This window comes from Styela clava, chromosome 8 (genome assembly GCF_964204865.1).
Source record: "Styela clava chromosome 8, kaStyClav1.hap1.2, whole genome shotgun sequence".
Lineage (NCBI taxonomy): Eukaryota > Metazoa > Chordata > Ascidiacea > Stolidobranchia > Styelidae > Styela > Styela clava.
In genome coordinates this window covers 21,342,072-21,447,362 of record NC_135257.1, presented here as the reverse complement: position 1 = coordinate 21,447,362, position 105,291 = coordinate 21,342,072, and the positions used below count along the sequence as shown (strand labels likewise).

Genomic DNA, 105,291 nt, shown 5'->3' with positions numbered 1-105,291 from the left:
AAACGTTTGAAGCTTTTACTTTTTTTCTTTTTTAAGAAGATCTTTGGGCGTTTGTTTACCCAAAACTTTTGCTGTGTTGGTTGATGGGAACACTTATTTTGTTCGTCACGCTGATCTATCGATGTTTTCTACAACTTCCAAGCTCAGCTAAGCGCAAGGCCTCGCCATAAAAGGGCGTAGCCAGCCCAAAAGGGAGGGGGGACAGTTTTTTCAATACAACACACTTATCTAACCGCACTCAGATTTAAACCAGTATTTTGGACTTGATACTCGGATGGCCCGTAAATAGGGCTGGGCATTTTGAAAATTTTTGATTTCAAGGTATTTTATATCGTGGGTTCATGTTATTGTGTTCTGAGTACGTTTTAAATTTTTTCATTAAGTTATGCCCGTCCTCCGGGTCCCCTGCATTTTGTTTGTCCGTTTGTCTCTTTAAGAGTGACCAAAATAAAATTGATTGATTGATTAAATCGAATAGTAATTATTCGAATCTGTTCAGACGAGAATTTCGATTCGCCGCCATCTTGAATTTTTCATCTGCTTGCAAGTCGAAATGAATCCCTCACTTTTTTTAATCCTTTTTAAAATATTAAAAATGAAATTCTGACTTCTTACTTCCTAGTGAATTATTGTTGGAACATGTATTTTATTGTATGTGAACACTCGGCGAACTGTCTGAGTGATAGATTACGTATTTTCACTAATTTATGTATCAATACAATTACATATCTTTCGAGATTCGAAAAAAAAATTTGATCCTGAATTCATCAGATATATTATTCGAAAATGCCCAGCCCTACCCGTGACTCGACTTGACCCGGGGTTTAGTGACTTGTGCTCAAAAGTGTGATATCACGATATTATAGAACAGCGGTTCCCAAACTTTTTGTTCGTGCGGCGCCAAATTATCAGAGAAAAAACTCAGGGCGCACTTACACGAAAAAATGCTACTTTTTGAAGAAAGCTTAATTTCGTGATCGTTAATTTGTACTTTAGACCTTTCAAAGTTTAACTATTTCGCCGCGGCGCACCCTTTGGGAACCGCTGTTATAGTATAGTCATATTTTCGCAAATCTCACCTCCTATTCATTAGTACAATATATAATAGAAAATACGTCAAAAAATCAATTCAAATTCTTAAAACGCGTCTTCTTCGGATAGAGATGGCGGATATTTTCAAACCAAATTCTTTTGGGCATCAAAAATAACGGATATTTACCCATAAACGTTTTTAGCAATATCGTCACGGGGAAGCGTTAAAACGTATTGGCTTCGTACAATAATTATCGGCTCAAAATATTTCCCTCCATTTTCAAAATGCGGTCATGCGGTGAGAAGCTTTTAGTTGAGATTTATTTTGGGTGATATTGTTACTGGCTTGGGGATTGTTGCAGTTTTTGTCTGAGTGGTGGAGCGTTGCGGCTTTGCGTGGGAACTCGGAGATTTGCGCAGTGGCGTGTCTAGAGGAGGGAGGGAGGCAAAGGGTCTGCCGCCCCGGGCAGCACGTTATAGGGGTGAGCTGGTTGCATAGTCCGATGATTTTATTAATAATATTACAAACATTTCACCTTTCATTTATCCTGTTTAACAACATCTATAATTTGTTTACTCCCCAAATTATTTTTTAAAGGTATGTATAAAGGGCAGCGTTATTTTATGAATTATCAGCTCGGGCATCAGAAAAGTTTGACTGAGTGCAGTACTTTTCAATCGGTGTTCGCGGCACTCTGGTGTTACGACTGTAAGTACAGAAGTTGCGCAATTTTCCATTTAGAATTTGATAAATGTACAGTCAAATACCTATTAGGTTTGGTAATGTCATTAAAATCTTTTTACACTCTAAAGATCGTTTTGTTTTACCAGTATTAGATTTGCTTTTAATATATATCTATAATTCACACCAGTGGTGTGCAACCCTTTATACAAGAGGGCGAGATGGAAATAATTACTGGGTGAAACCGCGGGCCGCACTTCAACATAGGCTTTCTAGTAATTGCAGACACAAAAATTTTGGTTGTTGATCTTGTGACAAGCGTTGTTTGCACAAGTTAGCTGTTAGGACATTGTAACGTCATAGGCATTGATAAATTGGATTCAAGTATAGGCTTCGCAACGCAATGAATTGGAATTACTCGCACGTACCAAATTAAATTAAAAACTCGTTTCGCGGGCCGTACTATTTTTCCTGGAGGGCCACATTTGGCCCACAGGTTGCACACCCCTGGTTTATGCAATTCAGATAAGACAAGGGTTCCTCGATAGAATGTTTCATCGGGGTACAACTCCACCAATAAGGTTGTAACCCAATGGGTGTGTGTGTGTTAGGGTTTTATTTTCTTTACTTTGGTAGATGAGAGTTTTACCGCTCCACCGAAAAGGTTGCAACCTACTGGGTCTGTGTGGTAGGGTTTTATTTTCAACCTTTTATTGCTCCACCGCTAGACTTACTGATCATTCAGATCCGTAAGTTAATATATGTATAGTCAAATACCTATTAGATTTGCCATTAATATTAAGATACTTTGGTGGATGAGAGTTTAAAGTTTTACCGCTCCACCGAAAAGGTTGTAACCCACTGGGTATGTGTGGTAAGGTTTTATTTTCAACCTTTTATTGCTCCACCGCAATTATTTTGCAATTTTTTTTTTTAATTTCGACTTTCGATCTTTTCTCTTGGACCATCGATTTATTAATGAGCTCTATGGACACTGCACCTCTGCCCTGTAGTGCAATCTGCATTATTTATCAAAGACTAATAGTAATACTGCAAGCAAATGCAAACAAAAGTAAAAGTTTGAAACTGGAAAACGTAGCATCAGGGCAGATCTCGGCCAACTGTTTAATATTTAATGTATCATTAGCTAGCTACACTTTGGCTTTTATTTAAATAGTTGGAAAGTAATGTATACGTAACTATGTATTACAATGAAAGTTAAAATAAAATACATGGAAAAACATGTTTTTGTGGTGGAAATGCTGTATTTATATATTTACGGAACGATTACTTGCGAATTTCGCCCAGAACAAGCTACTCATGTTAGACGATGGAAGGACCGGCATCATCGACATTGTCTACACCAGCGGTTCCTAACTGGGGGTTCTCCCCCTCCAAGGGGGCCATATAGCAGTTGAAAAGGGGGTCATAAGGCTGAGCGCCTTATTTTCTTTTTTTTCTTACAGGGAAACTTATCATTCTGCCCAGTTTCATTTGTTGATCATGTTGTTTCACAATGGGTTTTCACTTTGTTGAGCTGAAATTGATTGAGCATAATGGGATCTATCAATCGAAATAACACTATAACTAGAATATCGGTTAGAAACTAAAGACTTATCGATCGAAGGTTAGGGGATCCCCCAAAACAGTGGTCTTACTCCATAGTGACACCGTGTGTCCCATCACTAATTAATTAATAACTCGATAATTATAACACATAATCCATTTGAAGCAGATTCAACCTCGCTTCCGTGAGATATCGCGTGCATCTAACACACAAACATACAAATACCTATCAACATATTTACCGATCTAAAGATCGATAAGTAAAAATACAACTGCAATGACGAATAGGGAGTGGCGTAAGTGCTGAAAGCCTCCGGTTGAGGGGGTAACAAGACATAAGGAGTTAGAAACCACTGGTCTACACAATAACATTTCGTAAGATATCGGTGGTTTCCTTTATAGGTTCTTGTTGGAGTGAAAGTCGTGGATAAGCGTCATAAAAAAATCACATTAAGTTAGCTTTCTTCGTTTAGTTTAGCCTGCCACTACCGTTAAAAGAAAACATACCAGAGATATAGTGGAGGGATAAAATAAAGAGCAGTTTGAGAGCATTACATTAGCAGTGACTTCAGATGATCGGTGGTGATGTCGGATAAAATTTTACATTTTACCCGGAAATAGAGGTTAGGAAAGCCGGCAAGGCTGTTTAATTATTTCCCGTCTGAATATCAGTCAGACACGGGGATTAACCAGTAATAACTTCGAAGATGAATTCAGCTGTTGTGAAAGGCGTAGGCCGCGTAGTAGACCAATGGTTCTCACCTTTTTTCTTTTGTGGCCCAACTTCGTTGCCTAAAAGTTCGGTGGCCTATTAATCAGACTACTCATCTTTGAAAATTTCTGGTTACGCCCCTGCACAGATTATCGACTATCGTCATCTTTTATTAAGAGTGTTTATTACGTCATACTATAATTAACAAGGGCTTCCCAACGTCAAGTCAAGTGCGTGTTGTAAAAAAGTTTTTCTACGATGGCTGGATATCTCGATCGATAATTATTATGAGATTTAAATTGTCAGATAATGTTATCGTCGAGATGTTTTATCTTGTATAGAGTTTCATAAAGTGAAGTTAGAAATGCAGTAAGCGTTGAGATAAAAGGGACTTTAGACATCTTAAAAATGGGATTATAAATTGTAATTAATAATGTTATTGCTGCCTCATTCATGAACACGCTAAGTCAAATATTATTAATAGCAAGTTAGAAAAAGTCAGTTTTCAGTAAATCTTTCAAAAATAGAGCAAAATGGTGTTGGAAAAGACGAATGAATTTATGTCTCACTGCAAATATTTTGCTTAGTATTTGCTGTGGTATTACTAATATGCTTTATTACTTATAATAGGTATAGGTAGATAGGTATTTGTCTGTTTGTCCGTTAGATGCACGCGATATCTCACGAAAGCGAGGTTGAATCTGCTCCAAATTTTGCATGTGCATTCATCATAGTTCGGACCAGAAGCCTATTGATTTTGGATGAATTATGTCGTATAATTAGCGAGTTATTAATTAATTAGTGATGGGACACAGGGTATCACTATGGAGTAAGAGCGCTGTTTTGGGAGATCCCCTAACTTTCGATCGATAAGTCTTCGGTCTCTGACCGATATTCTCAATACTATAAAACTTATTCGTGCACACATTATTAACTAATCCTCTTCAAGCTCATTTTGTACCTTTTCATTAGACTTGTTGATTAACCTAGCAATTCCCGATAAACTAACTATCTAATTATCACAGTAATACGAGTCCAATTTTGTTCTAAAATTTAAAAAGTTAGACCGTAATAGTTAGCGGGTCCGAGTTTGTTTTCAAGAATTTTGAAGGTTCGAGAAGCGTTCCAAGCTAACAAAAATTGCTGTTTATGATCAGTGGTGAGATTCAGCCGGTTCGCACCGGTTGTATAGAACCGTCTCACGGAATTTTATAAGATCATCGAACCGGTTAGCATTACATGACTTTTTGTAACAGAACCGCCTGAAAATATGACATTCGTATGATGGAACTGGCTAACAAAAAATTTGGATCCAATCGCTATGTATGATATAGAAAAATGGGGGCTCCCGAAGTATGCGAACCAAGATGGCGGACATCGGAATGTAATATGTGTACTAGGTTAGGGTTAGGCCATAATGTTAGGTATAAATACTACGGGAGGCTCTTGGCTAGTCTTCGAACTGATAATAGGACTAAAATAAGAAAAATTGGAAAGAAATTATCGCCTAATCCTAACCTGTTACCCATGTTACGTTCCGATGTCCGCCATCTTGGTTCGCATACTTCGGGAGCACCGAAAAATGATTTTTTTGAAAATTTCAAACAGGGATTACAACCCGCAGCTCTCCACCTCTGATACAGAATCAAAAAGACAGATCAGAAAATTAGTGGTAAGACAAAAACAGAATAGCACTGAATCCTTTTGTTTTGCGACCTTAATTACTACCAGACTGCGGTCTTGTCTATTTACTTGACTAGCCTAGCAATTCAAGTTAAACTAACTACCTCATTCTCACAGTAATACGAGTCCAGTTTTCACGCCATTGTACACCGAAACCTCAACTCGACAAAACTTCGATATTTCTTGCTGATCTTTTTTTAAGAATCAGTCAAGCAAAGGAAACACCGCGTCATCGTTATGGGGTAAAAGTAATACAAGGGTTAGGTTACCCTAAAATTGGATGGGTATGATTTAGTACGGAGGGTTAGTTTCCCTAAAATTGGCCAGAATTTAATGAAGCGTTCGCTATCGTAGTATCGTTATTAGCCGGGAAAGTAAAATAGTTTTAGTCTTTTACCGTTGGCGATTTCAGATCAAGTTAGTTTCGACTTAGTGGATAAGATTAAAGATTATAATTTAGTTTTTTTTTTGTTTTTTTAGAATAGGAGAGTTTGGAACAAAAATAAAAATGTTTGTAGTCATTCGTTGCTAAGCTAACTTGATAAGGAGATGATATGAATAGGGGCGCTGCAGAAGTGTTTGTACCAATATGGAGGTAACTAATTTTGTTTGTCTATTTTACATCAAGTTGTGTAGAGGAACTGAAACCTATGGACAGAGGGTAAATAAGAAGAATCGGAATAAAACTATGGCCTAACCTTAACCTGGTACACACACTACGAGAGTACCGTATTGTTTGCATTCTATAATTTAGTTAGTCCTATCGAATTCGGGGCTTTAGGCGCGGTGAAGGTATGCCAACGGATACGATATTTACTTAATGATCGTATCATTGTGTCAGCACGCTGACAGCACGCTGACCAGTGCTTGTTCGCTATGTATTTATTGAATATATTTTGTGATCTGATACGACAAGACTTGGTTTGATTTTGTCTCTATGTATATATATGGTGTCCATAGGGTGCTGTTACAATTCCACTTTTGTTGTGAAGTCAGTTATCAATAACCAGCTATCGGTAGAGGCTGCGCGAGGCTAACTGCCAATCCTTTCTCAATGCCAAGTGTGCAGCAAGACTCTTGAATCGCATATCTTAACCAGATTTATAGTTTTTTAACCAGTAATTGTTCAAATTTTTTCACTTCATTTAATACATTTGTGAGGGCTAAAACAATATATGGTATCGATAAATTTCCTTTGCAATTTTAAATTTTTTCAAGACTTCATGGACACCGCATATTATGCTATAATATCGGGGCTCCCGAAGTATGCGAACCAAGATGGCGGACATCGGAATGTAATATGTGTACTAGGTTAGGGTTAGGCCCTAATTTTAGGTATAAATACTACGGGAGGCTCTTGGCTAGTCTTCGAACTGATAATAGGACTAAAATAAGGAAAATTGGAAAAAAATTATCGCCTAACCCTAACCTAGTACACATGTTGCGTTCCGATGTCCGCCATCTTGGTTCGCATACTTCGGGAGCACCATAATATCAATACTTCAACCTCAAAACTGAGCAAATTACAAAAATTAAGTGTCAACCGTTGGCGCTCTTGAACAAATATTAAAACTATGTATCATCGTACTGCGAGTTCCTATACGAAGCTCAAGTTTACATCTCATAGCCTGGGGGTAATAAGCCTGTGTGATGTAATAATGCCAAGAGGCCTGTGCAGAAGACACGAGTTGGCATGAGCGCAGAGGCAGTGAACTAGTCCATGGGGTGCACAACAAGAGGCACGCTAACGGTTTTGTAAAAAAAAAAATTATGATATACATTAAAATATCACGTTTATATCAAAATCAGCAGATTTTTTTCAGGACATTAAATTGTTTCAATAAATAGATATCCGTTATTATGTATTGTTATTGCAATTTGTTTGTTTTGCGGGAGTTAATTTACAATACCAACGATTGTGCGTGGCACGCGACAAGATTATTTTGAAAAATTTGGCACGTATCCTCATTTGAGTTGTGCCCCCCTGTAAACAACTAGTCGACTATTCCGTATTTTTTATAGTTTTTGTTCGCATCAAGTGTATTTTCTTTTTGATGAAAAATATACTATTGACTGACGGTGGTCTAGTAACCTGTGGCCTGCGGGCCAAATGCAGCCCACAAGAAAAAAAATTGTGCGTTTCCCGGATAAGTCGCAATTTTAAATGGTGTGCCTTTTGAACAAGTTTTTAATTTACCGTAGTTTAAGATAGTATGTGCGAATAATTCCAATGCCTTCGCGCTGCAAGAACTACGCATGTCATGAGACCAAAAACCAAAATTTTTTGGCCCGTAACTTCTAGCAAACCTATGTTAAATAAAGGTGCGCCTCGCAGTTTCAACCAGTTATTTGAATCTTGTCCTCCTGTATTGAAGGTTGCACAACCCTGGTCAAGTGGTTAACCGCTATGCCACCTCGCCCACATATCTCGGTTACAATTCTAATTCCTTCGAATTTTCACGCAAAAACGCCCTGTCGTCACAACCGCATTTCATTGGGACTCAAAACATATTTTGACCCATTTTTAAGAGCACTCAACTGTGAAAGTGACGAAAAATGCTGTAGAAAAAACGGCGAATTTAAATAGCATTTGATAGTTATTTTTTAGAGTTTCGTTACGAACAAAACTCTGGGAAAGCAGATACAAAACTTTTTTTTTAAATATTTGCGGTTCTAATAGGTTTACTTTTTCAACTTAAGATAAAAATAATCAAAGCCTAACAGGCGATAAGTAGAATAATAAAAAAGTGAAAACAAAAAAAGATATTTGTGAAGCAATATCAGGATACTGCTACACTTGTCACAATCGACCGAGTCATAAAAAGACGAATGTCATGAATCGATGGCTCGTTTTACGAATTTCTTTTTTAATTTTGTTTTGGTAAAAATTTGGGTATTTCCGAAGTATGTTATTCAAGATGGCGGACACCGTTTACGTTACCGTTACCCATGTTTATTTCAGCATTTATCATGGGACAGAGGAAAGCCGACAACACGACCTAATTACGTAAAATGTGTTGCCACACGATCAATTCAGATCGATACTCCTGTAGTATGCGAACCAAGATGGCGGACACCGGAACGTAGTATGTGTACCAGGTTAGGGTTAGGCCATAATTTCAGGTACAAATACTACGAAAGTCACTTGGCTAGTCCCGAACTCGAAATATATAATTAAAATAAGGAAAATTTGGAAAAAGTTATGGCCTAACCCCAACCTGCTACACATACTACGTTCCGGTATCCGCCATCTTGGTTCACATACTACGGGAGCGCCTCTATTTCTGTAGCTGCGATGTCGTGTCATCGGCTCACAAATTATTTTTGAAAACGTCACTAAGGAGAAATGGAAAACGAGAAGGAATATTCGCGCTAATGAGCGAGGTAGCAATTAAATTTCGTTTAGAAAAACGTAATTTTCGTAATTTTTGAAAAAGTAAATATTATTTTTTATATAATTTCCGACCGAAAATTTGTTTTTGATTCGTGATATTGCTACCGCTGATGCTTATCTCGACTAGCTAGAAACTATCCGCATGACCGTTGCCGTGATGTCGCAGTTGGCATTTTTGTGTTTAAGTTTGTAACTAGAAAGAGAAACAGCGCTAGCAGGCCAGTCGTGAGTTTCCTAAAAACATATTCAGAGATTCAAACAGATTCCAGGTCCTCATATAAATACAAATTTAACATTTTTTTAAAAATAAGGTCCTTGGGTACGATCAGTTTTTTGTTATTGCTTGTTAAATCATCCGGCTTTAGAATCGTTTTTCTTGAACAAATAATACCTTATACCCCAACTCAGGGGTCGGCAACCGACGGCCCGGCGAGTAATATAAGTAATATAATACGGTCCGCAACGCGTCACTGAATTATAGTAACAAAACAGCTGTTTTGACGAATATATTCTTTATTTTAAGTAACAGAGTTCATTGTGAGACACGTGTAAAATAAATTATATTATAACCTAACAAGTATACAATTCACAATTACTCGTTTAATGAGCATATAATTTGATTATAATTAGACAAATGACAACAAAACGCAGAAAAATTGAAGTACAAAGGGTTCAATGGCGCCGAAAATATTCAAATGGAATTATTTGAGATGCAATGCAATGAAGAAATAAATCTATATTCTATTTGAGAGTTGTATCGTTCGGTTTTCAATTTTTTCAAAAATATGTGCAACCCTCAATTTTGGTAAGCGAACGACAAAAGGTTGCCGACCCTAACCCAATGAAAATTAGTGATGGGGTAATGACCACATAGCACCGATATTTGTTTAATATACTTGATTCTTGCTCCGAGATTCCGATATAACAACAATAAAAAATATCCAAAAAATATCAATATATTATATACGGTATGTTTACTTAAATAAATCACGGCTTTTTCATATTTTCGATTCGGTCTATTTCACGTATTATGATGCAACAAAACTCCTTGAAAATTCGCGCGAAGCCCTGCGGCTGTTCTATAGTGTCACGGGATCGCTTCCTCAACTTTTTACATCGTCCATGTGTGGGGTGGATATAAAACTTGTCTCCAAGCGCTATTTTTGTTATGACCAAGCATAGTAGGTTGTGAGTCATTTATCTGATAGTTTGCCGTGACAGCAGAAATATGATTCTCATAGAGTCGAACTATGAGTTGGTATTTTAGGTAAAAACATAGAAATATGTACTCAGTGCGATATAATTTGGATAAAATTTAGAAGATTTTTTCGTTTTGAACAGATTAACTAACTTGTCAAACCTAATGTAGTGGATAAAAAGTACTTAGTGATTTTTTTATGATTTGGTAGGAATATTTTGTGTTTATTGTTAGGTGCTATGTTGCTGCTAATTTTTCTGACTCGCTCTCTTCAATTCTGCCTATCAGGGTATTAGATTGGGTTTTTGTAGCAGTCCCACATACCAACGCTGAAAGTCCTGGTTCAATCCTCTCATTGCTAGCTTCCAGAGTCAGAGTTGTGGGTGTTGTACTGAGTAGAATACTGCATTAATACTTTGACGATGTTTACGTCCTAAATGAGGATGCTAAGTATGACTACTTACAAGTATTCGATTCTTATCCGATTTCTAAATTTTCGATTCCGATTCTCGATTCCGAATCTCGATTCCTCGACATATCTTGCCGAGAAAACGTACTCACTTAAACAATACTACATGAAATCAAACAAGAGAGCTATGTTAGAATATGTGGAAAAACAACAAGGCCAAAATTAAGTAGTATGGATATTCAATCTGTCACAGTAGACAAAATCGCACAGAAAAAACGAATTCCTGAGAACCCACAGAGGTTTTAGAAATAAATAAACGTAAGAGCCTTCTAGTGAAAATACATATATAATGAAGTTTGCGACGTCGTAGTAACTCAGCATAACAGTAAAGCAGTTTAGACATATATGTGAAGGACTTGCCAGAAAACGTTACATATTGTTTGCAACCCAAGTTTAAACCTTAAGAATTCTAGTCGATTTCGCGAAGAATCGATTCTGTAATCGAATCCATACTCGATTCCGCCATCCCTAGACTCTCAAACGGCCGTTGTGTGTTTACTAAGTACGATCCTATTATTGTCCCAGAGTTATCTTTTACAGGCTAGATCAGTACAAGATAATTTGGCAAGCTGATTATTATTATTATTTCAGGAAAACAGCAATAAAACGGAGGATTTGGTTTATTATGCTTATTAGACTTAAATTTTGAATGTTTTTTTTTACGATTTGGTAAAAATATTTTGTGTTTACTGTTGTTTTACGTTTCGAATTTTTTCGTCAATGTTACATCACGAATGGAATTCTTGAGCTGGTATTAGTGGAAAGTTTGGAATAATATGACTATATATAATTACTATAAGTTGGTATTTGAAACATAGCGAGATGTACTAAGTATAAAAGTGGATTGGTATTTTGAAGTTTCAAAGGTATGATAATTGTCCTCAAGCGGTAGTTTTGTTGTGATCAATTATGATAGGTTGTGAGACATTTGACTGATTATTTGGCTGCCAATTATCTTGCTGCTAACTTTTCTGACGCGCTTTCTTCGAATCCTTCGGTTAGATTAGGTTATTGTCCCACATCCATGTTTCAAACTGAAAGCTCTGGTACAATCGTTTTCTTGCTTGTTTCCAGGGTCAGAGTTGTAGGAGGCGTACTGAGTAGAATACTTAATACTTTGTCGGTGTTTACGTCTTTAACGGACTGTTACGGTTTACTGAGTATTCCAGCGTTCTTTGCCTTTCTCAGACTAGACTAGGATAAGGTAATTAAGACAAGGTAATAATTAGTGGGCTTTCAGGAAATAACAGCAGAATAATTAAGCCTCCCTATTAACGTCACCCATTCAGAATCACTGAATCAGAGTAGAAGGATAATAAAATAATAGTTTCCAGTCTTTACAGTTTAAATGTGGGACAATAACTTGATCACGACATAAAGGTGAGACAAGCATACGTCATACGTTCGGTGTTTCACGTAACCTCAGGTCGGTTACGGCTTCCTCCACCATCAAGTCCATGCGTCTGAAAACAAATACTTGTCTAACCAATCCCATACCCGACATTGACTGGTAACCGAACGAGCTGCCGTGGTTCGTCACATGATTAAGCCGGCAATACCCTCCCCCGAGATAAATATGTAAACCCTATCCTCAACTTATTCCAACACATCATAAGACAAACGGAATAGAAGAACTCACTTCTTTACTTTTGTTTACTTTTTCTCTCAGATATTTTTCAAGTACATAATTAATATAAGTTCCATACTAAAACATTTCTGAAATGTCGCTTTCAAAGAAACCTCCTCTAGACTACTTTGGATTTATATCAATATGGACATTACTTTTACTTGGAGTAGACGGACAACTAAGAGTATGTAGGAACAGTAAGTTGAATCCATTGTCATTTATTTTCCCTCCGAACGAGGCGCTGTCAAAGCACCCCCATATACGAAAGAAGATTTTTGATTTCAAAGAGCTGCTTTTCAGACTGACCGGGGCTGGAATCATGGCCTATTACAGGGGTATACACAACTCGAATGAGGACACGTGCCAAATTTTGTAAAATAATCTTGTCGCGTGCCATGCACAATCGTTGGTATTGTAAATTAACTCCCGGAAAACACACATCATACAAATTTTAATAATAATACATAACAACGAATATATATTTATTAAAACAATTTTATGTCCTGAAAAACTGCTAATTTTGATATAAACGTGATATTTTAATGTATATCATAAATAATTTTCTTTTTACAAATCCGTTCGCGTGTCACGTTTGAGCGTATGGCGTGCCAAATTTGGCACGCGTGCCCCGTGTTGTGCACCCCAGGCCTATTAGATCATGTTTACACTTTGAAGGGAATTTTTTCAAAAGAAAGCGCACGACCTCACTCAGTAGTAATGAAGACTTTGACCAAAGTGACTCTGACCTTTTATGGGGCGAATGAAATTTTTATTTGCCATGTAAGACCGTATCATTTGGCGGGTTGAAAACGTTTTTTTTTAAGATTCTTGGGATCTAAAAAGCGTAAATCAACCGCTTGATACTATCCATACAATTAAAGTTCTCGATTGAATTGAAAAAACCCAGAAGCAAATTTAATTTTGTTTAATTCTGTCTATCTCAAGTCATGATAGGCAGTGGTTCTAAGCTATTTTTCTTTTGGTAACTCTGGGTAACTCCGCGTTTCGGGTTTGTAGCGCATCTCAAAATGTTTTGGTGGACGAGAGCAAGTCAAGTTATTGCCCACCTTTCTCTGTGTTCTCTGTTTCTCAAAAACAAAAATATATGGGACAGGATGTCTTGCAACCTTTCACAAATTTCTACAGATATTGCTTATTCATCTCGGTTGCTTATTTGACATTTCTAATTGCCAAGTTAGACTGTAGGCGGGACTGCTAGCGGTTCTGGCCGGAGGCTGGAAAACATGGGTTTTGAGCCACGAAAAATTGTTATGTATAATACAGGAAAATGTGAGTAAAATCTTTTCTTGTCTTCCGCAGGAACAGCGGATGTTTATGACGTCACATTCACTCTATCGACTGACGTCCACGTAGAAATCACAGGACCAAAGAGTCTGCAGTTGTATGCTGATGTTGCCTGGGTTGCAAGTATACCAAACAGTAAGTTTACCTAGAAAGGATGGTTTTAGATCCAACATGACGAACTAGGGCCCGCGGGCCATCCCGTTGGGTAATTCAATCTGGATCGCCTGATGCTACCACAACCAAACTAAAACCAAATTTCGATATTTTAGCTAAATAATAACTCAAGGAATTTGTCAAGATTGCGATTAAAACTCAGTTTAGGCGCGAGGCTTATTGTTTTCCAATTTCGCTTTTGTAACACTCCAAATGTTGTTCATAAAATGCAACTTGCTACGTCACACTTACATGGCCCGCTAGTCAAGATGGGCGGACTTTTTGGCCCCTGGTGCAAGAACCTTGCTCACCCCTGGTTTACATCTTAAATCAACGCGATTTGAATCAATATCGTTTGGAAGAAATATTAGAAATTATGTTACTTTGTTTAAAGAGATTTGTAATTCATGAGAAACATGAACTGCAACCGCGAAATTCCCACAAATAGGATGTGGCAAATAAAGTTACATTTAATGACATTACAGCGAGGTTCCATTACATTTGAACCCATAACAATTGCACCTGTATGCTATTGCACCTATGGCATTTTTTGTGTTTTACGGATATTTGAACCCATACTAACCCTAACCCATGTGTTTTAGCACCCGCATATAGATTGAACCCGCGGATATACAAATGGGTTCAAATGTACATGGGTTCAAATGTACGGTCACCTTACAGCGATACTATGCGCTTTATTTTATTTCCTGCACAATTACGATTAAATTGCTCATTGAACCGAAACTCCTGTTAATAGCTGCAAAGTCATTTGTTTAGTATCGTTTATTTCAAATTTAGTTTTAGAGCATCACGATTGTATTTATTATGGTCTTTTCATTATTCATTCATTTTGAGTTATAAACTGAGGGTAGTTGTCAAATGGGAATTCTGAAACTTTTAATTAAAGATTCTAAAAAGCGTTTCAAGTTACGAAAAATTGCCATGCATGATATAGAAAACTGTTTTGGTGCACATCTTAAAAAAATGTAGTATATTACAGCAAGCACCTCTTTGGGTAAGCCCCTGTTAAAACTCACAACCTCACACACAACTTTTCATTCACAGATGTCCAACTTGATGGGTTTGCTGTTCATCTCCTTGACACAGAAACAAAGAGAAATCATTCTATCACTTCTCATTCAATTGAACCAGTGTCGGCCTGTCATTCGGGGTAAGTTTTGATTGAATATTGGATACGCGCGTAGTATGTGTACAAGGTTAGGGTTAGTCCATAATTTTATTCCGATTTTCCTTATTTTAGTTCTATTACAAGTTCGGGGACTGTCTGTGTTAGCCAAGTGAATATACCCCCTGCCCATAGGTTGTAATCGCTTTACACAACTTGATGTAAAGTAGGCGAACAAAAATAGTTATCTCCATATTGATGCACACACTTCTGGAGCGCCGTTTAATGTTTTATTCTATTTTTACTTTGCTCCTTTTTGCGTTTTAACTCTAAATAAGGCACTGTATAAGCTTCCATTCGGGGAAAGTTTGTGATTGAAGCAGGAATTTAAAAGCAAACTGAAGTTTTTCAGCAGTGGTTCCAAAGGTTCATTGGCCGGGGCCCCAATTATAAGCAGATGGATTTTCGCGGCCGCGTGAGAGGGAGTCGATATTGCTACTTATTATTAAGTTACCGGTATGACTGAATTGTTACGAATATACACGTGTTTTACTGTGAAAAAATGACGTAACAATTGCGGTTTCTAGAACGTAAAAAGGTAAAAAATAAAGTATTAAACTTGAGTTCGGCGGGCCATATTGAATCGTTACGCGGGCCGTAATTGGCCCGCGGCCCGCGCTTTGGGAGCCACTGATTTAAAACATTTCTTGCTGCACACTAACACCCTTGTAAGTCTGAGGAAGTCGGATTTTGGTCAGGCGAAACGTTACAGAGATATATTTGTGTTAGTGTGCAGCCAGACCCTTGAATCACTTACAATCCATACAAATCGTTGGATGTCTGTGACTACTCATACAAGGCCTTGTTCTGAGCAATGAGCGTCTTATTAAAATAGAAACGAGAATATCGGTCAGAGACCGAAGACTTATCGATCAAAAGTTAGGGGATCTCAAAACAGCGCTCTTACTCCAACGTGACACCTTGTGTCCTATCACTAAATAATTAATAACTCGCTAATTATACGACATAATTCATCCAAAATCGATAAGCTTCTGGTCCGAGATAAGATGAACGCACATGCAAAATCTGGAACAGATTCAATCTCGCTTTCGTGGAATATCGCGTGCATCTAACAGACAGACAGACATACAGACAGACAGACATACAGACAGACATACAGACAGACAGACATACAGACAGACATACAGACATACAGACATACAGACATACAGACATACATACAGACAGACATACAGACAGACGGACAAATACCTATCAACATACTTACCGATTAAAATTGATAAGTAATAAAGTTGCATTTTAAACAGAGAAAACCATATGTGGATATCAACGACAGAGACCAGCGTATGCGACACGAACGATACTATACCTGAATGCGCCAAACAGCTTTTAACACAAGAAAATACAAATGTTTGTTTGTGCCCGCAACCTGAATGCGGGCTCTTCTATCCCGTGCAGTGCAAGTCAACCACCGATCTATTGGGACCGGATAATAATTATCATTTAACCGTTTTACCGGTGAGAATGGATTTTATTTATTTTGCATAGAAGTTATGGCGTTTTCTGGCACATAATGGATCCTTTTTTTTCTTTATAAATTTAGTGTCTCTTGACATATTATTAGTTGCTTTTGACTATTCTAGAAAATCAACCTCTCCTACTCTGTTACTAGGTTAGCCCTCGGACTGCCTTGATCTAAAACAGGGGTGTGGAAAGTGCGGCCCGCGGGCCAAATGGGGTCCGCAAGGGAAAATTGTGCGGCCCGCGGAGGCAACTGGAGAGCAGTTTAAAGAAAATAATATTAAAAGATACAAAAGCTAACTGAGTTTTGGTTCCAGCCTATCGGTTAATTTTGTCTAAATCCAACCTAGAATAAGATTTGACAGCAAATTATTTGAAATGAATCTTGGCGTATTTTACTGAAAACATCTCAACCAAGATAACTTTCCACATTTGGAAAAAGTCATGGCTTCAAATATGGCACTTTTCAGTAACATATTTTTTCCTAAAATGGCCGTCATTTCGAATTGCTAGCACTTCCATTCAAGCAAATTTGGATAAAAGTAGTCAAGAAAAGAATCCAACAGCTAATTTCTCACTGAATTCGTTTAAATTGGGTGTGACAGTATATTTGAATTGCAGTTTTAGAAAATTTATGCGTTTTAACTCATCATTTCTGCAATGACCCCTAATGATGAAGACATGAGATCAATAACAAATGAACACTATTTTGTGCCTGCAACTAATAGAAAGCCTGTGTTAAATGTAGGTACGGCCCGCGGTTTCACCCGGTTATTGATATTTGGCCCGCGTGCGAAAAAGGTTGCACACCCCTGATCTAAAATATGTGTATTTTATTACAGACAACGAGAAATCTCTCTTTTCCTATCAATTTCGACACGGAATACGAGTTTTCTATCAGTCCGTATTACAGGTTGGTAAATTGGAATTTGTTTTATATATATATATTTATATCATAATTTGCTTATTCAAGAAATATTTTCAAATTTGATTTGATTTTAATTAATTGTGAGAAGTGAAGTATTAGGCCAGCGGTTCCCGAACTTTTTTTTGTGCGGCGTCAAATTATCAGGGGAAAAAACTCACGGCACACTCACACGAAAAAAAATGCTGCTTGAAAAATAACTCAATTTTGTAATCGTTAATGTGTACTTAATGCCTTGTAACGTTTGTAAACATAAAGGCCTAAAGATTAAAGGAAAACGGTCATAGAAAGGTGAAATGAATTTCTTGATTCATATACACAGCATGTAAAATATGAAACAATAGAACATTTATGTTAAATACAATATGTAAAATATTCAATCATATTTTAGTTATGTTTAACACAATTCTGTTAATATTCGCGGCGCACTTAGTAACATGACGCGTTTGGGAACCGATGTATTAGCCGTATTCCGACTGGGGTGGGTCGAGAGCGAGAAAAAAAAACTGTAAGTTGGCTTAATCTTATTACCATGTCAGATATGAGAATTACCCAGTTATATCGTATAGGGATGGCGGAATCGAGTCCGGATTCGATTACAGAATCAATTCTTCGCGGAATCGACTAGAATCGATTCCGATGCACCGGAATCGATTCTCGAGTTTGAAACTTGGATTGCAAACAATGTGTAACGTTTTGTGGCAATTTCTTCATATATATGTATAAACTGCTTCACTGCTATGTTGAGTTGCTACGACACCGCAAACTTCACTATATATAATGTATATATATTAAATATCGCTAGTAGGCTTTAACGTTTATTTATTTTAAAAATCTCTGTGGGTTCTGAGGGATTCGTTTTTTTGTGCGGTTTTGTCTCCTGTGGCAGATTGGATACCCATACTACTTAGTTTCGGCCTTCTTGTCCGTCCAGAATTTGAACATCGCTGTCTTGCTTTATTTCATATGGTATTGCTTGGGTGGGTATATTTTTTCGGTAATATGTCGAGGAATCGAGATTCGGAATCGAGAATCGGAATCGAAAATTTAGGAATCGGATAAGAATCGAATACTTGTAAGTACTCATACTTGGCATCCTTAGTTATATGTCGCCGCGGGCCACAACCCGGCCCTCCAAGCCATTTAGCATGGCCCTTGGTCAAAACTCGGAATTTTCCCCACCAAGCATTAAAAGCAGCATAATGTTTGACAAGTAGGGTTATAACAACTTCTGTCAAAGCTGAGGTTAACAAACAATGCAAGAACTAGGAATGCCAAGTGTTCCACTAAAATGTTGAATAAATAAAAATTTTCAGACAAGACAGATAAGAATGACACATTTAGGGAAATGCAATCAAGTCTTTATTTCAAAAATGCCCGACTTCCTTGAAAACGTTAAATTAAAAATTCTGTTAACCATAGCGATCCAGATAAAGTTGATCACAATGCAGAGAGTAGCTTTGGTTTGAATGAGGAAGAACCAAACTGCAGATTAGGTAGCACCCAAAAAAGACTAAAAGGATTCAGAACTTGAGAAAGAAAACAAAGAATGCAGTGATAGTGTACTCACTGAGAATGTTTTTCATTCTCAAACGAGGAAACTGATAGAGTCGGATTAAGACTTTTATTTTATTACGTAAAATGCCCTGCTTTCCTTGAAAATTTTTCAGAATGAACAACGTATTTTTTGTTTTAGGGAGTTTGCTAATTTGTCACCATACACTACGATAATACACGAGATATCGACGTGTCATCCAGCAGTTTTGGAAGCCATAGGTAAGATACTACTGTATTTTTATTTAAATATGAATCGCTTGAAAAGGGGTTGGGAAACACTGCTCTATGGCCTTTGCTTGATCTATAGAAAAATATAGTATGTTATTACGGGTTAGAATTTGCTTGTCTCACATATTGCTTGGGGGAAAAAATAGCTCATAAAAAGTTGTATAAATCTGAACTTAAATATTACGTGGTGCTTTTAACACACACTTTAATTTAAGGAATTGGACTTGATCGCAGAATGTCCACTTTAGCAAAGTAAATGACGGGTTGCTGTAGCATAATAAACCATATCGTCAAAATCTTCTTGGGTGGCACGTTTATCAGACAAAAATATTTTCTAGTTAATTTTATTGTTTATTTTATATTTGGTATTGCAGAGTTGATCAATCGTAATTATGTATGTCGGAAATATCACAGCGACCTTAAATATATAAGAATAGCATTTACGTATTTATCCCGGGGGAGAGGAAAACCGATAAGACGGCCTATACATATGGCGAACCACGGCCTCTCATCCGGTTACTAGTCTATTTCTGGTATGTGATTAGATAGGTATTTGTTTTCAAATGCATGGACTTGATGGAATTGGGCTTGATCGCAAAATGTCTGTTGTGGTAAATTAACTGACAATTTAAGCCATATCGTTCTCATCGAATGTTGTGGGAATCGTTTACTTTTCAAATCTCGTAACCACTAAATTATATGTTGCATTGCGATATGTTTTGTATCCAAATTCGGCATTTAACGACTTTATAATCCCGCGCAAATCCGCGTAAAATTTGACTCTTTTATTGGAGACATGTTTGTGATCTGGATTCACGATAGCTTAAGGATGACTTTGGGTTTTATAGGTTCTAGGAGTGGACAATGTTTTTGAACCAAGGGCCAAAATTTTTTCCCACCTAGACTGGCGGGCCATGTAAGTGTGACGTAAAAAGTTGCATCTTTTGAACAATGTTACAGTGTTACGAAAGCAAAAGTGGAAAACTATAAGCCTCGTGCCAAACTTAATTTAATCGCAATTCAACAAACAAATTCAACAAATTTTTTAGGTTATTTTTTTGCCAAAACATCAAAATTCGGTTTTAGTTTGGTTGTCGCAGCATCGGGCGGGACAGATTGAATTACCCAACGGGCACGATTTGGCCCGCGGGCTTTAGTTTGCCTATGTCAGTGGCGTAGCATAACGATTTTTGCATATGTTATTCCCAACCCTCACCTGACTATGCCATCCAAAAATTACGTAACTACGACGTCACCATCACGTCATAGGGATTGCCAAAGTATAATTACGATCGCCCGAAATGGCATCTGCGCCGCCGATAAGAACTTGCTAAAGCCGGCGATCTCTCTCCTATCGTGATCGTTGCGACGAGAAAACGAGAGAAATAGCTTGCTCGATTTCGGGTTATCGTCTGCCCGTTTTGGACGACCATTCGCATACTTCGGTGGGCCTTATTACGCCACTGTGACGCCGGAATGACGTAATTTTTCGGTGACGTAGTCAGGTGGGGGTTAGGATTGACATATGCAAAAATTGTTGAGCCAGGCCAACTAGAAGTGGATGTGGTACTAAACTATACCAGACCCGCTTTATCATGCAGGTTAGGTTTGGCTATGATTTCAATGGTAAGCATCTTAGGTAGATAGCTCCCGCCACAAATGCAAAAATGTGAGATTTGAGAAAAACACACCCGCCGCATTTTAAAAAAAAAACTAGTTGTGAACAGTGTTTCGTACCCGAGACCGTATAGCCCACTACCTATTGCATTGTCAACAATATAATCATCAAAGGAGCCCAGTCATCAGCAAAGCCAGAGAACTTAAACTGGAAATGACTTTGGAAGAAGTGCTTAGTAACATGCACATTATTGGAACTGTTATCGAATTTGTTTTGTCCACGGGCAGAAATATTTAGAAAAAATTAACTATTGTAATTGATTCAATTGTATAATTATATATTCGTAAATATTGTATAATAGGTTAGTATAAGATTTTAAAATTTGAAAATGATCAAAGGCGCAAAAGACCACAGAAGTTATAAGCGCCATAAAACATATAATATATTAACATAGTAATTATCCAGTTAGTATCCAGGGTTAACAATTACTTGAAAAAACGAGTTTCTAGCGCAATCTACATTCCCAACCTAACCGGATAATTATTAATTTTTCATTTTAAAACTTGGATGAGGGGTGTTTTTTATTTGGCGAAGTCTTTCTCCAAAAGAGCAAACGATTTTAACGATAAACGTCAGAACTTACAAGAGAAAAATATAGTCACTTTTATCTGGATTTCCGGAATACATTCTTTTTGATTAGCAGTAATTCTGATTCTGCTAATTGTATAGATATTATCAATCGGCAATCTTAATGCGTTATTATAAAAGTTTTTGTCCAAGAAACATCCCATTTAAAGATTGATTCAACAAAGCAGAACTCTCGTTTCAGAAGTTTTTGCTACTTTCGATTTTCACATATATTCCAAATCATGACTTCACAAACTTTTAAGATAGCGAGCCCTCCCAATATATTAGAATTTTTCGCGACACCCTGTTCTGAGAAACGGATCGCATGTGTTTATGTTTTGCGCTAGTTTTAATAATTGTGTTTCGAATCAAAAGTCTAAAAAAAGACCAATGATTATGGTAACATTGTGTGCAATTAGTGTACTCTTTGCGACCCCTAAAATTCGTTGCGTGCCCCCCAGCGTGGTCTCGACCCCCAGTTTTGAAAGCCCTGTTCTAAATAACCTTTTTTACAATAAATTTAATTTCTCGTTCAAACAAAGTTTGGACCTCCAGAAGTATGCGCACCGAAATGGCGCACAACCTGAACATAGTATGTGTGTACCGGTTAGGATTCAGGTTGTGCGACATCTTGGTACGCATACTTCTGGAGCACCCAAAGTTTTTTAGTATTCTATCGAAAAATTTAACGAATTGTTATAGCAGTATAGCAGTAATAAACCTAAAGTATCAAATGTCCTACTTCTGTTTAGAAACAGAAATAATAAGTACTTTATAAAGGTCTGAATGTCTATTTTTGGTTTCTTCGTGATATCGTGATACAGATACGTAATTTTCCTTTTGGGCCATCAGACTTATAGTTGATAGTACTATATGACGTCATCGAAACGAAACACTATATTGACGGGGTAGAAAACAAATCGCGTTCAAAACACACGCCTACTTTTCATAGATATATTTAGTCAGTACATTTAACGCCCTTTTATAGCAGTGTTTTGGTTGGGAAATAAACAATTTGAAAGGCTTCAACTCTTCAAAAAAAATTGAAAGTTTCAACTCGCATACTTCTGTTTAGAACCGGGAATAATACTCGATAGTTTTAGATCTAAATGTCTAATTTCAAGTTGTGACTGGATTAGGCCCGCAGCGACTCGGGAACGTTGAAAATCGCGAATAAAACAATCATCTACTGTTCATGACAGATTTTACCCTGTTTATCGCATTAGAATCAAGTATTTTGTTCAAACTAATTTTTTTTTCGGAATTTCTGATCGGTAAATTCATCGCTTTTAAATAAGTGTGCTCCGGTACGGAAAATATTATTCTGAAGGCTTCGAAATTCCAAAAATAAATCGGGAGTTTCAATTCTCATACTTCTGTTTATAACTAGAAATAATACGTGGTTTTTCGGATTTAAATATTTTTTGTTTGCTCGTAATGTGACTGTGTTGTGATCATAGACGTTAAAAATAGTAATCAGAACAATCATCTTTCTTTTTATAGACTTGTACCTTGAAATATCAGTAGCGGAAATGTTCGTATTTGAGACTAAATAATTTTGTTTGGCTATTAACAAACAAAATCAAAACATATGACAGATTTTTCACTATTTATAGCATTAGCATACATTTTAGATTTTTGATCGCCCTTGATCGGCGAAAAATTAACGCGTTTTTATATCATTGTTTCGGTCAGAATTATCCTATTTAGTGTTTTAAAGTTTCCCAAATAAATCGAAAGTTTCAAATATCTTGTTTCTGTTTAGAGACGGAAATAATACGTACTTTTTCAAGTCTAAATGTCTATTTTTGGTTATCTCTTGGTGTGTTTACTTGACTGTGGTATTTCCCCTATGATTAATATGAGTTTTGAATCATCATATTTATACCTCATAGTACGCTATGACGTCATCGAAGCGAAACAATGGAGTGATGACGTCATCGTTATGAATGTACAACAATAATTTGAATGCTTATGAAAAAGCCCAGAGCTATTATAAATATTGGTTCCATCGTTTTTATTTTTACAATACCGTCTAGGAAGACATAAGAAGGCCATGCCATTCTTTAAGATATTGTTAAATATCAGTGGATACGTTTATCTGACTTTGTTTGGGGCAAAAGGCACGAGTAAGCGTCGTATCATCCTTCTCGGAACAGGGGCTCGCAAGAAAATTCAATAAATTGGAAGGGGTCGCGATCTTAAAAAAATGACAAGCCCTGCTCTGTAACATATCAGATATCACTGCTCAATAGAGCTATATTCGAAGCGAAAGACGCTTAAAAATCACTTACGGACACGCTTAAAATCTTTGTTGAGTGGTACTTAATATGTTTTGCGACACGCAACTCCATAATTGTGACATCATATCGCGAGTAAACCGAAAATAAATATTTGTGTTTTTAAACAGCAGTGGAATACAGTTTATTTTAAGAATTTGGAGCCATGGAAATAGTATATTTCCTGTTATGCAAACGGGTTAATTTTTATTTAGTAATGTTAAAATAATTTAGTTTAAATGCAATCCAAAATTAATGCTAGATATATTTTGGACCTCCCGAAGTATGCGCACCAAGATGGCGCACAACCTGAACTCAGGTTGTGTACCAGGTTAGGGTTCAGGTTATGCGACATCTTGGTGCGCATACTTCAGGAGTACCCTATAACCTAACGTTTACAAAGTAAAATTATAGTATATGTCGCTATTTACGGCTTGTTAAGAATTGGGAATAGAGTGATACCTCGGTAGCCGAACGACTCGATATCTCGTGATGTGTACTTGATATTCATATCCATAAAAAGTATATTCGTCATTCCAGTAGGACATTTGAAACTTTCAGTTTATTTCGGGAATTTAAAGCCTCCAAAATAGAATATTTCCTGTTATGCAAACGTCAATTTTGATTTGGTAATGTTAAAATAAATCGGTTTGAATAGAATTCGAAATCAATGTTAGATATAGGGTGACCATAAAGTCTTCAATTTTTTTAAAATTGCAAAGGGAATTCATATATTGGAATTTATATACCATATATTGTTTTGGCCCTCACTGAAGTATTAAATAAAGTAAAAATACTTGAACAATTACTGATTGAAAAACAACAAATCTGGTTAAGATATATTGAGAACAGAGTTTTGACAAAATTAAAATTGTAAAGGGACTTTATGGACACCCTGTACATTCACGAGGTGAAATTATAGTATTATATGTCGCATATCACAATTTGTATGCTTGTCAAGAATAGTTAAAAAATATCAGATCTGATTATTGGACACGTTTAGTGGCCATAGCGATCGTTTCAAAATTTTGTTGTTATTGTTATTTGTCTCCGTCTCCATTTTTAAAAAATCGCTTTTCTCTTCGAATACTGGACCAATTGCTTTGAAATTTCAGTGGTTAAAGATAAAATTTTTCTCCAGAAGGCTATTACTTTTGTTTTGCTATGACGTCATCAAAATTATTGCCATTGGGTGGCGCTACGTGTCCATATATTTGAGCATAGCTCTCTTATTTAGTTTATACTGGTGTCCACTTACCAAAAATTTTTTAGTTTTTTTACTACGATATCAATTTTTCAGTACTCCCGTACTTCCATACTTCCTAATATTCTCACCCACGTACTTTTTTCGCTTGATTGAAAGTTCACTGGAGCGGGAACACCTAAAGTGGGTGTCGTAACAATCAACAGATTATGGCGTCATACTCGCACGTGATGTTTTGCACAATCTGACACTAAATAAATCTACAGAGGTAGATATGAATTTTAAATTACTGTAGTTCCTATGAATAGAAACTAAAACACTTCAAACGGAAATGTAATATATATTCATCACAAAATATTGACTGCTCAAACGTTTGCAATCTTTTTCAAAATTTCGACTTCGGACCTTGAGATGTCTAAGATTCCGGACTCCGGAAGCTCCAAATTTTTGACTCCAACTCCGACTATGAGAAATTAAAAATACGACTACGGATTAGACCACTATAAGGAACAACCGTAAATAAACTTCGACTACATACTCCACGCCGCCCCAAAGCCCCCACGTCCGCCTCGGGGGGGTGCAAAGTGCTTTCAGATATATCGATGAAACTGGATTTTCAACATTAAACAACTTTGTCACGATGTATAAAAATTGAGGAAAATTGAGGACTTACTTTACGATGTTTACATTTGCAAATAAAAAACCTTGCGCATAACAAAACACAGCCATACCTTGGGGTTTGTTTTGCTCCGTTATGTTTTTAGTTTCTGTTTATCTGGTAGAAGCTCCCGCACATCAACGAAAGTTTAGCTTCTTATTGGTCCCTTACATTTTTGTTAAGTTCACTGAAGCTGGATAAAAGGTTGAATCGCTGGTTTCATTCAAATTGCAAGTTGCGGATTTTGAATTTAGAAGTTCTTGCGGATCCTTTGTACAACCTTCTCGCAACTAATGCAAAAATGTGAGATTTGATAAAAAAAAAAGCCCCACGTTTCAAAATAAAAAATAGTAATTACTTATCGATCTTTATATCGGTATATATGTTGATAGGTATTTGTCTGTTTGTCTGTCTGTTTGTCAATAGAAACTAAAACACTTCAAACGGAAATGTAATATATATTCATCACAAAATAAAATCACAAATCACAAATGTCTGTTAGATGAACGCGATATCTCACGAAGGCGTGGTTGAATCTGCTGCAAATTTTGCATGTGCATTCATCATATCTTGGACCAGAAGCCTTTTGATTTTGGATAAATTATGTCGCATAATTAGTTATTAATTAATTAGTGACGGGACACGCGGTGTCACTATAGAGTCATGAATCGAAACCGCAGTTTCGATCGATAAGTCTTCGGTCTCCGACCGATATTCTCGTTTTCCAGTACCGATATTCTCGTTTTCCAGTTAGGGCTGCGAATGCAGATTGAGATGCGGAATTCAAATTTTTAAATCATTCCTAACCCGAACCCTAACATGATAATTACTATTTTTTATTTTAAAACGTGGCGGGGTAGTATTTCTAAAATCTCATATTTTTGCGTTGGCGTAGGGAGTGGGCTTTGTTCCATAGATCTGTTCTTGCTTAGAATTAAAGCAGGCTTATTATATCGAAGCAACGGGTTAATGCACTCAGAATATCATTACATTTTGAGGTATAAAATGGTCTATGTCGCATAATTAAACTTTCACGAAACGACTTATTTTTATTTCGATGACATTTAACATCTGTTCTGCGTGAAATGATTGACGTAAATTATTGTTTATGGTTTTAACCGCAACCAGCTAAATAACCAATGTAATGAAAATATACTTGAAACATTGAAAAATACATGACCATCTTTGGACGCAAATTGAACCTATTATACATTGTTTTGCAAATTTGTTGTTATTGGACACAAAATCGACTTATGAAACGTTCTGCTATTATGTTGTTGTTGTTGTTGATATTATTGGTTTCTTTTTCTCGTTGTTAAAAAGAAATCGCTTTTCTCATTCAGTAATGGACTAATAGCTTTGAAGTTTTCAGTGGTTGGAGATTGTATTTTTCGCTAGAAAGCTTATACTCTTATTCATTGCTAAATTTCCTATGAATACTATGAGATCTGATATTTTATTCTATATTCCGCTGAATCATTTTTATTCACGGAACCACGGTTTTTAATCCATCAAGCTTGACGGCTGTTTCCGATTTCACGCGACACTGCGCGAAACTCGGAGATTACTTGATACCGTTAGTAAGGTACGGTTCGAATGGTACCTTGTTTCGGGCTTCGTATTCATATAATTGAGCATCGTTCTCTCGTTATAAAAGTAACGATTACTGTACACCAGGGGTCGGCAACCTATTGTCGCTCGCGGGCCAAAACTAAGGGTTGCAACTTGCAAGTCATTGGCGGGCCGCACATATTTTTAGAAAGTTGAAAACCAAACGGATGATACTTTTTATAATAAAAATCAAGCAGTCATACATCTCTCGAATATAATATAGATTTATTTCCTCATTGCATTAAAAAAAAATCCCATTTGAATATTTTCAGCGCCATTGAACCCTTTGCACTTAGCATCAACTTTTCTGCGATTTGTTGCCATTTGTCTAATTATAATTAAATTATAGGCCCAGTAAACGATTAATTGTGAATTATATACTTGTCCGGTTATAAAATAATTTGGTTTAGAAAATATAATCGTCAAAACGGCTGTTTTGTTACTATATTTCAGTGAAGCGTCACGGGCCGGATTATAATACTCCGCGGGCCGTAGGTTGACGACCGCGGCTGTGCACAATGTGTCATTCCAGATTAAGATATAAAATATTCTACACCGCATACTTGGAACAATCACGAGACAACACATTTTTATTTTGACTACATTTAACATCCGTTCTGCGTGAAATGATTGACGTAAAATATCGTTTATGGTTTTAACCTCGATCTGCCTACCGGCTAAATAACTAATGTAATGACAATATTATGCTTTTAACACTAATAAACACATAGATTGACAATCTTTGGACGAAAATTGAACTATTAGTGGTTTCCAATCGGGGCAGCTGAATTGGGCCCAAAATACTAGTCGCGATTTTCGTTTTCAGATATTTCCTTGGAGCTCCCGAAGTATGTGCACCAAGATGGCGCACATTCTGAACATAGTATGTGTACGAGGTTGGGGTGCAGGTTGTGTGTCATCTTGTTGCACGTACTTCGGGAGCGCCTTTCTATTTATAAGAAAATTTCCCGACCTTTTCAGTATGATGACCTGGATGTGATTTGGGATCTACCAAATAAGATAATACTGTAAATACCCATGTGCTCTGCGAAATCCTTGTATGTGGTCGGCAGGCCATCTGACTAGCAAATAATGGTTTAACCCAGTCTACTTATCGCATAGTTTCACAAGACTGCAAGATAACCGTCGTAAACGTATTACGACTGGGACGCGGCACACTGTTTGTCGGCCACTGTATATAGTATAATCCCTGATCGATGTTATATATTTAACCGGCGATATTTAGGTCGTTATAAGTTTTTTTTTAAAACTTTCTCAGAGTTCTATGAGGCTGGTAGTTCACCTAGAATTTGACCAATGTTTTTTTTTTCATAGGTCAGTCTGCGATTGGATCGTCATGTATGGAAATAACATGGACACCAGTGCCGGACGTTCTCGAGTATTTGGTAAGTAGAAAGAATGAAATAGGAATTATCATATTTTACCGGGAGATAAGAAGGGCGATAAGACAACTTAATCACAGGATAAGGAATCCGACTCAAACACTTTCAGAAGATTCTGGTCAACATATTTATTTTGGTACTCCCGCAGTATGTGAACAAAGGTGGCGGACACCGGAACGTAGTATGTGTACCAGTTTAGGGTTAGGCCATAATTTTATTCCAATTTTCTTTTTATTTAGTTCTGTTACGAGTTCGGGGACTAGCCAAGCGACTCCCGTAGTATTTGTACCTGGAATTTTGACCCAACCCTAATATGGTACACATACTACGTTCCGGTGTCCGCCAACTTGGTTCACATACTACGGGAGTACCTTTATTTCGCCGTTCATGTCGCGAGAGAAGTACAACTGACAATATCGGACACTCAGCTGCGTTATGATCTTCAAAACAAGTCCACGTATCGCATTTTCATGTGTTATGTCGTGTCGTGAGTTTAAAAATTTACGAAATCTAAAATTTAACATCGGTAACTCTGTATTTTAGGTTGAAGTCAGCATCGGTCCTGCAAACGTCACCAATATAATTACGTCACTAACTACGTCAAATGCAACAGCTAAGATATGTGGACTCAATGTGTGTGTGTCTTACACCGTCACTGTATCCTACTTCATAGGCGAAGTAAAGAATGTGCTTCAGGAACCGTCAACTCATGTTATTCGTAAGTAGGGTAACAGTCACATTTTCCTAAAGAGTTATTAGGCTAAGATTATCAGGATAGGATAGGATTTACATATTTATCCCGGGGGAGAGGAAAGCCGATAAGACGGCTTATACATATGGCGAACCACGGCCTCTCGTCCGGTTACCATTCCAGGTCGGGTATGGGATTAGTTATATTGTTTGTTTTCGGAAGCATGGACTTGATGGTGGAGGAAACCGTAACCGACCAGCGGTTACGTGAACCACCCAACGACGGCGAGGAGTCCAGCAATCCTCTCGCACATAATCATCCTTGCATGGGATTCGAACCTGCGAACCCACGCAGAGTAATTAGAGGTGCGGTGGCAAGCGTATTCTTAACGCTTAGCCCGTTGAGCCACACCGACGCGCCAAAGCATGTAAGTTTTGGAACAAGTAAATATGCATGCACTTCATAATTTACTCTACTCTCTAGTTTAGTGCAGGAGTGTTTTCTTTGGGGCCGCGTTTGGCACTCGGGCCTCAGGTTGCTCACCCTGGTTTAGGTAAACAGGAATGTTTTCTTTTCAATAAGGTCGAGCAGGTCTGTTGGGATATTTATTCACTCTCCTGCTTGTTTTGTGCATTCTATAAACTCAATAAATCGAGAAGATTTGAAAAGAGGCTTAGAATGTAGCGGAGTTGAGTTGTCGTACTGTCGTTTATCAGTTATCGGTGTACGGGATACTCCAGTCACTGGCACAACATAAGCCAGATTGAAGTCAGCTTTCTCAAAAATATACCCCGAGTCATTAACTAACCTACACAAAAAACCTACACTAGCCATGACTGCCACACTCTAGATACACCACTGCTCGAACTCGGGGTACGGCAACTCAACTTGGGATACGGACCTCCTGAAGTATGCGCACCAAGATGGCGCACAACCTGAACTCAGGTTGTGTATCCGGTTAGGGTTCAGATTGTGTGACATTTTGGTGCGCATATTTCAGGAGCACCGGTGGGACTTATAACCCCTCGTAAAAAAATTAAATTTTGGTAATTTAATCCATTTATACTACTCTTCGTTACTTTTCTTTGCTTGGGATCTGGGAGCTTGTACCCAACATGTAATAAAACAAGAGAGCTATGCTCAGATATATGGACACGTAGCGCCACCCAGTGGCAATAATTTTGATGACGTCATAGCGAATAAAAAGTAATAGCCTTCTGGAGAAAAATTTTATCTTCAACCACTGAAAATATCAAAGCAATTGGTCCAGTATTCGAAGAGAAAAGCGATTTTTTAAAAATGGAGACGGAGACAAATAACAATAACAACAAAATTTTGAAACGATCTTTATGGCCACTAAACGTGTCCAAAAAATTTATCCTTCTTTCTATTTCAGCATTAATCCTCCCCACACCAGACGAAACAACGACCTCTAGTGATACCACTGCGCCTCCAACATCAAGCCCGACAACTACAGGTAAAATATGACGATAAAATATATCTAGTGGATACTAGCGTACTGGGGAATTCCCCCCTCGCAAAAACAAACGGGTAGTAAGATGTCACATTTTCTGGTACCATGTCATTGAATTTTTTAAATAACTAGAACTTGGAATCGTAAAGACACCACACGATAGATGTGAAGGCAATAAAAAAACGAGAATATCGGTCAGAGACTGAAGACTTATCGATCGAAAGTTAGGGGATCCCCAAAACGGCGCTCTTCCTCCATAGTGACACCTTGTGTCCCATCACTAATTAAATAATAACTCGCTAATTATACGACATAATTCGCCTAAAATTAACAGGCTTCTGGTCCGGGATATGATGAATGCACATCTGGAGCAGATTCAATCTCGCTTTCGTGAGATATCGCGTGTATCTAACAGACATACAGACAGACAAATACCTATCAACATACTTACCGATTAAAATCGATAAGTAATAAGCCGCTCATATGCAGAGAGCTCCTATTCTCGAGAGTACTAATATCTTTTTGGTTCTGCATTGCCTACGACGTAGACTGCAAATTCCCTCCGTGGTCCTTTCGAAAACTGTAACTCAGCGTATCGATAACGGTTTACTTTGTCTGGCGTCTTGTTCGGAAAGAATGTGAAACATAGAAGTCTTTGACGGCGCTCCCTCATCTCCCATAAATAGGAGCTTAAACTTTTGTAATACCATCTCCAATTTTCCACGGAAATGATGAATCGGAAGCCTCGCGGTGGATGTCATGCTGTGTGCGTGTTACACGTCTTCACACAGTATGTACGGAAGCCGGGGCGGCGGAAGTTGGGCTGTGCAATGAATGGCTTTGACGGAAGCCCTGAGCGGACGTTATGCTATCTGTCATGGCGGACACACAAGCTCGGGGTAGAAGTCTTTGCCTTGCAATACATAGCGGATACGGAAGCCCCCAGGTATGTATGACTGTTGCGGACCCCGCGGCATGACTACGAAGCGTTAGTACAGATACGACTAGGATATGGCGTGTCTTTCAGACATTGATCCGAGACTGGAAAAATTCTGATCCGTAGAAAAAAACATAAAAATATAATAACTATTGCATCGCTTGTTAATTGTATTCACAGGTAGTACTTGTACCGAAACGCAATGCGCTCAAAATGCTGATTGTCAAGACCTTGGGAATGGGAACTTTGGATGCGTTTGCGTGCTGGGATACACTGGTGATGGTCTGACTTGTACAGGTAAAACATTTTGATTCCATTTACGAGTTTTCACAAGTTAACTTTGAACAAGATTGTACAAGCTTTCCTTTAAAACATTATGAGATGATGGCGTAGCCAAGCTTTTTAGTTTATCTGGTGCAAAGTGCGTTGGAAAATGATCCACGACTAATGACCGGTGACCAGTGGCGGCACAAGATTGGCGCGTTTGTCTCTGACTTACTCTCAAGATAACGGTAATTCTGATATAAAGGCTCAATTTTCATCCATTCTTTCGTTGTTTTACATATCTAGCGGTATTTCGCAAGCTGCAAATTTTAATAAAATTGCAAAATGAACAGGTTACACGTCATATTTTTGAAAGAAACGAAATCATTCTGGTTCAGCAAGTATATGATATGATATTTCGCAAAAATAAGTACTTTTTTCAGCCATTTGCCGAAAAACTTAAATGACCTCTAATATGGACTATAGATATGGCTTGACTACTCAGATTTAGGATAGGATTTTCATATTTATCCAGCAGGTAGAGGAAATCCAATAAGACGGCTTCTCGTCCGGTTGCCAGTCCATGTCAGGTATGTGATTAGTTTCATCTGTTTTCGGATGCATGGATTTGGTGGCGGAAGAAGCCGTAACCGGCCAGCGGTTACGTGAATCACCCTACAACGGCGAGGAGTCCAGCAATCCTCTCGCACATAACCATCCCCGCGTGGGATTCGAACCCACGCAGTGTAATCAGAGGTGCTGCGGCGAGCGTATACCTAACACTCATCACGAAGCGCCGAATCGCCGAGTCATTTTCCCAATTGTGAACAAAATCACTAGATTGCGTTATTATTATTATTTTCAGACATTTCAGAATGCGATGTTGACATTGACAACTGCAGTCCGTTCGCTTCTTGCTTCAATTTCGCTGGATCCTACGACTGTCAATGCAATGCAGGATATTTTGGGAATGGATCTGTATGTGAAGGTGACAACTGTCCTAGGAATATTTCTCACTTGGAAAGTTCTACCATTGGAATTTTTATACTGATAATATTCAACCTTCGACATGACCTTAATTAAGTGTCTTTTTTATTTTGATTTTTAGTATAATTTTTTTCACTTGTCCCAGAATTAACTGGGTAGAATTTCACGTTAGATATTAAATTGAAAGAGTATTTCCCACCAGGGTTGCAAAGTCGTTGAGACTTCCCCGACTTTTGACTCCGCGCTGGGAAAATTTTAACTCATATCCCAGCTCTGATTACGGGGAGATTCGAGTTTTATAGCATACTGACGTCTCAGCCTAACTTTGACTCCACAGCCGTGTGTTCCTCACAATAACTGGGAAACTCCGAACCACATTGCCCGTACTGGACTGCATATTAGAGATGAGCATTTTGAATCGAATCGAACATTAAATTATTCGAATCGGTTCAGACTGGAATTTCGAATTGCCGCCATTTCGTTTTTTTGTCCGCCCGCAAGTCAAGACGAATCTCTTATTTTTTTTTATTCGTTTCAAATTTTTAAAATGCAATTGACAATTCTGAGATATGACTCTTTACCTCCCAGTGAGTTATCGATGAAACATGTGTTCTATTGTGTGTGAACACAATCACTGCCTGAGTAATAGATTATGTGTTTTCACTAATTTATGTGTCTGGAGTACCCATTACAATGAAACAGTCATTACAACTACATATCTTCGAAGTATCCGAGATTCGATTTGGTTTAAAAAAAAATTTCGATTTGATTCTGAAATCATCAGTTATTCACACAAGATTTCAATATTAAAAAAATATACTTTCTCAGATGTGGACGAGTGTCAAACCCAGAACCCTTGCACTGAAGATAATCAAGTTTGTGTCAATACACAAGGATTTTATAGATGTGATTGTGAACAAGGATACACATGGAATGAAACGACTTGTAACGGTACGTCTGTGGCGATATAAACTCTATTAGTTCAAATGTTCGGGCTTCAGAGTGTCATGTGTGTATCTATGTGTATGTATGTGTACTTGAGTGTCTGCGTGCGGTTGGTGCACCGTGATACTTGTTAAAAATACAGTTGTTTTCTATGACCTACGGGCTTCAGAGTGTGTATGTGCGTATGTATGTGTGCACGTATATGTGTGTGTACATCTGTGTGTCTATGTTTATGTTTGTGGGTGTTTATGAGTGGGTGAGTATGTATGTTTGTGTTAGTGCGAGTACCTATCTGTGTGTGTGTCTGTGTAAGCGTGTATATGTACACATGTTTGTATGTGGTGTGTTCTTCTGTTATCCGTATGTATTTGTATCTGCATGATCGTGTGTGTGGGGAAGCGTGTAATTTACCTGTGTTTGTTTGTGATGTGCGTCTCTGTTATATGTGTGTGAGTGTGTGTGCACAATTGTGTGTGTGTGATTGTGTATGAGCGTGTATATGTACATGTGTGTATATTGAGTAAAAAAATAAAACTTTTAAGTTTACAACTTTTTCAGATGTGGATGAGTGTCAATCCAAGAATTCTTGCGCTGGGGACCAACAGGTTTGCATCAATACCCAGGGATCTTATGGATGCGCTTGCGAACAAGGATACACATGGAAAGCAACGTTTTGTGCAGGTTTGTCTGTAGATAGATTGTGTTGTGTGTGTATTTATATGTGTATGTTAATGGATACATGTGTGTGTGCTTGTCTATGAGTGCTTAAAATACGTATTGCACGCAGATGTATACTTGTGTGAGTAAAAATGTCTTTAACATGAGTTTGTATAAATGTGTGTGTTTGTGTGACCCTACCCATGTGTGTGCCTGTGGCACTAGGGTGTGTGTGTGTGTACATATATGTGTATGTTAGTGGGAGCATGTGTCTCTGTGTGTGCTTGTTTATAAGCGTGCAAAATGTGTATTGCACGCAGGTGTATAAATGTGTGTGCTTGTGTGTGTAAAGATGTGTTTGTATAAATGTATGTGTTTGTGTGACCTTATCCATGTGTGTATTTGTGGCACTACGGTGTGTGTACATGTACATATATGTGTATGTTAGTGGGAGTATATATGTGTGTGTATGTGTGTGGGTTAACATTTGAGTTTGTGCGAGCGTGGGTGTGCTTTCAATATGTGTATGTTAGTGGGAGTATATATGTGTGTGGGTTAACATTTGAGTTTGTGCGAGCGTGGGTGTGCTTTCAACTAAAAGTGGAAACTTGTGGGTTTGTGTAATTGTGAATGTGAACAAGGATAGGTCTACATATGGAATGAGACAACTTGTCTATGTATGTGTGCACCTTTAAGTATGTATATGTATACATGTTTGTTTGTGTGGGTCTACATATCTGTGTATGTGTTTCTATGTATGTGTTCGATTGTGTTCACATCAACGTTCCCTCTAATTTTTTATAGTATGTGTGCGCAGAAATTTTGGTGTGTGCACTCTTTTTTGGAAATGACTAATAATTGTGCAAAATCCAATGAAGAAATTTTGGCGTTCTAACCGGGTAATAAGAGGGCCAATAACAAACTTTCTCAACCTGCCAACCGAGAACATTGCTACATTACTTCGAAATACGTCTGTGCGCAGTAAATCTATGCGTGTGCGCGGCCTCTGAAAGCTGTGTGCGCGCACATGCGCACACATTAGAGGGAACACTGGTTCACATGTATGTATATGCTTTTGGGTTTGTGTATATCACGTCCATGCATCTAAAATAAATAACTGGTCGATTATTCCAATGTCCAGCATGTACTGGTAATTGGGGGGTGAGGCCATAGTTTGCAACATGCTTAAGCCATCTTATGGTTTTGTGCTCTTCAATATAAATATGAGAATCCCATTCTATATGATGTGTATATGTGTGTAGGATAAATATGAAACCTCTATCATATTGTGAAAGATTCTCCCTTTTATTTAGATGTTGATGAATGTGCAGATGGAACACATGGATGCGATCAAGAAGCCGATTGTACCAATACTGAAGGAAGTTACACATGTACTTGCAAATCTGGCTTTTCTGGTGACGGGATGACTTGCAAAGGTAGAACATGGCTTTATTTAATCATTTATCATTCTCACATATCAGGGGCGTGCAACAGGTGGCCCGTGGCCACAACCCGATCCGCCAAGCCATTCAGTGTGGCCGTTGTTGAATCTCGTATTTAATCCATTAAATTTCATTTCTGGATATTTATTAATTAATCTCAAACCCAGTGTTACCATTCATCAAATATTTAATCTAGTAAATAATTCATGATAACGCTGGTTGCCTATGTTTTCCTTCACCAAACAACAGGGTAACTAATCCCATACTTAACATGGTCTCGTAACCGAACGAAAGGCTATAGTTTGTGCATCGTGCTAAGCGTTAGGAATACGCTCGCCACCACATCTCTTATTACCCTTCGTGGGTTCGCAGGTTCGAATCCCATGCAGGAAAGATCATGTGCGGGAGGATTACTGGACACCTCGCCACCGTAGGGTAGTTCACATAACCGCTGGTCGGTAACAGCTTCTTCCACCATCAAGTTCATGCTTCCAAAAACAAATAGCTGGCTAACTAATCCCATACCCAACCTGGACTCCCCCCCCCCCAAAAAAAAAAAATGAAATTCCATCCGTATGGCGCGGCGGTGTGGCTCAACGGGCTAAGCGTTAGGAATACGCTCGCCACCGCACCTCTAATTACTCTGCGTGGGTTCGCAGGTTCGAATCCCATGTAGGGATGGTTATGTGCGAGAGGATTGCTGGACTCCTCGCCGTCGTTGGGTGGTTCACGTAACCGCTGGTCGGTTACGGCTTCCTCCACCACCAAGTCCATGCTTCCGAAAACAAACAATACAGTAAAAACCAATCCCATACCCGACTTGGAATGGTAACCGGACGAGAGGCCGTGGTTCGCCATATGGATAAGCCGTCTTATCGGCTTTCCTCTCCCCCGGGATAAATATGTAAATCCTATCCAATCCTATCCTATCCTATCCTATGTCATCTAAATGCAACGACTTATGAGCTACTAACCAACAACAATAATAAATTGGCTCGCGATTTCTGTCACACAATTACAGTTATTCAATTTGTCTTATATTTTATTTTTTATGATGTCTATATATTGTGTTAACAAAAAATGCTAACTGATTGATCCAGTATTTGACTAGACTCAATACTTGGATGACCTGAGGGATAACTCGACATTTTATAAGGAAATTCATTATTGCAATTTCATCCGCATTCACTTAAAAACAAAGGTCTGATCTCTGATTCAAGTTATGGGCGACTGTCCACTTTGGTGCCAAGAACTATTGCGACTGTAAACAATCATAGTGTTGAATTTGACCTATAACTTGCGATTAAGGAATCTCAACCCAACATGGCCTGGTCACTGAATTCAGTCTTGTCAACTTCCTCTGGATGAACATGATAGCATTATATTTATGCCAAACTAAATATTTAAAAAAGCATTCGATAAAAATACCAGTTTGAAGTTTTTCTTATTTATTTAGATGTAAATGAATGTGTTGATGGAACACACGATTGTGATCGGGAAGCGAATTGTACAAATACTGAAGGAAGTCACACATGCAGCTGCAAACCTGGTTTAGTTGGAGATGGAAAGAACTGCAGAGGTAGAAATTGTTCAAACCAATGCTTCACTTATTTGCATACCATGATAATAAACTTTTAGAAGAAGCCTGAATTATATTAGAATATCATGCCTCTTCGATTATATTTTTAATAAATACTTGTTAGGGCCTCCTAATATCCTGCTCATCTCACGCTTGTCCCATACGCATCCTGCTTGTATCAGAGTTGTCGGACCTCCTGAAGTATGCGCACCAAGATGGCGCACAACCTGAACTCGGGTTGCGTACCAGGTTAGGGTTCAGGTTTTGCGACATCTTGGTGCGCATACTTCAAGAGTACCGAGTTGTCCTATTTGTCCTGCTTTATTAAAAAAAAAGTTCTTAAATTGCCGATGGATGCTTGTATCAAGTCTTGTTCATAGTGAATTTACAATGCCTTCTTCACATTCAACGTGAATGAAAGTGGTGATAGAACCATGTTTTGTTAATATTTTGCGCCTGCACCCTTCCGTTTTTTCATTCTTGTCCATTTCGATTTCCCAGATCCTCTCTGTCCTGCTATAGAAGATGAGGATGTAGCCTTCTGCGTCCAGGAGTGTGATACGTCATCAGATTGTAGGGCAGGGGAATATTGTTGTTATAACGGTTGTGGGAGAGTTTGCATTACGTTTCAAGGTTGGTATGAGATTCTATGTATATATGTGGAAAAAAAAAGTTGATGAGTTGGCTTAATCATATGGTGAACCACAGCCTTCCTAACTGCAATGAAAATATTAGCACTTTTCTTTTAATTATCAGTCGGGATTACGCAAGACTACCTTGCCCTGCTCAATGCCTTTGCACAGGTGGATCCGTATGCGTGTAACGCAAGGATGCAGTGGCAAGAATAAATATGAATATTCTATTTGATAGACTGTTTCTTTTATTTATGCAATGACAAATTTATGAAATAGCAAGACACAGTCTTTTGTCCGGTTACCAGGCCATCACTCTGATTACTCTGCGTGGGTTCGCAGGTTCTAATTCCATAAAGGGATGGGTATTTGCAAGAGGATTGCTGGACTCCTTGCCGCCATGGGGTGGTTTATGTAACCGCTAGTCGGTTACAGCTTCCTCCACCATCAGGTACATGCTTCCAAAAATGAATAACTAACTAATCCCATACCCGACATAGAATGGTAACCGGACGAGAAGCCATGGTTTGCCATATGGTTGAGTCCCTTTCCTCTCCCCTGGGATGAATATGTAAATCCTATCCTATCCAGTCCAAGTCTGTTAAGGAAATAGTGAACCATACAGCAAGACGAAATCAGCACAGCAATAACAAGGAGAACATCAATCACCACGTACATATCTCTCGTGGGCACAAATTTATTCATCATAGATTAGCTATCATGTGTACTACTCTCTTTTTTAGTAATGCCAATTTATCCTTATTTTACAGACTTTTCTCTCCTTAGGGATAAAAATATAAAAATTCCTTCTAATCCTTTTATTCACCAACTTGAAAGCGATTTATACTTTTCTACAGACCCTCGTTGTCCAACCATCTTAGATGGAGGTGCAGTCTGTGTCAATGAATGCATGGATTCAGAAAGGACAGGTTGCAGTGAGAATGAGATATGCTGCTATAATGGTTGTGGAAGGCTGTGCTTCCCAGTAGAAATGGAAGGTTGGTTATTAGTTTTATCTAAAAGTCTGCCTGAATTCCTCATCTCGAGCCCTAAACTGAAGGTGGAAAGAGCATTGATAGCAAAGCGCTGACATGCTAACAGCTAGCTTTAGTGATTTCCTCCCCGTATGTAGGGTGGACACCCTCCTTCCTAAACATTTCAAACTTCCCCGTTATCTTAACACCGCTGAGGTGTATTACTACAGTTTGATTATCAACATACATAAAATTGTATTTGAATACCCAGAAAGTGGTTTATATGCTGGTGCAGATGGACAGTTAAATGAGTAACACATTTTTATAAGTTTTGTCATCATTAACAAAATTACCACCACTCCCTAAATTTAAATCCACCCTAACCCCTAATTTGAAAAGCTGTGGAACATACTGACTGGCTATTTATTGGTAAATCTCAACCATGTATTGTGATTAGTAAGATACTTGAAATAATTTGAGTCATCACTGTTATGAAAAAAGCTGTTGTTACTGTCACTCGTCAAAAAAAAGACTTTATCAGTGGATAACGAGTTTCCTGTTGCGTAAAATATTCAATCCATGGTCAACGCGAGCATTTAAAATGCTTTGTCATAATCGCGCACGTTATTAGCGACTTTTTCAGTATTCCAAAAACATTAATTTATTCTAATTTATTAGTATGTTTTTCAAGTGTCAAATTTACAGCCTCAGTATATATAATTGAAATTCAAATTTATTTATGTCTTGTATTAACCCTATTAAAAAAAGTTTAGCGTTTAAATTAAAGTAAATTTACTCAGGAACACTAAACGGTAGGTACCAATGTGTTTTTGTTTGTTTTATTTTTAAAATTTATTTGTGGGGCTCTGTGAATAATAGTCAACCTCATCACGGGCCCTGTAACTCCAAAAGTTTGAGAACCCTTGATCCAAGATATTGCACAAACAGTTTAGGGGTAGATAGTGTGAATGAGCGTAAGATGAAATGATGTCTTTATGATATTGCGTATCAACAAAATCTCACTCCGACAGGTTACCTGTACCACTGTGGTGATATTACCAAAATGTTATATTAATCCTAATCATTACTTATCGATCCAAATTTTGCATGTGCATTCATCATATCTCGGACCAGAAGCCTATTGATTTTGGATGAATTATGTCGTATAATTAGCAAGTTATTAATTAAATAGTGATGGGACTATGGTGCCACTATAGAGTCATGAATCGAAACTGCAGTTTCTATCGATAAGTCTTTGGCCTCCGACTGATATTCTCGTTTGTATATTATTATTGTTAAACAACTCCCAAGGTGACTGAAAATCAAACTCATAACCCAAATCATCTTATGCCACCTTATGTCTGTTGTCGAGAAGTCTGTAAACCCAACTAATGATTCTTCTCATTGCAGGATCATGTGATCTTCAAGAGATTGATGGCTTCACTTTTCCTGCATCATTCCCTGGTTTGGTGTCATATTCTGTACAGATGTGTGAAGGTGGGTTCTAGCTTGCCTAGGAAATTCAGCTTTTAGGATAGGATAGGATTTACATATTTATCCCGGGGAGAGGAAAGCCGATAAGATGGTTTAATCATATGGCGAACCACGGCCTCTCGTCCGGTTACCAGTCTAGGTAGGGTATGGGATTAGTTAGCCAGTTATTTGTTTTCGGAAGCATTGACTTAGACTTTTGTTTCGTTTTTCTCCATGTTAATTTTTCATCTTCCTCCTAGTTTTTGTGTCTTGCTATCATTAGTTCTATTTATGGTTTGATTCACTTTCCTGGTGAAAAATACAACACAAAGGATACACAGAGGTTAAATTATGATGTGGTCTCATTGTTGTTCTTAACTCTCTCTTTAAGCTATATCAAGCTAAGTCAAGTTTATTTTTTTCAACAAGTAAAAAAATCAATCCTCACAAATTACGAGAAAATAGTAATCACAATTTTACCAGGGAATGAATGATCAATATATCTCGGTGTGTGTGTCCAAAACTTCATCTTCCCTTATTATTCTCACATTAGTTTTTACTTATACAGGTACCAGCAGACCAATCGCATCAGTCTCATGTGTGTCAACTTCATTAAATTCCTCAAGGTTTGATCCTGACACGTTGGTCCGTACCGACTGCAGAGAGACAATTAAGGGTGTGACATCACAGGTGGGATTGTTAGAAATAAGATCTTCCATATTTACGGGAGGAAATTTGATAAGATGGTGAACTGAGAAAGTGGATCAGCTGGCTTCATAATATGGCAGTTACTCTATCAAGTCCTTGCATCTGAAAACAATTAACTGGCTAACTAATCTCATACCCAATATGAACTGTTAACCAGAAGAGAAAACGAGGTTCGTCATATGATTAAGCCACATTATCGGCTTCTCTCCCCCCGGGGTAAATATGTAAATTCTATCCTACTATTGTAGGATTTTTATATTACCATTAACTCTAAATTTTGATGGTAGAGGGAGCTGTAACTCACTAGCGTTTACATCCCAGCAGTTGGTGCATCATTCTAAGTTTGAGAATATACTTGCCATCGCATCTCTAATTACCCTGCGTGGGTTCGCAGGTTCAAATATTGTGACCTTCATTAGTGTTGGAGTAGGATTTACATATTAATCCCGGTGAACAGAAAACCGATAAGACGGCTTAATTATATGGCTAACTGCAGCCTTTAGTCCAGTTACCAGTCCGTATCGGGTATGGGATTAGTTGGCCAGTAATTTCTTTTCGGATGCATGGACTTGATGATAGAGAAAGCCGTCACCAATCACCGATTAGGTGAACCACCCTCAGCAGCGAGGAGTCCAGCAATCCTCTCGCACCTAACTACCCCTGCATGGGATTCGAACCTGTGAACACAAGCATGGTTATCAGAGGTGCGGTGGCAAGTGTATACCTAACGCGTAGCACAATTTACACATTGTCGAGTCCGTGTTGCGGACAAAGAACAACATTTTCAAAACAACTGCATTTATATTCTATATTGTAATTTACTTGTTGGCGTTAATGTTGTTTCATCATACCCGCATAACCAACCCCTATTCTTGCTGTGTTCTCAGCCTTATAACTCTTCAAAACAAGTCACTGATACTCTTCAGCGCCTCCAAGTGTTATCATCTAACGTTGATGGAATAAATCAAGAAGATGTCGGAGATATCACAAAATATTTTGAGGGCATTTCCAAAGCCAGTTTGCAGGTGAGAAAACTGAGATGAGATTTTTTTATTTCTTCCGGTTGGAGCCATCTTTCCCTACCAGGGATATATAGATACGTTCGTGGCACTGAATGGTATTTGCCAGATGACGTATATATATGTCCGTAGTACAGAAAGTGTTAAGATATTTCGTCAGATAGCGCTATCATAGAGAAATACGACATTCGTGCAAAATTACAGGAACAGAATTTCTGCCCAGCGAGGAATTTTGTCATTCTTGAGAAGAAATTTTGCTTTGCATTTGCTGCTGTATTACAAATATTCCTTAGTTTTTTATTATCACTGTAATACTTATTCATGCACATATTACAAACTACTTGAACAAAAACGAGAGTATGACTTGTGCATAATACTAGCTGGAGATGCAGTGAAAATTGAATAAGAAAATTAAGTTTATTCATAGTGAGGTAGGAATAAAGACCATCAAAATAGTCAAAGAGGGAATTAACGAAAATAGTTGGGAACTACTCATTAATCCTGTGGCACATATGATATATTTTTTCTAACCAGTAGAAATCGTACAAAATTGACGAGAAAATGTTATTTACAGTTTTACTGCCGAAGGAAAGTAGGGGGAACCAAAGCTGGTTATCGAGTAGGGATATGTGTTAAATTATAATTCTAACAAGTGTCTAAGACAGGGGTCGGGAACCTTTTTGGTCAAGAGAGCCATAAAATATACATATTTTCAATTGCATTTCCGTGCGAGCCATATAACATTCCTCCACTTAATCAGGCCTGAAATGTTTACTCAAAAGTCAACACATACAATGTCAATATACATTTAATGTGATTTCTGATGCTGCATGTAGTCACTGCGGGCCTTGAACGGTTGCTTACATGCAGCCCAAGTTGAAATCTACGATACTCATCACCCTTTTTCGTTTAGGCATCTCCGTAGTGTTTTTAAAACTATATCGCTTTGTGATGTCACAATATATGTTCCAGAACCCCCTTGTTTGTCACAATGCCTGTCTGGTAATTATCTTACACAACATAGACACGTGCTGGATGCGCGTTCTCAAACGTATTGGGAATTTCCTGTCAAAATTAGTTATAAAAGAGTTTGAAATCTCGTAACAATAGTAAGCTTAGTCTTGGGATATTAGATTTTTTGGGAGCCATATGCCGTCACCAAAAGAGCCATATATGGCTCGCGAGCCATGGGTTCCCGACCCCTGGTCTAAGAATTCAAAACCTCTGAGTCATTGATTGGTTACTGATTTCTTAATACCCCTTCTATATATTCCATGCTATAACTTCTTTTCTCTTCCAGTTTTCAAATACTGATATTGGGAATGTTGCAGAAATTACAAGTCATATGTCTGAGTATTTTTCACAGTCAGGACAACAAGGTACTTTCAAGTTTAGTTTACCATTTAATGTGGAGTTCTCCCCATCAAGCATAAAATCCTGACTTCTGTCAAATCTGATGTTAACAAACTATGTTAGAACAAAAGTATCCCACTAAAATGTTGAATAAATAAAATTTTGCATTGTAATAATTTTTTAAATTTGTTGTTTATATGGAAAAACTAACTTTTTAGCGTGGACCAGCTAGATGTCTGATGTCTGCCCACTGACAAAAAAAGTTGCACACCTCTGTTATAGAGCTATCAAAGTTGTGTGATTTTCTAAAATGAGATGACGTGTTGTTAATGAGTTTGATAAAAAAAAACATGTTTTTGAAGTTTTGAATTCCATCACTATATGAGCAATTTGTCAACATCTTTACCATTTATACCTGTATATGATTTTATTTATATATTGAAAGTAGTACTTATTAAGCTTTGCTGGGATGTGTGGTGCATTAAGCTAAGCGTTAGGAATACGCTCGCACTTCTGATCACGCTGTGTGGGTTCGCAGGTTCGAATCTCACACAGGGATAATTATGTGCAACAGGATTGCTGGACTCCTCACCGTCGTAGGTTGGTTTACATAAGGTAAGAGGATTCTTCCATCCTCTTGTCTATGCATCTGAAACAAATACCTAACTAACTAATTCCATACCCGACATGAAACTGGTAACTGGACAAGAGGCCGTGGTTCACCATATGATTCAGCCGTCTTAGTAGTAGCTTTTATCTCCCCCAGGATGAATATGTAAATCCTAAATCTCAAAATATTATTTTATAACCAGAAACATCAGAAACAACATATCAAAAACAAAGTCTCGTCCAATCACTGTCCACGTTGTCAAGAAAGCTTGAAGCAGACGCTACATCTGGGTTCACTGCAATTAGTAAAGATATCAATATCAAGGTTTGTACTTTTAAATTTGTTGTTAAGCCAGATTTTAAATACTTTAGATGGGGATCCATTGCATGAAATGAGGGAAAATGAGGTGAAGTATTCAGGTTCATAATGACAGCCAATGTATGGCTGAATCACAGAGTAGATAATCCAGTTAATATTTGTAATTAGCCTGCCTGTAACGTCACGATTTGCATAACACATTTTTTGCAAAAGAAAACATGATAAAAAGATTAAATTTGATGAGGTTTCACGCACTTTTCACTGTGGCCAGGTAGCAACTGCTACGCAAGGAGATGGAAGGACCGTTATCAATTTAGCATTGCCTACACAATTTATTACACAATGGGCGGGGTGGAAGGAGTATATCCTGGTGTCAGGCACCTTGACACACAGCCCAAATACAGTTCATTTCATTTTCAAGGTACAAGATGTCCCAGATGCTGGGAGCTTTTCAACATCAATCACATTCATCCCTGACTTTTATTCTGAAAGTTCTGATGGAAGAATCATTTCACCAATTGAAATAAGGATTCCAGAAGAAGCATTCGCTAAAGCGGCTGAGGCAGTCGGTGAGTCATATATGTATATACTTGTACTGAATTTATTACGTCCTGGATGAGGTGATGATAGAAATGAAATTTGAACCTGAGATTTTTAACCTGCAATGACATCATACATCTAATGTTTAATGCTTTTCCACAAAATAGATGTACTTATCTATATGACCTATGAACTTTGTGTCTCTGTATACTGGAGCCCTCACTATTTTATTGTAATTTGGTCTTTTTTAGCCTCTTCATCACCAAGATCAAAACGTGCAACATCGTCTGTCAGAATCGTATCAGTCGGATATCGGAACAGCACATTCTTCCCATCAAGTAGAGATACAAACTGGGTAAGAACTTTCAGATCAACATCCGAGTGGCTGGATTAGTATGGTACTGGGTGAGAACCATACTGAGACATCTGAGTGGCATACAAAATTTTTCAATATGAGGAGTAAATTAAATTTGAATATATCAAAATTCAACTTTTCCCAGGTAATAGCAAGCAGTCTTGGGGATAAAGAATCATCTCTAAGCAACATCAGATTGATTGATCCTGTTGTCATCACAAACAGAGAAGTCGATGAAAAACCTGAGAAAGTTCAGAGAGATGAATTCAAGGTGATTTAGAAGTTTTAAATTTCTTGGAAAAGCATGGGCAAAGAATGTCTAATGCAAATTGTCAATTTGAAAATGTTTTGAATTTGTGAGATTCGTTGTTACAGTAAATTCCTACTTTTAGGAATAGATTAAGATACTCGTATTTTGTTAAGGGTCATTTTTGAGTTATCTTTGTCTTTCAAACATTGTAGAAAATCAAGTTTGCTTTGAGCAACTTTTCTCAAAAATAGTTACTTATTGCTTTCACTATTACGTCTATACAGCTATACAGCTGAAACTTTTGGTGACCGTACATTTAAACCCATGTACATTTGAACCCATGCGTATATTCACGGGTTCAATCTATATGCGGGTGCTAAAACCCATGGGTTAGGGTTAGTATGGGTTTAACTATCCGTGAAACAAAAAAAATTCCAAAGGTGCAATACCATACAGGTGCAATTGTCATGGGTTCAAATGTACGTGGGTTCAAATGTAATGGAACCGAAACTTTTTAGTACTACAATACACGTACAGGAGATCAAGTGTTAAATAAATTTTCTTAATCATCGTAAAAGTAATTGAGAAATTTACGGGTTCTGTGTTTTTTTTTGTTTTCCTGTATATAACTTTTCATCTTTATATTTTTTCAGACTGACATCACTAATCTTGAATGTGTCTTCTGGGACTTTGACAAGCAATGGTGGTCTCGTGATGGATGTTGTCTGATACCTGGGGATCCTCCTGAATGTCACTGTAACCATCTGACTAATTTTGCTCTTCTGGTGGTAAGTACAACTTGTTAGCTAATGTTTTTTACTTCATTTTTTTATAAGTGGTTCAACTATAAGGTACATCGTGAATTTCTTGCCAGATCAAGTACTGTGTTAGTATAATAAGCTATTTCAATGTTGGCATGATGAAAAAGGTGTTAACACTATACGCCAGGGCTACTCAACTATTTTTATCGAAGGTCCGCAAACAAAACTTCAAAATTATTTGGGTCCGGTCTTTCCAGAAATGATATATCGGCATCCTTAAAACGAGCACTTCCTCGACCGACTAATGATTAGTAGCAAATTAAAATTGTTTATTATGGTGTCATAGTTCTTTTCGTATATATTCAAAACTATGAAAGTCATTTTATAATAGGAAATTCAAACAGTGGGGCTAATGATCCAAAATAAATAATTAGGTGCGGTCCAAATCCAATACTCGAAAGGTCCGGATTCGGACCGCGGTCCGCCAGTTGAGTAGCCCTGCTATACGCTATGACATAGGTCCTCAAAGTGCTCCATACGGATCCCAGGGCTGGCTCCGCGAGAGAAACCTAGGGGCTCCATGAGCTATTCACTTACACATTAAATACAGACTTGGGTAAATTTGTAACTTTCTGAAGAGCAATAACGACATTAATGGGTGCTCCCGAAGTATGCGAACCAAGATGGCGGACATCGGAACGTAACATGGGTAACAGGTTAGGGTTAGGCAATAATTTTTTTCCAATTTTCCTTATTTTAGTCCTATTTTCAGTTCGAAGACTAGCCAAGAGCCTCCCGCAGTATTTATACTTGAAATTATGGCCTAACCCTAACCTAGTACACATATTACATTCCGATGTCCGCCATCTTGGTTCGCATACTTCGGGAGCACCCATTAATGAAATTTTACAATGGTAGCGTTAATTTGAATATGGCCCTATAAGTTCAAATAAATAATCTCATAATTCAAAAACCACCTTGTTGATACATTTCAACACTACTTTATTAAGATGTTTGTCAAACTTGTGGGGCTAATTAATTGTGCGACTTCGTAAATAATAGTCAATATCTTCACAGGCCCCATAACACTAAAAGTTTGAGAACCCCTGTGTTAGAAAATATTTTTTGTGCACATTGGTGTTTCGTTAAATCAAAATTTTTGAAACTCGCAAAGTTGAGCAAATAAAACAAAAAATATTTTGTCTTTCAGAGCAAGGATGAGATTGGATCGAACATAGCGATAACAATCGTAACGTATGTTGGATGCGGGTTGTCAGCAATATGTCTGATCTGTACTGTGCTGGTTGTGGGATTTTCAAAGTAAGTTTTTCTGTAGAATAGCGGGGGCTCTCGAAGTATGCGAACCAAGATGGCGGACATCGGAATGTAATATGTGTACTAGGTTAGGGTTAGGCCATAATTTTAGGTATAAATACTACGGGAGGCTCTTGGCTAGTCTTCGAACTGATAATAGGACTAAATTAGGGAAAATTGGAAAAAAATTATCGCCTAACCCTAACCTGTTACCCATGTTACGTTCCGATGTCCGCCATCGTGGTTCACATACTTCGGGAGCACCGAATAGTGAATATTAAGATGATAAGATGGGATTTGAATATTTATCCCAGGAGAAAGGAAAGCCCATAAGACAGCTCAATCAGGGCAAACCCCAGCTTCTCATCTGGTTACCATAACATGTCGGGTATGGAATTAGATAGCCAGTTATTAGTTTTCGGGAGCATGGATGGGAGTGGAGAAAGCCATGTCCATGTCGGGTATGAAAATAGTTACCCAGTTTTATATCCTAGAAACAATACAATCCTGGAAGGAATTTGCTTTTATTGCATTTTCGATTCCTTCGAGCTCGCAGGTTCAATCTTGTCAGGATAGATATGTGAGAGAGGATCGCTGTGCTTCCCTCCATCATGGACTGGCACTGGTTGATTCCTTCATCATCCAAGTCCATGTAGCTGAAACAAATAACTGGTTAAGTAATCCCATACCCGACATGGACGGGTGAGAGGCTATGGTTTGCCATATGACTAAGTTGTTTTATCAGCTTTCATCTTCCAATAAATGTAAAATCTTTTTCTATCCCCTTCCTGCTAAGAAAACAGTTTTTATGTCTAATGGAGCTACCATATAACCTAATGTTGCATTTTAAAGTTTTTACCTCATACACATTCAAGCGCTTTAGAAGCCATCGTTCCCATCATATGATTAGGAGTTGGGTAGCGCGAGACTAACTTCCTATCTTTTCTCTATGCCTTTATGCTAGTGAAGGGCTACTCAACTGGCGGACCGCGGTCCGAATCCGGACCTTTCGAGTATTGGATTTGGACCTCACCTAATTATTTATTTTGGATCATTAGCCCCACTTTTTGAATTTCCTATCATAAAATGACTTTCATAGTTTTGAATATATACGAAAAGAAATATAACACCATAATAAACAATTTTAATTTGCTACTAATCATTAGTCGGTCGAGGAAGTGCTCGTTTAAGGATGCCGAAATATCATTTATGGAATGACCGGACCCAAATAATTTTGAAGTTTTGTTTGCGGACCTTCGATAAAAATAGTTGAATAGCCCTGTGCTAGTGGATCCGTATGTGTATAATGCAAGGATGCTGTAGCAGAAATAAACATGACTATTCTATGCAATTAAAGTGTCCTGCTGCAAAATCAGACTTCCTCAGACATCTGTTTGTGACTGTTCAGTAAACTGCTTGTCTGAGGAAGTCTGATCTCGGTCAGGCGAAACATTACAGAAATACATTTGCGTTGGCATGTAGCAGGACTATTGAAATTCATAGGTCCTCTAACTAAATTTATTCTGGTTTTCTAATTCAGGCGTCTTAGAAGAAAACAGCCAATGCAAGTGATCATGAACATATGTGGATGCCTGGCTGTTTCATTCCTTCTTTTCATGTTTGGAGTTGACGCCGCTAATGATGAGATCGGGTGTTCGATACTCGCTGCCCTATTGCATTATGCTTTGTTAACGGCATGGTTCTGGATGGCGATCTATAGCCACACTGTATATAGGGATGTGGTAAAGGTGAGTACATTTATTTTTTCGAAGTTCCAAGTTTTTCAAATTGTTTTGTTTTACTTTTCTCCAATCCAAAGTTTGATCCAAAAATGATTATGCTGTCTTATCGGCTTTCGTCTTCCCCGGGATAAATATGTGAATCATATCCTATTGTTACACCATTGTCCAATTGTGGACTCGTTGCCATCAAAGGATGGCTCACTATCTCAATTCATGAATAATTTTGAGAGATACAGAGATAAGGTCACTTAAAATTGTAATTTATTATGTGAAACGTCACGCTGCGGTTAGCCGGTTAATTTTACTTGGTTAACAGTTAAAGTGTTTTCCCTGAAATTTCCAGCTCTACTCACATAACTTCTGGTCAGTTATACCTGTTTACACTGCACCTTTACATAAATGTCTAATGACAGCCTAGTTAAAACATTCTTTCACATACCCGGTCTGGACCAGTATGTATGTATTTATGTATGTTTATTCGTCTCGTAAAAGCAATATAAAAGAGTAAGTACTTATAAATACTGAAGACGGGATGTATGCACAAGACCATATTGGCCTAAAACACAGATGTGCGGCATACACCCCTTTGATTTATATAAATTAAAATAGGGTAAATCAAATATGTACAATATGGTCCTTTATACAGGCAGTTGTGCGAGGAGGGTGGGTGGATGCGGTAACAGGGATATGGGTGGAGTGTACAAAACTGTTTGTACAAAGGAGTTTGTTAGACAAAACAACATCTATAAATAGAGACACAACACAACATGAAACACAATGCATATGAATATAGTAATAAAAAATTTAAAAAAAAAAAAAAAAAAATTAAGAATTTGGATGAATGTACAATACCGTTGAGTGATGATACCACATACTATAAAACGCGGGAATGGTCAAGTTTAAAGGGTGTGTACATATATGGTATGCAACACTCAAGGGCGACAGTGTTATGAGTGGTCTATGGCTGTTCTAGCCAAAATGTGACCCTACAGGTTTTGGCGAAATATGATAAAAAAGGTATGTATCAAATGACTCACTATTATAAGGTTTTTTTTGAAATTCTGGATTCAGCCAAAAACAATGAAGTTTCAAAAAAAAAATAAAAAAACATTTCCACAAAACCTATTATGGTTGCATTTCAGCCAGAAGATTAGAAAGGTATAAAGGTACAGTGGGATAGGGAATGATAAGTTATAAAGAGAAGCCATTTTACCATGTCATGGATTTTCCAATGTAAATTAAAATAATAAAATTATATGGTATCCTGGGATGAGCAGAAGAAAAAGTGTGATTCGGTGATAGGTAGCAACAATGGAAATAAATTGAACAGCATGCTACTCGAACAAAAACCATTGTCCCTACTCCCTACTATTTGAGCATTCTATCTATAACCTAAATTGCTGTGCTTTTGTTGTTGTCTAATTACGCATGATAATGAAATTAGAATGGTGTGCTAGTTATTAATTCAGTCCATTGTTCTATATTGAATCCGGGTGAAGTATCCTGTGGAGTTATTGAAATTGTCAGCTGGTCTATGGTGACTGAAGAGGAGGACAGTTTCCTGATAGTTCATTCAATCCAAATAATCAACAGCTCTCCCTTTCAGTGTTGAACTGACCTTAAAAAAATAATCTCCAAACAGTAACATGTTCAAAGCAGAGAAAATTGCTAATATGATGATAATATATATTGTTTAAGTTTGGAACGAAATTCTGAGTTCGATTTTGAATTTTTGATGTCATCGGGTAGGGAATTCCAAGCTTTTGGTCCACATACTGCGATTGATTCTTGTGAAATACTTTTACTGACAAATGGAATAAAAAAATTATCTTTATTTCTGCTGTTTGAATTTGGGTTTGCTTGGAACAGGCTGTTCAGGCTGGTCGGAAGCTCTCCAATGTGACAAGAGAACATCATATTACATAGTTCGAATTTAGCTAAATCCACAACTCGTAGTAGCCTATGCTCTTTAAATAAGTCATCAATTTTTTCGCGATTACCTCTATGAAAAACTCTTCTAATAAAGCGATTGCAAACACTTTGAATTTTTTTGAGAATGGACGATTGGCGATGAACATAAGCTGAGGCACAATAACGAATATGGCTTTCTATCAGAGAGTGGTATAGAGATATTAAACAAGATGTATTTAAGTAGTTGGCTATTTTCGTAATGGCACTAAGAGACGACCTTGTTTTCGATAGAACCATATTGGTGTGTTGTTTCCAAGACAATTTATCATCGATCATTACACCCAGAAAGCGAGTCTGATTAACTCTTTCTATATTTATTCCATATAATTCCAAATTTTGTTGCAGAGTTGGACACTTTTGCTTCGGCGTGCTAAATATCATATATTTAGTTTTATCGACATTAATAGTGAGTTTGTTCGCAGACAACCAAGCTTGAATATTTTCTAAGTCGGTATTTGCCTTGGTCAAAAGTTCAGGCAAGTTTTTGCCTCGAAGATATGGCGTTGAGTCATCAGCAAAAAGTATGATATCAGAGTGAAGAAGAGAATTCGGAAAGTCGTTAATAATGATTGAAAAACATAATGGAGCCAAAATAGAACCTTGTAAAGTACCTACAGTCAAATTACAGTATGTGCTAGATGCTACATCATTGTATATAACTACTTGTTTCCTTCCTGATAAGTAGCTTTTAAACCAATTATAACTCTGACCTCTAACGCCAATATGGTGCAATTTGGCTAGTAATATGTCATGGTCAATACTATCAAATGCCTTGGAAAGGTCCAAGAACATACTGAGAGTATACTCATTCTTATCAAATCCTTCTAGAATTTTACTGACAAGCAGGGATGTTGCATGAGATGTTGAATGATTTTGACGAAAGCCAAATTGTTGTGAATAAAAGAAATTTTTTTGGTCTAGGAAATGGTTGAGTCGTTTGTACATAATTTTTTCTAGAATTTTTGAAAATGCGGGAAGTAAGCTGATCGGTCGGTAGTTTTTTACATCTTTTGCATTTCCTTTTTTGAACAATGGCATAACTTTGGATAATTTGAACTGGTCTATGTATTTACCAGATTGTAATGAGCAGTTAAAGATATGTGCGAGAGCACAAATACAATTCCAGGGCATCATTCGTATAACTTTAAAGGGAATTCCATCTATTCCACAACTGGTTTTGGGTCGAAAAGATTTCAGAATATTTTGGACTTCGAAAGCTGTTGTCGGTGCAAGAAACATGGAGGTTTTACTGGGATGCCCCATATATTGCTTAAAGTCATCCCTTCTAGTATGAGTAAACCGTTCGACCATTTTATTTCCAATTGTAGAAAAGTGCGAGTTAAAATGATCTGCTATTTCGACAGGATCCGAGGTTTCCTGGCCGTTAATAGAAAATACTTTTGTTAGATTTGGTTTAGAACGCCCAAGCAGATCGTTCATAGTACGCCAAGTTTTCTTAAGATCATTACGATGTCTACCTAGTAATGACTTGTAATAATTTTGTTTCTTAGCAGTTATCAATTTCTCATATTTTTTCTTGCATTCTGAATATTTAAATTTGGTCTGCTCTGATTTTTCAGTAAGATAGTTTTTGTATAGTTTATGCTTTTTTTTCTGCATTTTTAAGAGTTCCTTGTCAAACCATTTATTATTATTTTTAATATTTCTTTTCTTCAGAGGGAAGCAAGTTTTCAGTAGTTGAGCAGTAGTTGATTTACATATAATTAAGCTTTTAGTCTTTCCTTTTGTCTGGATAAATATTAAAATTATATTCTGACATCCAGGTGATGGAAACCAGAGGTCAACGTTACAATATGTTTGCTGCAGCAGTAGTTGCATATGGAATCCCCGCGCTGATTGTGGCCTTGAACGCTGGGATTACACTCGGGCATATTGACAAGCAGTACACAACATATGCTTGCGATGGAGGTAATTGATACTAAGTTAGCATCAGGGCTGTGAGGACAGTGGAAGTATAATCGAATCCAAACAGTGTTTGAAAGAAATGTTCTCTTGAAGAGTTGAAATATCGTGCAAAACAAACAAAAAAACACCAAAAACATGCGAAAAATTTGAAAAAACACCAAAAACCTTGCAAAAATGTGTAAAACTGTGAAAAAACATCAAAAACCTTGCACCACCTGTGAAAAGCTCTATATTCTATTTTCTGTATTTTTTAGGCGATCCTTTTATCGACTCATCCTACAACGCTCGTAACTTCTGTTGGCTGCAGAACAATTCTTTATACTTTGGATTCCTTCTTCCAGTTGGATTGTTACTCGTTTACAACATTGTTGTGTATTGTATAGTAATACCTAAAATAACATGTTTCAAAAAGCAGGTTAGTTTTTTGAATTTTTTATTTTTTGGGGGGAAGGAAAATAGAATGGCTCACTCATATTGCAAACACGACCTCTCTGTCAGTTACCAGTCAGCTCCCTCATCTCCACTCTAAGCAAGGCTGTGTACAAGCAAGCGTGAATTACTGAGTTCCAAAAAAAGAGTGAATGTATAGAGGAGTGGTTGCCAATCTTTTATGGCTCTCGCCCCCCTGTTTATCATTCCAGTGGTATTTATAGTGTCATTATGATTGATAGATTCCAAATCACATTATGTTCAAACAATTCAAGCTCAACAAAGTGAAAAACACTGTAAAATAACCTTATCAAGCACAAAACTAGGAAGAACAGGAAGGAAAAAGTAAAATCCGTTTTGCGCCTAGCATTGTGGTGCACCTACAGCTGGGAACCCAGTTGAAAACCAACGTGCTACGTGTCCCCACCAAGTACGATAATTGTAGGATTTAGTCCTCCTCATTCACACAGTTGTCCCACACCGAACTCCATTCCGTGAACCACACAGCGTAACAATCGGTGGCACTGATGACAAGCGCGCTAATATTCTGATTCGCCATTTTTCATGGATTCCTACTAGTAGCGACTTGATCATAAAAATTTTCATATTTTAGGTGGGATCATCAGCGTCACCTAAAAGTACGAAGCGAAATGTGACAATATCGCTTGTCATGGCAACAACAGTTGGATTGTCATGGGTGATCGGTTACTTCATGCTTCTTTCCGATAATCAAACTTATTTGCAAGTCATGAGTTGGCTGTTCGCTGTAGCAAATGCATTTCAGGTGATAAATGTTTACTTTATTTGTTTGAGATCCAATTTTAGTATGTTTTTTCTTTTATGAGTTTTATTCATACCTATACTATGATCAAGGTACTAGAAAAGCATTCCATGGTATTTTGCTACCATTTTGCAAAGGATCACTCCGACCCAATTTGGAGTCACGACCCCTGGTTTGGGAACCCCTGGTGTAGGCACTTGGATATGTCACATTTGCAAACAACTGGCAAATATATTTCTATTTTTCACAGGGAGTCTTCATCTTTGTTTTCACCATTGTACGGACGGGAGAAATTCAAAAACTATTTTGTCCCAAACGCAATAAATTTAATACAGAGAGGAATAAGACAGCATCAACAACTTCTACTGGACTCAGTCCTATGCCTTCTCCACTGCCTAAAGATATTTGAAAAGAGAATATCGCTTTGAGTTCCATAGAATGGATTGTTTTCGTTCTTTGAAGCGATAAGGATAGAACGTATTTATCTCGGGGCGAGGAAAACGACAAAACGACTTAATCATATGATGAACCACGGCCTCTTGTCCAGTGGTAACAGTCTATGTCCAGCTGTTGCGTAAATCACCATGCAATGATGAGTCGAACCATTCTCTTGGATTCGAATCTGTGAAACATTGTTTGGTAATCATTGGCAATGGCAAGCCACACATTAACAAAATGCGCCAGCCATCGAGACATTTAGAATTCACATACCAGTAAGTGATATTTTTGGACCACCATAAAGATTTTTTTACTACATTGAATACTATATACCTCCAGCCAGCGGTTCTCAAATGGCGCAGACGTTGACAATTTTTTTGAGAGGACGTGGAGCTAATTAGAAATAAAAATAGTTGTTAGATTTGATCTTGTCCGCCTCATTTTAGATAATAACATTTTTTATTTTAGATATTAACATTTTTTATTTCGGATATTTACAATCCATCCATGTGTTTTTCGAATAAAACATACTTTCGCGTTACTATCTGGTTTTTGTAGCTTATTGTTAGCTAGTTATTTTTGAGGTGGGGCACAAGACTTGAAAATTTTCAAAAGACTAAAAAAGTTTGAGAACCACTGCTCTAAGCACTTTATATGCTTCCTAATCATTTGCCTTAGTTTTAAATCAATCATTACAATTAATGGAGCATGCTTCTAACCGCTATTTTACATGTTTTCGTTTAGAGGAACCCAAAAGCTAATTGAGGCCTCAGGCTCTTTTACTAGTCTTAAATATGTTCCAATTGTTTTTCATTATTACCGGTAAGTATAATTACAAAGCTTATTCAATGACTAATTGTTTGCCATTCTAAAGTGCCCATTTTGACACTACTCTAGGTTCATGAGTGCCGCTGCTCGATAACCAAATTTGGTTTCTCACGACTCCCCTCACCCGAAATGCTTTTGTATTATTTATTGCAGAAAATAAACTACTAATTACTGATCCAAATTACCCAAAGTACTCACCCTGTGCTTGTGATTTTCCAGCTATAAAACATGTATACCCATTCCTAAAAGCCCACTTTGACCATTTTTGTTTGTTATTTTCAAACTTTCGTCAACCTTACTATGAAAGGCACCGAAGAATCTTACTTCAGCCATATTTTTGTCATTATGGAACTGCCCTTTTTCTACCGCTCAAAGCTTAGCTTCGCCAAAGACAAAGCCTTATCTGTGATAAGTCAGGCTTGCACGAAACATTGAATTAATTGATATTCAATATTTGTTGATATAATTGTGTTGTCAATTGGTGTATAGTTGGGTATGCAAAATTTGTTTCTGTGCTGTTTGATGCCTGGGATTTTAAATAACCGTTACCAAATAATATATAAGTTAATATTTGGACCTCCTGAAGTATGCGCACCAGGATGGCGCACAACCTGAACTCAGGTTGCACATACTTCAGGAGTACCCAATATTTCAATACCCACTGCATAATGATGCACTGATCTAATAATGCTATTCTTTTCATAACATGTCAAAATTCTTGGGAGGGTTTGTTACCAAAGTGTTTTACCCTCAGCTTGCAGCAACCCTGCTATGAGAACATGGATACCCATTCTAAAAATTTGACTTCGACCATTTTTTGCTTGTCAATATTAAACTCTTTTTTTCATACTGCTTAAAGCTTTGCGTAACTCTTTGAACTAGTGTGTGGCCAAGTGAAGTTACGCCACCCAAACTGCGCATCTCGGCTGATTCTCGAGTAGACCATTCGACAAGTATCAGTTCAAGTCAGAACGTTAGCGGAATAACACACATTGATAAATTTTTCTGATTGAGTGCTTTTTGCCTTTAGTTCAAATTTATTCAAGTACAAATGCTGGTTATGAGGCCACCTTGCTCTTAAATGCACCTAACAATTATATTCTCAAAATCATCTCATTTGTTGTATATTGCATAATAATGACTTATTCTGATCATATTTTTTGTCATTCTTACACCAAAGTATTTATCTATCATCCTACTCCATTATTGTTTGTTATTTTAAACCATGAATACTATTCCTAACAACGCTACTTGCTTTAAAAAATTTCGTTTTTATTTCAAACTGCCTATTTCTTTACTTTTCTTGAATATATTTTAACATCCAATGTATTTTATTGTAACTAACCTCATATTTTGATACTATCTAATAAAATTACGTTTATATTTTATTTGGTTACTTAATTAAGAGAATAGGGTGCATGGAGGGAAAATGGCATCAGGGTAACAGATGCCTTTTTACGCAATGTTTGTACGCACTTTTCACTCCCAATTTAGGCCCCGTATAAGCAGTTACTGATATTTAATAATATACAAGGAGTTATACAGCGTGTCCATAAAGTCTCTTTACAATTTCAATTTATTTTGTTATGAAGTCAGTTCTCAATATATTTCAACCAGTTTGTTGTTTTTTTAATCAGTTGTTTAAGTATTCCCTTAGCGATTTTTATAAAATTTTAAGTCTTTATAGACCCACTATATTTTGACATCGCCAACCCAGATTACTGCGTTGTTGGTGAGGTGGTGGGCGTGGTATTCAAACCCTGAATGTGCAATCAGCAATGCCAACATGATCAAGTCCAATGCTCATCAGCGATTCTCGAACTTTTCGTTCGCACGGTGCCAAATAATCTGGGAAAAAACTCACGGCGCACTTACACTAAAAAATGCTGCTTTATTTATGATGAATACAATATAAAAAATGTTCAATCATATTTTAGTTATGTTTAACACAATTCTGTTAATTTTTGTGGCGCACTCAACTAGTATGGTCTATATCTCTATATTACCAGTGCAACCAAGTGTTTATGAAATAACATCGCAGTGAGTGTGAGCGGGGGGAACTCTGGTTTTGTGAACCGCTGCACTAGACAAACGACGTACTCTTGTGACTGAGATGCTATGGTGTGTAAGAAAAGGACGGGATCCAGGATAAAATATTTGAAGAGTGTGTCCAAGAAAAACAAGTAACAAGCCTAAATTCAATTTATCAAAATTGAATCAACAAAACAGACATTTAAGGCAAATTAGAATCGTTCATTTCTCCTTATATCATCACACTCCAAGCTAGACAAGTATCCATCAGTATACTGACATTTAAAGATGTTTCCAAAGAGATTCAGGTATGTGTTTATCGATATTGGAGTCGAACTGGCATTTCTCAGAGAACTGAAATTTTGAATTCTTCTCCTAAAAAATACATCCCGATGGATGTGAACAATAGAATTAAAGGAATAACTAGCGCCTGCACAATATATAATGTATAGACAAAAATAACCTAATAACTACTTGTATAATCAAAACCACGGCACATCATTATTCAAACCAAGATCATCGATCTTATTAGGACTATGAATCCTTTCTTATGCTGCTGATTATTGTTGTTATGAAGATGTTGATTCCTGTATTATTGTGTTCTCGGATGGTTGACATTAAGTCGTTTATTGCTTTTAGTTCCATTAGTCATATGGAGTGTTATTTGTAATTTCATGTTTTCAATGATGGTTATCAAAGTCTGTTGCTATGTTTATGGATTTACTTGACATTTTTACAACAGACAATTAAAGAAGACTTGCATGTGCCCAAGGTTATCAAAAGCATTGTTGATAGTCTTGAGAAAATGAGGCCTATGGATATGGCTATATCGCTTCACCACTGGCTCTGACACAATGAGTGTCGACAGTCGAAAAATAATGCTAAAGTGGAGATTTACCAAGCATGCGGGCGAAATAAGGTTATAGCCATGCAGTTAGGGTTAGTTCCTATTGATTAATTTGTCATTCTGAGCTGGATTCGAACTTGAAATACCTATCAACACAGATTCTAAATTCCTCCTAATCTGGAGACGTTTTTAATGGCTTGGAGTCATTTGCAAATTCACCCTTACTCTGCAGCCCTGGTGCTTGTGAATTAAAATCATTGTCAAACAAATACAAACAATCCAAGTGTGATAGAGTTGGCAGACAAGAGACAAGTATTTTTAGAAATAATAACCCCTTGCCTTCCAGTAACTTCTTTGAGGTACCGTAAGAGTGAGAAACGCCTCAGAAATAGGTAACTAATGGCCCATAAGCATATACAAACACTACATATATAATATCGATTTATAACATTTATTAAAATACATTTTTAATCAAATAGTAAATGAAATTAAAAATGATAGATCAACAAAGAGGAACACTGTAAATATAGTTCAGCAAAGAATTTATTAAAAAGATAAACGAATAAATTCAAATGAAAAATAAATGAGTGATGGTTTTATGGTCAACATATTAAATTTCAATGTGTTTGCAACATGGATCTCTGGCACACTTTAAGAATTATCAAAGCCACAGATATTGAAACAATTACTGTATGTCCTCGCATATAATTCGAGTTTAAAACTCGAACAAAAAGTTGCCAAACTAAGGGGTCGGCTTATACACGCATCTCTGATCACACTCAAACAAAATGATATAACTTGAACCATGCTAAGTTCGCACATCATATTAAATACCGAAGATTTCTGGCACACCTCAAGAATATCTAAGCCACAGATACTCAAAACGAATCCAATATATCTGAAATGCCTTTTGATTGTCTGAAAATTTGTCCTTAGAAGCAGCAACCAAGAAAATCAATATAGACATTATATTGATCAGCTGATCATTGAAATTTGAATATTGATATGAAAGTGGGGGAAAAGGGTGAAAATTCCCTCCCTGGAGCTAAATTCGACCTGCCATGGGAGTAACTTTTCTGCGGGGGAAAATGAATAACTAAATCCAATGAATTTCAGCTATTTACATCTATAATTCTATGTTAGAATTTTTTCTTCCAGAGTATGTTATTATAATGCCATGTAAAAGGGAAAATTTGTGAGACTTTTGTAAAATTTAGAAAATGTAAGTATGGAAATATAGGTATTGGCTTAAAACATGAAAAAAACTTTAAAACTCCGTCAAAAATTGTGAAAAGCCATTATTAGAAATTACAGCCCTAGAGTCATTATAATGCTTTGTAAGAGGGGAAACATAAAATTTTTGAGGGAAATTTTACTAACGTAAAATTTGCAAATGGTTAAACAGGGTAATATAGGTTGGGACCCCCCAGCTTAGGATGTCCATTACCTCAGCTCAATAAATTATTCCACTATAAGAGTACGTAGTCTACTAATAAATCGCAAAAGAACGCACCTGAATCATGAAATTAGAATTAAGAAAACGGATTTTTAGCATCATCATAATGATCAGCATCATCAAAAGGGTTGCCAGATTTATTAAAAGGATTAGCAGAATCATCAGTATCGAAAGGATTACCAGCAGAATCATGTATTGGCCACTGTTTATGATCAGATCTGAATCTGGCGACATGGTTTTGATTTCTCTGGTCATGGAAACCACTGGTAGTATTTTGAACTGAAAAATTACGAGGGGTGACATTTTTCATAAATTTTGTCTTTTTATCCTCATTTTGATGAAAGGGATCCAATTCTGGTCGATATGAAGTCGAAGGGGTGACTCTATTGATAAACTTTGACCCTTTGTTTCGATTTTGATTGAAGGGGTCAAGTTCCGGTTGATCAGAGGGTGAAAGGTCAGAATGAAATTTTGATTTTGCAACGTCGCTCATGAATCGTGTACTCGGGTTCTCATGGTTATGAAAAGGATCCAACATAGGATCATAATGTCTTCCTGATCTTGAATTGTATTTTTGATTCATTCTCTGGCCGTTTGTTTTTTCTCGAGCACTGTGTTGAGCTGCTGCAGGCTCTTGTGGAGTTCTATTTCGTCCAATTTTAGTTTCACGATTAGGGTCAGGCTTCGGACGATTATTTTTTGATTTCACAAGATCGTCGAATAAATTCTCGTCTCTCTGCGGCCTCCTAGTGACCGGATTAGTTTCATAATTGAAAGAGTTCGCTTCGTTTTGGTGAAAACGATATCTTGGTTGTCGTGGGTGATTGATTTTGCCATTTTTCGTCACAAGCTTTACAGTAGAATCTAGAGATTTTTCTGTCTTTTCTATTTCGGTATGTTCGATGTTTTGATTGTTTTCCGACGCAGGATTTTTACTCCGACCAGCACCTGCGAAACCCAGTACCGCATAATCAGTATAAGATGAGTCTGTGAGTAAAGAATGGAATGATGATTCTCGGCTCCTTTTCTCCGTTAAATAAGGATCAATTTGAATTGCAGAACTTTTACTATCATTCCGATCTCTCGTATTGTCTGTATTTTCAATAGATGCCTTATCGGAGGTCGTAGTTGTAAATGCGGGTGAATATCTGGCAACTGGTTTTGAAGTTGTAGGTAATTCAGTTGAAGATGACAATTCACCGCTACGTAAATATGAACCTTCAGATTCATAGCTTTCGTCACTCTCAAATAAAGCATTTTCTTTATTCTTTCTCAATTTTTTTTTCTTCTGAAATCGCTCACACCTTGGACAAAGAGTATCAATGCACGTAAAACAATCACGATGAAAAACAGCGTGGCATTTCGCACAAGTCGAAACTCCGAAATCAAACGGAAAAAGCGTTTCCCCTGAGTTGCAAATTTCACAGATGAATCCTTTAGCTTGGCAAACTAAGCAGTCAAGTTTGATATGTTTTGCATATTCAGCGTGTAGGTTTGTTAAATATTCAGTTAAAGTCCCACTTTGGGCTTCTACAAGATCCTCCATAGAATATTTATCTGAGCAATCAACAAAATGTTGCCTGTCGCTAAGTTTAAGAAGCAATTTTAAATCGAGAGCGTTACTGCACGTAACAAAATAAACCTTCATAAGTAATATATCTTCTCGTAATTTACGGATATCAGCTAGCTCTTCAACGTAGTTAAACAAAAGCGGATTTATTTCTTGTAGATTGAGTAATGGCCTTTTATACAATTTCGATAGAATTTGATACGATTGGCGAGAGACTTTCTGTGGCGTGAAATCCCAATTATGCACGACCCTCCCAGGGATAACGCTAGTGTCATTCCAGTGGCATTGCGGACAATAGTATTGTCCATTATAATCACAAATCCTGGCCTCCTCTTTGCCCATACCAGTTACAGAAATAGGATTTTTACATTCCGCGCAGTTAAATTGTTGTGACGAGAGCCCAATTTCGGGCAAAATATCTAAATTATATGGCAAATTATTCATGTCAATTGCGACACATTTTCGTCTGATCATATTGACGCATTTGTTATGACAATTAAAACCACATTCTTTGCATCTATACCAAGCTTGTAGCACCCCCCAAATAAGTCCGTTACAGCAATCACAGTAATATTTAATGCTATTGCTTTTCCGTTTACGAAGTTTGTGACCCAGAACTTGTTTAACACGCGGTTCGAATTCAGTCGGCCCTTCTTTTAGCTCCAGGAATTTCATTCTCAGCTGTACCAGTTTTGATACAAATTTTTTCCGTCTTACAGAATCTTCCGGCAACTCCAAAATCATTTTTTTACAATTCTCGATCGCAGCTTCCAATTCTTCGCTCGACGACATCCCCAAGCCGCCATCAGGTTGAGCAAAATAATCCTCTGTTAAACCAAGTTCGGCCAAACTAACGTCCGCAGATCCTTCACTTGTGGTCGAAGTGAGTTCACTCCCACTAGATGGAACCCTGGAGTCATCGTCAATGTCACTGAAAAGGCCTTTATCGTCATTGAAAGGATTAAACCTTGGGGAATGACTAATCCCACTAGAAGTACGCATTTATGTCCGTTTTTAAATATCCAATGAAAATAACAATTCACAAGCAGAAGATATACAATACAGTAAGTAGTATGTTTAGGTGTTACATTATTTCACTCTGTAATAGTCATAGTCAAGTTTTTTTTTTCCATCCAGTAAATAATATACGAAATTGACAAAAAAAATTGAAACACACATTTTACTGGGAAAGGAAAGCCACGGGGAATCAAGAATGGTTATCGAGCAGCGACACCCAAGATTCAATATCTAATTAAATTTCTAATGTTGGTATTTAAGTTTTTAGAATACTGTTATTAGAGGGGAATATGGCCTTGGCAGCTAACCCACTAACAGAACTCACTAACAGAACCCTCCAGATAACTTACCGGTATATGATAATTATAAATGGGTTTTCTCCACCTTAACTCCAAACAATCTCAATAAACCCTGTGTAAGCAGCCACTGATATGGATGAGCTAATATCTTTGGAAAGTTTAGAATTTTTCAGGTTTGGTAATGCCTGCACAGTATATTACCCTGGATGAGGAAATGGGAGTTCCAACAGAAATCGGTAACCAAGGGCACCGACTCCTGTAGCAAGGCAATCACTCTCACACCAACTCGATTGAGACCTGGTGGCAAGCATGAAACATGCAAGACTGGTAAAGACACTTTGGGCCTGGTATAGTTTAGTACCACATCCACAAGTTATTTCTCTCGTTTTCGCAACGCAACGCTCACTATGTGAGAGAGATCGTTGGCGTAGCGAGTTCGTTATCGGCGGCTCAGATGCCATTTCGGGCGGTCGTAATTATACTTTGGCAAGCTCTATGTGGGTGACGTCGCAGAGACGAGATTTTTGGATGACATAGTCAGGTGGGGGTTAGGAATACCATATGCAAAATTCGTTATGCTATGTCCACTAGAAGTACTTGTGGTACTGTACGGGTCTATACTAGACCCGAAACTTTTGTGAGTAACATGGTAACCAGGTCACAAATTTCAAAAGTATATTATCATTTTTATAGGTTCGTATATAGCATGAAATAATCGATGAGTTTCAAACTTGGCATGTATGTGTGATATGTCACGTGACAGAAAAATCACTCTTTAACATTGAGTTAAATCTTTAGTTTTCATCATTCATTATAAGTTTATTCTGCCATATTCAAACATTTGAACACTTATCTAAGGGTCTCACTACTTACTGAATACAGCGCAGCAGAGCGCCAAACAGCGCAGGAGAGAGGGAAACAGCGGAGAAAAGCACTACGACATTGCAATCGCGTCATAGAGTTTGCCAAATATATGTACAATTGTCCGAAATCGCATCTGCGTCGTGACCGACGTCAGCGATCTCTCTCATATTGGGATCGCTGCAACGAGAGAAATAGGTGTTCGATTTCGGGTGCTCGTCTGCATGCCTTGGATGACAGTTCATATAGTTTGAAGGGCGTTATTACGTCACTGTGACGCCAAAGTTGCGTAATTTTTTGATAGCGCGGTGAAGTGGGGGTTAGGGTTAACATATGCAAAAAATGTTATGCTACCAATTCTGCTCCGTGCTGTGAAAAACTGCAGATTTCGATCAATAAAAAAATCGAGATGGTCAACTTATGGCTAAAAAGTAATAAATTATCTTTGAACCTTTCAAAAACTAAACTCATGGTTTTTGATTCCAGGCAGTTTCATCTCCAAATTGACAATAAAAAGATAGAAAGAACAAAATGTATCAACTATTTGGATATAATCCTAGATGAGAACTTGTCATGGAAACCTCCTATTGATTGATCACTTATGTAAAAAGTTTCACAATCACTCGTAATATTGCATAGATTACGTAAAATCCTCGGTATCGATGCATTAAAAATTGTATAATATAGTCTCATATACTCTCATCTGAAATATGGCATTATCAGTTGGGGAGGAACCAATAAAACTATGCTAAAACCACTAGTAATTCTGCATAACAAGGCAATTCGCTGCATGCTATCTGTAGAATTACAGCATGATCATAATTCACTCTTATACAAGCAGTGAGGAGTATTACAACTGAAAGATATCTATCTATCTTTCTGAAATTGCCAAATCTATGTATCGCTTCGAAAATCATATGTTCTAATCTGGGAAATAAATTCCGTCTAATAGTAAAGAAAACTCACTTGCAACATTCAGTAACCCATTAAAAATTCCTCTACTTGATGGCTATGGATAGATAAAAAAAGACTAGGTGTATTTCTCGGGTCTGGTATAGTTTAGTACCACATGTACTTCTAGTTGACCTGGCTCAACAATTTTTGCATATGTCAATCCTAACCCCCACCTGACAACGTCACCGAAAAATTACGTCATTTCGACGTCACAGTGGCGTCATAAGGCCCACCGAAGTATGCGAATGGTCGTCCAAAACGCGCAGACGATCACCCGAAATCGAGCAAGCAATTTCTCTCGTTTTCTCGTCACAACCATTGAGGTGTATACACCTGAATGGTCACAACGATCACGATAGGAGAGAGATCGCCGGCTTTAGCAAGTTCGTTATCGGCGGCGCAGATGACATTTCGGGCGATCGTAATTATACTTTGGCAATCCCTATGACGTGATGGTGACGTCGTAGTGACGTAATTTTTGGAATGCATAGTCAGGTGGGGGTTAGGAATACCATATGCAAAATCGTTATGCTACGCCCACCAGAAGTACTTGTGGTACTAAACTATATTAGACCCTATTTCTCTACGTATTCTCGTTATATTATTATAGTATTGCTGCTATGTCCATGCTCTGTAATTTTTGCCCAATAACAATTTTTTTCGTATAATAACAAATTTTGCAACTAGTGCCTAATTAGAAAAACAGCCCTCTAACATTCAAAATATAAAAAAAATTAGTGCCTCCCCCTCCCCTCTAAAAAACTATTGCTCAACGTATTTATTGTGTTTAGTGTCCACCTTATTTATTGTTCATCCAATAATACAGTAATAACAGTGGTACTTCGGGTGTCGCTGCTCCATAACTCAGTAACTAGCTTCGGTTCCCTGCGACTTTCCTTCCCAGTAAAACTGTGTACTCCATTATTTTCTTGTAATTTGTGCCTGTGTTATTTATTTTTTACTGGTTGGAAAAAAATAAACTTGATTGATTGCTACGCCCACTGGAAGTACTTTCGGTACGAAACTGCACTAGATCCGAATACAGTACTATAGTACGTCATTTTACCATGTTATGTAAAATGGAAAAAATATGTTCGTACGTCATTACGTTCTAGCATTAAAACTCGAGAGTCTGACCTAAATACAAAGTTAAGCACAACCCTTCATTGTGCACCAGAATTCTAGTTTTCAATTAAACACCATTAAGGAATCTATAAAGTCAATGAAGTAAACAAATAAGCTCTATAAAACAAACAAAAATCACGAGACACCGAGATAGCTCCTTATCGCTCAACAAACTTCAACTATGTATGTAACAACAAAGACTGACGTAGCTGCTAGCTGGTAAACTACTGTGGTGCACGGAGACAATTTTAAAATAACAACTTTTTGAAATATAACGGTTTGTAACAGTTTTAAATTTGTGAGGGGAGAGATTGAAGATTTGTCGGTCATAAAAAAAACAGTCATAATTATAGTTGATAAAAAATAAAGCAACAACGACAATGTTTCCTTGGTACGACTGGGAAGAGCGATAATACAACCTAGAATATTATTTTACAACAAAATAATCCTAAACAGAGGCAAGTTTAGGAAGTGCTTCGGTTTTCTTCACCCCTGGAATAAATAGATGAATCCTATCCTGTCGTGGAAATCTGGTTAGTTAATAGTTACAGTTATCTGATGAAAAAAATAGTAGACAATCAATGATTACAATACAGGTACAGGTTGGAAACAGTTACACATTTAGAGAGATTTTCGAATTTATTAACAGAAATAGTGAAACTCGAGAAAATGGCTCGGCGGTGTGGCGCATCGTGCTAAGCGTTAGGAATACGCTGAATAACCTTTGTGGGTTCACAGATTCGAATCCCATGCGAGGTCAATTATGTGCGAGAGATTTGCTGGACCCTTCTACGCCGTATGATGACTTCCCCCACCATCAAGTGCATGTATATGAAACAAATGACTGGCTAACTAACACATACCCGTTCCGCCACAAAAGTCATATTTTTCAGCCGGTTCTGTAAACTGTTGTAAACAGAACATTAACCAGTAATTCTAACCGGTTCGCTGATCTCATAAAATTCCGTGGGACGGTACTATAGAATCGATGCGAAACGGCTGTATCCTCCACTGGATACGCCCCTGTATTACGTGCATCCCCGATGTCCATTTCTTTTAAATTTACGGACCAGAGTAGGATCTGTCTCGGATCAGTGATACATTACACGTCCTATCCGAGTCGCAGCGGTTTTACGCTTCTTAAACATGTAGCCGAGTAGACTTTCATACACGTAGGGCTTCCGTATATGAAATGTAAGACACCACATAACTTCCACCCAGGGCTTCCGTGTACGCTACGCATGACATAGCACAACTTCCACCCTAGGCTTCCGCATATGCAATGTGTGACACAGCATAACTTTTCACCCTGAAGCTTCCGATTCATCATTTACGTTGGATTATTAGATGGTATTATCTTTTCTATGCTACCATTTATGGGTAGAGTAGGAGGTATAGATCTCCGTGGATTAATTGGTTGTTTGGCAGAATTAGCCTTGCTGTAGCTCGTAGACTTGTTCCCCGATGTCCATGTGACAAATAAAATTACAATGGCATCCAATATCCAGTACGGGCTTTAATTTAACGTTTAACGCAATGTTAATATTCACGTCGAAGCTGTTTTCCAAGTCATATTGGCTGCAACTGATTCTAGTCGCTCTCCAGTCGACATTTATTTACGCGTATGTACCATCATAACTATTTATATTCTCAGTGTGTAATTTTTTTCAGATATGAGGTTCGAATCTCAATGAGTGTGTGTGTGACCATGCTTCAAACAAATTCGCTTGAAAGAGTTATAGCCTGGGAGAATTCGATCTATTTATACATTTTTTCATTTTACGTTATTGCATTTTTATCTCTGTTGTTATATAGTATTTTAATTTCATGTTGGTAAACAAACTAATACAACTGCTCAGCAATGCTAAAATCGAGCTTTTGAAAAGCCTCAAACAAACTTGGTCAAACAATTATGTTAGCCGTAGAAAAGTTTCGTTCAATGTGCACATGTATTGTGACGGGCTATCTCGGAATCTATATCTTCTATTCCATGGCTTCTTAATTACTGGATACAATGTTGGTTTATGGATCGATTTCATAGCATCATTTATGGATCTGTTGACTTCGTGTTTTCAGTGTCTGAAGATGGTGGAAGTCGCTAGCATTTTTATATAGACGAGTCCTGCACGGACGATATTTGGTCTAAAATTTTGCTGTTTTTTTCAATCCGAGTTTTGGGAACACTCTTCCATGACATATATTCACATAATGTTATATTTACTGTGCCTATTTTTCTCTATATTCAATCATTTGTTTGCGTTTTAGATATAAACCTTAAAGGTATGGAAGAGTTCTCAACAGTTTTGGTGGATTGGAAACTCTGATGAAACATTCCGGAGGTGCGAGACCCCGATGCAAAGTCATAAGAAGATTACATTCATTGTAAAAATATAAATGCAAACCTAATACTGTCAAAACAAAATGACCTTTAAAGTGTAGCAAGTTTAAGAATAGTGGAAAACGTGGTGCTCCCGTAGTATTCGTACCAAGATGGCGCACAACCTGAACATAGGATGTGTACCAGGTCAATGTTAGAAAGGTTGTGCGCCATCTTGGTACGAATACTACGGGATCGCTGAAAATTTAATAGGTATTTAATTATATTTAAACAATATGAGTATATAGTTGTTTGCCACAGAACCTTGGTAGAAAACCACTGGTTGGAGAGTAACAAACGAATTGAAAACATACAAACTGAAAATTGATCAGAATTTGACTTACTTTGAAGTAAATCGCGACAAACGACGAATTAGCTGAATGAATTAATCAGTCTTACAGTTTATTAGGGTGTCAAATGATCATAATACAGACATATTTATTTCATATGGATGGGCTTTTTGTGGCGGAGTGAGCCGTAGCAAGCTATGCTATACTTAAAAGTTTAATATCTTTTTTTTTTTTTTTTATTAATAAAAACATCACTGTTTAATATCTTGCGACAGACGACGATTATACGAATGGATTTTAGAATTAACATGACGTATGCGGTTCTTACAGATACATCTTATAGATACTACTCACTCACATCACAGCATAAGTCGAAAGGAAAATCTATATTATTACATCATTCGTAAATTATTTGGCTCCCCATTAGTCGAAACTAGATTATTGCATCATAGATTGTTTTCAGAGAGTTTTAATAGCCACTGACATTGGAGTAGATGTTGCGGCTCCGAGTGATTTTGAGTTTGACAAAAAGGATACCAAATGACTCTTCAATGCTAAAAGTTGATGACCCATGTTTTAGATTATCAGGATGAGACAGGTACCATTATTTCACGTGACTTTTTGCGTAGGAGTATGTCATAATAAACTATATGCTACTTAAAAGTTTAATATCTGCGACAGACGACGATTATTCGAATTCCACACATGGATTTTAGAATCAAGATGGATTATGTTGTACTTACAGATTAAGCTGTGAAATTATAATAAAATGAGGGAAGTATACCATGTTATTTTAGCTGCGTACTGCGGTCAATATGCAGATAACGACGAAAGTTTTCCTCGAAGTACATTACCGATTGCAGATAAATACTATGAGTGTGATAAGTTCGGCGAACTGCAATTTATAGGGTGTCCATAAAGTCTTGAAATTTTTGAAAATTGCAAAGTGAATTCATCGATACCATATATTGTTTGGGCCCCCACAGATGTATTAAATGAAATAAAACTTAACTTAAACAATTACTGATTAAAATAAACAAGCCTGGTTAAGATATATTGAGAATTCTGACTTCATATACCAAAACTGAAATTGTAAAGGGACTTTATTGACACCCTGTGTATTATACAGATGGCAGCGCTTTTAGCCTTTATTTAACGCTTATGGTTCCATTACATTTGAACCCACGTACATTTGAACCCATGACAATTGCACCTGTATGGTATTGCACCTATGGAATTTTTTTTGTTTCACGGATAGTTAAACCCATACTATAACCCTAACCCATGGGTTTTAGCACCCGCATATAGATTGAACCCGTGGATATACGCATGGGTTCAAATGTACGGTCACCAACGCTTCTATATATGTGATATCTCTCTCTAATATGGAACTATCTTTTTTTCATGAAAATTAAATGTTTTTGGACGCACTTTACATATATATGTTAAACCATATCTAAAGCGTCATTGATATTAATATTGGAAAGTAACCGACTCCGATGCTCGCATATTTTGTTGTGTATATGTTAATCATTCCGACTTCTTACTCTTGTGTGATCTAATGTTAGACTTTTTTTTATAGATGTCGCAGCTCGATAACCAGTACTGGTTTATCGCGTCCACTTCCACTCGGAAACGCAATTTTTCTCTTTTTTACCTTATTTTGTATGTACAATGTGTATTTACAATATGGTGAAAAATTAAACTACTCATTACTGAAATCGCTCTAGATTCGAGAACTTAAGACTTCGATGAACGGAGAGACATTGAAGTGGAAATTTGAACTGTTACGTCAAAATACAAAAAGCGATGATAAAATACATGCTCTACTTAATTTTTAACAACTATTTTATGTCGACAATTGCCGATTGTTTGACTAAACATGTGCTCTCCATCTATTTTCCATACTCGAGATTGTATACGTCAGTTGTCAGCTTTTCTTGAATTGAAAAACGTGATGACGTACGCAAACACACTCGTCAGTCGCTTTACGGGTCATCTGGAACATGACGCAATCTTTACGCACTGTCAAAATTTTTACAGTATCAAGCAGCTGAAAAAGGATATCCGTAGTTATCCCGGGAAATGGAAAAGTGATAAGACGACGTAATCGTGTGGCGAACCGCGGACTCTCGTTCGCTTTGCTGTTCATAGGAATGAATAGTTGGCCTGCTGTTGTTGTTTATTTTCGTAACCGAGTGGCAATTATGTGCACCACCCTACAAATAGGAATTTGTTCAAAAAGAATTGTTTCAAAACAATTGTCTTAAATCAAGTTTTTTTTGCCTGCTTCGTTCAAAATGTCTGTTATATTTGATATTTTGTATTAAATGGGTTGAAGAAAAATGAATGTAAAAACTTGCCAAGCGCTTCTTATTTGCAATAAATCCTCCAAAACGCCACAAATATTGATAGAGGCTCACACACACCTTTTCAAGCTGTAGTTCAGTGGTTTGCGCAGTAAGACGCAATTCATAAGCCATTACGTGAACGACCCTGCGTAATTGAAATGTGATCGAATAAATGAGTTTGTATAACATTGGAAAACTCTATCACTTCAACCTTAAAAACAAAGTATGCTAACCATAAACTAACCGAACAGTATTAATTAAATAATGCCCTCATTTTATGAGAAAGATGCCAATACATGAACTCGAAATCCATATTATGGGATATGACAGATTAGTTGTGGCGTCTTTGCATCAGAGGACTCTTACAATTAGTATAGGCTAGGGTGTCTCATCGTTGATATAGATTGCCGCCGATGTAAGCTTATTCTTCATTATCGCAACCCACTCGTTTCACCGAAGGCTGCCCTTGATCTATTTGCTTCTGTAGTAGGCTCGTGAGATAAGTGTCATGATTTTTCTTACTCAAAACGTCTTCTAATATATCGGATAAACATTCCGGTTAAAATCTTATGACTTTGGTGGAGATACAAACGTTGCGATAAATGTACGCAATAGAAGTAAAAGTCAAAATAAAAAATTTTACTTACATTTTTGAAATTATAATTCCGGCTGCGTGTGCAGCTGCCAGAATGCAACGGTTTGGCGTAGTTTCGCGGCGATGCAGAGGGTATTTCAATAAAAAATACGAAAAGTACAGAAACAAATTGATTTAAAACAAGCCCTTGTTTTAAAACACGATGTTTTTTCTGAAATTGTTAAAATAACAAAACCCTATACCTACAAACATGGAGAGTTAAGCCATCCACACGTAGATACCAGTTTCGGATATTTTGTACAAAGCCTCTGCCACTATAACGCAAAATATGAGATTTGAGAAAAACACCCGCCACGTTTTAAAATAAAAAAATAGTAATTATCCAGTTGAAAAATATTTGAAAATATGAATTTGCAGCGCAATCAGTATTCCCAACTGGTTATTTAATAATTCTCCTATTTTGATCGTCGTCGGGAGATATGTACAGACAATTCCTTATTTCCCAATGGATTCGAATCTGCATACCGTGCAGATTAGCATTCGTTAAATTTATGGTACCCATACACTTCGTTCTGGAACACGGGTCGACAACCTTTCGCACTAAAAGAGCCATTCTACATACTTTCAATCAAACCTACTCGCAACATCTACTCTAATGTCAGTGGGTAATGAAACTCCCGAAACCCACTTATAATCTAGTTCCTATTAAGACGAAGTCAAATGAAACACGAATGATACATTGATTCAGTCTATGACGAAATGAAAAGAACTTGTAAACGGAAAAGAAAAAGGGTGTTTCGACAGATTTGAATCACTTTAATTTCGTCCATTTTTATCGTTTTACATTTTGGGAACTACTGTGATGTATAATTATTGAAGATTATTTGGCTTTATGTCTCCCTTTTCATGGAACCCCTGCTGCTTTTAAAAATATTGCTGTGACCATTTTGATTCACAGGACCCAGAGATTGTCGATCGCTGTTCTAGAATATTCTGCTGAAATTCACATGGACAAAAACGCTTAGAAGACATGTGTTTCTCTTTTTCCGATGACACGTCCGATTAGGACACCACAATTGATGACCACTGACGACATTATATCACCACAAATCGATCTATGACGTACTTTTGTTTACTCTTGCGTTTCAAAAAATTGCAAAATGGAAACGTTGCACGTCAATTGAGGATTGTCACATTTAATTAAAAATCGATGTAACGATCCTCGTTAATGCGTTAGCGCTTTAAGTTCTATAGAACCGTCTCGCGGAATTTTATAAAATCAGCCAACCGGTTAGCATTACTGGAAAAAACATGACTTTTTGTAACAGAGCCGGCTGAAAAATATGGCTTTTGTGATGAAACCGGTTGACAAAAAAAAATTTGAATCCCACCACTGAGCGACACCCTTAATGAAAGTCTTTGCGACACCCTGATAAACTTTGATACATGATGACTAGAAAGAAATCAAATTAGTATATATTTAAAAAGATTCAATGTCCGATAAAACAAATTCGTTACGAAAGAAGACTCCGGCACCGACAAGTATCGGTGAGGTAACCATGGCCCAGACTTGAATATATGTACGTAAGCTCGATAAAATACGAGAAGCGATGAAAAATGTCACTCAGGACTAAATCGACCAGGGCATATATAACGCTGCTTCCAATAACCTAATTAAATGGCCATTTCGCCATGGTCAGGAGTTTATATACACATGCCGAAATTACGCATTGTACATACAGAGATAAGAAGGATAATAAAAATGCATTTCAGTGTGAGGGAGATGTAATAAACCAGTGATGGTTATCGAGAAGCGTCGTCTACGAGGGAGTAAACATTACATCACACTGAGAAAAAAGTCAAACATAAAAAACTAACAAAAGCCGAATATTAAGATATGTTTAGATACTCAATATAGGGCCAAATCCACGCTTGTCCATGGGGCATATTTTTCTGTACCATCCCATAGCAATTTATACCTGTCCCATCCCACGGGATACCCATTGGAATACAGCTCAATAAAAATTGTCAAATTTAGGTTTAGCGTCTACCTAATAGGACTACATGCCTGGCTAAACCCCTTTCCTTCGCGAGTCTTGAAATGAGTTCACGATGCCACGTTGTGTTTCTTTACATTGGTAGATCGCCACCGCTTATCGAAGGACCGAATATCCAATGTTCAGTGTACATCTGTATGTTTGAGAGATCACCAGAATCAGCCACACCACTCATTATATATAAATGAAGTAATCCACGTAAATAAAGAAATTTGTTTTGTGCGGATAACAATGACAGGAGATTGAAGTGGATTTTAACCACTTACTATGAATAATTTTTGAAAGACGACAGAAATACTCATGCCCGCGTTGATGGCTGTCCAATCATTCATCAACAGTTTTAGTATTGGGTTTTAGAGTCTTAGTCCAGCAAATATCCATCAAAGGCAGAAAGTGAACATCTGACCCCGATGACCTCATGGACGTATTGTTGCCACCCAGTCTGTGCCGAGAACGCTTTGCATTCAATTGATTATGTTCTGTTGTACAAAACAAACACGCTCTTTCTTAATCGTATATGGTGGCTTTTGTTGTCGTTCGATTTAAACCTACATTTCGGCTCTACATTCAAACGGTTTTCACGTAATTTAAAATTCGTGAATCATGATTAATGAAGCGTGACATACTTATGCTGGGGGATGAAATATCATCCCTTTCAACTTCAGATCCGTGGCCAATGACCCCCCCCCCCACCCCCTGTAGGGAGTAAAACTCCCCCTAAAATGTCACCATCCTCCCTAATTTTGAGGTGTTACCCCACACTTAATCGTGTATAAAATTTCATTTGAATATCCAGAAAGTGGCTTATATGGCGGTGCCGATATATACCAGTCGAATATAGACCACAACTTACAAATAGTTTTAGCACGGTTCCATTACATTTGAACCCACGTACATTTGAACCCATGACAATTGCACCTGTATGCTATTGCACCTATGGAATTTTTTTTGTTTCACGGATAGTTAAACCCATACTAACCCTAACCCATGGGTTTTAGCACCCGCATATAGATTGAACCCGTGGATATACGCATGGGTTCAAATGTACATGGGTTCAAATGTACGGTCACCTTTTAGCACTAATGACGAAATATCCACCACCCCCTTCCCCCCCCCCCCCATCCAGTAAAATGAAAAGTTGGGGAATATAAGGCGAGTTGACACATACCGGACCGGTACCATTTTTTTAACACCACCCTTCAATCTGAAATCTGTACAATTTAAACCTTATTTAGGGTTCCGTCCCCGATTCTGTAATGGGTTTTATATATTTTGTTTTTATCGATTATTTTATCGTCTTTTATGTTGAATATGGAGTCAAAATAATCCTATACAGTACTTATACGTGAGTATTTTAAAGATTAGACACGGTGGTTATTAAAGTATGCGCATATCGCCATACGTATATCGTCACTTTTTCGATGCTGTTCGATTTAAACCTGCATTTTGGCTCGATATTCAAACGGTCTTCCCATAAATTATGTTTACAACAGCACTCGGCACACGTATCACATTTCAAAATCATTGACCTACTTTTCTCCCGCCCCGCCGTTCCCATTCTCTCTGTTACGTAATGTCTTTTACGCCCGCTGATTGGCCGATTACCCACTCGCGGGAGATTTAGATATCGTAATCAGCTGATTCGCGGTAAACAAAGCGCATTTTCGTGATTATAAATCCCATATTGTAGCCTCTAGGTCATTTTTTCTCGCGCGGAAAACTAATTTTCGAATAATAAAATACCGTTTGGCGGTTGCTGGGCATCAGTCTTCATTGACATTCTTACGAACGACAGCTTCTATCCGTTTTAAAAGTTCTTATTTCAAGTTATTGAGCGATATTTGTCAAAGTTCCTTTTACCTGTTCAAGTTTATATTTCGCTGCCTCTTTGTGAAAAATGTTGTCTTCGAGATCACAAAACGTGTCTTCTACTGAAAATGTCTCAAGAGCCATGAAAAATACGAAGATTTCTGATGAAAATATGGAGAATTCGGTAAGTACCATACATCCACATATTTTTGCATTTCTACAGTTCTAATTTACAGAATTTAAGTTAGCTTCAACGACTGAATGACCGGACGTTCATTAGTTTGTTATCCAGAATTCAGTCTACTGCCCGACTGCCGTACTGACTGACAGTGACAGACAGATCTAGGCTTTAAGCTTGAAAATAGTTTACTGGTTTAGGGAATTTATATGCTCATTCAGTCAGCAGGTCATGCTGCTGTATCCTCATGCTCCTGTCTTTCATTTCTGCATTTCACCACCATTTTTAATATCCTGATATCTGCTATTGCAGTAATGCCAGTAATGTCTAAATATTTGAATGTTGTCCAGTTTTCTGTTCCCCCCCCCTATCACTGTATCAGCCCATGGACTGATGGATGCCGATGTACAGTACACTGCTAACTACAGTCTGACACTGTGACTGTACCCATACAGCCATATGGCAGTATGGTACCGTACATCACTGTCTACTGGACTGACTGAGAAGCAGTATTCATGGTATTACAAGTACTGTATTACTGTATTAACTAATTCCACAATACTGCAATACACTGATACATTCAGACATTCCTACATTCATTACCTTACCTAGTTTTGTTTTCAGTACAAAGTGATGGAAACCAAAATGCTTGCAAGAAACACTGGCAAAAGAATTCTGGGAGAAGTTCAGAATACAACAGCACTCACATTATCACCACAGAAAAATAAGGTAACTTGAAATTGTAATTTAAAAAAAAATTTTGAATAATATTTTTTTGTTTGTGTGTATGATCAAAGCAGCAAGGCCTCTTTTAAGTGTGGTTTCAAGCAAGGCTGAAAAGCTGGTTTAAAATCATAACACAGTAACAGCTCAAGCTCCAAGCTTCATTATTTTTCATCCCTCCACAGACTGACAGAGCCCAGGAGCTAGAGCTCAAACTTTACAGCAGTTTATTGAAATAACAGTGAATATATTTTAACAAATAGTTGCTGCCAGGCATGTTCATAGTAATTTGCTTTTGCTGTAGTTTGCTGTCACAGGATATGTAAATATGAGATCTTGTAAATTTTGACAAATTACTTATCTTATGAAAAGGAAATCGCCGAAATATCTTAATTTTGAAATCGAATTTGAACCCAAATGTCGTCAAATTTTTTAATCTCTGCCTGTGCTCTTGCTTTAATGGAATAACACAAGGATTGGGATTTGTTGAACATAAATTGATAGCCCTTCTACCTATTCCAGTGGTTAAAGTACCAAATTCCAGAGACTCATTCAATCCTTATCATTGGCACACTGTTGCTGTATTGCTCAAAACCAAACGCCAAAATGAATTTCAACATTTGCTGCCGATCTTGGTTAACACTAATATTTTCTTTTTCAGTCAAAACAAGTGCAAAAACCAAAGGTTCGGGTGAGAAACTACATTTGGTTGTCTAGTTCTTTTATTTAACTGCAGTGCCTTAGTAGGACAACTGTTGCGGTTTTGTATTTATTTTGACAGAGTTTGTTTGAACTACGGTAGTTTAACTAGTCTTTTCACTCTGCATTCTTTTAGTTATGGTCAGTTATGCAATAATTTTAGTTGGGTTAAGTAGCAAGTCTTTTATCCAATTTGTTGTTTGGGGCATTGATGTATATGGTGTCCACAAAGTCTTCAATTTTTTGATTTGCAAAGGGAATTTATAGATAAAATACATTGTTTTGGCCCTCACAGATGTATTAAGTAAAGTATGAATAAACAACTACTGATAAAAAACAAAACAAAACCTGGTTGAGATATTGGGTACTTCATAACAAAATTGAAATTGTGTAAAGACTTTATGGGACACGTACACCCATATATTGAATTTGGCACTCGCAGATGTATTAAATGGAGTATAAATAAACAAGTACCGGTACTGATGAAAAAACAAAAACAAAAAAACTGGTTGAGATATTGAGAATTTACCGTACTTCATAACAAAATTGAAACTATGAAAAGACTTTATGGACACTTGCACAACTGTCTATATAAGGCACCATGCTATACATATTTAATCTAATGTTTTTTGTTTTATATTTGTTGAAAAGGGTGCGTGCCGCACATTTGTGTTTTAGGCCAGTACAGTCTTGTGCATGCATCCCGTCTTGTGCATGCATCCCGTCTTACATAACAATAATCGTTCGTTCATTTTTTATCACTATTACGAGACGAATAAACATACACACACCCATATATAGAATTTGTCACTTAAAACAAGAAACCATTTCTGTCCAAAAATATTAGATTAGTTTTCCTGGATCAGTCTAGTCTCACTAGTTCTCAACCAGTGGGCCATGGCCCACTGCTGGGCCATAGGGGCATTTTCAAGTGGGCCACAAGTCTATCAAAAATTACCATTATTATTGGAAAGTTTAGTTTCTTTTGTGTCATTATAGTCAAATTTTTATTGTAGTAGCAATGAATGATGCTGCTGCTTTTCATTCTAATTATAAAGTGAAAGTGTAAATTTATGTAAAAAGAGTCTTGTTTTTCTTGTTTTCCCCTTGCATGAGAAAGTTAGTAGGCCACAGGGTTTTGGTGCAACAAAAGTGGGCCACGAAAGAAAAAAAGGTTGAGGAACCACTCTAGTGATGTTTACAAAAATTTTGCAGTATAGGCATGGCAGGCAATTTGATATCACTGGTCATAGTGATGACGGTTTCCTGTCTTTTGCTCGTATGGGAACACTAAATCTCAAAATATAGCAAGGGGAACACCAATATTTACCAAGCCATATTGATCAGCTGCCGCCCTTATGTGAATATCGTGTTCCCATTGGGATTTATAACAATAGTAATATGCTTTTAAAAGTACGTTTTAATTTTTCAAAATGTCCATAGTAGACAATATATTGTTTTACTAGTTATATTTTATTATAATTTACTAATAATTTTGACATAAAATTGCTGATGCAAACCGACAATTTTCAAGGGGAACACTGAAGTTGTGTTTTGTATTTGTGATGCATTTTATATTGAGTGTAGGTGGCGTAACGTCATCTCTCGACTCATTAATGTATTGTTACATAACAGTGCAGCAGGAGAGAGAAAAAAATATTTAAAAAAATAATGGTGGATATGTAGTAGGCTGGGAAGTATATAAGCTGATGTTTTAAACAGTGGTACCATACAAAAATAGTCGGTACAAAATGGGAGTACCCCTAGAATTAATTTCTGAAATGGAAAAGACTAGTGTAAGCATAGGCACACAGACCAACTTTGTATGCTGCTGTGCTTGCCGAAATAATGGGAAAATTAAAAAGATTGAAAAAATTAAGGAATATACGTGTCATAAGGTATAAATAATGAAGTAGTTGTACTGTTGTCAACTTAGGTTGGTTATTCCGCTCCGTTTTTCTGTATGTTTGGTATGCTAACTGCTACAATTATTCGGATTGTGCTTATTGGGCGGTTATTCTACTCATCAAGGGGTAACATGCTAACAAACCCTGTGCTGTGCTCCTATCTCGTTTTACATTAGAATCAGTTGGTTATTCCCCCATCTTTTAGGTCTCTTAGATTCGCCAACTACCACAATTTTTCCGTCTGTACTTACTGGGTGTAATTTGGGAAACATATGTTATATCACGTATGAAAATGATCTGAAACGTGCGGCGATACCCTTGTTTGATACAATATTAACCCAGTGTTTGTGGTGGTACTACATACCCAACTTGGGACTGGTAACTGGACGCGAGGTCGTGGTTCACCATATGATTAAGCCGTCTTATCGTCTTTCCTCTACCCTGGGATATGTATGTAAACCCTTCTTTCCCTCTACAGTTTGACAAAGAGAAGGAGCCTTTACTTCGTGACAACCCTCGCCGCTTTGTTATCTTCCCAATCGAATACCATGACATCTGGAAAATGTACAAGAAAGCTGAAGCATCGTTCTGGACAGCTGAAGAGGTAGGCCTAGCTGTCATAGCATTAATAATGGCGCAATTGTAGAGATTCTGGCCATTTAAAGCATGGGTTCTCAAACTTCTGGTTGGTTACAGGGCCTGTGAAGAGGTAGAATATTTAAGGAAACCCTATAATAAATTTACATAAAAAAACATTGAGTTACTCAATCACTTTTAATTGAAAACTCTATTTGCTGCTTTGTATTTTAAAAATCAGTATTTCAGTGAGTGAACGAATAGCTCTCGGAGCCCCCAGGTTTCCCTCCTGGAGCTCTGAGGCTTCTTATGGGGCACATTGAAGAACCTTAGAGTACTAATTGCTTCAGAGCAAAATATACGAGTAAGCTCCGAATACAAACAAATCTGTTGCCAAGATGAGACAAATTTTTCTTTATTGTTGGCCTACTTGTGCTAGTTAACTATTTGGTTGCGACACTTTAATTCACTCTTTTGTTTTTCTGCATATATATATATATATCCTAAACAATTATTATTGCAGGTTGACCTTTCCAAAGACATGGTTCACTGGGCAGGTTTGAAACCAAATGAAAGGAAATTTATTTCTCATGTTCTGGCTTTCTTCGCCGCTTCAGATGGAATTGTCAATGAGAATTTGGTGAGATGTAGCTGCTTAGCCCAAACTATTGGCTATTAGTCTTTAAAACCAAGCCTATCTCTACTGCTATGTATCATTCAAAAAAACTAATTTTTATTGGGGGGTGTGCAAGGGCCTACTAGGGAAAATTGTGGGCCTTGCGGAAATGTCCAAATTTTGAATGGCGTACGGCCTGCGAAACTAGTTATTGGATTCTTTCTAAACTTGAGCGAAGCGAACAAAGTATGTCCTAAGATCAATAACAATTTTTTTTCCTGGGACTGTTAGAAAAAAGGGTCGCCCTGTGGTTTCATAAAGTTTTTGTACCTGGCCCTACTGGTATTGAAGGTTCACACCCCTGATTCATATCATCCAATGTAAACCAGCATTAGAATCGTTTGACAAGGCATGAGTTTTTTTATATCGATTTAAATCCTTATTTTCTTGTTTTCAGGTTGAGAGATTTGCACAGGAAGTCCAGGTTACTGAAGCGAGATTTTTCTACGGATTCCAAATAGCGATTGAAAATATTCATTCTGAAATGTATTCTTTATTGATCAACACCTATATCAGAGATCCTAAAGAAAGGTAGGTGGAAATCAATTTCATTATTTGGATTTTAATTTCTGTGATTGTCTAAGATGTCCGGGATAGGTATTCCTGAAGTATGTGCACCAAGATGTCGTCCAAGGTGTGCGCACGGAATAGGTATTCTTGGTGTCGCATAACCTGAACCCTGACCTGGTACATAACCCGAGTTCAGGTTGTGCACCATCTTGGTGCGCATACTTCAGGGAGGTCCCGTCTGCGAATATATCCATCTGCAATTTCCTCACAAATAAGCCTTAAATGAAGATCGGGTTAAATATTGTTGTTTGGACAGAGTATCTTATGTAAATTTTCTTGGTGTTTCCCGCAGATGAATTTTCCCTAGTATCATCAAAGATATGCATTGCTCACACCATAATAAAAGCATTCATAATATTTTACTAAAACATCGTTTTTACCCTTAACAAATATGAACCAAGCAATGACTAAAAAAGTTAGCATGTTGGAATGCCAAAATGTCAGCCTGTCGGATGCTGTTCCTGGTTTAACTTTCCAGAATCAACTTATAGCCCAACCATTTGTGACGCTGGCTAATCTTAATAAACGTGTCTCTCACTCACTGTCAAAAAAGTGCTCAATTAATTGTCTGATTCCTTTTTTTTTAATCTTCTCTCCTTGTTATTTTGTTACAGAAACTATCTTTTTAATGCAATTGAAACTATGCCTTGCGTTCGTGAGAAAGCTGACTGGGCTTTGAATTGGATCAACGACCAAAATTCAACGTTTGGTGAACGTGTCATCGCTTTCGCTTCCGTCGAAGGAATATTCTTCAGTGGTTCCTTTGCTGCCATCTTCTGGCTGAAGAAACGAGGACTTATGCCTGGATTAACGTTTTCTAATGAACTAATTAGCAGAGATGAGGTTTGTTGAATACTTTTCTTATTTTGGAGAAACCATAAACAGAATTGATTTTTAAATTCAAATTCAAAGGAAACTAAGTATAAGTTTATTTTGCTTCCATAATCAGCATATAGGACTAAAAAATTGATCAAAACAATAAAAAAACTGATTACAGTATCAGTAAGGCAAACTAAACCTTAAGATTTAAATGCAATGTGATTGTTGCAAAGTAATACACTCTAGCAAGGTTTTGGTTTTGTATTAATATGTTGGTTGTCTATATATTAATATGTATTAAATGTGCGAGTTTTCGTTTTCTACATTTATCAAATGAAAACCTTGAAACTCTTGAACACAGTGAAATTTCATAATATAATTATTTTAGATGCATTTAAATATTTGATTTCCGAACTTTGTAAATTCATCAATTTGCCTCATAATTGTCTTTTCTTCATTGCTAATTCATAAGCTCTTGAGCAGCAGTCATAATAAATTTCCTACTGAAACTCCATAAATCCTAATATCAAGAATTTAATTAAATATAATTATTTTAAAACCATAAATATTAGATTTAGAGTTTTCAAAGAGTTCAGCACTTTGCTTATATAATTTTAGATCCATTCTTCAAATTCGATTTCGGAAGTTCCAAGTCTTATCACTTCCCTTCATATTCAATCAGTTTTTCCTTCATTACTAATTCATATTCTCAGGGCCTACACTGTGATTTTGCTTGCCTCATGTACAAACATCTCGTCCAGAAGCCAAGTCCGGAACGAGTCACCATGATTATTAGAGATGCCGTGGCTATTGAACAGGTAAGAAAATATGTGCTTAATAAATAGTCGGTCTCTTTTTAATATATTCGTATCTGAAAATTTCGGCTGAAATGCCACGGGATTATTTAACACTCGATACAAGTACAAAAAATGTTATTTTCAGAAATTCTTGACGGAAGCTCTCCCAGTCGCACTTATTGGAATGAATAACACGTTGATGAAGCAATACATTGAATTTGTTGCTGATAGACTGCTAGTTGCATTGGAATGTCCTAAGGTAAGCAATATCTTAAAGCAGCTTAAAAAAGATTAGTCTGCATAGTCAATGGCCTAAACCTCATGATGGCCTAATTATCAGACATAAGTCGAGTGTGTCCAATTTATTAATGGACTAAAAAAAATCTGGTATCGTCAATGGCCTAAACCTTGTGTGGACTAAAAAAAAATAAGTGTTGAATGTATTTGTAGGACAAAATGCAAGTTTATTCAGGCGGACTGCACGTTCAGTTAATTTGTATTCCCAAAATTTCTGAATTCGGAAAATTGAGTATATTTTGTCAAATTTAAATAATTTAAAGGTGCATCCCGGTGTTTGTGATCTCTGGGTGCGCCCAACAATGGCCCTACTTTTCAACACCTTTACTTAAAACCTAGCACCCCCTACTTTCTCAGTAACTAATCATCTCCTTATTTTTCAGGTTTACAATGTTGAAAATCCATTCGATTTCATGGAGCTCATTTCACTAGAAGGAAAGACTAATTTCTTTGAGAAAAGAGTCGGCGAATACCAAAAGGCCGGCGTAATGTCTAATTCAGAGGATATGAAATTTACTTTAGAGGCAGATTTTTAGGTTTTAGAAAATTATTTTCATTTTATCAAAAAATGTTGCTTTTAATGTTTTAGTATTGAAATGCAATTCATGTTTTTAGCTGCTGTAAGCTAATTTTATTTTAATATTCAAATGGGTTTTCAAAGTGAATTGCTAATTTCTGGTCATTGCTACTGCCAATGCATAAGTATCCCAAACAGCTTGGGAAGTACCAAAATTTGAAAAAAGTCTCCTGGAGAACGTTTACTCCCAAATTACGGGTATCAAGATTCCCTGTTATTCAAGTTCGGGATACCCCCAATATTGACAACACTGAAGTTTGGGGTTCCTGGAGTAATTGGGGACTTCGTGGCTTTTGAAATGCACCAAGGCAGATTTCAAATCTTGCGTGTTGGTATTTTGCCGACCAGGCGAAGCTAATTCAAACCTATCCAAGAACTATTAATAACATGATTACCATGAAGATACCTCTTAAATACTGCCCATCTCTCTTAGAAGAATATATAGAATACTTTTAAATATTGGGTATAGCAACAACTTTTAAAACTGTCTTGATCTGTTTCTTTTTTATTCTGTTCTTTTTATTGTTCTGTTTCTGTTTTTATTATTTATGCTTTTCAAGTATTGTGCACAAGTAATATAACGAATTATGAAAGTATTTAAGTCTCGAGTGAATTTAAATCTGCTGAAATGGACCTCTTGAAGTATGCGCACCAAGGTGGCGTACAACCTGAACTCTGGTTGTGTGTCAGGTTAGATTTCAGGTTGTGAGACCTCTTGGTGCGCATACTTCAGGAGTACCTAATATGGGAATGGGACTTTTGGAGCAATCGATAAAACTATTTTATCGTGTGGGCTTGTCAGCTCTGGCGCTGGATTCTCTTATTTATTGCGTGGTGGTGCACGTATTGCTGCAATGTCGCGGCTTCCATGTCAGCTTAGAGACCTGACAACGGAGTCCGTTACCTTAACTAGAATTGTGTCTCTGCTTCAAGGGGTGCTGTGGTCTGCCATATTTGTTGGTGTGTGTGGTGAATTTAATGAAGTACCTGTATTGAGAATCTAATGATAGCTGAGTTCTTAAGGTTAATTGGCAGTGGCGTATCTAGGGTGTGGCAGCCATGGCTCGCCGTTTGGATAGGGGTGCAAAAACGACGAAATATTTCAATTGTACAATGTTTCAATGAAATAATTTCAAATTGAAACTCGTATTTATACGTAACGTACGAGTATCTTAATTCAATAACAGTCGTTAAAAATTGTTAATCAACGATCAAGCATTTTCAAACTTTGCATTTTACGTAGATATACCACTGTTAACTGGTGTGGTTGCATGAGTCTTGTCATTAGATTCTTTCGAATTTTCGATAAATTATGATTCCTAAAGATTAGAAATAATCATTTGGGTACTTGGACAGGTAAGCTCTCCATATTAGGATTTATTTATTTAGTTTGGGGGAAAGAGAAAGATAATAATACGTCTTAATCATGGCAAACCACGACTTCTCGTCCAGTTACCAGTCTATGACGGGTATGGGAATAGTTTGCCTGTTGTTCGTTTTCAGATGCATGGACTTGATCAATATGTAAATGGAGGAAATAGCCGCAGCTAATCAGCTGTTTGTAATAATGAGCCAATCATTGTGTAATTGTTCAATCAAGAGATTAGCCCTGAGCAGGCTTACTATATGTCCCGTTTTAGGACGGAACATTTCACGCAAAATTAACTTTTTAGAAACAAAATAATTTATAATTTTATTGAAAAAATGGTCAGGTTCAACAAAAAAATATTTCGAACTAAAAAAGGTTTATTCTCAAGTAAAATTGATTTCAAGATATTCGGAATGGAACGTGTTAAACAAAATCGATGTCCAACCACCATTTAACAAAGACTTCAGTCACTAAATGAAATAACTCGTCATCAACCAACCACCAACCAGACTTGAATTAGTGATTGACTCAACTTGGCATTTAGGGACTCTGTCTAACACTGGTAAAAAGTTGTTTGAACACTGTTCGGTGGTGTGGTGCATTGTACTAAGCAGTTGTAAACTTGAAATACGCTCGCCACAGCAACCCTGATTACCCTGTGTGGGTTTGCAGGTTTACAAAATGTGAGGGATAAATATTTGCGTGGTTATTGCTGTACTCCTCGGTTCACGTAACCCCGGGTCGGTTACGGCTTCCTTAACCACAAGTCCATGCTTCCGAAAACAAATAACTAACTAATCCCATACCCGACATGGAATGGTAACCAGATGATAGGTCATGGTTCGCCATATGGTTAAACCGTCTCCCCTACATTTGACATTTTAAAACATGTTTGTTGGACTCATAATGGCGCTTTATATTGTATTGCTTCAGAACTGGAATAGTTCGTGGGCAAAGTGGACAAACCGCTGAAGTTTGAAACGCTGACATTTATCCAAGAAACGTCTGTTATCAAAATCTAGTTGATAACTAACTTTCTGCCCTGTGTAATCCTAATACCGGTACGTATGATTGAGATACCGATATAATCGAATTGTTACCATGAACACAAACTTAAACTGTGGTAATGACATAACAATTGGCGGGTTCTAGATTGCAAGAAGGTTTCACTATTTCACTTAAGCTCGGTGGGCCATTTCAAATTGTTACGTGGGCCGGATCTGGGATCCCCTGATCTAGGGTGATAGACCAGCGGTTAAAGCGTAAGATTTACCTAAGTGTTAGCACAACACTAGGATTTAAATTCCCACCCATTCTGGCCCTTCCATATAAACAGAAACTCCTCACACATCGCTAGATATTAGTGACTGCTTTCCATACCTACATTGAAACACAGACATCGCACTCCACATTTTAATATAGAAGTATCTACAGGCAAATAGTCTTTGAAAGAACAGTGATATTTACAACAGTAGTACATTATTGAAAGCAGCGTGGTTTATCTGCAAAGAGAACTGAGCAGGCTCGAACAAAGTTGATAACGTAGATTGGCCATTGGGGACTAACTTCCTCGCCTAACACACCTCAATCAGTGAAATTTGCACTTCAAGGTTGAAGGCTAGTAAGCCCTTATGAGAGTAAAATTGAATAAAAATTGTGGAGCCACAGTAAATACTGACGAAAAGTAATAGATGAAATAGCATGGCACGATTTTTGAATCTTGTCGAAAAGTGTGATCAAAACCAAAAGCTTTATAAGAAAAATGCACTAAACAATAACCTACAAGAGTAAATTGTTGGCAAATATGTGTTATTTTCATAAGCAATATAATCCCATTTCTATTTTGAATCGCCTCCTTCGTAGAGATAGGGATATATGGTTGCAAATATCATCTGAATGAACTGTAACACTATAACATGGGTGGCATAAATTTGGTAAGCTAAACCCCCTCAATTATGTTTGTGTAAGCTGCCCCACGAATCAGGTTCAAGCAATCAATATTTGTCATGTGAGTGCGCACCCCACTCCACAAATTTATAGGTTATGAGGATTGTAACATCATAAGTGGGTGTCCCTCTACCTCAGTGGTTCCCAAACGTTTTGAAAAAGATTCTATGACGGAATCCTTGCAATTTTTTTAATGATTCCCGGCCTTATGCACTGAAACAAAACGATAAAAGATCACAACAAAAAATCAATGCACCGTATAGTGAAACGAACAAAAGAATTCAAAGCGCAACTTAATGACATGTGCGACATCCGGTCTGTTTCGATATTTGGTAAAAGGGCAGCGTCAGCTACAGTTCTGCAGTTAGTAAACTTGTGGTGGCATGAATTGAACTCTCTCGGTGATATCACAAGCCAACAGCTCTGTGACATCACAATGGGGCAGCATGATCGAAACAGAAAGTGAAGAATCAGTGTCTCCAGCATGATTGCGAAGCAGCAAAAAGCGACAAAAGTGTATTTGCAAATTTAAGCACTTAATTCTTGTATTATCAAGCTAATAGCCATATTACAGATTTGCCTCACGGACCCCAAAAGGTCCGCAGACACTAGTTTGGGAACCACTGCTCTACCAACTCTTCCACGGCCACACCACGGTTGACTGGAAATCTATGTATCGTTACGAGCACATAATAACATGATCAGGGGTAACATCTCAAAGAGATAGAGTATTGAGGATCGAGACGTTTTAATACACGTTACCCTGGGTGGCATAAATTGGGTAAGCTAAACCCCCCAATTAGATTAGAGTCAAGATTCCTTTCGAAAATGGGGAAAAAAAATAGTAATAGGGCAAATCGATCTGAATATATGCAATATCGCATCAATAGTAAATTGCATGGGAAGACATTGTTTCTTCTCGCAAATATTAACATGTTTTTGCGGGTCGCACAGAAAAAGTGGCAATAAAAGTGGGTCACAAACTGAAAAGCACTGCACACTGCCATTTTAAAATGTAAAGCACAGACAAAGTCTTACAGATACATGAGGGTATAAGAAATTCATTGGGTTGATAGAAGAAAAATGCCTTAAAGCCCTGTATATCTATGTGATTGCCTATACAAAAAGAGCAATAAAAAAGGGTACTCCTGTAGTATGTGTATCAGGTTAGGGCATAATTATTTTCAGATTTTCCTTATTTTAGTTTTATAATGAGTTCGGGGACTGTCTATGTTAGCCGATGAAATATTTCCCCTGCCCATAGGTTTCAGTCCCTTTACACAACTTGATGTAAAGTAGGCAAACAGAATTAGTTTCCTCCATATTGGTACACATACTTCCAGAACGCCAAAAAACTACTAAAAGCTGACAGTTTGTATATAATTTTCAGACAAGTTATGAAATAATAACCAATTCACCCAGGTTGTCATAAATTTGGCAGGCTATACTGCAATACAAATCATGTCCAAGATCTCAATACTCGGAAAATAATAACTCGATTTGGTAAAGTATTTGTCAGTTCAGAATGCATACTCTAGTGATTGAGTTTAACAAGCAAAGCATAGAAACAGAATTACAGATGTAGGTGAGAGTATATCATGTACATATAAGTAATCGCCTGTTCTCAAAAATAGGAAAAAATAACATGATTCGAGTATGGATTTGCAGGTTCAGAATGCACACTAGATATTTAATTTAAGATGCAAAGAACAAACCCAGTATACAAAGAAGAAAAATGAAAAAAAAACTTTGTATATGAAAATTTTCAGACAAGCAATAAAATAGTTATCAGTCAGTCCACAGTTAAATGACCTTGGCACTGGAAAGGCATGAGATGTGTACGTCTGAAAAAGATGGTGACCTTTGACATTGGAGCTTTCTGACTCATAGAATCTTTACTCTGGTATAGCAGGAAACTTCTTGGTTTGTAGTTTTTGTTATTTTTCTTTCATTTGCCGGCTTCCGCATATTAAATGTAGCAAAATAAATAACCTACGAAAACGTCTTGAAAGCCAAACTTTTTTTCATAAGAGATGAGGGGGCCATAAGTGTTGAGAGCCTTTTGAAAGGGTCCGCAGATATTAAAAGCTTGCCAGCCACTGTTCCTGGCCATCATGCATTTTTGATCTGTTACATCTACATTGTCCTTCTTATAACACCACCCTATGCTCATTGTCGATGGTACAGCAGAAAACTTATTAGTTTCGTTGGGAGAGGGAGTTTTCGTATCGCTATTGTAAAAGGTGTTTCCGCCAAAGGTTTGTAAAACTCATCAGAATCTGTGTCCGAATCTGATTTCAACTCATCGTCTTGGTCATTGTCAACTCGCCGACGATGAACTGGGGAATCCTGTAGAAAGTAGATAAATATAAATAAGGGTTATACCGGTAGTATGTGTACCAGGTTAGGGTTTGGCCATAATTTTATTCCGATGTTCCTTATTTTGGTTCTATTACGAGTTCGGGGACTGTCTGTGTTAGCCAAGTGAATATACGCACTACCAATAGGCTGCCTATTACACTACCCTTTACACAACTTGATGTAATATAAGCGAACAAAATTAGTTACCCCTATATTGGTACACATACTTCTGGAGCGCTCAAATAAGACCCATATGTGTGTGAATGATACTTGGAATCGTTGACAAAACAAAATAATGGAATATTCAAATCGAATTGCTACCTATACATTTCATCACACCATTTGACCTTGTTCTGACTAAGTTTGACCTTAGTATATAAAGTCATCTAATAGAATATGTTACTCAAAGTTAATCCTTTGTACTAATGCTTTGTACTAATTTTACCTTAATTCGCATAAATTCGAAAAAAAATTAGCATATAACACTTACAGGATCGTTCAGCATTTCATTCAAAGTTCTAGCCGTACTTTCTGCCCGTTCATCAGAATTTTGTTCTCTGATTCGCCGTAAACCTCTCATCAAAGCGTAAGCGAACCTGCTTGGACGTAGAGGTCGAACAACACGTCGTTCTGATGACTGATCTTGATCAGCTGCTGTATAAAGAACAAAATGAAGTGTTGAGATTGACTGTGTTGAATATCTTATCCTAAAAATTTATCCCGCATTTGGACTGATGTTTCATCGTAAGGATCAGATAAAAAAAACCTCGATGGACATGAAGTCGGAACTCTGATCTGGGTAGAAAAATGAAGCCCTGGAGATTGGTATATAAAACCATCAACCCAGCCCTGGTGCGATACCAAATTTTATGCACCATAAGGCACACTTTAAAACCTCTATTTTCTTCTCAAAAATCGATCGTGCATATAATTCATGAATCAAGTAGTGTTTCATGCATTATATGTCCACACTCAAAACCATTCCCGATACTATTAATTGATTCCTAGAAACAGTTGTGCCTTACAGCTGATTGCACCTCATGTATGGATAATAACCCAAACTAACAAATTTATTGACAGGTCCATAATATACGCTAATTATCACCGGGGAAACCCCATGACAAGACAAACAAAACCAACCTTCTTCTGTATCTTGTTGTGTCTCTGCGTTCTCTTCAGTTGTCTCCGTTTTACTGAAAATATTAATTTCATAGGATTCAATGAAAATTCTTGCAATAATTGAAAAACAACAGTTTAGCAAAGCTATAAATGGGACTTGTAGTGCTGGGAAAAAAATCATAAAAGTAATTATTTTTAGCGACCTATTGCATATCTAAGTTAATGAAATTAAGATTGAATAAAACATTAGTTTAAAACCTTTCATAGATAAACTTTGTAATAATTCCAAAAAAAGTTATTTATATGGTTGTCTTTCATTTGCAAGCGCAATGACAAAACAATTTAGGAATACAATTCACAAGTCCATTCATGTTGGATAAATAACGCAATGCATTATGCACAAAATATCAGGGTGCAAAAATAGGTGAAAAATAAAAAAGTAATAGTTCAAGTTCTTCATGTTTAAGCAACAACCAAGCATTGATAGGCTTTTAGCGAAATTCATAAAATTATTATTTACATAGAGAAGTAATTTTTCCAAAACAACAATTAGAAAAATGATCTATGTTTTTTTTTGTACCCCAAAAAGAATGCAACACATTATGCAACTTTTTTACCTCCCACTTGGGGCATCCCCTTGACTTTTCTCATCATTTGTGTTGTTATTAGACCTTGAACGTAGCAATCTGAATCGATACCGTTTCATTTGACGGGTTGAAGAGCCTAAACAAGAGATTAGTTCAAAAAATGGTTACTACGAGAGCAAGCTGCAGAGTTCGACATGCCTTCAGTAAAGCCGGGGTTAAAGGTCAAAATGCTCTGAAGTTGGGGATTAATTTTAAATACTTTCCAATATGGTGGCAAAGCAACAGGGGCGCAGCCAGAAATTTTCAAGGGGGGGGGGGGAGTTTTTTGCCAGTTAAATCGAAACTGCTAGCGGGTCCGATCAAACGCTGAAATACGCGTGTGTTTATTAGTCTTGGGGTCTAAAAAGCATTTCAAACTACGGAAAATAGCTATCTATGATACAGAAAATGATTTTATTTTTTTTACATTCCAAAAGGGGGGGTTTCGGCCCGCAAAACCACCCCCCTGGCTTTGCCCCTATAAAGCGAGTCAAACAAATGGTTATTGTGTGAATTTGGTGTGCGTTTCCGCTGGAGTCAGAGATGTATTTTATAACTCCTCAGAGTCGAGATTTTGAATTTTCCGGAGTCAGATTTACACACTTCCAAAGATGATGACGGTGTGGTTCTGAAATTTTTGAAGCAGCGCCTCATTTTTAGAATCTGTCAAGTCTTGCACTCCACCTTAAAAATAACTAGCTCACAATAAGATACAACTAGGGTAAGGCGAAAGTATGTTTTATTTAAAAAAACATGTTGAAAATACATGAATGGAACGTCGTAAATAATGAAATAAATGAAGTTATAAAAACAAGCAAATTGTGCGATAAATCTATCTAACACTTTTATTTTCAACTAGCTTCACAACCTCCAAAAATTGTGACACACCCCCTTCTTTTGTGGCCCCGCCCCTATGTTTGAGAACTGTGATAAAGAAAAGCAAAATTTTGTCCAACTATCAAAGAAGCATTGCGTTTACTGAGCGATTTTAACAGTTCATCAAAGAAGGCTGGCGTATGCAGGTTTTTGTTTTGGCAAAATTTCATGTTCTCGGTGCTGGACTAAGAGTCGAAAGAACCAGGAGTCAGAGACAAGTTTTTTTAACCTTAGTCAGAATGTAAATTTTTCCCTATTTCACAACCCTGTTTTTGAGAAAAACAACCCAATAATGTAAACCGAAGCCTAGAGACCCCAAAACCAAAGAAAGAACCAAACAATATATGGTTTCGATAAATTCCCTTTGCAATTTCAAAAAATTTTTAGGACTTTATGGACACCCTATATTGAAGACAAACCTTTAGAGCTCCCTTCTCCATCTTTATTTTTGTTCTCTTGCTTCTTGTCTTGTGTATCGTTTGATTTGGATGAACCTTCTAGAAAAACAAAGATGGAATTTATTGCCTCGTCCACATAAACAAAACATATAAGAAATAAAGATTCACAGCCTTCAGTACATGACTGGGTAGTGTTAAATTAACAGGTTCAACAGTTTTAGCTCTCATAACTAAAAATTATACACCAAATTTTTACGGATTATAAGCATTGTCAATAAATTGCGGACGGTGTAGCGATTTAATACGGCCCGTCGAACTTCAGTGAAATAGTTTAACACTTTGTTTTTGCCTTCTAACTACAGCCGATTGTTACGTCATTATCAGTCCAAGTACGGGTGTATCTCAAGCATGTAACAATCTCTTCCACGTGATTTGCATATTTAGTACTCATTCGTTTTTGGGTACGAAGTTATTACCGATCAGTCGATCGCGACTTATTTTGAAGATTTTAGTCGATCACGTTCGAAAGCACATTGGCCACCTCTGATATATATAATCATTTGACAAGGTCAAGTCCTTCTAATTTAGGTCCCCAGCTAATAAACTCCGGAAACCACCAGTCTAAAGCAAAAGTACACCACATCTTACCTTTATCATTTTCCGGGTCACTCAATGTGATATCATTTGTGTCATCTGCTAGTTCTGTTGTTGGTTCAGGTCTACATATTTTGTCCAATATATCAGGGTCGCCAGATTCTTCCATGTGTTGACAAACATCTGAAAACAAAGAAAAAGGTAGTATACAATTAAACAAGAGAGCTGTGCTCAAATATATGGACACGTCACAAGGTGTCGCTATTTTTTATTCTGACACCTAAAAAACGAATCTCCTGAAGTCCACAGAAATTTTTGAAATAAGTAAAAGTAATAGCCTTCTGGCAAAAAAATCAATCTTTAACCACTGAAAATTTCAAAGCAATTGGTTCAGTATTCGAAGAGAAAAACGATTTCATCATGACGAAAGAGAAGAATACTAACAAGAACAACAACATAATATTGAAACGATCGTTATGTACACTGACGTGTCCAAAAACACTTTCTACTTGTATTGACTCAATATTTAAGCAGTTCAGAAGTCGAACAAAGAGCCTTTTTCTATCCCAGTAACAGTTTAAGATCAAAACTATCCGTAGGTACACTTCAAGTCACAAAAAGGGAGCTCTGGAAGTATGTGTACCAAGATGACACACAACCTGAACCCCAACCTGGTACACATACTATGTTCAGGTTGTGCGCCATCTTGGTACACATATATCGGGAGCACACACAAAAGAGAAGACCCCAAAAAAATTGCAAACCAATAAATTTAGACTTAATAACCACTGAAAAGTTAGTATGCGGTTCAGAAGTCAAGCAACAATTTTCAATTGAAACGATCCACATGTATACCCAAAGTCACAAAATGTGGGAAATTTATGTCAGCCTATTGCAGTGTTTTAAGAAATAAATTTCAAATGAAAGAGTCCTGTATCGGAATTTGAAACCAAACAGAATCAATTGACCTCTAAGAGAAACCTCCTTCTTTGGGACTTCCTGAAGTATGCGCACCAAGATGGCGCACAACCTGAACTCAGGTTGTGTGCCAGGTTGGGGTTCAGGTTATACGACGACTTGGTGCGCATACTTCAGGAGTACCCATCTTTTGACTACTGAAAAGTTTAAGCTTTTTTGTCCAGTAGCTGTAGAGAAAAGAGATTATCTTATTTATCTCACCTAAAACACGTTACTTTTTATATTACATTTTGATTGAAAATTGGTATAAATTTTTTACACTTTTTTCTCAGTTCAGACCAGGACGATATGCTACTCGCTACGCTTTACCTTATATTTATTATTGGAGCATAACATGCACCCTTAATTTTTGATTGAACATCAGTACAGAATTATGCCCGTTGTACTAGAATAAATACGGTAAATATCCCACTTTATTTTAAACGAAAAAAGTTGAGTTTTTGGACTTTCCAAAAACAGTAGATATTCAGGTAGTAGCAGCTGCTCTTCCAGAGCCTTATATAAAGTGAACAACATGTAAAACATTGAATATAGCAAAATTATTAAACTACCGTCATCTATTTCATCATCTGATGAGTCATCATTTTCTTCTGACGATGAGTCAGCATGATCGCTATCTCCTGATGTATTCACTCTCCGGCGCCGCCTAGTGCCGCTCTCTCCCGTTGTATTTAAACGTCTTCGTCTCACTCGACGAGCTTGGTGTCGCCTAGCAACAATATGTTCTTCAATTCCTAGAAAATTAAAGTTGGATTTAGTAAATCTATCGAGGTATGAGTGGGTGTTATTACTTATCGATCTTGATCGGTAAGTATGTAGATAGGTATTTGTCTGTTTGTTTGTCAGTGAGACACTTCCGTATGTTACGCGATATCTCACAAAAGCGAGGTTGAATCTGCTTCGAATTTTGCATGTGCATTTATCATATCTTTTAGCTCGCCTCATGGAACATCAAGAAATTAGAAGGTGAAATTAATAATAAAAAAATTGTGAAATGAATCAACTTGCACAACCGGCTTATACCAACATCTTTTGAGGCTTCCAGTTTCAAGCCAACAGCCCATTGAGACGAGTGGTTTCCGAAATATTCAGCCTATAGTGAAATTGAAAAGTTTTTTGCAAACTTGACAATTGAAAATATTAGGTCAACAGTTCGCGATATTGGGCGGTTGACAAGACAAATTTACGACCTAGAAGAGACCAAATTAGTCTGGATTTTGACCCTTGTACCACAGAACATTCGACAAGCCTAGCAACAATATGTTCTTCAATTCTTAGATAAGTTGAAATTAAATTTAAAATGAATTTAGCAGATCAATGTAGATCTGAGTGGGTGCGGTTGCCTTGTGCAACGTTTTCCAGAGAAATATCAAAGGATACTTGGTAGCAGCAAATTTATAGTTTTCAAAGAAGCATGTTTTTTAGTAGAGGCCGCTTGTATATAGCAGTATTTATTGACTGTTGTTGAAAAAGTTCATAAGCGAATTATCAGATAGGGGCGTGGTACTGAAAGGCTAGGAAGAACTGGTATAAACACAACAGCAGTATCTACAACACAGCAACACAACAGGGTATCTAGGGTAACACAGCCATGGCTCGTGACACAAGGACGAAAAAGTTTTAAACATAAAATGTTTTGATAAAATGATTCCAAATTGGAAATGATTGAAACTCGTGTTTTTACCCAAATTATAACATACAAGTATCATATTTCAACAATCATTAAGAATTTTCAGTCAATGATCAAGAAGCGTATTTTCAGACTTTTGCCATGGGCACGATTTTAAGTAGATACGCCACTGCCAAACAGAGTTTGCACCCAAGATCTTACCAATGGAATGATGTCTTTCTCTTTTTTCCCGTTTCTTTTTGGGTGGCATTGGAACTTTATACTTATTCCGTATGACTTGGCGAATGCAAAATCTGCAAAGTTCTTGGAGTGAAAGGACATTTCGATCTGCTGTAAAAACGAAAAATAGGTACAATTTATTTCAGCGCTTAAAAAAAGAGGAATTACTTCCCAGAGATCAATTCTGATGTATTTTGGTAGAAAATAAGGAAATATTATTTAATTAATACATCAGAACATTTTATAGCATTTGTTGTTCCCCTCGTTCAAATAAAATTATGTTATGGAAAGTTCATTTTCTTCGGTACACTTAGTTATTAACTGTAGTTTTGTAACATATTTCACACTGTGTGTGAACACCCAGCGAACTGTGTGAGTGATAAATCAAGTTTTTTACTAATTTATGTGTCTGAAGGACTCATTACTACAAAACTTCTTCTAAGTATTCAAGATTCGATTTGATTTTGAAATCAACAGATATTACAAAATGCCCAGCCCTAGGAATTACGCATAGTAAAGAGAGAGAAAGGAGCGCAAAACTTTTCATAAGTTTCAAACTCACGTGGTTCAGTAATTTTCAAATTATTTTTAGAATTGTTTGGTTCGATGAGATGAGCAAACGAAACTGCCAAAGCACATTTTGAATCCCATTCGTGCTCGTTTATTCTTGTTTTGACTTGCAGCTGAGAAAATAGAAAATTTAATTTGTGAATAATTCCACTTTTCGAATATGCTGAATGTGAAAATAAAACACTCCAGAAGTATGTGCACAAAGATGGCAGACATCGGAATGTCGTATGTGTCCCAGGTTAGGTTAGGCCATAATTTTAATTTTCCTTATTTTAGTTCCGGAAGTATGTGTACCAAGACGGCGCACAACCTGAACATATTATGAGTACCAGGTTAGGGTTCAGGTTGTGCGTCATCTTGGTACACATATTTCCGGAGCGCCAATTATGATTCAGGTTTGGGAAGAATATATATTAGAAGAAATCAGTCCTTTTGAGTATTGATGGTATATTAGTATGATATAAAATATCTATATCTTAATAATTTTAGTCGTATGGGAAAAGCAAACTCACAAGACTCAAATTTTAATAACAGTTCAAGAAACTTTTTCCGGGCACCCCAATCATATAACAAAGGTAAATTCAAGTCACACCTGGTCTTCTAATGGCAAGACTAGTTTTCCTCCAATATTCAATAAATTCATCAAGTAATTTGCATATTCTGGTGGACAAGCAGCACCGCAGTATACTCTGTCATATCCAGGAGTGTCTAGGAAGAAAAAAGAGATTCCAAAAGTCGAAATTCTTGAATACGGCATCAGGGGCGTAGACAAGAATTTTAATAATTTATTTAATAGCAAGAATTTTAATAGCAAGGGGGTTCTAAAAACTAGCAGGATTTTAGCGGAGGCCAGAAAACCCGTGTTTTCGAGAGTCTTGCCGGTCTAAGAAGCGTTTCAAGCTACGGCCAAAGGCTATGAATGACACAGAATTTTTTTTATTTATACCAACAGGGGCTTCCGACCTGCAAAACCACCATATGCTCACTATGAACAAAGACCCCCCTTTACAAGCAGCTACTAAAAATAAGTAATAACATAAGTGCAGCTACAATGATAATTTCACACCTTCAATGAAAAATAATGTTATAAGAAAGAATTTAAATTAAACGCGGTTAATTTCTCTTACGTTACCTGGAGGCAAAAGCAGGCAATTTCCGACAGAGAATTTCGGTTCACAGAAGTCAAACCTGGAATAAAGTGCAAAATTGATCAAATGAATGAAGAGAACACTGAATTTAGCTCGCAATGTGGCGCATCATTCTAAGCCTTAGAGGTATGCTTTCCATTGCACCTCTAGATTAGGCAGCATAGATTCGCAAGTTCGAATCCCGTGGAGATAGCTATATGGGAGAGGATTGCTGGACTCCTCATTATAGTAGGGTGGTTCACGTCTGATGACCCATTGCATATGTAACCACTGGTCGGGTACGGCTTTCTCCACCATCAAGTCCAAGTATATGATACAAATAACTGGTTGATCAATCCCATACTCGACATGGACTGGTAACCATGGGTACCAAACCAGAGTCCAAAGCAAACCAAAAATTTCTTATTTTATTTAGGAGTTCTTTGAATCGTCATTGCAAGAGTTTAGTACAGTATGTGTCGTGTTGATGAGGCATTTCTGTTTTTTTGCAGACCACGGTCTCTCGTGGCCAAAACATGGCCGAAACGCCTCATTTAAAAAAAATCAGCGATAGAGAAGTCCGACCTAACGTAATGATTGACAGTTCAGGCCCGACTCGACCCGAATTTCGGGTCGGGCTTCAGATCTTAGCTCTACTAAAGGTCGTGGTGTGCCATATGATTGAGCCGTCTTGACGGCTTTACTCTCCTGTGAGATAGTTATGTGAATCCTATCAGTTTCACCTGTCAAAAGCAGGTGATTTCAGCATGAAGTCTTTCAGTCTTTCTCTGCTGTATTCAACAACATCTTCATGGTATTCTATGCCATGATTGATACCGTTGGCACCTGAGTGAAAATAGAGAAATTTATGAAGATAAAATGCAATTAGATTTCTCATATAGTTAGACCTCCCGAAAATGTCATGCTATTATTATGGCACCATCAATCAACTTAATTATTGGGTGAATTGAGGTTTCCCCTTAACCAGACTAGATATCATAATTGGAGTAGTTGACTGTATATTGTCCCACATCTGTGGGCTTGGTGTAGGAAGGATAAGGTTTGTATTAAGTAATTGAATCTTAAACAAATCTTACTTAATAACAAGCCAGCCACTTTACTTTAGTCAAACAAACTGCTATTATTATAGCGCTATTGTTCAACTTAATTAATGAGTAAATTGAGGCTCCGTCTAAACAAGATTTTCAGATTGATATGGTAAGGGGAGTAGTAATAGATTTGCCGGTACATTGCCCCAGATAGTGTTGGAAGGATAAGTATTACCGTATCTGCTCGTTTTGTAGCCCGGGCCCATATTTTTTTAACCAAACTCACTAACCGGGCCCTTATTCAAACCGGGCCCTTATTCAAACTGGCCCTTATTCAAACCGGCCCCGCTTGTTATTTTTAAAGTAAAATTATACACAAAAATTACGGTATCTTTGAAGACAAATATTTGACGACATTAATCCTTTTTCCATGTCAATTTATTCACGTCAAACGCACATTGAAACGACGCACTTGGGTGTCGCCGCGCCCAGTTTGAGAACTTTGGTGTTACGTAATCAATGCTATCTGTTATGTAATTGGACGCCTAAGGCGTGAGTGTTATCTACCAGCGCTTAAAACTCAACAGCGTTGTGACAAAAGCGCTTCTTATTTCCTATTGTTCTCTTACCACTGAAAAATATATCTTACCGAAATAAAAAAAATATCTTACCTTATATAAATGAATCTTACCTAATAATAATCCAGCCATTGTACTTAAGTATCCAGTTCCGCTTCCAAGGTTGAGAAATGACATCCCGGGTTGTAGATCTAAGTGCTCCATGACTTCGGAATATATACAGGGTGCTGACAGATGCAGATGGTTAAACTTCCATGCTATGTCACTGTGAAAAGCAAGTTCCGGTTATGAGTTCGAAATGGGCAACCTATGGCACGCAGGTCAAATCCGACTAATTTAGTAATTCAATCTGGTCTGCCTGATGTTGCCACAACCAAACTAAGACCAAATTCTGATGTTTGCGCTGAAAAATAGCTCAAGAAATTAGTTGAAATTGCAATGGTAAAAAAGATCAGACGCAATCTAAAAACGTCATCATTGAAGGAAAAAAAATCCGATTTACCCCGGGAAAAAAATTTACTGCCGTGGCACTCGAGAGTTTTTAGTAAAAAAAGGCAATTTTGATCATGTGACGGCCACGATTAATTTAGATTATTATCGAGACAAGCATGGCATGATATGACTCATCTGTTGTTGTGCAAGACGCCCCTCATTTGAGAGACAGATGAAGTGTTTGTTTTATTGAACCTAATGACGGGACATTCTTGGAATTTAGATAGTGTGCCCTACTGTCATGGTTTCCTATTCTTTTAAATATGTATTTTCTGATGGTCCGTTATGTATATAAATTTCATGTCATATTTACATGACCATATTTATCGCAAATCATTGTTTTCCACTTTTGCTTCTGTTACATTGTGAATATTGTTCACAAAATATAACTTTTTATGTCACACTTACATGGCCCACCAGTCTGAGTGGGCAAATTGTTTGGCCCTAAACCAAAATTCTTGCCCACCCCTGTGTTAGATGGATATTAGGAGAGATGGGATGACATATTTATCCCGGGAGTCGATAGGACGGCTTATCATATATGACAAACCAGGAATTCTCATCCGGTTACCAATCCATATCAGGTATGGGATTAGTTTGCTAGTTACTTATCGATCTTAATCGGTTAGTATGTTGATAGGTACAAGGTGTCACTATGGAGTAAGAGCGCTGTTTTGGGAGATCCCCTAACTTTCGATCGATAAGTCTTCAGTCTCTGACCGATTTCCTTGTTATTGTGTTTTTAGATGCATGGGTGGTTCATGTAATTCTGCTTAGAGCGGCTGGTCATTTCTCCTTGTCCACTTCAGATCAATATGCAGGGGTTGCCAAAAGAATGATTGAGCGAGATAGTATTGAAGTGATAAATAAGATTAACACTTGCTATTTCGTGGAAAGCGAATATGGTTTATTTATACAGTCAATCTTCTACTAACGAAATGCCCCGAATACAAAATTTCCAAATTTTCTCAATTACGAAACGTCTTTTCGTAAAAATATTGTTCTGATTAACGAAAGGTACTTTCTAATAAGATTCTAAATAAGTAACTGCTAATAAGGCTGAAAACCGAAGAATCAAAAAACGTACAGCTGGTCATTTAAGTGGATGGGCAGATTGATTCTAAAGTGGCGCTTCTGAGATGCTCTGCCATTGCAACTTCCTGCTATCCCATTGGCCCATTTGGGTACGTACAATGCGTCTCACTGCGAATTTTGTGGGAGTTTAAAATGGATTAGGGTATTTATAGGGTAAAATGCAATGTTACTTACGAAATTTTCTGCCTTCGAAGATTAATTTCGTAGTAGATTTTCTACTGTATTTTTGAACATACAAGCTATTTACACCACTATGATTGCTTGTCCAAATACTTGTGCGACATGAAACAGATCGAAACTTTGAATTTATGAAATTGAAAAACTTGGACTCACTGATATGCTGAATTCCTTTGTCCTTTCAAATAATAATGTCCTCTGTCGACTGCTCGAAATATTTCAACCAACTGAAAAAAACAGAATGACATTTGCATGTTGACATTACAAGTATTTTTATCATATTCTAAATTGCAAAAAAACAGTGGTTTTCAAACAGTGGGGCGCGCCCCAAAGGGGCGGTCGACATTTTTTTGAGGGGGCATGAAACTAATTACAAATATTTGTTAGATTCGATCTCGTCTGTCTTATTTCTGATATCTACATTTCTTTATTGTTTAGAGATTGTGATTCTATCCACGTATTCTCAACATGTTTTTTGAACAAAACATACTTCCGCCTTACTATCCCCATATTTGTAGCTTCTTGTTAGTTAGTTAATTTTGAGATGGTGCGCAAGACTTGAAAAGTTTGAGAACCCATGCAATAAAATCAAAGACACATTAGTCACTGAAAAAGGTTCGCGACAAAAATAGGCTAAAATTTGAATTATGTCATTTACTGAAACAACACATATGTTTTTTGCAAAAATAATATTACTACTGTATTACAGCAAGGGTGTGCAACCTTTAATACAGGAGGGCAGGTAACTAGGTGAAAGCGCGGGCCGCACATTTTTAAACATCTGCTTTCCAGTCGTTGCAGACACAAAAATTTTGGTTATAGATCTTATGATATGCATACGATGTTCACCTCGCACCAGCTCTCTGTTCAGGAAAAATCATGTGAATAAATTGGACTCAGTTATTGGCTTAGCAATGCAAAGGAATTGGGATCACTCGCAGATAACAGATTAAACTAAAATAAAACTTGTTCTGCGGGCCGCATGTCATTCAAAATCAGCACTTCTCCGCAAGCCACAAAATTTTGTCTTGCGCCCGCGGGTTGTTGTATTATAGTATCGTGACTGACTGCACGCATTATGATGTTAAGCGGATTCCTAACGCTTATCATAATGCGCTACCTGACAATAAATAAACCTACCCTCGATGTTCTGATGTATTTTGCAGTGACAAGATTTTCAACAAGGTTATCATTGTCCTCCCCGGCACTTACTGCTCCTCCCATCTTGTGAAAAAAGTTCTACACTTGACTGGTTAATAATGTAGTGTTATAACTATTGATCAGTCATTTAAACTTGCTGAGAAAATTTTAACCATGAAACAAATTTTCATCACATTTCGATTAACAGTTTGTGACAAGCGAGTGCTGCATTAGCAGTAGCACAGAATAATTGATTATATTTGTACTGTTGTCTGCCTGCATGGGGCTTTTCACATCACAAAGGACCCAATTTGGTAGTTTTGATATGTATTTGATGTTGGTCTGTTATGTATATAAATTTCATATAATAGGCATGCCCATGTTCATCGTTAATTATCGTTCAGTCGTTTCATTTATTTTGACATTTCATATGACGACGTTTCAAATGTCTTGAATAAATAAATAATCAACCATTTCGTTGATTCAATTTTATCCACAGTACAGTACTGCAGTACAGGGATACCGGTACATATGTAAATTCTATCATACGGGAATGAAAATATATACAGATATAGGATCGAATCTCATACCGATATGCCATGGGGATAATTTTACATTTGAACGCATTGCCTGATTGCTGATGTTTTCGCTGAGCAATCCACATACCGTACTGACATATAGTCGATGCCTGCCATACCGGGGGTCTCATGTACTTTCTTACCTGAATAACTTCTAGTGGGCGTGGCGTAACAATTTTTGGATATATGATTCCTGACCCCCACCTGATGACGTCATCCAAAAATTACGTCACTGCGACGTCACAATAACGAAATACAGCTTGCCAAAGTATAGCGACGGTCCCCCGTAATGGCGCCTACGAGTATGTCAACAAGCTCAAACGTCAGCGACCTCTCTCTTATCGGGGTCGTTGTACAGAGCTCAAAATAAACAAGAATCACAAGCGACTAAATTGTCGCCAAGGAACGTTCACGATATCCCATTCTGACCAATTTCTGTCCAACAATAGCTCATGTATCGTGCTACAATCTAAAATAGAGCGTTATACGATACAACTCTAACCAAGGCTTTAGACAAGCAGAAAATACATGTTATTTTACGCAATGGTTGAAGTTGGGTACCACACACATAAAGACTTATTATTTTATGTCCAGCAATAGCTCATGTATTGTGCTACGATCTATTAATAGGGTGATATACGATACCGCTCTGAGCTAGGCTTTAGACAAACAGAAAGAACATTTAATTCACGCAATGATTGAGGTTAGGTGCCGCAGACATAAAGACTTGTTATTTAATATCCAGAGACTGATCATGTATTGGGCCACATTTTATTAATAGGACGTGGAACGCTTTCACTCTATGCAAGGCTTTAGACAAGCAGAAACCGACATATTAATTTGCCTTAGCGCAATGGATGTAGTTTCTTACCTCGATAACTTATACTTATCTTAGCGTAACAATTTTTGCATATATCATTCCTGACCCTCACCTGACTTCGTCATCCAAAAATTACGTCAATGCGATGTCACAATAACGAAATCGAGCTTGCCCAATAATAGCGACCATAATGCAATCGTGATAAATACGCCTGTGTGTCCGGTATGGGTGTAGTTTCGTACCTCAATAACTTCTAGTTAACTTAGCGTAACAATTTTTGCACGTAATATTCCTGACCCTCACCTGATTTAATCATCAAAAAATTACGTCAATACGACGTCACAATAACGAAATAGAGCTTGCCTAATAATAGCGACGATTACTGGTAATGCCACCTATGGATGTAGTTTCTTACCTCAATAACTTTTAATTATCTTAGCGTAACAATTTTTGTATATATGATTCCTGACCCTCACCTGACTTCGTCATCCAAAAATTACGTCACTGCAACGTCACAATCACGAAATAACGCTTGCCCAATAATAGCGACGATTACTAGTAATGCCACCTATGAATGTAGTTTCTTACCTCAATAACTTATACTTATCTTAGCGTAACAATTTTTGCATATAATATTCCTGACCCTCACCTGACTTCGTCATCAAAAAATTACGTCAATGCGAATTCACAATAACGAAATAGAGCTTGCCTAATAATAGCGACCATAATGCAATCGTGATAAATACGCCTGTCTGTCCGCTATGAGTGTAGTTTCATACCTCAATACCTTCTATTAGGCTTAGCGTAACAATTTTTGTATATATGATTCCTGACCCTCACCTGACTTCGTCATCCAAAAATTACGTCACTGCAACGTCACAATCACGAAATAACGCTTGCCCAATAATAGCGACGTTATTCGTAATGGCACCTATGGATGTAGTTTCCTACCTCCATAACTTCTAGTTAACTTAGCGTAACAATTTTTGCATATATCATTCCTGACCCTGCCCTGACTTCGTCATCCAAAAATTACGTCAATGCGACTTCACAATAACGAAATAGAACTTGCCTGATAATAGCGACAATAAAGAACTCGTAATAATTACGCCTGTGTGTACGCCATGGGTGTAGTTTCGTACCTCAATAACTTCTATTAGGCTTAGCGTAACTATTTTTGCATATATCATTCCTGACCCTCACCTGACTTCGTCATCCAAAAAGTACGTCACAGAAACGTCACAATCACGAAATACGGCTTGCACAATAATAGCGACGATATTCGTAATGACACCTATGGATGCAGTTTCGTACCTCAATTACCTATAGTTAACTTAGCGTAACAATTTTTGCATATAATATTCCTGACCCTCACCTGACTTCGTCATCAAAAAATTACGCCAATGCGACGTCACAGTAACAAAATAGAGCTGATGACCCGTAATGGCGTCTGCGACTACGTTAACAAACTCAGTGAGGGCAGCGGCCTCCCTACCACACACACATAAGGAGGGACTTGTTATTTTATGTCCAGCCATAGATCATGTATTGGGCTACAATATATTAATATGGCGTTACACGATATCACTCTAAGCAGGGCTTTAGACAAGCAGAAACGGACATATTAATTTACGTCCACATTATATGGGTGTATTTTGTATTGTGCCACCATTTATCAGTGAGGTTTATATTTTAATTTGTTTTTTGTAAACTATACATTTTGGATAAGATAGTCCGGCAGAATCGGGCCTTAACATTGTTTTGGGACATAAAGTTTTTTTTTGTTGCTTAGATATAATGTATGTGACATATATAATGATACCCAGGTGGGTGTGGAGTAATGTTGAGCAATTTTTTTTAAGTGGATTTAAAGTATTCGGTCCAAGATGACGCACATCCTGAACCCTAACCTGGTAACCACACAGGTTGTGTTCAGGTTGTGCGCCATCTTGGTACAAATACTTCAAGAGCGCCTTTTTGTTAAAAACAATCATTTCATAACTACATGGTTTAGGTTTGCATACATAGTAACATTGAATCTCCTTACAATGTCAGAAATTCAATTTTAGTAGAATAAATGGTAGTTTATTTCA

The 105,291-nt window shown here is 37.3% G+C and overlaps 4 protein-coding genes across 8 annotated transcripts; 2 read left to right on the top strand and 2 right to left on the bottom strand.

The window, feature by feature from the left end:
• The first annotated feature begins 12,409 nt into the window (after window positions 1-12,409).
• LOC120329954 (uncharacterized) lies at window positions 12,410-57,384 on the top strand. 2 transcript variants are annotated; one of them, XM_078115043.1, is made up of 32 exons: window positions 12,410-12,560; window positions 13,684-13,803; window positions 14,887-14,992; window positions 16,276-16,486; window positions 17,332-17,402; window positions 19,111-19,190; window positions 28,532-28,602; window positions 29,143-29,317; window positions 30,687-30,767; window positions 31,882-31,998; window positions 32,831-32,953; window positions 33,781-33,903; window positions 34,456-34,578; window positions 35,868-35,990; window positions 37,453-37,575; window positions 38,077-38,208; window positions 39,065-39,205; window positions 40,592-40,678; window positions 41,223-41,344; window positions 42,250-42,387; window positions 43,682-43,760; window positions 44,547-44,668; window positions 45,084-45,231; window positions 45,454-45,557; window positions 45,703-45,828; window positions 46,461-46,595; window positions 47,779-47,888; window positions 49,423-49,630; window positions 53,380-53,524; window positions 53,776-53,936; window positions 54,564-54,734; window positions 54,982-57,384. In XM_078115043.1, the coding sequence occupies exons 1-32, from the start codon at window positions 12,458-12,460 to the stop codon at window positions 55,138-55,140; spliced, it is 4,038 nt and encodes a 1,345-aa protein (XP_077971169.1). In that variant the 5' UTR covers window positions 12,410-12,457; the 3' UTR covers window positions 55,141-57,384. The 2 variants fall into 2 exon arrangements, with proteins under 2 accessions (XP_077971169.1, XP_077971170.1); XM_078115044.1 differs by lacking the exon at window positions 34,456-34,578.
• Window positions 57,385-59,307: 1,923 nt separating this feature from the next.
• Window positions 59,308-63,248, bottom strand: LOC120329824 (uncharacterized). Its single transcript, XM_039396614.2, has one exon. The coding sequence runs from the start codon at window positions 62,901-62,903 to the stop codon at window positions 60,408-60,410; it is 2,496 nt and encodes an 831-aa protein (XP_039252548.2). The 5' UTR covers window positions 62,904-63,248; the 3' UTR covers window positions 59,308-60,407.
• Window positions 63,249-75,587: 12,339 nt separating this feature from the next.
• LOC120329712 (ribonucleoside-diphosphate reductase subunit M2 B-like) lies at window positions 75,588-84,051 on the top strand. 2 transcript variants are annotated; one of them, XM_039396494.2, is made up of 10 exons: window positions 75,588-75,820; window positions 76,439-76,543; window positions 77,199-77,228; window positions 79,622-79,747; window positions 80,243-80,359; window positions 80,793-80,926; window positions 81,580-81,808; window positions 82,498-82,602; window positions 82,727-82,840; window positions 83,262-84,051. In XM_039396494.2, exons 1-10 carry the CDS (start codon window positions 75,725-75,727, stop codon window positions 83,412-83,414), a joined length of 1,209 nt encoding a protein of 402 aa, XP_039252428.2. In that variant the 5' UTR covers window positions 75,588-75,724; the 3' UTR covers window positions 83,415-84,051. The 2 variants fall into 2 exon arrangements, with proteins under 2 accessions (XP_039252428.2, XP_077971220.1); XM_078115094.1 differs by lacking the exons at window positions 75,588-75,820; window positions 76,439-76,543; window positions 77,199-77,228 and adding an exon at window positions 78,973-79,134.
• A 2,172-nt stretch (window positions 84,052-86,223) lies between these two features.
• On the bottom strand, window positions 86,224-101,983 carry LOC120348679 (uncharacterized). Of its 3 annotated transcripts, none has more exons than XM_039418899.2 (15): window positions 101,801-101,983; window positions 100,817-100,887; window positions 99,010-99,161; window positions 98,013-98,115; window positions 97,275-97,330; window positions 96,735-96,850; window positions 96,135-96,255; window positions 95,555-95,683; window positions 94,275-94,457; window positions 92,800-92,928; window positions 92,173-92,247; window positions 90,869-90,974; window positions 90,273-90,325; window positions 89,623-89,786; window positions 86,224-89,120 (listed from the first exon to the last, which is right to left on the bottom strand). In XM_039418899.2, exons 1-15 carry the CDS (start codon window positions 101,882-101,884, stop codon window positions 88,941-88,943), a joined length of 1,722 nt encoding a protein of 573 aa, XP_039274833.2. In that variant the 5' UTR covers window positions 101,885-101,983; the 3' UTR covers window positions 86,224-88,940. The 3 variants fall into 3 exon arrangements, with proteins under 3 accessions (XP_039274833.2, XP_039274824.2, XP_039274817.2); XM_039418890.2 differs by having other exon boundaries at window positions 89,623-89,783; window positions 92,173-92,250; window positions 101,801-101,982; XM_039418883.2 differs by having other exon boundaries at window positions 92,173-92,250; window positions 101,801-101,981.
• Window positions 101,984-105,291: the final 3,308 nt, after the last annotated feature.

What these genes read in the sequence shown, in the direction of transcription:
- LOC120329954 (XM_078115043.1), top strand. Translation starts at nt 12,458, where the DNA reads ATGTCGCTTTCAAAGAAACCTCCTCTAGACTACTTTGGATTTATATCA. An exon ending in GGTTGCAAGTATACCAAACA is followed by an intron (nt 13,804 to 14,886) that starts GTAAGTTTACCT and finishes TTTCATTCACAG; the next exon opens with ATGTCCAACTTGATGGGTTT. An exon ending in CTGGTTGTGGGATTTTCAAA is followed by an intron (nt 47,889 to 49,422) that starts GTAAGTTTTTCT and finishes TTTCTAATTCAG; the next exon opens with GCGTCTTAGAAGAAAACAGC.
- LOC120329824 (XM_039396614.2), bottom strand. Translation starts at nt 62,903, where the DNA reads ATGCGTACTTCTAGTGGGATTAGTCATTCCCCAAGGTTTAATCCTTTC.
- LOC120329712 (XM_039396494.2), top strand. Translation starts at nt 75,725, where the DNA reads ATGTTGTCTTCGAGATCACAAAACGTGTCTTCTACTGAAAATGTCTCA. An exon ending in CGTTCTGGACAGCTGAAGAG is followed by an intron (nt 79,748 to 80,242) that starts GTAGGCCTAGCT and finishes TTATTATTGCAG; the next exon opens with GTTGACCTTTCCAAAGACAT. An exon ending in AACTAATTAGCAGAGATGAG is followed by an intron (nt 81,809 to 82,497) that starts GTTTGTTGAATA and finishes TCATATTCTCAG; the next exon opens with GGCCTACACTGTGATTTTGC.
- LOC120348679 (XM_039418883.2), bottom strand. Translation starts at nt 101,884, where the DNA reads ATGGGAGGAGCAGTAAGTGCCGGGGAGGACAATGATAACCTTGTTGAA. An exon ending in AAATCACCTGCTTTTGACAG is followed by an intron (nt 97,331 to 98,012) that starts GTGAAACTGATA and finishes ACTTTATTCCAG; the next exon opens with GTTTGACTTCTGTGAACCGA. An exon ending in AGATGATGAAATAGATGACG is followed by an intron (nt 92,929 to 94,274) that starts GTAGTTTAATAA and finishes CTTTGTTTTCAG; the next exon opens with ATGTTTGTCAACACATGGAA.